A 130,631-nucleotide genomic window follows, 5' to 3' on the forward strand; every position below is an offset into this window, starting at 1 on the left:
TATAGGTTATAACCGAAACCTTTTACTTTACCTGGAAACTTATCGGCAGCCAGTGTAGATTTTTTTAAGATAGGAGTGATATGGTCTCTCCGAGATGACCTAGAGAGACCAACCTGGCTGCCGCATTCTGGACTAACTGCAGTTTCCGGACTATGTACAAAGGCAGCCCCACATAGAGCGCATTGCAGTCGTCAACTCTGGAGGTGACCAGCAGATGTACTACTGTTCTGAGGTAATTTATCTCAAGAAGCGGACATAGCTGGCATATCAGCTGAAGCTCATAAAAGGCACCTCTGGCCACTGCCTCAACCTGGGACACCAGGGAGAGATTTGTGTCCAGAAGCACGACCAGACTGTGTACTTGTTCCTTCTGGGGAAGTGTGACCCCATCCAGAACAGGCAGATCAAAATCATCTCCAGAATTCCAACTTCACACGGTAAGTACCTCCATCTTATCTGGATTCAGCCTCAGCCTGTTACCTCTCATCCAGCCCATCACTGCCTCCAGGCAGGCATTTAGGGAGGTTATGTTCAACAACATTGTTAGTTCAACATCAGCTGGGGGCGGGGTCAAGGTTGCCTAGCCTTGCTCTACAGAGAAAAGCAGTGGGAATGGAAACCTTGAAACTGAGCAGTTCCCATCATGAAATAATTCTTTCTTTCTTTCTTTCTTTCTTTCTTAACACCACCGGATATTCTGGGAGCCTCTACCTAAAGCAACACAAGATGGATGAAAAGTCTAGAAGCTGTGCTGAACCCCCGATCTGCGGCTGTCCATGATAGTTTCCGATCATGTGTGGAATAATTCTATAGCAGTGCCATTGAGATCTGTATGGATGCATGAAGCACCACCATCATTAGCATACATATTTTCTGCTGAAGCACCTTATAAGCACCTTGATTGCAAACGTTCTGCTCACCCATTTATGGCTCTTGACTTTAGAAAAAACTCTAAGTAAGTTTCAGGAGAATTGCTGACTTGAGTCTGAGCCAATGCTTGAATACTTGAAACTCCTCTCAGCTTCAGCGGCATCTGCAACTACGCTCCGGATTTTTTATTCTTACTGTTAATCACTCCTGCTGCTGTTTCTTGCAGCCTTATGCGTGTTATCGATTGAATTTTATTTTATGCATCTGAATATCTCTGCCTGTTTGTTGACGTGTGGTAAACCACCTTGGCTTTTTATTATTATTGACCACTAGCACTGAGTACCTGCTGTTGCTCGGGCTTATGGTCCGTGTTTCTGTTTGTTATTACATCCATATGTTTTGTGGCTATACCCATTGCATATCCGTCTGTCTGTCTGTGCGAGGTGGTGTCGGGGTTCCCGGGTACCCTACGTTACTCATAGGGTCCTAGGAAGTCACTGTGCCAAGTCTGGTGCCGATAGCTCAAAAGGTCGCAAATGTATAGGGAACAGACAGACAAACAGATATTCAATTTTATATATTATAGATATTCAATTTTATATATTCAATTTTATATATTCAGTTTTATATATTGCCCCTGCTAACTGGGCAGCGAGGCACCTTTTACCGTGCTGATTCTCTTTATTTAGCAGGGGGAGAGTAACTGGCCCTATCCACCCCCAGCACAGTACGTCCAGTGACTGTTGCTGGTTGTCTGTCTTATGTTTCTTTTTAGAATGTGAGCCTTTTGGGGACAGGGATCCATCTTATTTGTTTGTTATTTCTCTGTGTAAACTGCCCTGAGCCATTTTTGGAAGGGCAGTATAGAAATTGAATTAATAATATTATTATTATATAAATTTTTATCTAAAATTAAATACATAAAAGTATATATAATTTTATGTATTTACTTTTAGATACTATACTGAAAAATTCATTTAGTGTGAATTATTATTATTATTATTCTTTATTTGATTTATATACCGCCCTTCCAAAAATGGCTCAGGGCAGTTTACATCAAAACAAAAACAATTAAAATCAATTAACAATTAAAATAAAAACTAAATTAAACAATTAAAATCATTTAAACATTAAGCTCATTAACATTAAAATCATTTAAAACCAACACTAAAAATTTAAAACCATGAATCTAATTAAAAGCCCAGGTGAATAAAGTTGTCTTCAGTGCCTTTTTAAAAGTTGCCAGAGATGGGGAGGCTCTTATTTCAACAGGGAGCGCATTCCAAAGCCCAGGGACAGCATGGAGAAGGCCCATTCCTGAGTAGCTGCCAAATGGGTTGGTGGCAACGACAGATGAACCTCTCCAGATGTTCTTAACAGGTGGTGGGGCTCATGGTGAAGAAGACGTTCTCTTAAATACCCAGGGCCTAAGCTGTTTAGGGCTTTACAGGTAATGACCGACATCTTGTATTTTGCCCGGAAACGTATCAGCAGCCAGTGTAGTTCTTACAAGACAGGAGTAATATGGTCTCTCCTAGATAACCCAGAGACCAACCTGGCTGCCACATTCTGAACCAACTGCAGTTTCCAGACTATGTACAGAAGCAGTTGAATGACAATTGCATAGAGCATGTAGATTTCAGTAAATATTAAGTTGCCAACCCAATAATGCCATTCCCTCTCCAATCCAGAAAGGGAGGGGGAAAACCTTTAAATTGTATGTCAGGACAGATTTTTAAAAATACAATTTTGGATGAAATGGGTTGGATTTATGTTGCATTTATTTTTCTGTTCCTAAGACTGGGATTCCTAAGCCTTCTTGAACTTTCATGAATTTGTCCAATCACCTCTCAAAGCCATCTTGGCTAGCTGCCATGTTGTGGTAGTGAATTCCATTAATTAATGACACATGTGAAGAACTTCATTTTACACCTTTCCAAAATCTACTTCCAATCATCCTGTATTTTAGCCATCTTGGAGAGGGAAAACAGATCACCTAATTTCTCTACACCAGGGCTTCTCAACGTTGGTTCCCCAGATGTTATTGGACTTCAACTCCCATAATCCCCAGCCCCAGTGGCCTTTGGCTGGGGATTGTGGGAGTTGAAGTCCAATAACATCTGGGGACCCAACATTGAGAATCCCTGCTCTATACCATAAATACATTCATAAACCTCTATTATGTTCCCAGCAGATCCTTTTTGCTTAGCTAAGAAAAAAACCCATTCACATTAGCTCAGGGGTTCTCAGGACCACAGCTGTTGTTTGGATTTCGGCCCCTGTTATTCCCAGCCACGATGGTCAGAGCCATTGTGGCTGAGGATGGTGGGAGTTGTAGTCCAACAATATCTGAGGACCCAAGTTGGAGAATCCCTACATTAATTCTTCCTCATAGCTCAAGCGTTTGATCATTTTGCTTGCATGTTTATGCATCTTTGTTCATCATCAGGGGATTCTGAACTCAGAATTGTGCACTATAAGCACTTAATGGGGTATTTGTTAGTCATGGTGGATATGGGTCTGCAGAGGTATGGACAAAAAAGGGGAGCACCTTTCCTTGATATTATTATTTAACCAACTAACTTAAAAAGGGAAACGTTTATTTGCCCCCTGTTCATTTATTCTTTCTAGTGTTTCAGTTGATTTTCTTAAGCAATTTCCTGCTCCAACCCTTAGATTCTTCTGCATTTCTATGCGAGCCTTCTGTTCTGCACAAATGAGTAACCTATTATTTAGAATTCCATTTGATGGGAAATTTACATTTTGAGTAGTGGAACTGCAACTCTTGATCTGCACTTAATTGACATGGAGAAATGTTCACATTTATTCAAAGCGAGCTAAAGACGGAGATGTATAATTTTGATGGCAATTAGTCTCCTCAAGTGAGGTTAGCTAATGAAAGGCTGTGTTTAACTGATGAGCAAATGTGGTCAAGGAGCTATGGGGAAGGAGGAACTTGTATGTTACAATCTACAGCGCTGTAACTTGTGGATCAGTGTTAGAGATTAAAAAGGGGGATGAAGCAGCAAATGCAACTATCTGCCATTCTTATATTAATGGGATTGCTCTAGAGCAAGGGTTCCCAACCTCTGGCACTCCAGATGTTGCTGAACTACAACTCCCATAATCCCCAGCTACAATTTATTGTGGCCGGGGATTATGGGAGTTGTAGTTCAGCAACATCTGGAGCACCACAGATTGGGAACCCCTGCCCTAGAAAAGGGCTGCATAAAGGCCCTCCAGCTGTTGGACTACAACTCCCATCACCCCTGACTGTTGGCCACTGATGCTGTAGATGATGGGAGATGTAGTCCAACAGCAACTGGAAGGCTGGAGTTGGGCAGCTCTGCCCTAGAACTGGGAATTTTTGTATCAACTGGAATTACCCAGGGAATTACCACTAGGAAAGAAAGCTCCATTTTTATTAAATAGCTAGAGAGCGAATCAGGGTTATTCCACAATCATGAAAACAGGTTGAAATGAAACTGCACAGTATTATTAAGTAGGGATGGGGAAATCAATTCAAATTCAAATTGACTTGACTCAAATCTGGGTGATTTGAATGATTTACAATCCCTAGTGCCCACAATCCCTACCGCCCTTTGAGATCATCTGGAGAGGTTCATCTCGCTTGTCTGGTGGCTATTCAAGGACGGGCCTTCTCCGTTGCTGCCCCTGGGCTTTGGAATGCACTCCCTGTCGAAATAAGAGCCTCCCCATCTCTGACAACCTTTAAAAGGTTAGTCAAGACACAACTGTTCACCCAGGTTTTTAATTAATTTACAGTTTTCAATAGTTTTTAACAGTTTTAACATTGTGTTAAATTGTGAATTGTTTTAATATTTTAATGTTTTAATTCTGTGTTTAATTTGTACTGGTTTTATTGTAAACCACCCACAGACATTAGTTTTGGGCGGTATAAAAATAGAAGGAAGGAAGGAAGGAAGGAAGGAAGGAAGGAAGGAAGGAAGGAACATGCCAGAGATTGAGTAAAGCCAAGCAGACAGTCAGAAATTAGAAAGTGAAGCAGTCATCAGAAACATGCCCAAGGTCAAGGTCGCAGATAGTAAGGAATCTGGGGGTGAACCTGCTGAGCCAGGAATCAAGAACATAGCAGAGGTCAAGCCAACCAGATAGTAGGGCAGTCCACATGATCATAATTAGGGCAAGATAAGCCTCCTACCTAATTCGGGAGCTGAGTGCGCTCCTGTTTGTGAATAGTCTGTCAGTTAAAACCAAGGTCATCGGAGCAGTCCATGATCAGCTACTAGGCAGCCACTGGCTTGGCGGACCTTTCCTCCTACCTCATTCAGCAGCTGGGTACACCCTTTCCTTCACTTTCCGCTCTCCTGCCATCAACATTCCAACTGTAAATGCCTTGGGGCAGGGACCACTCTCCTTTTGCATATGTTACTCTGCAAAACTCCATGTGCACTGGTGATCTAAGCCCAATATTAATCATGTTTTGCTGCATCTGAATCACAGCACTGCCTGTCAACCCGACACACGTTTGGGGAAAGCCTCTCCGTGCATCTGCTGAAACACCTTGCAAAGGTGTCACTCATTGGCTGTTGTCTCCTGGCAAAAAGCACGGACGCAAAATTCATTACCGTTTGAAATGTGACGCTTCTTGATGGGCCTTGCCGGGAATTTGTTCTCTGCTATAGTGCAATTATTGTTGCTGTCACATCACTCTACCTTCCCCCCACCCACCCACACCTCCTCCTCTCTGAAGCTGCTAAAACGATCCTGTTTTTCATTCTGATCAAGGACCAGGATTTCTACAGAGCTAGGCAGCTGCTCCAGGGAAACATCATTGCCTTGTGCCCACGCAGGTTCCATAAAAAAGCTGGCAATCCCCGTTTGCAGTTGCTTCCTGTTTTCATTCGCACATATTTTATTTCCTCGTCTGTTCTCCTTTAACTTCACTTATATTTCCAGGCCCTAGAAATCACGGCTATATATCACTGTCATCTGATAGCACGATTCCCCTTGTGTCAATGGCAACCAGGCATCAAACAAGTCACCTGCAGTTATGATTGTGCATCTACCTCATTTTCTGCCGTGGCTGTGCTCACTGGTTCCTCTTCCCTGGGGCTGCTGGATAGGTGACTTTATGCCTGGCAATAACTTGTGTTGGGTAGGGCTGTTGATCAGTTGCAGGTTTATTTAGCTTAGCAGCCATTTTACCTCCGACTCATTAGTCAAGAAATTAGCCAGAGTGGATCTTGAAATATCAGGCATAGGGAACGCATCTAGAGATTATTTAATTAAGATAGCAGGCAGGCATTGCTTTGCTATATTGAACAACAGTAGCTGTTGTTTGACTTTAATTCATTTCAGGGAAGGCTATCAGCACAAGGATTCTCTCTCTCTCTCTCTCTCTCTCTCTCTCTCTCTCTCTCTCTCTCTCTCTCTCTCTCTCGTATTACCCATGTTGGTTGTAATTGATTAACCCATATAGCAATTAAAATAAAAGGTTGGGGCAGAAAGAAGACTAAGAACTGGCATGAATTCACGTGTTCTGATGACTGCTAGAGATGGATAGGGGTGTGCACGAACCAAAAATCATGGTTGGGTTCAAATTTGAATCGAATTCGAGCCAAACCTCATGCTGCAGAACTGGTTGATTGAACCAACTGGCTGGTCCATTTGACCGAACAGGTTCGGTGGTTCAGGCAGCTAATACTTGTAAAGGGGAATCTGGTAAGGATGCCAGATTATGAGGATACCAAGTGGGCAGTCTGGAAATGCTAAGGGGTGGCCAGGTGGGGGCAGCGGGAAAGGTAGTATGGCCCTTAGCTGCCCAAGCTAGGGAACTTGTCATGATGTTTGAGATAGCTGAGATAATCGCAATTTCCCCCTCTTACTTTGAGGGAGTACATTTTCCAGTAGCTTTTCTTTTTTGGCTGATATTTCAAGGCATGAGAAGGGATTAGTCAATACATTGACAGTGCTTGTTCAATGGGCAGATTGCTGCCAATGAATGCATTAAGAAATCTCCATGGATATATTGCACTAAACTGATGAAAAGGGGAAAGAATACACTATGAATTGGGCAGCATGGAACCCAGCCAGATGTCCTGCAGTGGTTGCTTAGCACTTCTTCTTTGCCACGGTCAGAATGTGCTGCATTTTGAACTTAACCCATTGTGAAGATGCATTTAACGTCTGCGTCCAGTACTGTAGCACAGAAAGAGAGCAGATTGTATTGTCAATGATTTAGGACTGTTCCCTTTTGCAGTGTTCCAAAGTGACTTCACTCAGAGGTGAACATCAGCCAGTGCTGAGATTTGTGTAGTTTAAAACCATTCTCCGCCCTAGAACTCACACTGAATACTGTTGCTCACTCCCACCTCCTTGACTGGTGAGAAATTCCAGGGTTAATTTTACAACCATCCATGGGAAACTGGCAGTCTGGCTGCCTTTTACCCCTTTGTGAAATTTTTCTTATTCCAGCATGCCTTCCCTGAAGAGTTTTGATCATGAGTATGCCAGTCCTGTCTTCTCTCCACCCACCCCACGGAAGCAAAAGCAGCTTTACAGGGAGGTGACTGGAATTACAGAACGGGCAGGGAACAAAAGAGGTTAACACCCTCACTCTAAGCACCGGGGTTCTGATTGGTAAAACAGAAACCATGCAATCCTCATCATGGATCTCTCATGTCACATCTAGGTGGGCCCTTTGCCTCAGCCAGACAAGTCACTATTGTGGGGTTTCTTGAACTTGGGCCCCCCAGGTGGTGTTGGACTACAACTCCCATCATTGCCCATCACAGTGGCAGGGGATGATGGGAGTTGTAGTCCAACACAGTCTGGGGAGAAACCCTGTACTATTCTCTCTCTCTCTCTCTCTCTCTCTCTCTCTCTCACACACACACACACACACACACACACACACACACACACACACACACACACACACCTCTGCCTTGTTTGCCAGGCTGGGACATAGGCAGCAGGCACCAGTCGAGGTTCCTGGCCTCAACCATGAGCCAAATGACAGGAGCACACCAGAGGTTAAGCTGAAGGACAATCAGGACTCAGCAGACAAACCGGCAACCAGAGCTCAGGAACGTGCCAGAGGTCAAGCCAAGGAGACAATTCAAGGAGTTCAGCAGGTGTCACACCCATCAGAAAAAAGGCACCTTGACCTGGAGACCAAGCTAGTTTCAAGGCAGGAAATTCTTATAGTCTTCGTACTTGGGAAGAGAGCCAATTAGGGATGTGCATGAAATCGGTACGCCGGTTTGGTTCAAGTCTGAACTGGATTCAAACAGATACGGGCATGGTTGGTCCCCCCGCCCCCCGAACATACCCCCTGGTTTGGTTCGAATTGAGCCGGTACAGGGGTTCTAACAAAAAAACATTTTTCTTAAACAACTCATGTTAAAAAGGGGGTCATGACCCAGGCCACACGGATGGCCAGTGCACATGTGCAGTGGCCTCCAAAATGGCCACCACCAGCATGACGAGGCCCAGAACAGGCCAAACATGGGCTAAAACAGCCTGAACTGGGCTGATTGAAGACCGGTGGGTGGGGGAAGGCTGGGGGGGGAGGGGGAACCACCAGAGACCTCCTCCCCGACAGCCGCCGCAGAACTCCTTGGAGGCACTGAGTTGTTTTTGGTTTTTTAAGTTGTTAAAAACCCCTGACCGGCTGGCAGAGTTGGGCTCAACTTTGAGCCAATCTGGGTCTGGTTCAGTTCGAGGATGAGCTGGGGACAAGCCCTCAAGACGACTGAACTCGATGTCAGATTGGCTCAAACACGAGCTGGTTTGCACATCCCTAGAGCTAATGACTGGCCTCACTGTGTGGGGTCAGGCTTGGGCTCTAAGGACTCTGGGACTGCTGCAGTACATCAACATGACACAAGTGGGGGCTCAACCTAGGCAGAACCCAAAGCTCTTCCTGCATCTGAAAGGGGGTCACTTCCTTCAAGCTCCAGTAGATCTCTTCAGACCATCCAAGAAACCTCTCCAGCTGTCTATCTTCTACCAATAGCTCTCACTGATGAAACATCCAATGCCCCTACTGGGACCAAAGATCAGTCAGCCAGGCCAGTATCTGTAAACGATCCTGAGCTACAGTCTCCATTCGAGCATCCCTTTCGTCTCCTGGTGGACTGTTCTACCTTGGAGCTTCCAGCACTGTGGATGAGTCATGAGCTTGGTTTCAATTTAGAAACGAAGGATTTCGTTTCTTCCCTTTGGCACTTGATACGATGCAGACCTTGTAATTGCAACTCTATGCACTACCCTTTAGGCGCACCATGTACTGGTTTGGTATCCATTAGGAGCATTTTAGATTAACACCAGGAGCACTGCTTGTAGCTGCTCAAAAGCAGCTCCTGCTCTTTCCGTTCGCCTTTGTCTTGGTAAGAAACAAAAGGAGTGCTTTGTGAACAAAACAAAAAAGATACCCAAGCGAACCCAAAGCCACAAATTAATGCAGAATATGAGCCAATTTATGTAATAAAGATATAAACACAGCTGGCAACCTCTGAGTATTAGAGCAAGGGAAACAGACAAATATTAACTAAATGAATATACTAACGCTTCCCCCCCAAAGAGTGTTTGTTATCCCACGTGAAGAGCTACAAGAAAAGTAAATTTAACCTGCTAGGAGCTGTGTATACGGCAACTCTAGGCTAGACCTATTTCACATAGTACATTGAATGCATGTACAGGTAACTCTATGTACAGACACATTTTTGCATGAGTGATTGTATGTGTATTCATTTTAAAGTCACTACAGGAACTATGCGGCTCCAAAATATAGAGTGTACATTGCATGTACTACTTTATACACATTGAACCGAATGTGTGAATAACTGTACATGTATACAGATCACTGTCCAAACCCATCCTGTGGACAAAAGCCCAAGGGTTCTGGAAGGTGGTGCAGCAAAATGAGGTAGGGGTGCATGAACCATTCGATGCCAAATCAGTTCACCTCGAACCAGGCTGGTTCAGCAGCTTGATCATGAACTGAACTGGGGGATGGTTCAGTCTGCGATCGAACCAAACCAAACCCAGTTTGGGTGAACTGGTTTGGCATCGAAAGGCGGTTGGGGAGCAGCAGTGAGAGAAGTAGTTTAAAGTGCTTATCAGCCCAGCCCGGCTGCCGGAGCAAGCTGCCCAGATGGCAACAGCACAGTTCCAGCCTCTGTGCATGCAAATGGCCTCCGCACATCCATGGAGGCTGGAATTGCACCACCGCATGGGCACTTGCTAAAGAGGGATCACCATGTGCTTGGGTTGTTCCAAGCGGGGTGAGTGATGGTGCTGGCAGCCACACTGGGCCAGTAAGCAATTTAAACTACTTTTCTTACTGCTCACCAACCACCCCTTTGGGGATTCTGCCACCCCTTTACTTGTACAGGGGGATCCTCACCAAAATCTTCATCTTTACAAGCTGCTTGAACTACTGAACTGGCTCAGTCAAAAACTAGTCTGGCTGGCTGGTTTGACTTAAGCAGTTTGGCAACAGGAGGTTCAGTTCAAATTCAATCCGAATTTGAACCAAATCAAAAGGTTTGGTCCGTGCACACCCCTAAAGTGAGATGTGTTGCAGCACCATGGACAGCTCCATGTGACAAGTTGCTCCAGCAGTTTTCAGAGGTAGACGGAACTCTTAAATACCTCTGAACTCTAGCTAACCCCTCCTGGGTTCTGCCTCCCTACCAGGAGAGTAGAAATCTTCAAGGGGCTATTGGGTACTGAGTACCCCCATTGAAATTAATAGGAAATTGACTGGAGGTAGTGTTGGCAGTTCAGATGATCAGCGTGGGCTGACCTGCTTCTGGGATGCACACAGCCAGCATGGAGGAAGGAGACACTGTTATGCTCACAACAGCGGGGAAACAGGGGTGGTGGGGCTTGGTGGACGTGACTGGGTAATTCACATGGGAAAGGAGCAAATAATTTGCAATGGGCACAGTGGGGAAGGGTTAAAAGGAAGTTGAGGGAGGCTGAAGAGGAGAGCAGTGTCTCACCAGAGGTTTCCCTGGGGTTGCCTGGGACAACCAGAGCTGAAAAGACCATGGGTAGAGAGGAGGACCAGTGGCTGATACTCCTCTCCCTCCCGCAGTCTGAGGCCTCCGGAGGGGAGAAAGAGAGCCGTAGATACCACAGTCCTGCAGTGGAGTGGACTGAGGCCATTAAGACGATACACTGTTGAGATTTACATCATTAGTCTGTATTTGTGTTGGTACATGTAGTATTTAATTGTCCTTGGGTGCTAAGAATCAGCAGAAAAGTGGCTGCCTTCTGGCATCTTTGCTGCCCAAATCCACCATGCTGATAGGTCTGTTTCTGCACACAGGAGATCTGTTTTTCCAGAGTTTGATTGTGATACAAAATCAGCCGTGCATTACCATGCGTATTGAAATGGACCTTTCTGTTTTCCTCATTTTATTCTTAGTTTCATTTCCCAAGTTTCCCAGTAGACGACATCTTCAACAAAGGTTACCATCTTTCTTTGTTGACAGGATCTGAAGATTTAGGTATTAACTAGGTCCACATTAAACTTTCATTTCCAGGGTCTGCATAGCAAGCATATATATATATATATTCTCTTTTTCTACGATATGCCTTTGCTGGAAGCGGCTAAGAGGGATGCAAATACAGAATTGGGATTCTGGACAAGCTCATCCGGTTTGTCAAACTCAGCTACCTGAAAGTCATTGGGAAAGAGATTGAATAAATGTCAGATGCATTAGTAAATGTCAAGTATGAAGCAAGAATACAGTGGATTTTTATGAGTTTCCTATCATGTAAAAATAGCCTTGAGGAAGGAGAGAAGAAATGAAAAACAGAGAAGTGTTATATAGGGAGGTGCAGAGTTTCCCCATTCTGTTCTCTTACTGTTTTCTCTGCCGTGAGTCCAACTCTTCCATAGGAGAATTTCTAAAATTATTCTGAAACATAGGAAGCTGCCTTCTAATGAATCGGATCATTGGTCCATCTCGCTCAGTATTGTCTACACTAGAGTTTCTTAACTTTGGGGCCCCCCATCTTGATGGACTACAACTACTGCCCTGAGCCATTTTTGGAAGAGCAGTATAGAAATCAAATAAATAAATAAATAAATAATAAACTCCCAGAATCCCCAGCCACAATGGACATGGCTGGGGATTCTGGGGGTTGTAGTCCATCAACATTTGGGGGCCCAAGGTTAAGAAACCCTAGTCTACACTGACTGGCAGTGGTTCTCCAAGATTTCAGGCAGGACCCTCTCCCAGCTCTACCTGGAGATGCTGCATGGATGCGTATGGTCTTCTACTGAGCTATGGCCCCATCCATTAGGAAAATAACTTACAGCACTCACATGTAGTCTCCCATCCAAATGCAAACCAAGGCAGACCCTGCTTAGCAGAGAGGACAATTCATGCTCGCTACCACAAGTCAAGAATGCAGTTTTTGTTTCTTGTGTCTCTCTTTCCCCTGCATCATCGAAGTACATGTGCGCATTGATGCAGCACTGCAACAAAGCCATTCTGACATGGTTGTATGTATGATGCATTACAGTTCTTTTAGGGCAGTATGAAAGCTGTGGCAGATTATATCTGTGAACAGCTAAAATGCCACTGCCTTATCGTTGTCTAGAATGGGATGGCCACAACATATAACTCCAGTTCTCTTTAATCTGTACTGATTATCTGTGCGTTTCTGGGCTATGTCCAAGGTGCTGATTCTTCCCTTAAAGCCTAAATGGTTGGGAGGAACCTGCTACCTTAAGGGACGCCTCTTTCCCATGTGTCCTTCTGTACACTCTGTTCAACATCTGATGCCCTGCTCTAAATCTCATCACCAGGATTCGGCAGCTGGGCACAATCCTGATAAGCTTCTGAAGAACATAAGAACATATAAGAACATAAGAACAGCCCTGCTGGATCAGGCCCAAGGAGGCCCATCTAGTCCGGTATCCTGTTTCGCACAGTGGCCCACCAGATGCCTCTGGGAAAGACCTCAGGCAAGAGGTGAAGGCATGCCCTCTTTCCTGCTGTTACTCCCCTGCAACTGGTACTCAGAGGCATCCTGCCTTTGAGGCTGGAAGTGGCCCACAGCCCTCCGACTAGTAGTCATTGATAGACCTCTCCTCCATGAAGTTATCCAAACCCTTCTTAAAGCCATCCAGGTCATTGGCTGTTGCCACATCTTGTGGCAGAGAATTCTACAAGTGGATTATGTGTTGTGTGAAAAAGTACTTCCGTTCGTTGGTCCTAGATTTCCCGGCAATCAATTTCATGGGATGACCCCTGGTTCTAGTGTTATGGAATGCAGTTTAACAACTACTGGAAGAGAGAGCAAGCAGTATCTATGAAGGTGGAATGAACCATTCCAGCATCTCCAGTTTTGTACCTTTCCGCTGTCCATCACCAACACGCGGTCACTTTCTAGGATGGTGTTGATACGGTGAGCGATGGTCAAGACTGTACAGTTCTTGAAAGCTTCTTGGATGGTCTTCTGGATCTGTGCGTCTGTCTCAGAATCGATGGAAGCTGTGGCCTCATCGAGAATGATGATCTGTACAAGAAACGACTTGTATAAACAATCTGGAAAATATCCCAGGCATTGCCGAATGGTGGCTGAGAAACAGAAAGAGCAAATGGACTTGTTCAGATGACCCGGAACAGGGTCAGAAGAGCCACTAGGTAGGGGAGGAGGGCGGAGTGTGCTCCAGATTGGTGGCCATGTGTTTGCAAAGATCAACAAAGGAAGAGGGGAAAGTGATTGTGTGGGAGCCAAGAGCTGGGTAGGATGTGGTGGGGTTTTTTTTTGGTCCACCCTAAGTAAAATGCTGGGGATGATCACTCTCTATGTCTCAGGTTACCTGAAAGTATGCCTTGCACCATATGCCCCAGCCCAGACTTTAAGATCAACTTTGGAGGCCCTCCTCTGGCTGCCCCTATCAAATGATGTGAAGCAGGTGGCTACCAGGGAGAGGGCCTTTTCAGTGGTGGCACCCTGTTTATGAAATAGCCGCCTCAGTGAGGTTCACCTGGCTTCATCACTTTGTTCTTTTAGACACCAGGTAAAGACCTTTTTGTTCACCTAGGCCTTTTAAATTCTGATTTTCAGATCTGATCTGATTTTTAACTAATTTTAAAAGGAATTTTTAAACTGCTTTGTATTGTACTTTGTATGTTTTCTCCCTTTTTGTTTTATGATTTCATGTATGTGTTTTTATTGTATGTTTTAATCCTGTGCTGTGAGCTGAGAACAATTTGTTATGGGGCAGCTTATAAATAAAGTTGAATAATTATTGTTGTTGTTGATGATGATATTGTTATTGCTATTGCTTTCTGTGTCAGGGCAGGGCCTTCTCAGTCATTGCCCCCAGGGTTTGGAATGCTCTCCCAGCTGAAAAAAGTAAAGATGTGGCTCTTCAGCCAGGCTTTTGAATGAGAGTATTGTTTTTTATTGCTGCTGCTTTGTGTTATGTATTATTATTATTTTATGGGTTATTAAATTATTATATAGAGATTATTTTCATATTTATATTATCTGTACTTTTGTATTATGTACTTTAATTTTTGAGATCATCTGTACCTTTGTATGTTAATTATGCATGGTTTTAATTAATTGTAAACCACTTTGAGATTTTCTGAATGTAAAACTGAACAATCAGTCAATCAATGACCACATATCAGGCATGTGCATGGCTCTCCCACCGTGGCTGGGGGGTTCCTCAAATCCAGTCCTGAGTCATGTGAATGAGACTAACATAACAAGGAAAGGAGAGCTGGTCTTGTGGTAGCAAGCATGAATTGTCCGCTTTGCTAAGCAGGGTCCACCCTGGTTTGCATTTGAATGGGGGACTACGTATGAGCACTCTAAGATATTCCCCTCAGGGGATGGGGCCACTCTGGGAAGAGCATCTGCAGAAGGCTCCAAGTTCCCTCCCTGGCAGCATCTCCAAGATAGGGCTGAGAGAGACTCCTGCCTGCAACCTTGGAGGAGCCACTGCCAATCTGGGTAGATGTTTAGTTTACAGTTGTTAGACGCCTGCAGCCCATTGCTGCTTCCCAGCACAGGGAGATGGTGAAACAGACATGCATGTGAGCTCCTCCTATAAAGGTGTAGATGCACTTTTTCACCTGCCTGCCTGCCTGCCTGCCTGTGTGGCAAACTGCACCTGCAGAAATTGAAATGTCCCTTACCGAACATCTATTCTTTGCTTTACCTTAAATAAATTTATTTTGCTTTAATTGACCCTCTTTTATATAAGCTGCCAGGTCGATTGGACAAATTCCACACCAAATATTTGCTAATGGATGCGAATGTGTCTGTCACACACACAGCTGCAAAATTCTGTTGTTCTGCAATACGAGTGGGTTGCACTCTGCTCGCTAATGGTTAGATCCAGTCTACAGTTATGTTATTCATATGGCTGTGTTTAAATTTTTATATTGTTTTAGGTGTTGTGATCTTGGTCAGACGGTAATAAAAGACTGACTGACTTTATTTTATTTATTTTGTGCTCAGTCTAGTCCATTGGAGGTGCAGCAGCGGGGTCCATGTAACAGGACTCCCTCCCCTTAAAGCAAAGCCTCCTGCAAGGGCTTCACTGACTTCTCCCCTCCCGGAACTGATTTCTGTCAGTGGCTGCATTAGAGGCAAGAGCTGGACCTCAGTGGCAGAGCATTTGCTTGCGTGCAGAAGGTCTCAGGCTCCGTCCCTGACAGCATCTCCAGGAAGGGCTGGGCGAGACCCCTGCCTGAAACCTTTGGAGAGCTGCTACCAGTCATTGTAGGCAAAATGGAGCACAATGGAGCACGACTCTGACTCATAAGGACATAAGAACAGCCCTGCTGGATCAGGCCCAAGGAAGCCCATCTAGTCCAGCATCTGGTTTCACACAGTGCCTCTTTGCCAAGTTCGCAGTTAGAGTTAGGAAAAGGAGTGTGATCATAGCTCAGTGGCAGAGAATCTGCGTTCCATGCAGAAAGATCCAGGTTCACTCCCTGGCAGCATCTCCAGGAAGGGCTGGGAAAGACTCCTGTCTGAAGCCCTGGAGAGCAGCTGCCAGTCAGTGTTGGTGATATGAGTTAGATGGACCAATGGTCTGACTCGGTAGAAGGCATCTTACTATGTTCCTACAGGCTATGGCTCTATGTTCCTATTGGCTATGGCCCGTTTTGGTTCAAACTCAGGCCGGCCTCGGTTGGTCCAGTTCGATCCCGAACCTGTCAAATCCGGTTCAATGTCAAGCCTGGCTCAAACCGAGCCAGCTCACCCACCACTAGTCTCTTGCCCCTGCTGCAGTCTCTCCTCTGGGGTTCTTCCCTGCTCGACACTGCAGGGCTTCAGTATCAGAATTGAGCCCAGCTGGGACCCAAGCAGAGGGGTTAGGGAGCAAGGGGCTGAGGGTGGGAAAGATGGCAAAAGGATGGGGAGAACTAGCAACCCCCAGCTGAGTTAAAGAGTTGAGGTTTTAGGATTCTTTGTACAATGATCAACTGTCATTGCAAGTACAGATAGAGCCTGCTTATCCCTTCGTGTCTATCTAAACGGACACATATTTGGATTCATTATTAGCCAGCACACATAAAGCTGACATTTTCCAAGCTGGCATGGGTGGGGGCGATACAGATGGCCGGATGTGCCGGTCATCTAAACAACGGCGCCACCTTCCTCTTCAGCAGAGAATGATGGCTCAAGTAGCAGCATCGACTGGAAATGGAGGCGGCTATGGGCCCCTTTGCCAAGTCTGCAAATGATTGTACTTGATTGAGGAGTCGCAGGGTTGCGGTACACCGTTGTGGCATCCATCAACCCTGCCAAAATATTTTAACACTGCGCTTGAACTGCGCTATGATTCAAGTGGCCTGTCATATTAGTGAGACAACATCCATCAGTTTAAGAGCACAAACAAAGCGGACAAATAAAATAAAGCTGAAGGGAAGGAGAGCTGGTCTTGCGGTAGCAAGCCTGACTTGTCCCCTTAGCTAAGCAGGGTCCACCCTGGTTGCATATGAAAGGGAGACTAGAAGTGTGAGCACTGGAAGACAGTCCCTTCAGGGGATGGAGCCATTCTGGGAAGAGCAGAAGGTTTAAAGTTCCCTCCCTGGCAGCAGCTCCAAGATAGGGCTGAGAAAGATAGGGCTGCCTGCAACCTTGGAGAGCTGCTGCCAGTCTGTGTAGACAATACTGAGCTAGATGGCCCAAGGGTCTGACTCAGTATATGGCAGCTTCCTATGTTGTTCCTTTGAAGTATTCAAAGCAGCAGAAGAAGAATGGTCCAGAGAAAAGTGTGAATGAGGCCCAACAAAGCAAAACCTAGCTACTCCTCATGTAAACATTCACATCCCATAATTCAGGGGTTCTACAACTCCCACCATCACCAGCCGCAGTGGCCAAAACCTGGAGATGATGATATGAGCTGTAGTTCATACCTGTAACTCATTATTTCTTGGGTTGTCTCAAGGGGCTCAGACTGAAGCTCCTTGTTGCAGGACTGCAACTCAAATGATCATGCAAATGGCCTCTGCACATGTGCAGAGGTCACTAAAATGACCTCTGCGCATGCACAGTGGCCCAAACCAGGCTGCCACCAGCTCAGGCTGCTCTGGGGGAGCCAAGAAGGGTGGGGTTGGGGAATGGCCTATCACCTCTCTGCAGAAAAAATAAATGAGGCAGACCACATCTGAAGATCCACATTTGCTCAGGGATGTCTGCAGGATCATTTGTGGAGGGGGGGGGGAGCCAGAGCCAGAAACACAATACCCCCCTCTCTGGGAGTATGCTCCATTGAATTCAATGGGAACTGGCTCAATCTGGGGGGGTGCCCCCTCCCCCCCAATCCATGTATTTGCCACATCATGTACAATACGAGCCCAAAGTTTGCCATGAATGCTCAGCAGTAGGGACCCAGAGAATCTGTTATTCCATTCACCTTTTTGTGAGCAAGTCTGTTTGGCCAGTCTTTCACATTTTGCGACCTTGGATCCATTCATAATTGGGTCAAATGCTGAATAAACAAGGTTTCCTCAGAAGGTCGGAATGGAAGTCTCCCATTTATGTTGAGTGTTAATGCCCCTTTCACAGCAACCGTAACACGGACAGGAAATGCATTTTCCTTTAAACCAAGATTTGCTCCATCGTAGGTGATCCTGGTTTATATTCAGGAGCAGCTTGAGTCGTGCCAGCCATGGTCTCTTTTTCGGTACTCACTTTTGAATTTCGAAGGAGTGCTCTTGCCATACAGAGTAGCTGTCGCTCCCCTACAGAGAAATTTTCTCCATTTTCAAGCACCTCGGCCTTTAGTTTTCCTGGCAGTTTTGAAACCTAGGAGACATGGGGGAATGTCACCATGATGTGGTATTCTGTTATTTGTCACCAAGGACTGCAATCTATGTGGATTCATGTTGGGACATCACACAAGCCACCTTCGGATGTAATGAGGAACCGCGGGTCCAACAGAACTGTGGTTACATGCCCCTAACCCTCACTCTCCCATCCAAATTTGGACAAAACGGAGAGCTCCCTCTCTGCAGTCTCGCTGACTGCAGAGAAGAGGGGGAACTGGCTGCCAGGGCTTCCTTCTTTACTGACAGACAGCCCTGGCAGCCAATAGCAGCTGGAACAAGGAAGGAGCTTCCTCCCTCAACTCCAGTTGCAGAAGGGGGAAACTACAGTGGCAGCATTCGGACATAACGCTGGCACCACGGAACTGGAGGTCCAGTCTGCAGACCTTATTACAAACTGAAGGTACAAATTACAGTTTGGGGAGGAAAACTGTGTGTCCATTTTTAAATGAAACTGCAGTTGTCCACATCTGGATTTTCAGCTTCTGAAACTGGAGGAGAAGGAACCTCTGCTTTTGTGTTGTGTGTGAATGCAGCTACAGTGTCCCAGTATGCTAAGACGCTGAAGCTATTTGGGTGTTGGTTGGTGAAAAGAAGGAAAGGGTGGGATGGAGTGGGGCAAAACTAACTGGAGCAGGTCAGTTCCCAACCTTGTGTCCCCAGATGTTGCTGGACTACAACTCCCATCATGCCAAGACACAATGGCCAACCATTGTGGCAGGAGATGGGGCTGTTGCTCAGTGGAAGAGCATCTACTTTGAAGTAGAAGGTCCCCGGTTCAACACTAGGCTTCTCCAGGTAGGGCTGCAAAAAATTCATTCCTGAAACCCTGGAGAGATGCTGCCAGTCAGTGTGCAGCGGAGTGCAGAACTTTGGCCCTCCCGCTGTTGTTGGGCCACAACTGCCATCATCCCTAGCTACAGTGGCTGATATTTTGGGGTGATGGGAGTTGTGGTCCAACATCTGCAAGCGGGATGGAGTTGTGGAGAATTCCCCGGTGCAGAGAATACTGAGTAAGAAGGACCAATGGTCTAAGTTGATACAAGGCAACCTCACATGTTCATATAGACCTGAGCTGAAATCTCTGTTCAGCCATGAAACTCACTGGGGGACTCTGGGCCAGTCCCTTATTTCCCAGCCTAACCTACCTCACAGGGTTGTTGTGGGGAGGCACATAACCACATACACAGCTCTGGACTCTTCGGAGGAAGAGCAGGATATAAATGTAATGATAAATAAATTTAAAATAAAATATAGGTACAATCCACCAGATTGCATCTTTGCAGCATTGGGGGCGGGTGGCATCTTCATAATCAACCCCCCCCCTCTTCCCCCCACACCATGTGCACTTTATTAATCCCAGAAAACCACTGCATAGTTCAATTATTTCCACTTTTTAAACTTAAAACAAAAGGAATGGACAATGAAAAAGGTAATTAGCGAGCACTAACTGTTCCACTGTTTAATGGGACGGCATATTAGTCACATAGTATTATTCTCACTGCTCCTTTGGTCTATTGTGATTCATGGTTCAAGGTTAGCCCCAAATCATCACATTCCATTGATTGTCATTTGTATCAGTAAATAATAGAGCATAATAGAACATAATAGAACACCAGAGGGAAAAGGATTAAGCCACATACTGTGCCTTTCATAAATGTTCTGCTCAACACGCGCCAGATTTCGTCATCTGTGTGGTGGGCAAAAGGATCTAAATTGTACCTAGAAGGCAGGAATAGAAATGAAAGCAACACATTGTCCACTACTAAAAAGCAAGATTCAGCTGCTGTGTTTCTAGTCCTCTTGACTTCATGATTAGTCCACAGATCAGACTCAGGGCAAGCAACCAGGGAGACCAAACCCTTCACACTCTGGGGATTTCCAGAGATGCCAGTTTTGGGTGGTAGCCGGTGATCCCAGAATGCTGGACGGGATCAGGGGTACCCATCCTCGAGTCCCCAACAGTGTTCCCTGTACCAGGGATTCCAAGATATTGACTACAGCTCCCACAATGCCAGGCCCTATGCAGCTGGGGATGATGGGAGTTGTAGGCAACAACATCTGGGAATCCCTGGTACAGGGAACACTAATCCCCAGATGCTGTTGGACTACAATGCCCATCACCACAAGTCACAATGCCCTCTTGTTGTGACTGGAGGAGATGGGACGTTGTAGTCCAATAACATCTGCAAATCCAAGATTGGGGACCCCTGCACCAGAGGCACTTTTGTCTGCTACAAAACCCCCACCCTTCCATTCTTATGAAGTTATCAAAGCAGAGTAATCAGGTTGGTATGTTTTCCATTCCAAATCCTACTTCAAAATGAAACACGTCTATATTTTCCATTCCTACACAGCAGCAAGAAATCAAGGGAGCAGCCTCCATGAGTAGGCCAGGGGAAGGTGCAAGATTCGTTTTTCCTTCTTTCATTTTTTAAATAATCTCCCCCCTTGGTTTCATTTTCCATTCTTCCATTCCTTGTTCATTTCATCCTTGTTTTAATCTGGGTGTTAATCTTTTGTTCTATGATTGGTTTTCATAGGCTTTTTCCCCCCCAGTGTATTTCTTATTTATTATTGTAGCTCCCAATGGGAGCTTTTATTAAAACAAACCAACCAATCTTGGAAAGGAAGGGCAAGAAACGAGAAGGGCTTGTTTGCCATTCCCTTGGTTGCCACGCTTCCCATTCATTCCAAAAAGAAATGCACATTTGTGCATTCCAAGTTCCTGCCAGGAGTTACGGCATCCAGTCAGAAGTCAACTTAACACTTCCGGCTGGCCCATGCAGCCTCCCGTTCTTCCCTTCCCATTGCTGCTGCCCTCACCAGGGCCAGACCATCACTAAGCAAACCTAGGCAGTTGCTCCAGACACCAGTTCTTTTGAGGGGCACATAAACAGTAATTTAACATCGCCAATCAGGGGCATAGCTAGGCTAGCAGGGGTCCGTGTTTACCCCTCTCCCTGGCAGCCCCTTGAAGTGAGGGAGATAATGAAGAAAATAGGGAGGAGTGGAGCTGGGGTCCCCTCAGGAGCTGGGGCCCCCCCGGATTATTTGAACCCATCCGCTCAATTATAGTTACACCCCTGTTGCCAATTTTTCTTTCTCTCCTTCTTGTATTGCCTCCTGGAGTACTGCACAGTGGTGCGAGAGTGTAAGATGGAATCCTGCACCCTGCTCCCCACACAGCCTTCACATTCTGTACCCCCAAATCCACAGTCACCTTTGCTCATTGCCCCTCAGCCCCCAATAAACAGCCAGGCTCATCAGCTGCACCCCTCCTCTCGAATAGGAATGGCTGCCTCAGCATTCATTTCCACAAAGAAAGATTTCCAAATTAACCAAATTAACCAATCTTATAATTCAGAGCTGCACAACTTTGGTCCTCTGGCTGTTGTTGGACTACAGCTCCCATCATTCCTCATTATCGGCCATTGTGGCTGGGGATGATGTGATTTATAGGCCAACAACAGGGGTGTTCAGAAGCTGTTCAAATCGAACTTGAATTCTAATGACGTCGGTGCTTGCACGGCGTCTCAAACTGGGCTCCTGCCAGCCCGTACTGATTTTATTATTTATTTATTTGATTTGTATACCGCCCTTCCAAAATGGCTCAGGGGGATGGGGGGGAGCCCTGGCAGGGTCTAGGGGAGCCTTATGAACTCCACGGCACATAAGACAACCTCCTACCAGGCACCCCGCTCCTGCCTTTTCCCAACCCCACAGGGTTCCCCTTCAGCTTGTAAAGAGGAATTCTTACACGATTCCCCTTGACAAGCATGCAGAACCAGGTCGAACCAGGCTGAACCGGTTCGACCCAATTCTAGTGCCTGAACCAAAATTGCCAGCCAGTTCTAACAAACTGGCTCGTGGACTGGGTGGTTCAGTTCAAGTTCAGTCTGAATTTGAACTGAACCACCCAGAGCAGTTCCAAGCACACCCCTAGCCAACGACAGTTGGAGGACCAAATTTTTGCCATCCTATTGTAATTCATTGGCTGGTTAGATTTGAGAGTTGATGCAGCATACTGGGTATATTTATGTGTGGTCAACTGAAGAATTCCTAAGTCAGATCTGATCTTTGGAATTAAGAATAGAAGAGGCCAGAATAAGTCAAAATCACCAATTCTTCTTGGCTCTTCTGGTCTGAGACTGAAATCTCACCCCAACACACACACACACACACACCACACTCACACATACACACCACACACACACAAGCTTACAACGCAACGGATACAATGCTTTCACTACAGAAATACCAAAGGACAGAGTAATGGCCATCTGGCATTCATAGAGAAATATGGCAAATAGCTGTTTTCCATTTTTTTACAATGTTAACACCTATAAAATGGATTATTGGCCATCAGATCTGTTGTGCATGATTACAGGTCTTTGTATCAGATCCTTAGGCTTTGTTGGTTTTGTTTTTTGGAATTTTCCATTTTTAACCAGAAGTTCAGGCTGTGTGTCACTCTCTGGATTTACTGGATCGTCTTGGGTAAGCTACTGTCTCTCAGCTACAACCCCTACCTGAAATATGGGGCTAATGCTATTGACTGACAATACAGGGAGGATTTCCAGGATAATGTATGGGGGAAATTTTGGAACTAGTATTAGTGGTTAGGGTTCACTTTTGCAGGGAAGGTTAATTTTATAACTGCAACAACAGCTACCTCACTGTACCTACAAACAGAACAGGTTCTTGAGGAATGACCGAAAGCTTCGTCCGTAGAGATTCCAAAGGAATGGTCCGGATATCGATTTTGTCAATCACAATGGTGCCAGCACTTGGTTCTACGAGTCGAAACAGGGCAACCGCCAGTGACGATTTACCTGCAAGAGTGGAAGGATACAATCTGGATGTAAGAACATAAAAGAACCCTGCTGGATCAGGACCCAGGCCCATCTAGTCCAGCTCCCTCTTTAACACAATGGCTGCCATTCATTCCTATAGGAAAAATAATCACTACACTTAAGGATACTGGCTAACATACAGAGCAAGGATGCACAAGTGCAGCGAGGAAGCAGCATAACAGAATCCCCCAAATATCAGCACCAGTGCAGTGGGAAAGCAGCTTTTTTGACACTCTCCCTTTCCACAGGAAGGCCTCCGTGCCACCCAAAAAACATGTCCACTAAGGTTGCACAGCCCTCAGGGACATATTTTCAAGTGGCCCAGAGGGTTTCCTGGGAAAGGGACAGTCATAAAAAATGCCACTTTCCAAATGCACCAGTGCCATTAGTTGGGAAGTTGTTGCAATGGGCCATCCTTGATCTGTAGATCAGGCAGTGTTGCAATGGAGGTGAAACCTGATCTCCACTACTGGTGGTAGATGGCTTGACCTACAGGGATTAGGAGCACGGAGGAGCAACATGCCTCTGTAACCCAGTCCAGAGTCACTGCAATATATAATGCTTTCATCTGCCCAGACTCAGTGGCGTAGGGAGGCCAGCAGTGGCCCTGGTTCAGCCCACTGCCAGCGGGGCCCCCCATCTATGCCCCCTGCATCTGATGTCAGACACAGGGGGTGTAGTTTCGCTCGCAAAAGGAGCCACACGCCCCATTTGCTCAGAAGCTTCGCCAGCACCAGCTTCAGAACCAGTGGTGGGTTATGGGGGAGGCAGAAGAAGCATCTGCCTACGGTAGCAAAATCTGAGAAGCGGCAAGCCACTCCTCAAATTTTCCCACCCCTCTCTGGGGATGGCAGCAGCGGCTACAAAGAGCGTGGAGGGGAGAAGAAAGTACCCCCCTACAGTGTTTTTTTAAAAAACCACCACACAGTAGCTGCGGGGAGGGTAGCAGGGTGAGGAGGGGAGAGTTCCCCTCAACAAATCCTTTACCTTTTACCCAGGAAAGGAGGGTGGGATGGGGTGCGGCGCTGGTGGCAGAGGCTGCAGGGAGGGGGAGTGAGGAGCAGAAAGTTCCCCTTTTACTGGGATGGGAGGTGGCAAGCTCCTTAAAACTGCCCTGCCTCCTCCCAACTGACTGCACGGGCCTCCCGAGTCCCACCTCTCTGCTTCCTCCACGTGGAGGAAGGCCAGAAACGGATGAGAGGCCCGTGCAGTCAGTTGGGAGCAGGGAGAGCAGCTGGAAGGAGTTCTCCACCTGCCATCCCAGTAAAAGGGGAACTCTCTGCTCCTCACTCCTGCTCCCTGCAGCCTCCGCCACCAGCACCGCACCCCATCCACCCATCCCCCCCCAGGTAAAAGGTAAAGGATTTGTTAAGGGGAACTCTCCTCTCCTCGCCCCTCAACCTCCCTGCAGTTATTGCTGCTGCCATGCAGCGGCGATTTTTTAAAAAAAAAACACCATGGGGGGGGGACTTTTTCCTCACCCCACCCTCACTGCTGCTGACGCTGACATGCCCTGGGCAAAGGGGGAAAGTTTCCCCTTGATCCACCTTCCTGCAGCTTACTGTTGCCGCCGCAGAGTGGCATTTCCCCCCAAAAAAAATTCCTTTTTGCCTCTGGGTGGTAAAAAGGTGGATCCAGCCTGTTCCCGACCTGGCCATGAACACGTCTCCCTGCCTATTAAAGCAGGGAGAGCCACTCCCGGCCATGCTGTGAACGTGCTGCTGGCTGGAATTTGCTCACTAACGGTGCGTGTGGCCCCATTTACGAGCAAACCCATGCCCCCTGTGTCCGACATGGCTGGGGAGCGGGGAGCGGCCCCTGAGTGCAGTGGACTGGGTTCCTTGAACCTGTTTGTGCAGTGGTGACTCTGCCCCTGTCCATACTCCACAGAAGGACAAGCATTTCACATGCCAAAATGTAAAACGAAAACCAAAACACCAACAAAATAGACAGAAAATTGTACCTGAGCCTGTCCGGCCAACGACCCCAACTTTTTCCTTGCTGTGAATGTGCAGGCTGATGTTATTGAGAACCAGCGGGGTGTTTTCGCGGTATTGCATCTTGTATTTTTTAAATGTGATTTCACCCTTGGAAGGCCAGTGTGAGGGGGGGCTGACAAGGGTGGCACTTTCCTTTGCCTCAGGAACACAAATCTGAAAGAAAGAGGGTCAGACAAAAGATTGTGCTCACCTCTCCCTACAATAGCTTTCCTCAGAGGGTGATGCTTTAACTGAGCAGGGGTAACTCAGTTACCCTTGCTAACTGAGCAAAGAAGCACCTTTTAAAAGTGATGATTCTCTTTATTGACCATGGGGAGAGCAACTGGCCCTAACCATCCCCAGTTGTAGGTAGACAGGGGCCAAACCCCGCAAGGCTTTGAAGCTCAAAACCAGGACCTTAAATTGAACTCAGAAGCGAATAGGCAACCAGTGTAATGACTGCAGGAGAGGTGTTACCCTGTCATATTTTCTGGTACCCATGAGTAGGTGAGCCGCTGCATTCTGGACCCATTCTGGACTTTACCCAACCAGAACTCCAAATACCATTGCTACACACTGAGCTCAGGGTTTTTTCTTACCGTGATATATTCCATGATCTGTTCCACAGAAAGAAATTTCGCTTCTGTCTCTGTTCCTGTTCTTACGCACACCTGAAGGAGGCCACTCAACTATAAAAAGAGGGGGGAAGGTGAAGACACTTCATGAAAGATCTTTATGCATAAAGGGCCGGGGGCGGGGGATGAGTAAGATTTCATAGCTGGGATCCAAGGAACTGCTCAATGAAGGATAACTCCATATTACTGGGATGGGGCCATCTGAGTGGCGGAGCATCTGCTTTGCATGCTGGAGGTCCCAGGTTTTATCCTTGGCAGCATTTCCAAGTAAAGATGGGGAAAGCTCTTGCCTGAAACTTTGGAGAACTGCTGCCAGTCAGTGTAGAGAATGCTGAGCCATATGGAGCAGTAGTCTGACTAGTAACATAGGAGCATAGGAAACTGCCATATACTGAGTCAGACCATTGGTCTATCTAGCTCAGTATTGTCTTCACAGACTGGCAGTGGCTTCCCCAAGGTTGCAGGTTTGAGTCTCTCTCAGCCCTATCTTGGAGATGCTGCCAGGGAGGGAACTTGAAACCTTCTGTTCTTCCCAGAGCAGCTTCATCCCCTGAGGGGAATATCTTGCAGTGCTCACACATCAAGTCTCCCATTCAGATGCAACCAGGGCAGACCCTGCTTAGCTATGGGGACAAGTCATGCTTGCTACCACAAGACCAGCTCTCCTCTCCCTTTTTTCTCTGGAGCAGGAAGAGATGCGGAAACAGTTTCCTATGTACTGTAGGAAACACTGGTCTTCTGATCTCCCCTCTTCTCCCCCCCCCCCACAGGTGCTATTCACACGACTGAACTCATGTGCAGTCGGGCAGGCAGGGGGAAAGGAAGGGTTCAACCTACCTTCCTCCAGATGACCACGCCGAACCCCTGCAGTACACAAGCCACGTGTCCACACAACCATGACTCTCTGCGCTGCCATGTCGTGGAATAATTTACCATGTCATTGTATATTCCTAAAACTATATTGTTGCTATATTGTCGCATGGGTGCAATATTATGTTCTTTCCTTCATGTTTCTGTACTAGCCAAAGACTGTAATAAAGTTTATCTCTCCATACTGCTCCTGGCAGTGCTGGTAAACAGAGGCCAGGACTCGTTGGATCCAGGACTTGTCGGATCGACTCGTGATGATCGACTCGCCAGGACTCGTTGGACTGACTTGTGCCAATTGTAGTGCACTCGGGGATTCCCCCAGGAGATGGGAGCTCTAGGCGCCTGACGGTGTCAGCACAGGCTTGGCTGTTTGTGAGAACATCCTCAGTGTGTGAATGCCATATACAAATGCATACTTTTTAAATATTTATGTGCACCCATATGGGAAACCTGATGCTAGCCCAGTTTCCCCAATGGATGCACACTGGTCTTTAAGGTAGGCTGCCCTGATGACAGCTGCAGTCCATCAGTGTCTGGGGACCAGTGTCCCCTCTAACAGGAATACCTAGACGTTGCTGAAAACAACTCCCATAATCCCCAGCCAAAGGCCATTGCAGCTGAGAATTGTGGGAGTTGTAGTCAACAACATCTGGAAATCCCTGTAACAGGGAACATTGCTGAGGACCCAAGTCAGTGTTCCCTCTAACAGGGATTCCCAGATGTTGTTGACTACAATTCCCACAATTTCTCAGCTGCAATGGCCTTCAGCAGGGGATTACGGGTGTGGTATTATGAATACGAAGGATGTTTATATACCACTTCTCAACAAAAGTTCCCAAAGTGGATTACATAGATATAAATAAAGATGGAACCCTGTCCCCAGAGGGTTCTCAATCTAAAAAAAGAAACCATAAGATAGACACCAGCAACAGCCACTGGAGGGATGCTGTGCTGGGGATGGATAGGGCCAGTTGCTCTCCCCCTGCTCAATGAAGAGAATCACCACATGTAAAAGGTGCCTCTTTGCTCAGTTAGCAGTTAGCAGTAAACAACTTCTGGGAGTCCCTGTTACAGGGAACACTGCCCCTGGTATAAGCCAACTGGAAGAAAATACCACTAAATATTTATGCATATACTCGTGGGTTGGTCTGTCTTAGTGTAACTGGATTTAGTCACAGATAATGTATACAAATGCAAACCTCAACCCACTTCAAGCTGCACCCACTCTCCCAGGCGGCCTTTATCCTCTTCATCTAAGGCAGAGGTTCCCAAAGTTGGGTCCCCAGATGCCATTGGACTACAACTCCCATCATCCTCTGGCCATTGGGGCTGAGGATGATGAGCATCATCATCATCATCATCATCATCATCATCATCATCATCATCATCAATTATAGTCCAACAACATCCGGAGACTCAAATTTGAGAGCCTCTGTCCTAAGGCGTGTATCTAGTTTTCTGCACCACATCTTGGGAAGGAAGAAGAAAAAAGTCTTGATTGCCTTAAGGAGAGCTCACATTTTAATAGGAATGATTTTCAAAGTGTGAGCCTGGCTTCCCTGCAGAGAGGTGTGGGTGGGAAGTTATTGGAATTGGGGGGGAACTGAAGCCGAGCAGAAGCAGGAGAGGCTTAAATTTGAGAAAAAGCAAGCCATCTGAGGGGAAATTTTGAAAGGCAAATGATATAGAAAAACAGAAAGCGGGGAGATTTTGAAGGGTTAGGAAGGCGGCTCGAATTGGCCAGGGAAATTTAAAAGTGCTATCTGCCATTCATTCGAATCCCAAATAAAGGAATTTGGGGGAAGCTGTTATGAGGGGGTGCTGTGTACCCCCCTCTTGGGACCCAAGGCATGGTTATAAATCAAGCAGTCCTCCCTGAAAGAATTGACACCCACGACTTAGAATCCAATTAAAAATATATTTTACTGAATATAAAATGAGGCTTTAATTATTTGAACGTATTTATTATAAAATAAATGTATTGTAATTTATTGTTGCAATTTATTATAACATATTATAATAAAATAAAATGTTGAATATTTTGTCCTCCCATCGAAACCCGGCCATGGTACCATATGAAAATTGAAGGATAAAATGGCCTTCAGATGATAATCCTGCCTAAAAAAAGGAGAGCCCTGTAATTCTGGGGGAATTCATCCCCGTTGCAATCACATGACCTGTTGCGGTTGGCCTTATGGGTATTAAGAAGCTACCTTTTATTCGCTTTCATGTCTAGGAGCTCTGCTGAGCAAAGCGAAGGGAATATTCAAAGGCGAAATGGGGTTTAAGGAGAAGAAAGGGGCTCACAGCCCCAGCAACCACAGGCTGCTGAATGATAAACCCCCGAGGCAATTTTCGAGTGATTACCACTCTGTCTGTGGAGACTAACAAACAGCAAGCCTAGAAAAAATTTCTTTTGCAATTTGACTTGAGGGGCCCATGTTTTGCTGGCATGTCTGCTGACTCCTAGGAAATATTTGTCCTTTGGAAACTATATTAAATAAAGGGGCTTATAATTTACCATGGGGGGGGGGAATTAACTACCTCACACTTGGGGGAAAACATGGTGCTTTAAGCAAAATCGGCTTCCCCTCTCTGTATTAATGCGTGTAAAATACATACTTTAGTGACACTTCATTAATCCTGCAATAAGAGCAGATGGTTTCTGCTCTTCACTGTGCAGGCTTAAATGTCAGGAACAGAGCTCCAGGGCTCAAGGTGATGAAAGGTGAAGGCAGAAAACAGAGATAACCATTTGTTGCCTCTGAGAGATCAATCACAATTGGAAATATTTCCACCATTAGTCCGGAAGTGGAAAGGTTAAGGAGGAGCGGAGGGGGGTGTTTTATTGAGTGAGTGTTTCAGGGAAAGACGCGTGAGATGACGGAGAGGAAAGCTGGTCTTGTGGTAGCAAGCATGACTTGTCCCCTTAGCTAAGCAGGGTCCGCCCTGGTTGCAGGTGAATGGGAGACTTGATGTGTGAGCACTGGAAGAGATTCCCCTAGGGATGGAGCCGCTCTGGGAAGAGCAGAAGGTTCCAAGTTCCCTCCCTGGCAGTATCTCCAAGATAGGACTGAAAAAGACCTTCACCTGCAACCTTGGAGAAGCCGCTGCCAGTCTGTGTAGACAATATACTGAGCTAGATGGACCAGTGGTCTGACTCAGTATACGGCAGCTTCCTATGTTCCTATTACTTTTAAGAATGCAGCATATTGGCTTTCATGTATGATGAAAGTCAAAGCCAATGTATCCTGTAGTGTCCTTTCACCCTAAAGTAGGCTTCAGTAGAAAATGAAGGTCACCTACTACAGGCCTTAGAATGAGCCCACTATGAGCCATAGCTCAGTCAGAGAGCGTCTGCTTCATGTGCAGAAGGCCCCAGATTCAATCCCTGGCATCTCCGGCAAGGACTGGGAAAGACCACTGCCTGAAACCCTGGAGAGCCACTGCCAGTTTGTGTAGACCAGGGCTGCACAGCTTTGACCCTCCTGCGCTGTTGTTGGACTATGACTCCCATCATCCCTAGCCACAGTGGCCATTCATCAAGAATGATGGGAGTTGTAGTCTAACAGGAGCTGGAGATCTGCAGTTGTGTAGTAGGGGTGTGCACAAAACGGCTTTGCCCGGTTCGGTTAGAATCTGAACTAGGTTCGAACCGGACCGGGCATGTTTGGTTTTGCCCCCTCGATTGAGCGGGGGCCTGGCTCAGCTCGAATTAGAACTGGTTCAGGCCCGTTTCAAGGGCAGCAAGCACTATTAAAATTCATTTTTTAAAAGATTGACTTACTGCCACCAAGGGCTTCGGCAGCCTTGTTGCTGTGGCTGTGGGGAAGTTCTTCGGCAGCTCCCCCTCCCCCAGCAGCCCCGGTGAGTTTCCCGTGTCAGTTTGACCCATTTGGGGTCTGTTTTGACCCTGCTTGCGTGCATGGTGGCCATTTGGGGGCTGCACATCACTATTGGTAAGCCCTGGCGTAGACAATGCTGAGCTTGATGGTTTGGCTCAGTATAAGGCAGCTTCCTGCGCTCCTATGTCCTCCCCCCTCCATTTCCCCACCCTCCATTTCTGAGGTCCAAGGATCAAATTAAATGGCACAAGGTCAGCCCAACAGCAGGAGAGGAGAGCTGGTCTGGTGGTAGCAAGCACGACTTGTCCCCTTAGCTAAGCAGGGTCTGTCCTGGTTGCATGTGAATGGGAGACTAGAAGTGTGAGCACTGGAAGATGTTCCCCTCTGGGGATGGAGACGCTCTGGGAAGAGGAGAAGGTTTCAGGTTCCCTCCCTGGCTTCTCCAAGATAGGGCTGAGAGAGAGTCCTGCCTGCAACCTTGGAGAAGCTGCTGCCAATATGGGTAGACAATCCTGAGCTAGATGGATCTATGGTCTGACTCAGTATATGGCAGCTTCCTATGTTCAGGTTTGTGTTGAGCCAACAACACAAGTACCTGGACTGCATGGAATTTAAACCTGAGTTAACCCAGGATGTGGACCCCAGCAACTTTACCTGGATTGTGTAAGCTAAAGCCAAGCCCTTTTCTGCCGCGCTGATGGAAGAAGGGCTGAGGATGACGAAGAGGGCGACGATGAAAGTCATGCTGTTCATGAGGATATCTGTCCTCACCGCAAACCACCGCAGTGCGCAGTTAAACAGCATGAAATGGCTGGCATTTATATCATTCAACACTTTAAACCTGAAACAACAACAGAGGGGGGCTTTTGCATAGGCATCCCAAGTCGTTTCTCTGCTTCTGTGCCCCTAGGCCAAGTTCAGATGAGCCCGCCAACCATGGTGTGTAGGCTTGTCAATGCAACCCCAAACCTGCTGAGCCCATGCAATGCCTCTTCCACACTCCTCCCCCCGGAAACTGGGATGCAGTTACAGTTTCAAATGGCAGTTTGCCAACCATCCTGAAGTCATAACGCCCAGTAGCAGGCAAGCCATGGGAACTGTGGTTTAATCAAATCAGGATTTTCCAAGCATATGGCTGAGGAGGAAAGGTGGCGAGGAGGAATGTGTGGCGTGGGCAGGTATGGGGTGGGTTGAGTCATCATACAGAACCATGGCTTCTTTTATCTAACTGCAGTTAACGTGTATGTCTGAACCTGCACTGGTGAACAAACCATGGTTTAGTCTGAACAGCCAAACCATGGTCTGAACCCATTAGAAGACAATATTCTGGTCCTAACCATGGCCTTGCATGAGTCTGAACCCATAATTGTGGTTTAAAAAGAAAAAAAGAAAAAGAAATCTCGTTCAGTAATTCTGCCAACACAGGGCTCTCACACAGAAGGACTGTTCACACGACCGCTAACTCGATAGGACAAGTGCACGTTCCCAATTTTCAATTGTGTGGGAGCAAACTACTAGGTGGGAAGAGGGGAGAGTGATCATGTGTGAGAGAGGAGCTGGGTAGGCAGCTTTTCTCCCCACCTTATGAAAACGTTGGGCACAAGAACTGGGTAGGATGGCATCATCCTACCCAGTTCCTCTCTCATTATCACACAGGGAGGCTATTCACATGGCCGCTTGGAAGCAGGATAAAGGTGGTTATGAGTCACCCCAGCGCGGCTCCACGCCATGGTGACTCATGAGGAGACTCTTGCCCAGAAGGCTGCAACAAGCCTCTCGGCCTCTCGGGTCTCTCCAGAATGCCCCGCGCACTCACGTGGGGCATGCTGGGACTTCCGGAGGCCAGGTGCCCCCGCCACCCTTATCAGCTCCGTGATGGAGCCAGTAGTTGTGTGGGTGGCCAATCTGGCCACCCAGGGTGAGCTCCTGCCCACTCTCCCTGCAGAGCCCAGTTAGGCTCTACACAAAGATGGTGTGCAGAGCCTCAATCATTATCCCCCCCCTAATTCAATTTTTATACCACCCTTCCAAAAATGGCTCAGGGCGGTTTACACAGAGAAATAATAAATAAATAAGATGGATTCCTGTCCCCAAAGGGCTCACAATCTAAAATGAAACACAAGATAGACGCCAGCAACAGTTACTGCAGGGCTGCTATGCTGGGGGTGGGTAGGGCCAGTTACTCTCCCCCTGCTAAATAAAGAGCATCACCACATTAAAAGGTGCCTCTTTGCCAAGTTAGCAGGGGTTACTTGCTAATTTATAATAAATGTAATACTAACATAACATAACATAACATATCATAGTGACGGTGCCAGGTGAGCCTCATTGGGGAGGCTATTCCATAAATGGGGTGCCACCACCGAAAAGGCCCTCTCCCTTGTAGCCACCAGCCTCCCCCTTTTTGGTGGGGGGTCTTGGAGCAGAGCCTCTCATGGAGCAAGGTACTCTCTCAGGTAACCTGATCCCAAGCCATTTAGGGCTCTAAAAGTTAAAACCAGCACTTTGAACTGGGCCTGGAAACAGACTGGTAGCCAGTGCAGCTGAAAAAGCACTGGTGTGATATGATCAAAACGCTCAGCCTGAGCTGCGCGCGGAGGTATCAAAAGGACACTCGCAGACACGCTGAATTCTTGCACTTAAAAAACAGCTCCAAACCGCAGCATAGTGCATTGGAAAAGAATATAAAAAGCTCCAGAGAGACTCCTATACCACGGCACAAATAATGATCTCTTTTGAGACAACTCCAAGAATCCACTGAGCACATGGGGAGACCTCCTACAGCTTATCATTTTCTGCAAATGAAAAGCCACAGGATCTCCACCGCTTACGAGACACAATAACAGAATCATGCCATCAACATCCCGGCAGGTGGAAAACCTGAAGAACAACAGCACTGCTTTACCCGTCTTGGCCAAGCGGTCGACGACAAGACAACACTCTGATTGTTGGACAGGCGACCTACCGAGTGATATAGTCATCCTTCTTACTGTAGGCATGGATTACACTCAGGCCTTGGACAGAAGACGTTATCAGGGAAAGGCATGGAGACCGGCTGATGTTTTCGACTCGTTTTAACTCGCGGATGGTGGTCTGAAAAATTCTACAGTGAAACACAAGAACATTGTGGAGAGTGAGATCCCACCTTTGGAAACAACCGTGACACCCTTGAAACCTTTACTTCACCACCAGAATGATTCTGGGTTTGAAAAACCTGGATGAGTTGTACTGCTACCAGCCGAAGACGCGGACATCTTTGATATTAAGACAGTGCAAAACCTGTGCGTGTATACTTTCATGCAGACCTATGCAACGTCAGCATGAGCACAAACTACTGTTTTCTAAGAAAAGGGTGACTAGAGTCTCTTAGATGGGAATGCGTCTCTACAGATGCCATTTCTTTGAATACGCCAGCACGGCGTAGTGGTTGGAGTGTTGGACTACAACCGGAAAGACCCGAGTCCAAATCCCCTTTCAGCCATGAAGCTCATAAGAAGATCAGAACAGCCCTGCTGGATCAGGCCCAAGGCCTCTCTAGTCCAGCATCCTGTTTCACAGAGGGGCCCACCCAAAGGTGGGTGAGCAGAGTCACCCAATCTCACTGGGTGACTCTGGGCCAGGCATGTCTCTTTCAGCCTAACTTACCTCGCAGGGTTATTGTGAGGATAAACATAACCATCTAGACGGCTCTAGGCTCCTTGGAGGAAGAGCAGGATATAAATGTAAAAACAAACAAACAACAAAGTAGATAGATAGACAGACAGAGAAATAGATAGATCTACCCCTCCTAACTTTGCAAAGAGGCACCTTTTAACGTGGTGATTCTCTTTATTTGCAAGGGGAGAGTAACTGGCCCTCTCCACCCCCAGCACAGCACCCCTCCAGTGACTGTTGCTGGTGTCTGTCTTATATTTCTTTTTAGATTGTGAGCCCTTCGGGGACAAGGAGCCATCTTATTTATATATTATTTCTCTGTGTAAACCGCCCTGAGCCATTTTTGGAAGGGCAGTATAGAAATGAAATAAATAGATAGAGAGAGAGCTAGAGAGAGAGAGAGAGATAAAGACAAGCTATCACTACCAGCTCCACAATATGGGGAGCCCTTCAGGGGATTGATCTGCAACTCCGCGGTGGCTGAACTACAACTCCCATCTTCCCCAGCAACAGTATATTGTGGCTGAGGAAGAAGGGGGTTGAAGAAATTCAGCAACAGCTGGAGTTCCAGAGGTTGGGAATCTCTGCCTTAATGCCTTCCAGTGTTTCACAGATGAAAGCAGGGACGTTCTTGCTATGACCCAATTCTCATATTAAAGAGTGCTGTCCAATAGCCTTCACTTGCTCTCAGCCCTCGAGAATGGATGGGGCTGTCGCTCAGTGGTAGAGCATCTGCTTTGCAGGCAGAATGTTGCAGGCTCATTCCCAGGCATCTTTAGTGAGGGCTGGGAAAGACCACTGCCAGGAACCCCAGAGAAGAACCACTGCCAGTCCATGTAGATCAGGGCTGCTCAACTTCAGCCCTCCTGCATATGGTGGCCTACAACTCCCATAATCCCTAGCTATTGGCCATTGTGGCTGAGGATTATGGGAGTTGTGGTCCAAAAACAGCTGGGGGAGCTAAGTTGAGCAGGCCTGGCAGATGATACTGTGCTAGGTGGGCCGATGGTGTGACTCAAGGCTTGGAGACTCTACCATGGGAGAGAACTCTGTCCATTTCTTGGGTGGTAGCTCCTCCAATGGCTTGTTGGAATGTGGTTTGGTGGACTACAACTCCCAACATCCCCAGCCACAATGGCCACAGGTTGAGGACCCCTGCTCCATGGAATTTTTAAATGGTTAAAAAAACCACACAACTAGGATAGAAGATAGGAGAGAGAGAGGAGGATAGGACAGCAGCATGTGCCCGGGTTTGTATTTGAATGGGAGACCACATGTGAGCACTGTAAGACATCCCCCTTAAGGGATGAGGCTGCTCTGGGAAGAGCAGAGGGTCCCATGTTCCCTCCCTGGCAGCATCGCCAAGATAGAGCTGAGAGAGACTCCTGCCTGCAACCTTGGAGAAGCCGCTGCCAGTCTGGGTAGACAATACTGAGCTAGATGGACCAAAGGTCTGACTCAGTATAAGACAGCTTCCTTTGTTACTATGTAAAACACAACATGGTTTTCGTAGCCATGGGATGCCCAACTTACTGGAAGAGTAGAATGAATATAACAGTCTCGACAGCCAGTACAATAAGGAGGTAGGGGAAGACAATGGCGATGATGACGGCAATCGAGATCACCATGAAGAACTGTTGCAGGAAATTCTCCGCATGGAAAGGAAGCCTCACGTCCAATTCATCCATATCCTTAGAGAACCGGTTCACGACTCTGCCAGTGGGAGTCGTATCAAAGAAGCTCATTGGACTCTGTAAGATCTGCGGATGAAGCAGGGGGGAGAAAAATGTGGACGGCGACAGCCAGATGGGGTGGCAGCCACATCTTCCCCAGAGCTCAGTTCTGGGATGGCAGAGAACCGCCAGCGTAATGACAGTGGCAATATAAACACAGCAAACGGCCTGTCACTTCTGTTCAGGGGCTGGAGGGAGGTTGTCTTTGTAAAGCAGCCGTTTAAAGACGAACACACATCCATTGTGTGGATTTGTTTCTTGCTCTAGCTGTGACTCCTTAAAAGAACTAGATTATTATTATTATTATTTTAAAGGAAACAGTACTGAACATGGGAATCACAACATTAGAAATCAATCATTTCAATGTGGAGAGTGTGGAGATATGAAATTTTAAATGAACTCTTACTCGTAGAGGTTGGCATGATGAAAATTACTCAAGGTAGTCCCATTGAAATTAAAAGGACAAGATAGCTATTCAGTGTTTGATATTCTTTATATTTCTTATCAGAATATTGTTTGAATTTATGTACACTTACAGTTTATTATTTTTGAAAGCTCTTTTTAATATAAATATACAGGATTTACTTTTACTGTTCTCTTGTTAACCGGGCAATTTTTTATGGAATTGGTTCTTTCTCATTTTTATCTGTACTTATGAAACGTAAGGTTGCTTCTTTATTCAGTTACCAAATTGCGTGTGGTGATAAGTGAGGGAAGAGGTTGCTGCTTTTCTCCTTTTTCCAATGTTGATAACAATGTGTAATGTTCGATATTTCTTGTATTTTGGACATTTTTTGATGTATCTTTCCTTTATTCATTCCTTAATCTAATTTTTTTTTAGAAAAATCTATTTTTAAAAAGAAAAAAGAAAAAAGGACAAGTTAGGCATTGCCTATCTTAGGGGTTCCCAACCTGTGGTACTCCAGATGTTGCCAAACTACAACTTCCATGTTCCCAACTCCCAAAAAACTGTAGCAGGGGGTTATGAGAGTTGTAGTTCAGCAACATCTGGAGTGCCACAGTTTGGGAACCCTTGGCCTAACCTGTCCTTTCAATTTCAACAGGATTCCTTTAATTTCACCCATTGTGTCAGCCAGGATTTTTCATTCTGGCTTATTTCTTTGATACTTGCAGTTGTTGTCATACTGTGATCTATAGGCTTGTTCACACAACCCAAAACAGGGTCGAAGGAGCAACCAATCAGAGTCGTGCTCCAGATTGGCAGTCATGTGTTTGCAAAGATCAAGGGTGGAGGAGGAAAGAATGATCGTGCGGGAGGTGAGAGCTGGATAGGGCTGCTTTTTGTCCACCCTCGATAAAATGCTGGGGACATTTATTTGATTGATTGGTCGATTGATTGATTGATTGACTGATTGCTCAGTTTTTATACCACCTTCATAATGCATCTCAAGGCAGTTTATAAAAGTTAAAATACAATAAAATTCCATACAAGTTACATTTAAAACCTTAAAACCAATTAAACATTACAATCACAACACACCAAGAAACAAAAAGAAATGGAAGCAAGAAAGCTGAGAAACCTGGCAGCCTCTAGGAAGTAAAAGCCAGAGTAGATAGAAAGGTCTTAAGTTGTTTCTTAAAAGCAGCCACAGCTGTCATAGGAACATAGGAAACTGCCATATACTGAGTCAGACCATTGGTCTATCTAGCTCAGTATTGTCTTCACAGACTGGCAGCGGCTTCTCCAAGGTTGCAGGCAGGAGTCTCTCTCAGCCCTATCTTGGAGAAGCCAGGGAGGGAACTTGGAACCTAGATGCTCTTCCCAGAGCGGCTCCATCTCCTGAGGGGAATATCTTGCAGTGCTCACACATCAAGTCTCCCATTCATATGCAATCAGGGTAGACCCTCCTTAGCTATGGGAAAAAGTCATGCTTGCTACCACAAGACCAGCTCTCCTGTCACAGAGCAAATGTTCACTGGGAGAGCTTTCCAGAGTCTGGGGGCAACAACAAAGAAGGCCCTGTCCCGTGTGTCCCATGCACGACAATCTAGCCTCTCTCAACATCAGGACATGGAGCAGAAACCCTTGGAAGCAGGTGGTCCTTCCAGTATTCAGGGCCCATGCTGTTAACCACACCTGCCCTGCCCAGCTATCAGTCACCACACAAGTCACTACACCACTGATCTATATCTTCCATCTTTGCTTCTGTAAGGCAATCACCTGGCAGAAAAGCATGGCGCTCCTCCAGTACAGGACACAAGATCTGATTCCAGGGTGCGACCATAGCTCAGTGGCAGAGCATCCACTTTGCATGCAGGAAGTCCCAGGTTCCGTTCCTGGCAGCATCTCCAGATACTGCTGGGAAAGGCCCCTGTTTGATGCTATGGACAGCTTCTGCCCATAAACATAAACCAGGGGTTCCCAACTGGTGTTACTCCAGATATGGCTGGACTACAGCTCCCATCACCCTCCAGCTACAATATATCATGTCTGTGAATGATGGGAGCTTTTGTTCAGACACATCTGGAGTACCACCAGTTGGGAACCCTGCTGTAAACAGTACTGGCCTGTATGGACTAGCTGATTCTTATTATAAAGCTTTATAGGCTTGTGTTATTAATTATTTATGCCTGTGTTTTAATTTAATAATAAATTTAATTTAACAATCAATGCTTATTCATGCTTGTGTTTTAATTTTTTTTAAAAAAAATCAGATTTGTTTTTAATATTTGTTTTTTAGTTCAATATCTTAATGTGTTTTTTTTTTATAATCTTGTTTTTAAATTTTATTGTGAGCCGCCTTGGGATTTTCTTAATGAAAGGCGAGGTATAAATCGAACAATAAATAAAAATAAAATAAAATAAAGCTGCTTCATATGCAGAGTCTGACTCAGTATAAGGCACCCTAAGCTCTTCAAAAGTTTACCATCCCAGATAGACCCCTTATTTATTTATTTATTTATTTATTTAAGCACATTGATATACCGCCCAAACGTTTGTCTCTGGGCGGTTGGGCTGCACATGTCAGGGCTGCACAGCTGCTGGCCTTGAGCTGTTACATAGGAACATAGGAATTTGCCATATACTGAGTCAGACCATTGGTCTATCTAGCTCAGTATTGTCTACACAGACTGGCAGCGGCTTCTCCAGGGTTGCAGGCAGGAGTCTCTCTCAGCCCTAGCTTGGAGATGCTGCCAGGAACAGAACTTGGAACCTAGATGCTCTTCCCAGAGTGGCTCCATCCCCTGAGGGGAATATCTTATAGTGCTCACACTTCTTGTCTCCCATTCATATGCAACCAGGGCAGACCCTGCTTAGCTAATGGGACAAGTCATGCTTGCTACCACAAGACCAGCTCTTCTTTTCTTAAAAAAGTCTGTCGGAAGAGCACAACTCAATTGCATGGCATGAGTGGGCTCTCCAACCGCTGTTGGACTACACCCATCACCCCTGACTATTGGCCAATGTGACTTGGGGCTGAAGTCCAGCCGCAGCTAGAAGGCCAAAGTTGTGTGGCTCTGTCCTAAATACTGGGGAAATCCAGTCCTCACCATCTACAGACCACACATTTGCAATCTTACTCAAGTACCGAGATCCAAATGCAAGTGTCGTGCAGCTCAGAAATGTCACGATTTCATCACTGCTGGATTGACAGGCTGATCAAGGTGGTCTTGTGGTAGCAAGCATGACTTGTCCCATTAGCTAAGCAGGGTCCTCTCTGGTTGCATATGAATGGGAGACTTGATGTGTGAGCACTGTAAGATATCCCCTGGTTGTATATGAATGGGAGACTTGATGTGTGAGCACTGAAAGATGGCGCCATCGCTCTGGGAAGAGCAGAAGGTTCCAAGTTCCCTCCCTGGCAGCATCTCCAAGATAGGGCTGAGAGAGACTCCTGCTTGCAACCTTGAAGAAGCTGCTGCCAGTCTGTGTAGACAATACTGAGCTAGATGGACCTATGGTCTGACTCAGTATATGGCAAATGTCTATGTTCCTATGTTCCGGGCAGTGGCCCCTGTAGCAGGGATTCCCAGATGCCATTGTCCACAACTCCCATCCTTCCCAGCAGCAATGGCCTCGGGCTGGGGATTATGGGAGTTGTAGGCAGCATCTGGGAATCCATTACAGGGAACATTTCCTGTGGCTTCCTGATCCCATGTCTTAGACCTATGAAATAAAGCTTATACCACATTCCTTGTGGAATACATAAGAAGAACTTTCCCTAGCTGAAGGTTTGTGATACCTTGGAAAACATGGCATCATGTAGGTTGGATGAAGCTAGTAATGTCGCCTTTGTGAAAACATAGGCCTTGATCATGCTGAAGGTAAACATGCAGACGATGCTCAATCCATAGACCAGCTGGTAGTACTGCAGATCTGGGTTATCACTTATGCTCCCATTACAGACGATCTCCGGAACACAGTTGATCTTTAAAGAATGGATTAAACACAACCATAACTGAGATCGAGTTACTCTTTTCTTTCTTAAGGGAGAACAAATTGAGATCAAGGAACGTTGGACAGTTCTTTATGCTACCTAATAAAACAGATTTAACTCTGCCCGGTGGGCAAATTAATGATCTCACTACAAGGACCGACAGTTTTGCATTAAACATTTAAAATATATTGCAGAGTGAGAACTCCGCTTACTAATAATACACCCGCTTGGTATTCTTCGCTTGATCCCAGATAAGACTTCTATTCAAATATGCATCCCCATCCCCATGCTCAATAGGACATTGCTTTCTCTGTGCCTTACACTATATAAATTTTTACTTGGTGGCTTTGGATTCATTGCAGAATTGTGGAAATCCTTAGGCAGTGAAACATCAGCCTGCTGGCACTGAGTTTGGGGGGCAACATTGTATCAAAGTGGCAGATCAAAAGGATGCTGCAAACATCTAAAAGGGAAGGCAGACACTATATTCAAAGAGGAATCACCGTGGTTTCTTCCCCTCTGGTGCAAGTCTGGCCTTGCTATTTGCATGACAGACAGACATACTGCAGAATCGAATGCTGGTTCAACCATAGTTCCCCCTTATGCTTCAAAGGAGCTTCCTGCTTGTTTTTAATTTCTAAAGCATCACATGGGTGTCATCCTTTGCCTTATTTTTAACTGTTTTAAACACAATTGTAAAAGTGCTTTGGGGCATGAGGTGGGGAGTAGATGTTCTGGTGATGTCACAGGTGTTAGCCAGTCAGGACTTCTTGGAAAGCAAATGGCTCATGTCCCCAAAGGGCTCACAATCTGAAAAGAGACACCCCAAGCAGTTACTAGCACCCCAAGGGATGCTATCTTGAGTTGAACAGGGACAGCGGCTTTCCCCCTGCTAAATACTTTAATTCTGCCCCCCATCACCACTTTTGAAAGGTGCCTCTTTGCCCAGGTGACAGGTGATAGAGGTACCTTGAGGATCATTCATTCATTCATTCATTCATTCGATTTCTATACCGCGCTTCCAAAAATGGCTCAGGGCGGTTTACACAGAGAAATAATAAATAAATAAAATGGATCCCCATCCCCAAAGGGCTCACAATCTAAAAAGAAACATAAGATAGACACCAGCAACAGTCACTGGAGGTACTAGTTACGCTCCCCCTGCTAAATAATAGGGCCAGTTACTCTCCCCCTGCTAAATAAAGAGAATCACCACATTAAAAGGTGCCTCTTTGCCAAGTCAGCAGGGGTTTCATTTGACTCAAAGGCGGAGTAGAAATCTTCAGACTTAATCTATTATATCTTTTGAGGCAATTGTGGATTTGTTAGTGCAAAATAAAGTCATACTTCCCATCTACCTATAGATACCAAATGTTGTGCAATCCCACCACTTAAATTAGTTGAATGCACTACTTTTTGTACCAGAATATGCCTGGTGAAAGGCTTAAAAAAATTCCTGTATATTAACTCTGAATAATCTGATCAATAATTCCAAAGCAACATCATGCTCAGGAGAATCGGAAGATCCTTCTCAGATGCAGATGCACTATGATTCAAATTTACTGTGTATGGTAATTAGTCAATGGAATGAATGATGTTTAAAGTTTAAAACTCTCCTTTTACTTCCTTTTTACAAGCAAATAAATAAATAAACAACCTATTGTGTATATTAAAGGCCTTTAATTTTCCTATCAGTGTAATCCATGCAAAGTTACTTTGCCTGGTCAATGACTGGCCTCACCTCCTAGTGATAGATAGATAGATAGATAGATAGATAGATAGATAGATAGATAGATAGATAGATAGATAAGGATACACTTACCCCGGCGCCCTTATTCAGCCAGTAACTTAGCCACCAGTTGCTAAAGGCGGAACAGCCAATCATTAGAGCAAAGAGAAGCACGAGTAAGGACCATAACATAAAACCTGAGAAAAATCAAATAAATGCATGTTGGCATATCAGTCGGTTCAATCACGACTGAGCCAGCGTGGTGTAGTGGTTAGAGTGCTGGACTAGGACCTGGAAGACCCGAGTTCCAATCCCCATTCAGCCATGAGACAGTCACTTCTCTCTCAGCCTAACCTACTTCACAGGGTTGTTGTGAAAGAGAAACTCAAGTATGTAGTACACCGCTCTGGGCTCCTTGGAGGAAGAGGAATTTTACATACAAATGTAAAATAAAATAAAAAATAAAATAAAATAAATAAAAAATAAAAAATCTTTGTGGAACTAAGTAGGAGAGCCCAAACTCACGGGCTGACATACTGCGCATGCATTGTAATGGAATGGATGCGCAGTTGCGCAACTGTGCGGCCGTGATTTCCAATGGTCTTATAGTCACACAAATCAGCGCAAACGTGATAGTCTTATGCAACTGCGTGCACGTTACATTGCACAGCACATCAGCCAATATGATCATGAGTGTCTGCTGTGGGCAGCAATTCAACCACTTCTTTGGAAGGAAGTCCCATTGTACCCACCAGGACTTACTTCTGAGTAAACATGCCTAGAATTTTATTGCATATGTTTTAAAAGATGGGGGGGATGCTGTACACACACTCCCCAGCTAACAATGACTCTGATTTGGATCAGAGTTATAGTGCGTGGCAGGGAGGATTAGATTCCCACCCACATCTTTTCATATCTACATAAGAACAGTCCTGCTGGATCAGGCCCAAAGCCTATCTAATCCAATAAATGAATAAATAAAGCTATGCCACCAACATCCTCCCGAGATCACCCATTAGTTTAGACGTGGGGCTCCCAAGCTCTGAGCCTTCTGAACTACAACTCCCATCAACCTCAGCCACAATAAATGGCAACTGAGAATTTTCAACAATGGGCGATTCCAATATATTTGAATGGGAGCTAAATCTGATGATGACAGTTTAGTTGAGCAATATCTAGAGGACCAGAGGTTAGGAACCGCTGATTTAGATTATTCTTCCTTTATCTCCTAGATGCCTACAGCAGAGATTTTGGGCATATCAGTTTAAGCTGATTTACCTAAGCTTGTCCCTTAAATCTTAGTTTAGAAATCTTGGTTTAAATCTTAAATCTTAGTTTAGAAATCCTATGAGTTTAAGTGAATTGAGCAATTAATTTTGCATACAAGAAATCAATTTTTCTGGAGCAAGAAGCAGACTTATTTTGCTTTTCTGTTGCCTAACATGCATCCTTTGTTTCTAACAATACTCATGTAACAGCGAGGCCATATTGCAAGAGGCTTTCCCTCACGGGTGAGTGGGATGGCAGAATGCCTCTTCCACTACGGCCTTGTCATCTGCAGTTCTTATAACTATCTGCATGAAAAACAATTATCTTTTTTAACTGCCCAATTAATCAAGAACACTTTTAGAGTTGAGCCAAATGGTTTTAGATTGATTAATCTAACTAATTCATCTATTCAGTGTCGCAACCATAATTTTATTATTTATTTGTATATAAATACAAATAAATAATAATAATGAATAAATTTTGTGGTCTGTCTATCTCTATACTCATAAAACCTATATTGGTGTTTGTGCTATAGATATGCCCAGTGCCTCCCAGAGCCTGTGCTGGACACATTCCCCTCAATTCGAAGCCAGAAGCACCAGTCCCAACACATCTAGGGTTCAGAGTGGATTTCCAGGCATCTTTGAATCACAGCAGCTCTCCTTTTACATATAATTAAAAGGAAGCCTTTTAGCAGAGAGATACAATGACAAAATAAAACTGGGCTTGGAAAAACGGCTTCTTGTAGGATGTACCTCCAGACATGTTAATGTAAGTGTGATAGGTTTTCCACGTAACAGAGCCTTCCTGCTTTTCTTCTTGTTGAACAAGTTGGTTTTCAGGAGCTGCAGCAGAAACATCAAGCATTTTTTTTTTCACCCAGGAAGGTTCTCCAGCGCTGACAAATCTCATGCATTTTAAGCATAATAGGATGTCACTCGAGTCTATCCACTAAAATAAACATTTGAGACTTCACACTGTCAGCCTTCCCTGGATGCAGCCAGATGGTAAATGCTCCCTCTAGTTTTCTAATGGCTGTCGAATGAATCGGCATCCGTGACCAGAATCCAAAGGTGAAGGGCATTGATTTACCCAACATGATCAATACTGCACAGCTTTGAATGCAGAAATTCCGCGGATGTTTTTATTCTCCCCTCTGATTGTATAGAAAGCAAAACACAGAGGTCAAAAGAAAAAGCAGCCCAAAGGACCAATTTCTGCTTCTCACTTTAGCTGCTTTTATCAGCCAGCTGGGGTGGTCAGCAGTGTTCCCTCTAACAGGGATTCCCAGAGGTTGTTGACTACAATACCCATAACCCCCCAAGCAAAAGCCATTGCAGCTGGGGATTCTGGGAGTTGTAGTCAACAACCTCTGGGAATCCCTGTTAGAGGGACCGCTAGTGGTCATCAGGGCCATCTGGGGGGACAGATGCTTATGGTGATTTTTGAAACAGACTATACCCCTAGAGATGGAAAAGAGCTGATAGAGCAGCAATACCTTCAGCTTTCAGAGTGTTTTCATGCTTTTAGTTTCTAATCTAGACCATCGGGCCTGCAGTGGCCAAATCTGCAGTGGTGTTTTAAAAGTCTGTAAAGGTTTTAAAAACACAAAAATGATGACAAAGTTGCATCGACGTTGCCAGAGGAATGGAAAGAAATTTGGCAGGAATGTCCTCCAAAGACTGTTCCATGGAAAGAGTACAACCATTTGTTCATTGTTTCCCTAACCCTGACCATAACCCTTCCCTCTTGCAAAAATTTTACTAATGGTTTAGGGATAAAGAAGGGGTGATTGCTGCTGCTGCTACTACTACTACTACTGCAACGACTATGACGACAAATATTTATATACCGCTTCAACCAAAGTTGAAGAACTTTGATTCAGAAAAATGAATCCATAAATAAATAAGATGGTCCCCTGTCCCCAAAGGGCTCACAATCTAAAAAGAAACACAAGGCAGAAACCAACAGCCACTGGAGGGATGCTGTGCTGGGTCTGGATAGGGCCAGTTGCTCTCCCCCTCCTAAATGTAAGAATTGTCACTTTAAGAATGTAAGACTTGTCACTTTCAAAGGAGTCTCTTTGTTCAGTTAGCCAGGGAGAAACACAGACAAAATGGTAAGTGTGACCACATGGTCACCAATTTTCCATCTCGAATAGGGGTAGATAATTCATTGACAAAGATCATGATCAGCATCCATCCTAAGATGGTACCAAAGGCCAAAACATGTGGTCCTGGCTCATGGACGAATGGAATTGTTCAGAATTCACCCTGAAATGTGGGCAGTGTTTATAGGAAGGATTTGGGGATGGTTCCTTCTCCTTCATCTTGGAGCCTTACAGTGTTCCTATAACTTTGTTTGGGAAAGTCTCCCCTCTGTCTCCTTTCAGTGAGAATGTTTTTGGAGTAGAGGAGTCACATTTCCAACTCATTCGAGCAGCAAAAATATATATTAGAAACACAAACAGGGACACTGGCTCAACACCATACCCGAATTGGAGATGACTCTGAATTGAAGACGACTCCCTTAAAAGGTAGTACCTGCATTTACTCGCAAGGAACAGGCCTCTGAATCTAAGATGGTCACCTGATTTCTAATGTCAAAAAACTTGGGCGGGGAAACCTTGGTTGTAAACAGTCCTGAGCAGTATTGTACTGGAGGGGAAGGATATAGATGCATGAATGAATGAATGAACAGGAGTTTCCTGACTGAGGAAAACATTCTGTGTTATCTGTTTAGCAAAAAGTACATGCTATACATCAGTTTTGGTAGGACTGACTTGATAGTGGCATCTACAGAAGGGGCATTTTTCTTGTATTTAGGCAGAGGTTGCCACTGAGATTCTAGGCTGGTTCACATGACCATTAAAATCAAGGTAGAAGCTGGGCTACTGTGGTTTGCATGATCGTGAGAACTCACAGAGATCCCTCCTCCAGCCCAGCCTTTTCAAAGCAAGGTATCCTGTGGTTTAACAGAGAGGAGAGCTGGTCTTCTGGTAGCAAGCTTGACTTGTCCCCTTAGCTAAGCAGGGTCTGCCCTAGTTTGCATTTGGATGGGAGAATAGAAAATTGAGCACTGTAAGATATTCCCCTCAGGGGGTGGAGCCACTCTGGGAAGAGCAGAAGGTTTCAAGTTCCCTCCCTGACAGCATCTCCAAGTCAGGGCTGAGAGAGAGATTCCTGCCTGCAACCTTGGAGAAGCTGCTGCCAGTCTGGGAAGACAATACTGAGCTTGATAGACCAATGGTCTGACTCGGTATATGGCAGCTTCCTATGTTCATATCCCTGCTTTTCTGCTCTGCTTTTAAATGAGGGTGGAGGAAAGGAGGGTTCTCCTACCTTGATCCTCTCCTCATGTGCACTCACACAGCTTGTCTAGCCAGCCATCGCACGAAGCATGGCCGCCCCCTGATTCTGAAACCATAGACAGCTGTGGCTACAACTGCTGCCATCCATTGATGTGCTACTCTGCAAAGCACACTCTATGGTCCTGGAGCTGGAGCCGCTTCCGCAGGTCTGCATCTCCTTCCTGCTCCTTCATGGCCAATCAGAGGGCAGCCACTGACATCATGAGGCTTTTCTATGCTGCTGGCAGCACAAAGCATGCTGGGAAGACAGAGGGGCCTTTGGAGGACTTTCCACGGAGGGGAAATGTGGGGGAATGAGGGGAAATTTCAACAGTGGATGCTGCAGTTACATTGAGGGTCTGTTTCCTGAGCTTGTGGACCCAAACAAAGGTTTGGCTCATCAGCTGCTAATGGGGAAGGAGCTCTATTGCCCTCCAACCCAAAGATAGGAACATAGGAAGCTGCCATATACTGAGTCTGACCATTGGTCCATCTAGCTCAGTATTGTCCTCACAGACTGGCAGCAGCTTCTCCAAGGTTGCAGAGGCAGAAGTCTCTCTCAGCCCTTCTTGGAGATGCCAGGGAGGGTACTGTTGTGCTGGGAGTGGATATGGCCAGTTACTCTCCCCCTGCAAAATAAAGAGAATCGCCACCTTAAAAGGTGCCTCTTTGCCCAGTTAGCAGCAGGGGTTGCTAATGTAGTCTTCCATTCAAATGCAACCAACTGCTGAGTGATCACGTGAATGAGTCTTGAGTTCCAATCACCACTATACGAATAGCTGTCACCCACCGGCAACCCAATTTCATTCAAGCAGCAAGAGGTGGTGGAACATACCTTCATCATCTCCTGCCGTGGATCCTTTTGCCTTTTTGGATGCAGCAGCAGCTAGGAAGGTGAGAAAGTGGATAATCAGACAGACAGATTCAAAATGTATTTGGCTGTTTGAAAAGTAGATCACGAGACTGAGGTTTTACCATGATTTTCAATGCCTGCGAAAGCGACGTCTGGTATAATGTCCTCAATATCCGCTGCCTCTTCTGCTCTTGGATTTCCTGAAATGAAATCATTGTGTGGCGTCTGCAATAAACAAATATATAAGTGCACAGTTTACTTAAGGACAGGAGAAGAGTCTTGCTGGCAGACCAAGTCTAGTATTGTATTTCCAGCGACGGCCAATCAGACGGTTCCAGGAAGCGTGAAAGCCGGAAGTGGTGGCAAGAACTCTCTCTCTCATCCATTGTTTCCAGTTTCTGCTATTCAGAGTATACTGTCTGAAAACTGGGATTCTATTGAACGGCATTTGCCACCCTCCTTAAGCCGCCTGAAATCCCTTCACTGGCCCATTCTTGGGGAGGAGAGCTGGTCTTGCGGCAACGGACATGAAGTGTCCCCTTTGCTAAGCAGGGTCTGCCTTGGTTTGCATTTGGATGGGTGACTCCGTGGGAACGCTGTGAGATGGGACCGTAGCTCAGTGCAAGAGCATCCCAAGCAGGATGCTGGCAACCTTGGAGTTGCTGCCTGTCAGTGTGGACCATACTGAGCTAGTTGGGACAATGGTCTGACCTGGGTAGAAGGCAGCTTCCTATGTTCCTAATGGCCAGAGGTGGGATATTCTCCTTAGGGAATGGGAGTGTAGCTCAGTGAGGGAGCATCTGCATTGCATGCAGAAGGTCCCAGCTTCACTCTCTGGCATCCCCAGGCAAGCAGCTTCCTACATTCCAACATGTCTTTCCTTTCAAGACTTCTATGGGCTCTTTTTTCCATACCGCTCTGCTCTCAAGTTCTGTTACACTCTGGATTTCCAGCTCTCAGTCATCTCCTGCTTCCCTGCTCTCTGAGAGAGGAACATAGGTTGCTGCCTTATACTGAGTCTGACCATTCCTCCCGCTCGCTCATTATTGTCTGCACTGACTGGCAGTGGCTCTCCAGGGTTTCAGGCAGGAGTCTTCTCCAGCCCTACCTGGAGGTGCCGCCAGGGATTGAACTTGGGATTGTCTGCATGGACGCAGATGCTCTACCCCTGAGCAACGCCCTCATCCCCTAAGAGGAATGTCTTGCAGCAGACAGTGCTGACATATCATCACTCATCTAAATACAAACCAAAGCAAATCCTGCTTAGCAAAGGGGACAATTTATGCATGCTCCTGCAAGACTGGATCTCCAACTCAAGGAAGGGTGGCCTCGGTGGGCTGGCATCTTTCTTGTCAGGCAAGCTCTGAGTCTATCTGCAGCTCCTTCTGCTTCCTCTTTTTGAACAGAAGAGTCGAGAACCTGGACTGTCATCCCCTTCCAGGAAAGAACAGAACCTGGACTTTGTTGTCCAGGGGACCAAAATGTAGAGCCAGGGACCAAAATGTAGAGTTCCCATCAGCCTGCAGCTGAATCTACCTGCAGCTCCTTCTGCCCCTGCCCTTTAGAGGGTAGAGTCTAGAACATGGGCTGTTCTAGGCTCTTGCTGCTGGAGTCTAGAACCTGGTGAATTGACAGGAAAGAGCCTAGAATCTGAACTATGCCATGAACAGCCAGAGGCCTGAAAAAAGCTGCCACATCCACACCAACCTATCCATTACATTGAACCCCTATATTTTTAATGTAGATTGTAAACTCCTTTGGGAGCCAATCACAGCTGAAAATCAAGGCGTAGAATTCTATTCATGCAGCTGCTCAAAGGCTTCTAGCATGGACCCCTGAGAGATCAGACCCAAGGCGGTACCATGTTTTTTCAAGGGGGATCAGCCCTGTTTCCAACAGGGATCCACAAGGTGTTTATAGATGCTCATAAGCAACACCCTCCTGAACTCCCCCCCGCCCCCAGTATTGGTCCCCAGTGAGTTAATTCTCAGGGCAATGTCCAAACTCACCGTTGTTTCTTCCAAGTGAAGATTATCAATGAGTTGAGCATAGCGTCCCTTTCTTTTCATCAGCTGTTGGTGGGTGCCGCTCTCAAATACTTCTCCATCTTTTAGCAAGATGACCTCATCGCAAAATTCTAAATACTAAGGTGTGGATTTTTTTTTTAACCGAAGAAGAAAAGAAAATAGAATTAATCAATTAGCAAAGGAGCCGCAGTGGGGGGCAGGATGCATGCAGCCAGAATTTTTTAAAAAATGAAAACAATTTTTGGTTCATTGTTCAGAAAATATCAGACATCCTGTTCTCATTAACTCTTGTCATGAATACGATACGGTGAATATAGATTTATATACTGCTTTTCAACCAAAGTTCCCAAAGCAGTTTACAGAGATTGAGAGAGACTCTCTCTCTCTCTCTCTCTCTCTCTCTCTCTCTCACACACACACACACACACACACACACACCTGGTCAATTGCCAGGTGAGTTGCTTAGGTTGTCAATGTTGCATTGACAGAGCAAGGAAGAGAAGAAGTCCCCAATCTCCCTCCTACCCTCAGGACATCTGAAGACAGAGACTCCCAAAGACCGCAATGGCAGTGTGGTGTAATGCTTAGTGTGCTGGGCCAGGACTGAGTAGACCTGGGTTCAAAACCTCTCTCAGCCTTGATGTTCATTGGGTGACATTGGGCTATCTCATCTTAGCCAAATCTATCTCATGGGGTGATGGTGTGGAGAAAAGGGGTCAAGGACTATGTTCTCCTTTGGGGAAGCATGGGATAAAAATGGAATGCATTAAATAATGAAGTCTGTGGACAGTAAAGGTAGATTCTTTGAATATGGTGCAAATCGTGAGGAAACAGCAGGTTGTTACTGTGTTCTGCCTCTTTGTCAAACTGGAGACAGATTTCTAGGGATGTGCTGTAGCTCGTGGAACACATGCTTTGTATGTAGAACAGCTCTGCATATGCCAAGCTACACAATTTCTCTGCTTTCTCTTCCTTACTATGTTTGATTTTAAATCTGACACTCTTAGCAAGAAGTGTCTGAACTGTGACTATTGTGCCACCTACTGGTGTATTGCTGATATATTGTTTTTTGTGGAGGGGGAAAACAGAAGGAGCAGTGAAGAGTCATACTAGACAGAGAAAAATCCGACTCCTGGGACATTCTCTTGAGGGGGTTCTGTAGTGATAAGGAATATTTCTTGGGCAGCAAAGCCAGAATAAGGAACAATTGCATATCCACAAGGTCAAATAGGCGGCAAGGCAAGGCAAGGCAGTCAGAGTTTCAGCACCCTGGAGAGCTCCGTGTGATCAATTTGGCTCCAACAAAGGCCAGAGGTAGAATGAGACCTTTACTTATTTGCTTACTTACTTATCACTACTTATGTACTGGTGTAGAGGCTCCTGCCTCCAGTCGTGGAGAAGCTGCTGCCAGTCTGGGTAGACAATATTGAGCTAGGTGGACCAATGATCTGACTTGGGAGAAGGCAGCTTCCTATGCTGAATTTTCCAGCTCCCAGAAACCTAGCCCTGTACCCTGAAACCTAGACTGCCTGTGGCATTGAGAGCTGGTCTTGTGGTAGCAAGCAGGACTTGTCCCCTTAGCTAAGCAGGGTCCACCCTGGTTGCATTTGAATGGGAGACTTGATGTGTGAGCGTTGTAAGAAATTCTCCTCAGGGGATGGAGCTGTTCTGGGAAGAGCAGAAGGTTCCAAGTTCCCTCCCTGGCAGCATCTCCAGACAGGGCTGAGAGAGATTCCCACCTGCAACCTTGGAGAAGCCGCTGCCAGTCTGTGTAGAGCATACTGAGCTAGATAGACCAATGGTCTGACTCAGTATACAGCAGCTTCCTATGTTCCTATGTTCCTGTGTGTTCTGTCAGCCTACAAGGATTCCCAGACATCTAGGACTGAATATTGACAGCTTCCCCTATTAGCAGTCCACGCCTCCTTCTCTCAAGCCTGCTACTGGTTTTGGGAGGACACATCCACCAGTCCTCTACAGGACTAAAAAGAACACGCATATATGCCAAATGATAGGAACAGAATATATATTTTCCTCCGTTACCTGCAGCTGATGAGTAACCAGGAGCACTGTTTTTCCTCTCAGGGCCTTTTTAATGCATTCTTCGAAAATACTTTTCCCAACATGCACATCGAGTGCAGATAAAGGGTCATCCAACAGGTAGATGTCTCTGTTAGCATACACTGCGCGAGCTAAGCTGATTCGCTGCTTCTGACCTCCAGAAAGGTTGAGGCCCCTTTCCCCTATCTTTAAAAAGGCAGAAACATTATATCAGTCCACGGGTAATAATCCATTGCATATCATATATTTGTATGTAATAAATGCCTTATGGGTTTATTCAAATGCAATAATGGAATTATGTTTCACCATAAGAACATAAGAACAGCCCTGCTGGATCAGGCCCAAGGCCCATCTAGTCCAGCATCCTGTTTCACACAGTGGCCCACCAGATGCCTCTAGGGAGCCCACAGGCAAGAGGTATGTGCATGCCCCCTCTCCTGCTGTTGCTCCCCTGCAACTGGTATTGAGAGGCATCATTCCTCTGAGGTTGGAGATGCCCTCAGCCACCAGACTAGTAGCCATTGATAAACCTGTGTCCAACATGAATTTGTCTAAGCTCCATTTAAAGCCATCCAAGCTGGTGGCCATCACCACATCCCAGGGCAAAGAATTCCATAGATTTATTATGCGCTCGGTGAAAAAGTACTTCCTCTTGTCAGTCCTAAATGTTCCGACCTTCAGTTTCATGGAGTGACCCCTGGTTCTAGTGTTGTGAGGGGGGGGGATTTCTCTCTGTGCACCCTCCTCATTCCACCGAACCATGTGGTTCCAACTGTAGAATTTTGTGAGCACCCATGATATATTTTTATTCAACGGATTCTTTATCTATAGACACAGATAATTATATAAATATGTATTTGATGAAAGCTTTACGTGCTTATTGTACATGCAGCTGCTAAGTGCCTTTCATCACTCTGTCAAAGCAAGACATTTTGCTAACTTTCATGAGAAACGTTGGTTTAACTACTTTACATGTGAGAGATACTTTGAGCAAATACTCAACAATCTCATTGTTGAAAGTCTTGGGCTTAATCTAGATGAAGCACTAAAACACAGTCCAAAGGGAAGGACCACTCCTAGAAGAAGCAGAGTTGCTCCTGAGGGCAGAACAAGAACCAACAGGCTGAAATTACAAGAAAACAGATTCAGGATAGATATTGGGAAGGGTTTCATAAGCATAAGAACTATTGATGTGCATGGAAGTTGCACAAATTGATTCAAATTCAAATCGAATTCGAATCAATTTGATTTGGAACCATTGGACAGAGTGGAGAATCGTTCGAATCCATTTGAATTTGCCTAACTTGAATGGCATTCAAGCGAATTTGCCCGAATTCTATTTGAATTCAGGTGAATTCAAATTGATTCGAACAAATCTCCACTCTGGTCAATTGTTCCAAATCGAATCGAATCAAATTCAATTTAAATTAGAATTGATTCATGTGAATTTCATGCACATCCCTAATAAGAACTATTTGACAGTGGAACAGTCTGCTCTATGCAGTGGTGGGTTCTCCTTTAGTGGGAGTCTTCAGACAGTGGCTGGACAGCCATCTGTCAGGGACGGCATAGCAGTTTCCTGCACTGATCAGTGGGTTGGACCCCAGGTCCTTCCAACTCTATAATATGTTATCGTTCCCCAGTGCTTGCTTTTAAAAGGGGGTGCACAGGAAGGGGCAATCTGCTGGGGACATCAGCTCCCAGCTGAATTCACCCACCTAAGTCAGGAAGGAGGACCATGCCCTGTGTGTTGAACCTGCTGAAGCCTGTTTGTCGAGCATGTAGGATGGGGCCTTCTTGGTGATTGCCCCCAGGCTGTGGAACTTGCTCTTAGATGATACCTGCAAGGCTCCCTCCAGGCGTGTAGCTAGGGGAGAGTGGGTTTGTGTTCACCTTTCTCCCCGATGGCCTCTCCCACTATGGACACACCCTGTGCATGTACCAGCAGAGGCATCTGGTGGGCCACTGTGTGAAACAGGATGCTGGACTAGATGGGCCTCCTTGGGCCTGATCCAGCAGGGCTGTTCTTACGTTCATGTGATGTCACACGCAAGGGACATAGCCAGCTCCCAAGTTCTTTGAACCCGTCTGCCCAGTTATAGTTCCGCCCCTCTCCCTCCTACCTAGTCTTCTGAAGAAGGCTGAAGTTTTTTTTTCCCCCAAGGCATTTGGCCAATGATTAGCCCTTGGGTTCCCCTTTAACTAACTGTAGCACCATCTGTTTTACTTGGAGCAGATTTGGAATTGAAATGTTATGATCACCATTTTTAAATTTGTTGTTCGCCACCCTGGTGTCCCAGTACCAAGGGCAGTGTGGAAATGCACATCATAACTAAATAATAAATGATGGACAGTCTGAATTATCTATGAATGTAGATGAGGCAACCCATCTTTTCCCAGCAAGTATCTGGAGCAGTAGTGTAGCAATAGCCAGTCTCCAAGTACCTCGAAAATATGACTGAGTTAGATTATGCATAGTATTCCCAGCAAGAGTGCTTTTAATAAAAATTTAAACCGACAGGATGGCCTGGAGGGAAGCAGTGCCAAATCCTATTATTCTTGCCTTTTGCTTTTGCTTTTTAATAGTACCTGTACCTCCTTTTATTTCAGTCACAAGGAAACATACAGCAAGATGGATTGCAACTCAGATAATAAAACAGGAAGATGTAAACTTTCTGCTTCTGGTCGGCGAAAATGTCAGTGACAAAATCAGGGGCTGACATACTGTGCAAAGTTACGTGCACGTTGTGACGCGACATTGACACAGTTGTGCAAGTGTGCTGTTGCACTAAATGCACGAATTGCACAATTTTTAACCTTTTAACTTTTATATTCTTCCAAGGTGTCCAGAGCAGTGGACATGGTTATGTTTATCCTCACATCAACCCTGTGAGGTGGAGTAGGCTGAGAGAGAAGTGACTGGCCCGGAGTTACCCAGTGAGGGTCATGGCTGAACAGGGATTTGAACTCGGGTCTCCTTGGTCCTAGTCAAACCGCAGCACCATGCTGGCTGTTGCCCACGACTGTCAGCTACGGAACTGCCTTTGCATAATTCTTGCATTTAGCACAACAGTGCTCTTGGACAACTGCGCAAATGTGGTGTTGCAATGCTCACATAAGGTTGAGCAGTAGGTCAGACATTGACTTGGGATGGCCATCATTTCTGCTTTCTGCCCCAAAGACTGCCATACAGTGGAAATAGAACAATCCGGTTGGGGTGTCCATTGATCAAATGTTAACTTACCATGTTTACTGCTCAGAAGGCTGATCTATCTAGCTAGCTAGCTAGCTATCCATCCATCTATTTGATTTCTATACCGCCCTTCCAAAAATGGCTCAGGGCAGTTTACACAGAGAAATAATAAATAAATAAGATGGATCCCTGTCCCCAAAGGGCTCACAATCTAAAAAGAAACATCAGCTAGACACCAGCAATAGTCACTGGAGATACTGTGCTGGGGGTGGATAGGGCCAGCTGCTCTCCCCCTGCTAAATAAAGAGAATCATCACACTAAAAAGGTGCCTCTTTGTCTGTATTGTCTGTATTGCTCTGCCATCTCAAAGGCATGGCACAGTAGCTAAGAAGATCATTGTCCTGGCTTGCAGAAGGTCCCTGGTTCGATCCCCGATATCTCCAGGCAGGGCTACAAAAGACTCCTGCCTGAAATCTTGCAGAGCCACTGCCTGTCAGTGTAGACAGTGTTGACCTAGATGGACCGATGGTAGAAGGCAGCTCCCTATGTTCCTAAGGGCCAGATATGGTATATTCCCCTTAGGGAATGGGGCCGTAGCTGAGTGGTAGAACACCTGCTTGCATGCAGGAGGTCCCAGGTTTCATCCCTGGCATCTCCAGGTAGGGCAGGAAAGACTCCTGCCAGAGACCTTGGAGGAGATGCTGCCAGTCCGTGCTGGCGATGCCGAGCTAGATGGACCAATGATATGATGTAAGCTTGATGGGCCTATGGTCTGATGTTGTAAGGGCTTCTGCCTAAGGGCCTGGTTCCTCGGATGTTGAATCTAGCTTAGATTATTCAACTGTTCCTGGTCCTTCTGGTACTTTCTTTCTCCTCTGGGCTTGATCTTGCCTGTTTTGGCCCACACACTGCTTCTTGAGTGCCAGTATTGGTAGTAAGGCAGACTATAACGGTTTTGGTTCGTTAAGTGCCAGGAAGTAGACCTGAGGCTCGATTGACCGCTGGCTCCATGCACTCTCACACGCCCTCATTTAAATCAATGGGGACTTGGCAACTCAATATGGCAGCCCCTTGCCAATAAGAAAGATGGTTCTCTAGGGAAAGCTCTGGCATGAGACAATGGTCAGAAAGTGGAGAGACCGGTTTGCCTGAAAGTCTGAATCTGGAGCAACTACACTTACTTCAGTCATATCTCCATATGGAAGGAGGTCCATGTCTGTCTTCAAGCTGCAGACTCTGATGGCATTGTTGTACCTAAAGAGTTGACAGTGAACTGTGTTTAGCCCTCAACACGACAAATCCGAATAGGAATACGACAAATATTTATATGCCGCTTTTCCACAAAAAGTTTCCAAAGTGGTTTACATAGATATAAATAGATAAACAAAATGGCTCCCTGTCCTCAAAGGGCTCCCAATCCAAAAAAGAAAAATATGATAGATACCAGCAACAGCCACTGGAGGGATGCTGTGCTGGGGTTGGGTGAGGCCAGTTCCTCTCCTCTTGCTAAATAGAACAGAACCACCACTTTCAAAGGTGCCTCTTTGCTCAGTTAGCAGGAGTATAACCGACACCCCTAACTTCCAACAAACAAAGAAAACGAGGAAAGAGCCGTAACTTGGCGATGGGACTGTAGCTCAGTGGTAGAGCATCTGCTTAGCATGCTGAAGGTCCCCGGTCCGATCCCTGGCAGCATCTCCAGGTCGGACTGGGAAAGACCTCTACCTGAAACCTTGGAGAGCTGCTGCCAGTCAGTGTTGACAATACTCAACCTGATGAACCAATGGCCGGACTCAGTATAAGGCAGCTTTATGTTCTTCTATGTCAGTGGCAGGGCACATACTTGGCCTGCAGAAGGTCCCAGGTTCCTCTCTGGCATCTCCAGCCAATCAGATCTTGAGCAGAAGGCTTGGGAAGGGCCCCAGCCTGACACCGGGGGCAGCTGCTGCCATTCACTGCAGGCAGCAGTGGGCTCGATGGCCCAGCGGTGTGACTCGCCGTCACAACATGTGCGTGTGCAGCTTGTCTTAATTAGCCTCGCCAAATTAAAAGCAATATGCACAGGCTGAAGTGGCATCAATTAGTTATGTCAAATCTCATTATTGCTTCTGTTCGCAAGCCAGCAGCACATTTAACACATACAGAAATTTGTTTTTCACACACACACACTCACACACACACACACACTCACACACACACACACACACACACACACACCCTTCTCAGATTTACACACACACAGGGTATTGCGGGTTGGCATCTGACATATGCTGCATAAGAGGGTGATAATTGAAACTCAAGGTGTGTTGATCAGGTGCTTAGGAAGGAAGGCACCTGAGTGAGAAAGCAGAATCCACTCTGTTGTCGCATTAAATGGGGTGTTCTCCGGTGGCCGAATGATAGAGGGCGCCCCTCAGCCCGCACACCCAGCCGGCTTTTGCAAAGGCCTCTGCAACTTCATGGCTTAGCGAAAGCTGGCTAGGAATCGTGATTTCATAACGGCTCCTCTCCCCCCACCCTCTTCCCCCATCATTCAAGCACCATCACAAGGAGACCGGGCCATAGTTGGAGGTGAGGTCTTAGCTCAGCCACAGAGCATCTGCTTTGCATGCAGAGAGTCCCAGTTCCCCCCGCCCCCGGCAATTCCACTTAAGACTTCAGGAGAAGAGAGCTGGTCTTGTGGGAGCAAGCAGGACTTGTCCCCTTAGCTAAGCAGGGTCCACCTTGGTTGCATGTGAATGGGAGACTTGTATGTGTGAGCACTGTCAGAGACTCCCCTTAGGGGATGGAGCTGCTCTGAGGAGAGCAGAAGGTTCCAAGTTCCCTCCCTAGCATCTCCAGATAGGACTGAGAGAGACTCTTGCGTGCAACCTTGAAGAAGCCACTGCCAGTCTGTGTAGGCAATACTGAGCTAGATAGACCAAGGGTCTGACTCAGTAGATGGCAGCATCCTATGTTCCTAATGCCCTTTCGCCATTTAAAGAATTTAAAGAATAGTAGGGCCTAATTCCGCATACTCATAGCTTCAACAATATAATATTTCCCCCTCTGATCCAATGCCATGCTTACCTTTGGGGATCATATGTTTTCCCAAAGAGTATGTTCTCTCGGACAGTCCCATGGAATATCCATGCCTGCTGTGACACATAAGCAAAGGTCCCATCCACTGCAACTCTCCCTTCATACAGATTCATCTGAAACAAGTCGATCGGGTAGTTCAGTGTCAAATTGGCTTCTTTGTGCCCTCCTGTTACTTCTCTGTTAGCTCTAGCCCAGGGGTAGATCACCTGCCTTGCATGCAGAAGGTCCCCGGTTCAGTTCCTGGCATCTCCAGGTAGAGCTCTCCAAGGTACCAGGAAGGCGTCTTTCCCAGCTCTACCTGGAGATGCCAGGAACTGAACCGGGGACCTTCTGCTGGAAGAATGCTGTAAATAATTGTTTTATGTGAAATGACTTTGCCTGGTCAACAACGGGCCTTAGCTATTAGGAATGTGTGTGTGTTGTGATAGATAGATAGATAGATAGATAGATAGATAGATTAAAACCTTGCATACCTGTCCTAGTATGGCGGCTATGAAGGAGCTCTTTCCACTTCCAACATTTCCACAGATCCCCAAAATCTTGCCCTGTAAAGAAAATTCACTATTTATTGTCACTACTATTACAATCCAGAATATTGATACACCACTTTTCAACCAAAAGGTTCTCAAAGCAGTTGACACAGAAAAGGGAATTAGATGATTCCTTGTCCTAAAAGGGCTCACAGTTCAAAAAATACCACATTTGCCCAAATAATTTTACGAGCCCCTTAAAAAATATAGGTTAAATACAGGTTAAGCTTGTATTTAACCCAAAGGAAGAGAACTCTGAATTTAAGACAACATCCTGATTTCTGACATCAAAGAACCTGGGGAAAACCTGGTCATGGATTGAGGTAAATACAGTAGGACAAATTAGACACCAGTAACAGCCACTGGAAAGATGTTCCACACTTGCTGGATAGGAACAGCTACTTCTTTCTTCTCCCCTTCCTCCCTATAAGAACATAAGAACAGCCCGGCTGGATCAGGCCCAAGGAAACCCATCTAGTCCAGCATCCTGTATCACACAGTGGCCCACCAGATGCCTCTGGGGAACCCACAGGCAAGAGATATGTGCCTGCCCTCTCTCCTGCTTTTTTGTCCCCTCCTATTGGTACTGAGAATTTTTTTTCTCCTCTCCGCTCCATGCATAATTTTATACACCTCGATCATGTCTCCCCTTAGTCGCCTCTTTTCCAAAGTAAAGAGCCCCAGATGCTGTAGCCTTGCCTCATAAGGAAGCTGCTCCAGGCCCCTGATCCTCTTGGTTTTCTACACCTTTTCCAGCTCCCACTAAAAAATAATAAAGCCACCACTTGAAAAAGGGCCTCTTTGCCCATTTAACAGGGGCTTATTCATCATGGTGAGGTGTCCCCCTCCCACCAAAAAAAAGCATGTTTCATGAACATGTACAGAGCGATCGTAAGTAGCACCCAGTCCTCCAAAACCAGCCTAAGGCACTTTGGCTACTGAGGCAGGAAATCTAAATGGTGCCTCCCAACAACAGCAACAGTTATGAGAACGTTGCGCTGTTGCCCGTTTCAGGTTTTCATTGTTTGGTTTACATGGTTTGTTTTTGAACTGTAGATTTCAGGTTTTGTAATGTTTTTATGGTTGTCGGGACCATGTTTTGTCTGGGAAGTGGAACAGAAATACAAATAAACAAATTTATGATAACAATCACTGAACCTGGATGCCTCTGTGTTTTTCTCTTTATTGCTCCTCTTTTAATTTGGTTTCTGTTGATTTAAATTGAATTTTTCCATGTTTCATTTTTGTCGTGAGCTGCTTTGGTAGGTTTTGGCCCAAAACATGGCAAATGTTAATTTAAACTGGCTGAAATAACCAATGAATTCATTCCCTTTACTAATGCCCTAAAGAAACAGGAAGAAGACGCGGAGGAGGAGGAGGAGGAGGAGGAGGAGGAGGAGGAATACTGGCTGACACCCTGACTAAATTACTCAAGTAGTAGTGTAGTAGTAGTAGTTAGTAAGTAATAAGTAAGTAAGTAGTAATTAGGGCCTCCCCTAACTGTAAAGGTTGTCCAACCTAGGAGTAGAGTAGATCGTCCAACCGGGGATAGACCAGCCTCCCCTTAACTGTAAAGTAGTAGTAGTAAGTAAGCAGTAAGTAAGTAAGCAAGCAGTAAATAAGTAGTAGTAGTGTAGTGTAGTAGTAGTAGTAGTAAGTAAGTAATAAGTAAGTAGTAGTAAGTAAGTAAGTAGTAGCGTAGTTTTAGTAGTAATAGTAAGTAAGTAAGTACTGGCCGATATGGTTAAATTTCTTGAGTAGTCCACTACTAGTATTAGTTATCATAACTTTAATAATACTGGCTGTCATCCACAAAATTACTAAACAATAGCAGGTCATCATACTAGTAGTAATACTGGCTGACAACCTGACTACATTTCTCTAGTAGTGGTGGTACTAGTAGTAATAGTGGCTGACTAAATTACTCAGTTAATGTCCTATTGAAATAAGTAGTCCTTTGAGAGTAACTTCTGAGTAGTACTATTGAGTAGCATAGTCTGGATGTCAGATCATCATCATCATCATCATCATCATCATCATCACCATCATGATCATCATCAAAAAATTTATAAATCACTTTACACTCAAAAAGGGATTTCAGGGCAAAACAGCTACTGGCCTCATCCACACGTAACACGGAACCATGGTTCTGCTCCCCACCCTCACTCTCCCGTCCAAATTCAGACATAATGGAGAGCAGGGAGTCTGCAGTCAGAGAGACTGCAGAGGGGAGGGGGAACTGGCTGTGCGGGCTTCTTTCTTGCATGAAGGACAACTTGCATAGCCAATCACGGCCAGAGAGAAGGAGGAGCCAGAGAAAGAGAACCCAGGCTGTGGCTACAAATCTGGGTGCAATGCAGGCTACGCTGAACCTCAGGTTGGGGAGACGAAACTCACTACAACCCGAGGGTTTGAGCTGGAGTTCCAGAGAGAAAACCTTGGGTCACTCACATCGCCGAACCGGGTTTGCATGCATTCAGACGTAATGCTTTGACAACTTCTGGCCCCTTAAACTCCACTTCTGTGTTCCATGTGAATGTGGCCACCGTCTCTGAATCTCTGCATAACCTCTCCCCCAATTTAAACCTGACCTCAGTTGAAGTTTCATTGCTTTGGTATACCTACTTTCTGCAGAGTCACGTTTATGTTATGCAGGGCAAAGCCACTGTGGCTCTTCTTGTTTGATGTCGAAGAATGATCAGCGTCTGCACCTGTCTTGGCCTTGCTTTTCACTTTTGAAATCGCCGCCTTGCCACTTTTGGAACCCTTCTCGTCCGAGGTGTCCCAGGACAGGGTCGCATTTTCCAGTACAAGGGCATGCTTCGACTTCTTCAAAGGCATCACGTACGCCGGAGGGACTTTAATTAAAAGAATATTCTAAAAGAGAAGCAGCAAAGTCGAGAGCGACGCAAAACAGAGGGGCACCTTTCATGGGCCCAGAACAAACAAGAAAAATGTGCTGGGCATGAGCAGACACGATGCCTGTGTGTTGCATACAGGGTGCCATCTTGGCTGGGCTATCTCCAAATGGTTGTGTGAACTAGCCTAGGCTAGAGCGGCTTTCTATCTTGCTATGTACCTAAGATGATCTCGGTATTCAAGCAGGTTTGTGTGAAATCAGGCAGCCCGTTCGATCAGGGAAAAAAACCTTTCCTGTCATTATCTGGGTTCAGCAGTCATAAGGATGTGCTCATTGACAGTGAACCATGATACAGTAAAGAACCTCAATGAGGAAAAGGCCATGGCTGTGGGTTTCACATGTACCGGCTGCCCTCGAACGACACTGATCACTTGCAATCACCGTCTTTTGTGTTTACCTTCAGCCTTCTTAGCGAAACGCTCGCTTCGGCGGCGGCTTTCACCGAGAACGGTAAGATGGCAATTGCAAACTTCATTACGTTAAACATCGCAACCACACTGAAGGCCTGCAAAAGGAAAGGCGTTAACGGGCTGTTAGTCTCTCACGAGGCTGGTGGTGCATCCTGTCATGAGCAACACGTGACAGGCCGCAGGATGCTCCATCTGCCTCATAGTGGAACATTCACACCGTTGCTCAAGAGGCGAAAATGGCACAAACACAGTCGAGCGATAGTTGGCCATTGGAGAGCATGGCTATCCATTGTGCAGTGGTGTTGATGTAATCCTTGCCTCTGGCTTGGATGTTGACGTTGCGCAACTGTGTGAACATTCTGTTATCGTACATGAGACCGCTGGGGGGAAGGGACCGGTGTTCCCCACAACAGAGATTCCCAGATGTTGTTGACTACATCTCCCATAATCCCCAGCTGCAATGGCCTCTACAACCATCTAAGGGTATGCTGTAATCCACAGGGCCATCTGTCATGCTTAGTTCCTTCAAATAGGGGGGAGAAGTAGGGCTGCATACATAGGAGCTCCCTCCTCTCTTTTTCGGCAGTAGGCTGAGCAGAGTCCTCTGGGCCTTTGCTGCCTACCGTTCAGAGGAAAAGTTGACCATCGATTATTCTAAAGTAAAAGTCGTGGAGGTCATTCAGACAATCAAAAACTGTGTTCTATCCGGGTTTGGGAGCTGTGTGTGCTCCGCTCTCGATTTCCGGTTGTGTGGAAGCAAGGTAGGAGGGAAACCTGGGTAGAAGTGATGGTGTGGAAGCAAGGTGGGAGGGAAACCTAGGTAGCTTTCCCTCCCACCTTCCTTCTACACCATCACTTCTACCCAGGTTTCCCTCCTACCTTGCTTCCACACAAGCGGAAATTGAGAGCGGAGCACACACAGCTCCCAAACCTGGGTAGAACACAGTTTTTGATTGTCTGGATGACCTCATATGACCTCATGATCTTTACTAAGAGCCTAACTAAACAAAGATGGCAGATACAGTTTAGGCTGTATAAATTTCGAGGATTTGTCTTCCAGGTGTCTGGCCCCAGGAGGGTCCAGTTTGCCCATGTCATGAAGACTGCCCCAAAATGTGTAGCAGCAATCCTCAGAGCCTATTTCTCAAATGGAAGGTCGTTTATTCCTTCCACATTTAGAGTGTTCCAGGGTGAGGTAGTTGCTCAACTGTTGCATGGATCACAGTCCTGTGTTTATAAGGATTTTCGCCCCCTGGAGGTAATCTAGTCAAAGTTTGTTTGTTAAACAAACAAACAAACAAACAAACAAACAGAAATGCCTTTGATGGGCTGCTATGTGTGTTCAACAATGCAGAAACAGATACTTATGAAGGTGCCTTATATTGAGCCAGACCACTGGCCCATCCAACTCAGGACTGCACAACTCAGCCCTTCTGCAGATGTTGGCCAACAATTCCCATAATCCCTTGCTATTGGGATTATGGGAACTGTAGTCCAAAAACAACTGGAGGGCCAAAGTTGGGCAGCCTGGTCTAGTTTAATGTTCTTTGGCTCACCAGGGTTTCAAACAGAAGCCTCTCCCAGCCTGATCTGGCGATGCCAGTGCTTGAACCCAGGACCTGTTGCATGCTAGACAGGTGCTCTTCCACGGATCCACAGCCCTTCCTTAGTCTACTTTCTGAAACTGACCTGACTTTTTAAAACTCCAAAAAATGGGGGGGAGCTGGTCTTGTGGTAGCAAGTATGAATTCTCCCCTTTGCTAAGCAGGGTCTGCCTTGGTTTGCATTTGAATGGGAGACTGCACATGAGCACTGTAGGATAGAGGTCTGCTCTGGGAAGAGATGGTTCTGCTCCCTCCCTGGCATTTCCAAGACAGGGCTGGGAGAGACTCTCGCCTGTAACCTTGGAGAAGCTTCTGCTCGTCTGTGTGGACAATGCTGGGCTAGATGGACCAGTGGTCTGACTCAGTATATAGCAGCTTCCTATGTGCCTAAAAAGCTGTGCCTGCTTCACTAAGATCCCTGGTGCTATGGAAGGATTATAAAGCCCATCAGGGACAAAAGAAACAGACAAAATTGTCGCCATTGAAGGTAAAAACTTACAACAGAAGCTGTAAGTTCTTGCTTCAAAAGACTGTGTAAGGAGAACGTCATGACAACCGCCAGAGTGGTTACAATTGGTGTAAGGGCCGAGTTCATGCTCTGTACGTATCCGGCTTTTTCCAATATTTTCCTTTCTGCTTTCCTAATGCCTACAAAGAAGAAAAAGACATCAGCTTATGATAATATGAGCAAAGTGCTAAATCATACGTCCTCCAAGAGAATGATATGTAATTTTGTTAAATTACACCCCAGTGTCTCCAATTATCAATGAATCACAGAGATTGTAGAGAATGACCCAGTTAAGGGACTTCATTGGCATGTAAAAGAACGGGTTTTCCTGTACCTCTGACGGCGGTGACAAAAGATTTCTCCCAAGCATACATTTTGATCAGTTTAATGCAATTCAAAATCTCATTCATGACTCGTACGCGCTTGTCGGTCACCAAAATGGCAGCTCGTCGGAAGACAGTCGTCAACTTGGCCATGAGCATCTAAGGAGAAGAGGCAAAATGGGATGAAAGCAACCTTTTTAATGAAAACTGAGACCAAGACTAATGTGGATGGGAGGAAATGGCCATGTTTATTTGGGTCAAAGACCGTAAATAAAGTACGATGATGGCCGTGTTTAGGCACGTGATGAGTACCTGAACATGATTAGGCATTCCTTAAGTTGGGTCTGGGTCTCACAGTACCACTTCCCCCATGCATATTTATTGTACCTTAATGAATACATGAAATATGTTAATAGGTTTCTGTAATAAAATCTCTGTGAGGTACCAGAGCTGGGAGTTTGCAAGAGAAGGGATACACTCTTTGAGACTGATCTGGAACACAGAAACATAGGAAGCTGCCATATACTGAGTCAGGCCATTGGTCTATCTAGCTCAGTATTGCCTTCACAGACTGGCAGCGGCTTCTTCAAGGTTGCACGCAGGAATCTCTCTCAGCCCTATCTTGGAGATGCCAGGGAGGGAACCTGGAACCTAGATGCTCTTCCCAGAGCGGCTCCATCTGATGCTTGTAACATTGGCAAGGGGCACTTCCCCTCATAAGCTTTGCAAAGAGTCTGTAACATTTCACAGGCAGGAGGCCCTAAAACAGCACAGGTTTATTTCCCACGGTTTTGCCCTTTTGCGGGCAGCCTCCCTGTATACCAATTCCGTCACTGCGGGGGGAGTTTCAATCATGTACAGGGTTTTCTATTCCCCCAGCCCCAAACTAAACTGGTATACAGTACATTACTGTACTAATTCAGAATAATGCAATCCAGCCTCTCCTTAGGTGGTGTTGGGTACTGAACCTTAAACCCCCCTGCACAGCAGTTAAGAAGCATGCAGGCTGCTCCCAGGGGGTTAAAGTTTAAATATCCAAACTTAAAGTCCTCCTTAAATATCCAAACTTTAAGCCCTTAAGTATCCAAACTTTAAGTACACAGCAGCCTGTGTACTTCCCAGATGGCATGTGGGGAGGTTTAAAATTTAAATATCCAACCCCATGCACCAGCTAAGGAACCTAACCCCACCAAGTACTCAAATATCATGGTTTCGACATTCAAAGAACTTTCCAGAAATGTTACCCTAGTGATATTCAAGGGCCTACTTACTACTTACTACTTACATTGCTATATGAGAGCCAACAATAGGAACATAGGAAGCTGCCACATACTGAATCAGACCATTGGTCCAGCCAGCTCAGTATTGTCTACACAGACTGGCAGCAGCTTTTCCAAGGTTGCAGGCAGTAATCTCTCTCAGCCCCATCTTGGAGATGCCAGGGAGGGAACCTTCTGCTCTTCCCAGAGCGGCTCCATCCCCTAACCCCTGCTAACTGGGCAAAGAGGCACCTTTTAATGTGGTGATTCTCTTTATTTAGCAGGGGGAGAGTAACTGGCCCTATCTACCCCCTGCACAATACCTCCAGTGACTGTTGCTGGTGTCTATCATCTTATTTATTTATTATTTCTCTGTGTAAACTGCCCTAAGCCATTTTTTTGGAAGGGTGGTATAGAAATCGAATAACTAAAATAAAATAATCAATAATAAAGGCAAGATCTTACAGTGTTCACACTTGTAGTCTCCCATTCAAATGCAACCAGGGCAGGCCCTGCTTAGCAAAGGGGACAAGTCATGCTTGCTACCGCAAGACCTGCTCTCCTCAGGCTGCAATAATATTGGAAGCATCAAATAAACCATGATGCAAATAATCCACTTTTCTTTAATGGCTACCAAGCATGATGGTTTGGAGCCCTTGCTCACCTGTAAGGGGATGAACATAAGGTAAATAAACATCCCCATGAGCGCAGTGGGACCTAGGATGAGACAAGAATAGATGGCGCAGATGATTAGCAGCACAGGCACAGTGACCGGTAGGGGACAAAACAAGGCCGCTTCATATACTCGATAGCCATCATTGGTTAACACGTTGATCACCTGAAAAAGAAAAAAGAAAAGAAAAAAAGCAAGGGCTGTGACAATGGGCTGGATCGGTCAGAAAATGTTCTTGTACTCTGTGCTTTTTCAGTGAATTGATAACACCAACAGCAGGGCAGTTGACGCACCTCTGAGCAGGGGGCGGCCCTTTCATGAGGCGAGGTGAGGCAGTTGCTTCAGGTGGCAGATTACTGGGGTGGCCGCAGGGTGGAGGCATATGCTGGTAACATCCCAGGGTGCCTCCACCCTGGATGGAGTTTCATACCCTAGGGATGAAAAATAGGTGATAGCGTCATTGCACTTGCAATTTTCTCTGTGATCACCCCTTCTTTATCCCTACCCCCAAACCATGAGGGTAAAATTGCAGTCATGTTTTGCACAGAGGAAAGGGTTCAGGTTTGGGTAACAATGAACAAATTGTTGTGCTCCCTCCATGGAGTTATCTTTGGAGGGCATTCCTGTCCATTTTCATCCTCTGTAAACTTAAATTCCTCTGTAAACGTAGATAAAATTGTATCATAGTTTTTGTTAGCTGTTAAAACATCGTTTCAAATTTGGCTACTGCAGGCCCGATGGTCACGACTATCAAAGCAGGAGGAACACAAGAAAAGCCAGAAATGTTTCCATGCTATCACCTCTTTTCCATCTCAAAGGGTGTAGACCCTGTCAAAGATCACAATGAGCATTCATCCCACACAGATGATACCAATCACCCCAGTTGGTTCATCTACCTCCTCTAGAACTGAAACTGGGAGGGGCTTACTGCTGTCCAAGGGGGCAGGCAAGTCTGTTTTGCAATACCCCCGCCTACTGGAACGAGTGGGAGGTAATAAGTGGGTGGTACACAGGAGCGCATTGTTTTGCATAGCCCCACCTACAGGAATGAGCAGGAGGTACAACCCGCTCAAGGATCCACATTCAATAGCCAAGCATCTCCAGGTGGTCAAATGAGGGAATGTGATTCCGAAGGCTTACTTCTCCGACTGAGATGTGCGTCAGGCTGTTAAATGACAGCAGTTTCTCGAAAGCAACTGTCGAGATTGCAACTTTCAATCGGATGGCAGTGCGGTAGTTGATGGCCCACGCCAAGGACCAGAACACCACTTTGCAGATTTCTGAGGTGAACAGCCCAATGCAGAGGCCAATCCCTGTCAAATCATCATTGGAACTGCTTTCGGCATGCCAGAGAATCTTATGGATGATCACCGTCTGCAAAAGAATTTCTGAATTATTTCGAGAGCGGGGAAAGTGAGTCACAACAGCAACTTTATTTATTATTATAAATATGATATTTGATGGCAACCTGTTTCCTGGGTGGCTCACAGAGCGAAACAACAAAATAACTAAGGAAAACAGACAATTAAAACCCATAAAGCAAAGGAAAAGATTACAGTAAAATACAAATAACGTATTTAAAACTTCTTCTTCTTCTTCTTCTTCTTCTTCTTCTTCTTCTTCTTCTTCTTCTTCTTCTTCTAGGCCTGGGTGAACAGAAAGGTCTTCCCCTAGTTCTAAAATAAGAAAGTGATGATGCCAGGTGAGCCCCACTGGGGAGAAATGGGGTACCACCACTGAAAAGGCCCTCTTCCTAGTAGCCACCCACCACACCTCATGTGGCAGGGTCTCTGAAGTGGACTCAAGGTCGAGGCAGGGGCATATGGGACAAGGCACTTTCTTAGGTTAGGCCTTTGGATCTCCGGTGCTTTCCACAAGATGCAGTAAAAAGCAGGGTGACTTTGTTGACCATATCTTTAAATGGGCTCAGAAACTAGGCAGATCTTTCCAGCCACGAAAGAAACCTTCACTTGAGGCACAAATGGCCAGGAGCAAACTATCCTACTTCAGACCCATTATGCAAAGACACAGCTCCCTTGAGAAGTCCATAATGCTGGGAAAAGTTGAAAGAAAGAGAAGAAGAGGACAACCAGCAGCAAGGTGGATGGACTCGGTTCCAACAGCAATGAATGCACCACCGAAAGATCTTAAAGGCCAAGTTCTCCCTCTCTCCGCATAAGACAATTACTCTATCTATTGTTTTCTTAGCCTATGTTTTAGTCAGTAATAAATATCAAAGTCCTGTTTCTCAGTCAAAGTTGCTTCCTGTACCATTGCTTATAGAAGAGAAGTAATTTCTTCTCCTATGTTCCTAGCAGCTCAGGAACTAGGAACATAGGAGAAGCATGCTCTCAGCAGCTTTCCGAGGTCTCAGCAGCTTTCCGAGGTCTCAGACAAGGGATCTTTCAGCCCTGCTGTGATCCTGAGTAGCATGACTGGGGAGTGAATGAGAAATCTTCTGATGGCAAAGCATGTACTCTACCCTTGAACCATGGCTCCCTCCCTTAAAGTACTGAACACTTAAACATACTTGAAAATATGCTGTCACACCACTCACCGGTCCTAAAACACCAAAAATGATGCATGTGAAGTTGGCCACTGCGTCCATCAAAATTCTTGTCTTCTGAAACTGAAATGCCACTCTGAAGACCGAAGCTTTTTCGGGTCCAGCTTTTTCCAGCTCAGCCTCCCAAAGGAGTTGAAATCTGTCGAGAGCCAATGGCCACATTGCATACTTCCTCAGATCAAGAGCTTGATTAAAAGAAACCACTTCTGCTATCAAAATAAAGTCCAGGTCTTTGCCTTATCGGTCAAGTAATAAATGGATCTCAACCTTGATCCCCAGATGTCGTTGGCCTATAGCACCCATCATCCCCCGTCATAATGGCCTTTGGCTGTGGATAATGGGAGTTGTAGTCCAACCATATCTGAGGAGCCATGTTTGAGAACCCCTACCTTAACATGTCAGCAGAGGGAGTGTTTTTACAACCTGATAATTTGCAAAGGGAATTAAGGAAGTTGACAGTAGGGAAGTGAATTTGCCCAGATGCTGATGTTTTAATTGTATACTGTTTTGCGACCAGCCTGAGCAGTATCAGACTAGAGGGGCGGGATATAGATATTTCAAACAAAACAAAAAGAACAGTCACATGTGGGACATTCATTCATTGCTCTTACACAGACAGTTTTGTGGAAACAGTACTACCTTTTGGCATTTGGCTCCGAACTATCCAGATAAGACAACGGGGGCAAAGTGTCCACGTCCAGTGCATGTCTATATCCCCTGTACATTAGGTAGGAAAGCCAGGAAAATGTGGCATAGGAGAGGAGCCCAGCATCGTCTATCGGATTCACAGAAGATCTGCAAAAAAAGGGTGGGGAACCATTACGGCAGTGTCCTTACAAGTTGGCTTTGTGGTGCTTGCTTGTGTACACGTGCAAGCACAGAAAATGCTTGGGAAACACAGAGGTGTGTGTGTGTGTGTGTGTGTGTGTGTGTGTGTGTGTGTGTGTGTGTGTGTGATTTTCACCGATTCCCCCTTCTCTTGAAATGCTCCATGCTACCCAGAAATAGGTCCCTGAGGGCCGCATAGCCCTCTGGGACCTACTTCCAGGGCTCATAGAGCAGTTGTGGGGGAAAGTGATGGGCAAAAATATCTTCTCCACACACAAGCAAGCACCCATGTTTCACATGCTAGCATTGTGCGCATGCCTTTCCCAGCTGCATTGACTAGGATGATAAACTGTAAGCACCTCAGGGCAGGGACGTGCTGTCTTATAATTTGGAACGTGCTCTGCACACTGGTGGCCCCCAATAAATGAATAAGTAGTCAGCAAAGGATGCTTGCCCCACCACAAATGAGAGGTTGGACTCTTTTTCCCCCCTGAGGCTGCCTTTGAAATGTGTTCTGGACTTGCCTTGCCCTGAAATGGAAGGGAATCAAGGTTTGTAAGCTCGGACCATATTTCTGAAAGAAGGTCCTCCTGTCACCTCCTTGGTTCAAGTCGGGATGCGGATAACGCTTGGAAGATTCCACTCTGACATGGTGGTGGTGGTGGTGGTGGTGGTGGTGGGAGGACTTGCTGGCCAGATTTATCCTTGAAGTAAAAAAAAGAGGCCATGAATTTTAATGACTTTCCTTTCCATTTCCTGCACTTTAAGAAAAATGAAGCTTTAGTGGGAGTAAAATCTTTGAAGCACATCCACTAGTATTGTATCGCCCGCTCACTGTCCCAAGCAATGTTTGCATTCCGTTGAATTCCATTTAATTTTTATCTCAGCTTTCTTCCACAGAACTCAAGCTAACATACACAGATAAATAACATTCCCACCCAGTTTGGCCTGCACAACAACCCTGTGGGGTAGGTTAGGCTGAGAAATGGTGACTAGTCAAAAACTACCCCAGGAAGCTTCGTGGCTGAATGGAGACTTGAACCCAGGTTTCCACAGTCCTAGTCCAGTGCTCTACACCAGGGATTCTCACCAATAGGTCCCCAGATCTTATTGGACTTCCATAATCCCCAGCCCCAGTGGCCTTTGGTTGGGAATTGTGGGAGCTGAAGTTCAAGAATATCTGGGGACCCAACGTTGAGAATCCCTGCTCTACACTATACTGGCACTTAAGAAAATCCACAACACTTCCCACCACAACTCTGCTCAATGTTATCCCAACTAATACTCCAGTCTTCCACTTTCTAAAAACAGTAGCTAGAAGATGACCACCTTGAAAAGTAGCCTCCTTGAAATTCAGGCATCTGCTGAGCTAGCAAGACTACTGGGTGGGAAGGGACACATGTGGGGGAGGAGTCACTGTTGGGAAGGAGGAGCATATAGCTCCTCCCACAATTGCCAACTCCACCCCTCTGGATGCCAGTTCCTCCCCAGCTGGGCTCTGAAACCTGAAATGAATTTGGCTGTGGGAAAAATATATGGCATAACTCAGAGGGGGGCAATTTCAGGGACGAACTGGGGGTCAGAGTTCAACCCCCACTTCTGCTGATGATTACGCTCTTGAAATGCTCTGCTCTCCACATTATTATTTATTATTGATTGATTTGATTTCCTACCGTCCTTCCCAAAATGGCTCAGGGCAGTTTACATTAAAATAAAACAAAAACCAATTAACTGTTAAAATCAAAAACTATAAAACATAACACCATTATTAAAACATTTGAAACAATTTTTAAAACCCTGTTAAACCAGGCCAACCCTTTACAGTTGAAAAACAGTTGAAAAACGCTGGAAGGCCAGACCAAACAGATACGTCTTCAGGGCTCTCCTGAAAGCCAACAATGAATTTAGACTACGGATCTCTGCCAGGAGTGCATTCCACAGCCCAGGAGCAGCTCCAGAGAAGGTCTGCCTCTGAGTCGCCACCAGACGAACCGGTGGTAAGTGAAGATGGACCTCCTCAGATGACCTTAACGTGTGGTGGGGATCGTGCAGAAGAAGGCGCTCTCTCAGATAACTCGGACCTTGCCATTAGCATTGCAAGGTTGGGACCCCTACTCCCCACCCCCAACTCCTAATGTTAACTTTGGCCCTTTGATACAGTGGGTCCAGCACTTATCTCTTTTCGTGGGTCTTTCTTTGATTCTTCATTTTTTTAAATTTCTGGTTCTATTTATGACCCTCTGGATATATTTTCCTCTTTCTCTCTCTCTCTTCTTTGCTTTCTTTGTTTGTTTCCACCTAGAAGGAGGCCTTGATCTTGTCGCTCTAATTGCATCAGCTTCTTCCTCTCCAACTGCCTGGTTCAACAGTCACTCTGTGCCTGCACGGAACGTTCCAGTTCCAGTTCCGACATTCCTTCCCTCCTCTGTCTCCAGCTTCCGTTGAAGAAAGAGCACCCCGTACATTCTGTCCTGCGATGGATTAAAAGTTAGGAGTGTCTACTGAGAAGGAGGAAGGTCTCAGATGCACAGTTCACGCGTCCACAATGTGGACAAAACACGCTTGCAAAATGTTTTCTCTTGAAATGCAGAGGTGCCTGCAGAGGGGAAACTGGAGAAGCAACTCCTCAATGAAATCCTTTTCTGGGGGGGGAAGAAACACACATTTCGGGGTTTGGGGGGAGATGGGCATTTCGGTTTGGTGGGAGAGTTAAGTAAAATGAGATGGGGAAATTCCTCATAAGATGTAGAACGTTTGACCTATCATTTTGCGGACGCAATTCCTAACGTCAGCTGCCAAGTCGACATCTTCGCTATGCTTTCTTTTAAACTCAGAAAGAAATTTATGTGTAGCATAGGTTTCTGCTCAAGCTAAGTGATGTAACTTTTCAGTATGATGTATTTTTTTCTTCTGTGTTATGCGCTGTTATGACCTGTGGTCACAACAATAAACATTACTTACTCAGAAGCTTAGTGGGTGTCTACACTTCTGTGGAAATGATTACAGATTTTTCATTAAAGTGGGACAACACTTCTGAACACTTCTTGTCCTATTTAATTCACAGGCCTGTTCTCTACATATAGTACTTTATAGCTCAATTCAGGGGTTGTCAAAATTGGGTCCCCAGATATTGGACTACAACTCCCATCATCCTCATCCTCAAGGCCATTGTGACCAAATGTGATGGTAGTTGTAGTTCAGCATAGGAACATAGGAAGCTGCCATATACTGAGTCAGATCACTGGTCTATCTAGCTCAGTATTGCCTTCACAGACTGGCAGCGGCTTCTCCAAGGTTGCAGGCAGGAGTTTCTCTCAGCCCTATCTTGGAGAAGCCAGGGAGGGAACATTTAACCTTCTGCATGCAAGCATGCAGGTGCTCTTCCCAGAGCGGCCCCATCCCCTTAGGGGAATATCTTACAGTGCTTACACATGTAGTCTCCCATTGAAATGCAAACCAGGACAGACCCTGCTTAGCAAAGGGGACAATTCATGCTGGCTACCACCAGACCAGCTCTCCTCCTCTAAGATGTCCATGAAGAAATACTTCTCGTGTGCTGCTATCTCAAAAGGATCCTCCTCCAACACACTCACACAAACACAACAGGAACATCCTTTTTGCTTTCTAGACTTTGCCTCACAAGGAAGAGCTGAGGCTGGCCAGGGCGGGGGGGGGATGCATTTATTTTGCATGGTGCTGCTGGCTGAAATCAGAGCTTTCGGGTTCATTTTTTGGTTGACAAGCACAGCTGGCTGCCAGCAGTTCTTGGCATGAATTCTGTGCCCTGGGCTTATACAACTGACTGGCATTCATTCCTAGCCTGGTGGAGGAAGAATAAACAGAAATTCTTTTATGGCAGGAAGTAGAAATAAACGAGTGAGGGCCAAACCACATGTCACCTGTAACTGTGCTTTTCTTTCCCCCAATGGCTTGTTTGGTTTTTCACTGAACAGCATCCTGGGAGGTTGTAATCAGGAGCGGAAGAACAACAGCGAGGGAAAGGATGTGGAATAAAATCTGGAAAAATGCTCGGGAGTTAGTTTTTGGGAGGAACTCTGACATTCTTCTCAAGTTTCCGCTTATTGCTGCCTCTAGTGTAGCATTTGCAACACACCAGACTTGGGTCCCCAGGTGTGGCTGGACTACAACACCTATCATCCCCAGTCATTGTGGCTGGGGGTGATGGGAGTTGTAGTCCACACACATCTGGGGGACCTAGGGTTCGGAACTCCTGGTCTGCAATGAATAGTAGCAACTCTGCAAGGGTCTCTGAGAGACATTTCCCAGCATTACCTGGAGCTGCCAGGTATTAAACCTGGGATCATCTGCTGCCGTATACCGAGTCAGACCATCTGCAGTAGCTCAGTAGTGCCTACACTGACTGGCAGCAGCTCTCCAAGGTTTCAGGCAGGAGCCTTTCCCAGCCCTACCTGGAGATGCTGCCAAAGACTGAAACTGGGGCCAAGAAATGCTGTAAACACACCCCAGGGGGCATATGGATGACCTCTCTGTGCGTCCCGCTGGTCCATTTGCTTGTTTGTAACGGTGAGCGCTGTTTTCTGCATGTAGAGCATCCCTAAAGGCTACAGCTGAGCATCACTGCTTGGTTTTCACATCCCCAGTTTTTGACAAATATTTCTGAATCAATTGAAGCTCCCACAGTCGGGAAGTGGAACAACACATTATGCAAAAGAGATGCAAATGGGGCTAAATTGCACACTTTATTCTGACTGACAAGGCACGTATCTTTTTGGCACAGGGTACATGGCGTCCCGATTAGCAAATGAGTGTGAAATTAGTGTTATTAGTCATTCTTTCTTTTCTTCTTATTGATTTGGGAAATTACACACTTTGTCTTTTTCACTTTGGTCATTAATGTGCAGGATATTTATTTGAAATGTCTACAAGACAATTAGCAAAAAGAAAGAGAGAGAGAGAGAGAGAGAGAGAGAGAGAGAGACGTGGCTGTGGGAAAGGCACGGTGATCCGAACAGAGAAAGAGCAAAACCTCAGAGTCAAAGACGGCAGTGTGACCATGGGGCTGACACAAGCATAACTGAACACAAATTTCGCATGAAGCTAGCGGCTATGCCCAGTGATAGATGGCTGGAGCAAAGGAAGGCCAGCTATGGGTGAAAGCAGGGGCATAGCTAGGGGACAGAGGGCCCGTGTCCACCCGTCTCCCTGGTGGTCCCTCAAAGTGAGGGAGAAAATAATGAAGAAAATAGGGAAAATAGTGGGCCCAGAGACAAGGAAGCTGCCATATACTGAGTCAGACCATTAGTCTATCTAGCTCAATATCGTCTGCACAGACTGGCAGTGGCTTCCCCAAAGTTGCAAGCAGGAGTCTCTCTCAGCCCTATCAGAGATGGAACTTGAGAAGAGATTCCCCTCAGGGGATGGAGCCACTCTGCAAAGAGCATCTAGGTTCCAAGTTCCCTCTGTGGCAGCATCTCCAAGATAGGACAAGATTTTTTTTTTTAATAGAACAAGATTTTTTTATTGAACCAACAAACTACCAAAGCATACAGAATGTTGCCAAAGCACAATTATATACAAAGTGGTTGTTTGTACATGATATATCTACAATGATTTACACACAATGATTTGGAAACCCACAAGTTTATGAAGTATATGTAGGTAGTACTGTAACTCGGGGATGGGGGATTTCAAGGCACATCAGGTAATCGGGGGGGGGGGGGTTACATCCGACATCCATTTCCACAATTTGTCCCATTGCTGTTTAGAAGAGATACTCTTGTCTTTTTGCACATAACCATACAAACTTTTCCAGAAGAGATTTGCTGTCTCATCTGCATGAACCTCTTGGTTGCGTCTTCCCTCCCTATTCCTATGCAGGAGCGTTGCATGAATGACATACAGTTTTACTAACCTGATTACAAGGAGGGGAACATTCCAATTCCCTAGTATGAGGGCACCTGTTCTGTCCCGTTTCCTTGAAGGTTTCTTTCTGGGACCTCGAAAAGAGGTTCTATCGCTCGAGAGATTTCTGCCTGCAACCTTGGAGAAGCTGCTGCCAGTCTGGGTAGACAGACTGAGAGGAGAGCTGGTCTTGTGGTAGCAAGCATGACTTGTCCCCATAGCTAAGCAGGGTCTGCCCTGGTTGCATCTGAATGGGAGACTTGATGTGTGAGCACTGCAAGATATTCCCCTCAGGGGATGAAGCCGCTCTGGGAAGAGAAGGTTCCAAGTTCCCTCCCTGGCTTCTCCAAAATAGGGCTGAGAGAGATTCCTGCCTGCAGCCTTGGAGAAGCCGCTGCCAGTCCGTGAAGACAATACTGAGCTAGATAGACCAATGGTCTGACTCAGTATATGGCAGCTTCCTATCTTCCTATGATTTTCACAATGGTGCTAAGCTTTTAGTCTGAAATGCATCACTTGCTACATGAGAAAGGAAGAGAGCCAATGCTATACTGACTGTACTTTCTCATCAATGCAGGTTTTACATTTAGATTGCAGATGACTAGGGGAAAAATTGTCACATGCAAAACTCCTTCAAGGCTTTGGTCATTATCCAGCTGTGGGTTGCCCTTAAGACCCATTCATTTCAATGGGATTTAAATGTACTCAGGGTCTGGACTGTGGCATTTTTATTATTCATGGTACTATACTTGTTTCCAAGAAAAGACACGATCGTTGTGTGTGCAGCCCTGACATCTTGTGGCTGCAAGGCGCACAGCAATAGCGTGAACCGAGGAAATAAAAAGTATGTAGAAATTCAATTCACAGTTTCCGGTGGCTAAATTATCTCCCTGAAATGATTTCAACATGTGCCTGCATCAAAAATTTCCTAATGCACAGAAATCATTCCGAGGCAGGAAATTATACAGCTTGTCTCAAACAACAAATGCTGCCTAGATATCTCTTTTGGTCAGGGCTGGGTGAAAACGTTTTGGTACCTGAGGTGTGAAATCCAGATGTTGCCCTCTGAAAGGCTGCCAACTATTTTATTGGCCTGTGCCTTTAACAGCAGCTTGCTCAGCTTTAGGGACTTCTTAAAAGTTGTCAGTGATGAGGAGGCTCTTATGTCAAAAGAGAGTGTATTCCAAAGTCTTAGGGCAGCAACAGAGATGGTCAGTCCCTGCATGGCCACCAGATGAGCTGGTGGCAACCACAGATGGGCCTCTACTTTTAGGGTCAAATTACTCATGGCATGAAATGTGAGTCTGTATTTTTGCCTCCTGCCTTGCCCCCTTAAATAGCCGCTGTGGGTGTATAATATGGATTCAGACTGGGACCATGGCAAATTATTTATGTTTTGAATTCGTTATTTTAAAAACACACCTGTAGCCTCTTTTGCAACTTTGATGCACGATCTGTGTGCATGATTTATTCCTAACATATAACATGAGAAACATGCACCAGTGGGATTATAAATTAACATTGAATTTAATAAATAAATAAATAAATAAGATTAACATTTTATATGGCCATATAAAATACATATTGGGTTCCTCTAAACTTGTGGGGTTAATTTTTTAGGGGTAAAGAATAACAGAAATCCTCCACAACTGCCAAGCCCAGCGGTCACTTGTCCCACTCAGTTCCAAGGTGCTTACTCGCAAGTGTGGACAGAATTGCAATCTTAATCTTAAATCACAATCTTGTCACAAAATGCCAGTGTATCCCCCCAATTACCACCTATTGAGATAGTAAATGTTGCTGGACGTATTTCCAAATACAATCAAGTCCTCCACGGTTAAAACAGATTATCAAACATTTGTTAAAGTTTACTAGTTTTTAAAGAAAATATTTATGATCAGTCTATTAACATGGCTTACTTTAGAAAACAGTGCAGAAGAGGCTACTGCAAATTAAACAAATGTCATGTAGAGGCAGGGTTGCCAACAAGGTGGGCCTGGAATCTCCAGAAATAGGCACCCATTGCCAGGCAACTAATGAAAGCAATTTTGGAGACTGTGTAATAGCTTGATGTGGAAAATACAGGAGAGGAATGATACAGGAACAGCCCCAGTCTGAGCTAGCAACTCTGCTTTTATCAGCATTATGAACCCTCCAAGATTTTCCTGAAAGAATCAGGCTCTGTCTCCAGGTGATGACTGAAAGCAAGGCCTGCATGACTTCGGCTCTCCAGCTGTTGTTGGACTACAACTCCCATCATCCCCAGGCAATGGCCAAAGGTCAGGGATGATGGGTCCAACATCTACTACTACGACAAATAATTCTATACCACTTTCCCACAAGTGTTCAAAGCGGTTTACATCAATCAATCCAGAGGGGACCCTGTCCCCAAAGGGCTCACAGTCTAAAAAGAAACAGAAGGCAGATACCAGCAACAGCCACTGGAGGGATGCTGTGCTGGGGTTGGAATGGGCCAGTTGCTCTCCCCGTGCTAAATACAAGAGAACCACCACTTAAAAGGCAACTCTTTGCTTGGTTAGGGTGGGCCCCCACATCCTAATCCAATGCTCTAACCACTACGCTACCCTGCCTCATATTTTCATGGCTCAGTGTTGTGGGGGAAAAGAAAAGCTTCAGGAATAGCTTCAGTCAAAGCTGGCAACCCTGGGTATAGGAGACAATAAGCAGGGCTTAGATATATAGTGAAGGATGCCTGGGGTGAGAGGAAGAATAGGTGCTACAAATATTTGCCTTGTTTTCCTCTATGAAGTATCATTTAGAAGTTTGCTTGCTTATTTCCAGTTTTGTTTTTGAACAGTTTCATTTTAAAAATTGCACGCCACCATGCTCCACTTATGAATCCATGACAATATGAATACCATAATTTACAATGAGTCCTTTAATATAATAATAAAATAATAATAATAATACCACAGCACAATAACGCAACTGAACCACCTTTTCCTGTCTACATTGCAAAACCCTCCGAAGGTTCCTTCCTGCCCGGCAGTCCCGGGTGCTGCCTTGCTGGCCGCAGCCTGCAGGGGGCAGCAGCGAGCGCGTCTCGCCTCGCTCTTCCTCTCCCCCGCCCCACCCGCCTGCACAGGTGGCGGGGATTGGCCCTCGCCGGCTGCCGTAGCGCGGCCTGCGGACTTTGCTCCGCGGCAGGCCCAGAGCGCGAGAGCCCAGCCATGGCGTCGTCCGGAGGCAGCACCATCCAGATCCCGAGCCGCCTGCCGCTGCTGCTGACGCCCGAGGCGGTGCTACTGCCGGGCTCCACCATGCGCGCCAGCGTGGACTCGCCGCGGAACATGCAGCTGGTGCGGAGCCGCCTCCTGAAGGGCACGTCGCTCAAGAGCACCATTATCGGCGTCATCCCCGACACCCGCGACCCGGCCAGCGACCTCGACGCGCTGCCCCCGCTCCACAGGTGCCCGCCCCGCCCCTCGGGAGCCATGGCAACGGTTCTCCTGCGTCGCCACGGCCCTTCCACTAGCGTCACGGCCGCTGACCCGCCCCCTGTGCTGTCAGGGCAACTGTCCGGTCCCCAGGAGGGGCGCCCCGCCCCTCTGGCGTCATGGCAACCTCTCCGTCTTCCTCTCTTCTTGCCCAGTGGCGTCCCCTCCCCTCTGTCGTCATGGCCACACCCTGCCTTCCTCTTCTGTCATTGGCAACTGCCCCGTGTCGTCACGGGCACATCCCCTCCTGTCATGGCTTCCCCGCCCCATTTTTTTTGTCGTCATGGCAACTTAGACAGTAGTGGCCTGTGTGGTGTAGTGGTTAGAGCACTGCTGCACAACTTTGGGAGACAAACTAAAAATCGAAAACAGGGGTTCCCAACCTGTGATACTCTCCAGATGTTGCAAAACGGCAGCTCCCATCACCCCCACCCACAATACATTGTAGCTGGGGACGATGGGAGTTGTAGTTTTGCAACATCTGGAGTGGGTTGGAACCTTGAATTGTAGCTGGGGGTGATGGGAGTTTTAGTTCAGCAACATCTGGAAACGCCGCAGGTGGGGAACCCCTGAGGATCGATGTCCGATGACCTCAAAGACAAGTGCAAATATTCCTTGGGAAATATATATCATCAAAACGTATTCGAGTTATTTTATTTTCTTCAGCAGCTGCTTCTGCACAACTTTGCCCCTCCGGTGGCTGTTGGACTTCAGCTCCTCTCACCCCCGACTCTTGGACACTGGCTGGGGATGATGGGAGATGTAGTCCAACAACCACTGGAGGGCTGAAGTTGTGCTGCGTGCAGCCCTGGGTCAAGTTGACATCCATAGTGCCTTTTGCATGGCTTTATGCAACAGGACAGTCAAGCATAGGATGGGCAAGGAGTCCTAAGAACTTGCTTTCATTAGGATCATTAAGTATCACTTGTATGTGAACCAATTAGTTCCTTTAACATGAACAGCTGCAATCTTTAGAGCTGTAGTTTTTGGAAAGATGTATTTACCTGAATCCAAGACTAGTTCCCCCCCCCCAAGTTTTTTGATATTAGAAATCAGGAGCTTGTCTTAAATTCAAAGTTCTGTTCCTTTCAAGGATATGCAGGTATAACTTGCCTTTAACCTCTACTTTTCAAGGGGATTGTCTTGAATCCAGAATCGTCTTCAATTCAGGTAAATACGATAAACAACATGGACAAATAAATTGGTGTATGTCCAAGAATTTTAGCTACTTGTGCAGCTGTTCAGAGACCACAAGAGATACTTGAGCACATTGTACTGAGTGTGTATGTACGTGTGTGTGTAAATTTCAGCCAGGCTCGAAAGAAGGAACGTATGCATAGAGCAGTTTTTGTCTAGCACTTCCCACTTCTGAAGAAATAAGTTACTGGTCAGTTTCAATACTAGCTTGCCTCTTCAGCGGAGAACAGACTGCAGCAAAACCTACAAATGAAGCTCCAGCAGTGCACGGGTTTCTCCCTTGCATATGCATATTCCTTCTTTGGATCTTGACCCTGGCCTTCTAAGTAGCCAAAGGCCTGCAGATGCCTGCAAATGTTAGTTCTATTGACTTGAGCAAAACCTGAGTGGGGAATATAGACATAGATATAAAAGATCATCAAAACAAACTCATGGCAACTAATGTATATATCTTCTTAATACTTTCAGGATTGGGACAGCAGCGTTGGCTGTCCAGGTAGTTGGCAGCAACTGGCCCAAGCCGCATTACACTTTGCTGGTCACAGGCCTCTGCAGATTCCAGATTTTGCAGCTGGTGAAAGAGAAGCCTTATCCCGTTGCTGATGTGGAGCAGCTGGATCGGCTGGAACAGTTTACCAACAAGTCTAATTCCGAGGAGGAGCTGGGAGAGCTGTCAGAGCAGTTCTACAAATATGCGGTTCAGGTAAGGTGGCCTGAAGTAGAAATGTGAAAGCTGATGTGTCGGTTGAGGACCTGGAGGGAAAACCCATAACTCAGAAGCGGAGCACACAATTTGTATGCTTATGGTCCAGGTTCAGCCCCTTCGCATCTTCGGTTACAGTGATCTCAGAGAGCAGGGCTGGGGAAAGCCTTGCTACTGCCAGTCAGGGTAGACCGGAGTTCCCAACCTTGGGTCCCCAGATGTCGTTGGACTACAACAGCCATCACCCCCTGCCACATTGGCAGGAGGTGATGGGAGTTGTAGTCCAATGACATCTGAGAACCCAAGGTTGGGAACCCCTAGAGTGGACCGTCCTGGGCTAGATAAACCAGTGGACTGACTCAGTAAGAGACAGCTTCATAGGTGTGCCTCTACTCTCCAACTGTACCTTATGAACAAAGATACCTGAAGGATATCACCTGTACAAGTCAGCTCAGCAGCTGAGATTCTTACTGCAGGCCCTCCTCTGCAGAGGTTAGGTGGGTGACTACTGAAGAAAGTGCCTTTTCTGCACCCTGACTTTGGGGAGACTGCCCTGAAAGAATCTGCCTGGTAGCTTTATTTTTAGGCACCTAGCAAAGTGTGTCTGTTTTATTCAGCCTTTTGGTAGTTAGTTTTTGTTGATTTCATTGAATGTAATATTTGGTTTGCCCATTTAAGGGCACTGTGTTTGTCTGTCTGGTTTGGACAAGTTTGGACTGGTTGCTGAATTTGTTCGTAGCTGCTTTTATCTATTGATTATGTGTAAGGATGTATTTTTAGTCTGTCTGATGGTTTAACTGCCTTGAATGCCTTTGGAAGAAAAGCAGCATAAAGATTTTCTAAGCTAATTAATTCTTCAATAAGCTCCAAAGCTGTTCCTTCTGATTATCAAGCATTTACAATGAGCCCAACAAGTGCAGGACCAGGCAAAATAATCTGCCAGAAGTTTGAACATGCACCTAAAATGATGGCACACAAGGAGGCTGAAAAATTCGGTGTAACTTGCCTTTCGGGTTATGTGCAGGGATTTACCCAGTTTCCCATACATAAGAGAGGACTTAAAGGCTTTAATCATCCTGTGGCGGACCTTCTGGGCAATGTTTGCCTGTGGGGGGAAAGGCAAAAGAGGTTTAAGGTTGTTATTTTGCTGATTATTCTGTAAGCGTGTCCATAAAGGTATATGTATGCTCTACTTTTGGATGTGTAGATATTTGCTTGCCAAAACTGCTCCCTTGCTACAGGCTGCTGCTTGCTTCAGGGAAAAGGGGTGTGTGTGTGTGTTGTACAAAGTGAGGAAACTCTGGGGATAATTGCATCAGAAAGGCATTCAAATTGTATAGCAAAAACCCCTTCCAGCTCTTCAATCAGCCCTGCGAACTAGGCTGAATGAGTCTATTGCCCTACCTGGTTCAAGTGGATTCTGAAGGAGGCTTGCCTGAAGACAAATGCTTTTGAAACAACTGATATTCCGAAACTACTGGAAGGAACTACCAGGTTCCTTCCTTGCTGCATAATGGCATTAGTTTCTAGACTTAAATATGGGACAGGCAACAAGTATATCAGGTTCTACAGGGAGATCTCTGCATGATTTGCAGTAGATCAGCTAACAGTTTCTCCCAATAGTTTAATGGCAGCAAGTGAAATCGCAGGTTAGTACAAAAACCTCTGACATGGCTGGCCTTGTGTTAACTGCTTATCACTCAGCCTTGGTGTTCCTTACTATAAAAAAAAAATGAATATTAAGTGGTTGCTTTTAGCCAGGTATTTGTGCAACACGGTTGGCTGTTTTGTGGTAGGATCCCTGCTCTGTAGTAACTCTGATGTAGTTCCACTGGGGAGGAGAGCCGGTCTTGTGGTAGCAAACATGAATTGCCCCCCTTTGCTAAATGGGGGCTTTCTCGGTTTACATTTGGATGGGAGACTACATGTGAGCACTGTAAATTATTCCCCTTAGAGGATGGGGTCATCGCTCTGTTGAAGAGCATCTAGGTCCCAAGTTCACTCCCTGGCATCTCCAAGTAGGGCTGGGAAAGACTCTTGCCTGAAACCTTGGAGTGCTGTTGCAGACAATACTGAGCAAGATCGACCAATAATCTGACTCGGTATAAGTCAGCTTCCTATGTTCCTGTGTAGTTTTTTTATTGGTGTATGCAGGTCATAGGTAAAGTGTGCTGTAGAGTCAGTTTCGACTCCTGGCGACCCCAGAGCCCTGTGGTTGTCTTCGGTAGGAGAGGTTTACCATTGCCTCCTCCCACGCAGTATGAGATAATGCATCTTCCTGTATCACTTCCTATATCCCCCCAGCAGGGATTCAAACAAGCTAATGGTGCACCGTGGAAATGACTTCAGGAGAGGAGAGCTGGTCTTGTGGTAGCAAGCATGACTTGTCCCCATAGCTAAGCAGGGTCTGCCCTGGTTGCATATGAATGGGAGACTTGATGTGTGAGCACTGGAAGATATTCCCCTAAGGGGATGGAGCCACTCTGGGAAGAGCAGAAGATCCCAAGTCCCCCCCCTGGCTTCTCCAAGATAGGGCTGAGAGAGATTCCTGCCTGCAACCTTGGAGAAGCCGCTGCCAGTCTGTGAAGACAATACTGAGCTAGATAGACCAATCGGTCTGACTCAGTATATGGCAGCTTCCTATCTTCCTAAGTTCCTATGACTTGACTAGCAAGCCAGCAGTTGCTAGTTCAAATCCCCACTGATATGCTTCCCAGACTACGGGAAACACCTATATTGGGCAGCAGCGATATAGGAAGATGCTGAAAGGCATCGTCTCCTACTGTGTGGGATATGGCAATGGTCAACCCCTCCGGTACTCTACCAAAGACACCCACAGGGCTCTGTGGGCACCAGGAGTCGACACTGACTCAACAGCACCCTTTACCTTTACCTATGCAGGTCATCTCAATGAATGGTTGATGGGGTGACCATAGATAATTGGTTCCACCAGGGGGTGGAGGAGGTACCATTTGACATCTGGCTGCACCCCCTGAGCCAGCGGCTGATTTCTTTATTTTTACATTTATATTCTCTTCTCCCCCTGCAGAGCCCAGGGTGGTGTACCTTGTTTTGTTCATCCTCACAACAACCCTGTGAGGTCGGTTAGGCTGAGAGAGAGAAGTGCCTGGCCCAGAGTCACCCTGTCAGTTTTCATGGCTGAATGGGGATTTAAACTTGGGTTTCCCAGTTCCAATCCAACACCCTGACCACTACACCATACAGCCTCTCACCTTGCCTCTGGTTGTAATTAATGGGCTTTGGGGAATGGGGAGGGTCTAGGAAGAAAAAGCCAATGTAAATTATTATTATCCAAGCCTAAAGTTTGTCCTGCTCTGAAGGAAATGATTTAAAATAATGCCAGTACTAAAACAAATATGTTTCATTTCCCCCTCCCTTTTACGAAGCTGGTTGAGATGCTGGATATGTCGGTCCCTGCAGTGGCGAAACTGAGACGCCTGCTTGACAATCTGCCCAGGGAGGCTTTACCTGATATATTAACTTCCATCATCCGCACCAGCAACCAAGAGAAGCTTCAGGTATGACGGGGTTGGGGAGCGAAGCTGGTCTTGTGGTAGTGGGCAAGAATGGTCCCCTTGATTTACATTTATTATTATTATTATTTATTAATTTTTTTTACATTTATAGCCCGCTCTTCCTCCAAGGAGCCCAGAGCGGTGTACTACATACTTGAGTTTCTCTTTCACAACAACCCTGTGAAGTAGGTTAGGCTGAGAGAGAAGTGACTGGCCCAGAGTCCCCCAGCTAGTTTCATGGCTGAATGGGGATTTGAACTCGGGTCTCCCCGGTCCTAGTCCAGCACTCTAACCATGGGTGCCTACATGTGAGCCCTGTTTGCTGTAAGGAATTCCCTTTAGGGATTAGGGCTGCATCTCTGTGATAGAGCAGAAGGTTGATTAAATTTATTACAATCCAGGACCAGAAAACATAAACAAGAAAGAAAAATTCAAAATTAAACGAGAATTAATACAACTCACAGTAACTTACATTGCATCCATTTACAATTTTACAGTTACCTTAAATCAATACTCAAAAAACAATGCTTTCCAGGCAATTCAATTACAGATATAACCATCTGATTCCTGATGAAGCCCTGGAACAAAATTTTGCAACGTTAAAAGTAATATCTGTTTTGGAATCTGGGAGAAGAAGAGAGGTATGAAATTTATCTGGCCTGCCTGGGAATTTTATATACTGCCCTGAGATTATATATATTTATATCATACTTTGGACACATTATGCAAAAACCCAGTTCCCTTGAGAAGTCCATAATGACGGGAAAAGTTGAAGGAAAGAGAAGGAGACGATGACCAGCAGGCAGGAAGGTGGATGGACTCAATCATGACAGCAATGAAGGCACCACTGAGAGACCTTAAAGGCCAAGTTGAGGACAGATCATCCTGGAGAGAATCTATCTGTGCAGTTGCTAAAAGTCGACACCGGCTTGACGGCACTTCATCAGTCAATCAATCAATCTAAATATTAAATTTCCTTAAAATTTGAGTTATTTAATTAATAAATGTGTCTATAAAATTGACAGTATGAATACAAATACGACAAATATTTATATACAGCTTTTCAACAAAAGTCCCCCAAGTGGGAGGGAGGGATAGATAGATATAGATAAAATGGCCCCCTGTCCCCAACGGGCTCACAGTCTTAAAAACAAAACATAAGAGAGATGCCAGCAACAGCCGCTGGAGGGATTCTGTGCTGGGGATGGACAGGGCCAGTTGCTCTCCCCCAGCTTAACAGAAGAGAACCGCCACTTTTAAAATGAGCCTCTTTGCGCTTTTAGCATGATCCACAGTTTCACTCTTGCCGTTCCCCATTTGGCAAGGATAAATCTGTTCTGCATAGGGAATTCAAAGCTATCTCCCCTCCAGTACCGCTGATGGCATCCTATTAAGCCAAGCTAAGGTGAAGTGGAGCAGAAGGCCCCCAGTTCAGTCCCTGGCAGCATCTCCAGGTAGGGCTGGGAGAGACTCCTGCCTCAAACCCCAGAGAGCTCTGCCAGTCAGTGTAGACAATACTGAGCTCGACGGGCCAATGGTCTGACTCAGTATATGGCAGCTTCCTATGTTCTTCAGTATGAGCAGAGCAAAGAAAATAGGCTTTCCCGGTCAAGCCACCCACGCGCACTTAATTCTGCGGTGCACATCTGTTAAAATGATAAAGTACAGTACACTGCTTAAGAAATAATTGTCTCGAGCCTTGCACCATAAATAAAGAAATACATTAAGCAGTCGTCATAAGGGAGATAAGGGTGAGTACTCCCCCATCCTCAAACCCTAGCGATCCTCATAATGCATGTTGACATTGCACTCCTTTTCTAAATGTACCATATCCTCTGGGCCTCCCTTTCTCTCTCTTTGGAAATTGGCGTGGCATTTGCCTTTCAGCATGGTGTTTTTACTTTATTGGCTCCTGTGGGGCCATGGGTTCGAATGCTGCTTTCTGTTTGCCTCGGGGGAAGGCTGGGCGCTCCAGCTGTTGAGATTTTGGGGAGGGGACTAGAATTTAGTGGTCGAGTCCACGCAGGAGATCTCCACATTCCTCCACATCTCTAGTTAAAGGTACCCCAGTAGCAGGGCAGAGAATGGCCTCTTCTTTGAGTGCTAGGAGAACCATTATTAGTCATAGTAGACTTGGCAAAAGACAGCTTCATATTGTACTCAACCTGATTGCTTGTGCATATGTCATTGTCGCCCTGATCACTGTACACACACACACACACACACACACTTCTTACTCAACAGCTTGAGCTGCTCACCCCACTATTTTTATTTTCCCAGCATTCCCAGCAGGCTTTGGAGTCCTCACTCTCTGGAGGCCCATTATTATGGCGTGACTGCAGTTTGGTGTCTTTGCTCCTATATGTCAAGAAATGGCCCACAGCCCCGGCCAACCAATTCTGCTTCCCCCTAGCTCAAAGCTTGAGAAATCCCAGATGCCAGGGAGCCATGGTGCCTAGAAATTTGACAGTGGTCTTAGTCCAACCCCTTAACCACTACAGTGATTCACAAAAAAGGATCTATCGTTCGGCCACTGTATCAGCCCAAACTTCTATGGCTCTCTTAAAAGATCGGTTTGGTGGCCATCCAGATTTTCTTCTGTCCTTGACACATACCTGAGGTTCTTGGTGATTTCCAGTTTGCAGCCACTAACACTAGAAGGCAAGCTAGCAGGAAAAAGATTGAGGAGGAGGAGGAAGGGATGGATGGATGACCTGAAAGAATGGCTAGAAATGGACACAGAAGATATCATCCACGATTCTAGGGACCGCGATTTATGGTTTTTGCCTGGCCATCAACCTCCAAATTGGAGAAAGCACACAAAGACAGAGAGCAAAACATATTTTAAGCTACAATCAGTCCATTACCCATTCAGGTTCCTCATCCAGTATCACCACTTTCAGATATGCTAATGATACCAGTTTGGAGTTTACAGAGTATGGCCCCCAGCCATCCCCGTATTATTCCACGAGTTCTTTTGCCAACAAATGTTACTGGACACAACCAGACAACAGGAAGCAAATCTGCCCCTCGAGCCTGTGAAATGGCAGCTTTAAACACTTTTCTCCCAGGGTTACACTGATCAGGTTCTTTGCCATATTATTCCAGATGCATGTACATTTTTCATTCTTTTTGGCTAGATTTTAGACGCCGTTGGCTTGGAGGAACGGTTCAAGATGACCATCCCGTTGCTCGTCAGACAGATCGAAGGTCTGAAGCTGCTTCAGAAAACTCGGAAACCCAAACAGGATGATGACAAAAGGGTATTTATTATTATTTACTATGTTTATGTGTTTGTCTTTTTCTGTGGAAGTTCACACACTGTATGTATAAGGCTTTAGTCCTTTCTTACTCCCCTTTCTTAGGGGAGGACAGCCACTCTTGTGGTAGTGAGCATGAATTGTCCCCTTGCTAAGCAGGGTCCACCTTGGTTTGCATTAGGAGGGTTGATTCCATGTGAGCCTTGTCTGCTGTAAGATGTTCTCCTTAGGGAATGGGGCCATAGCTCAGTATTAAAACATCTGCTGGCATGCAGAAAGTCCCGGTGCAATTCCTCGTAGCAGGTAGGATTGGGAGAGACGCCTGTCTGAAATCTTGGAGAGCTGCTGCCAGTCATTGTAGACAGTACTAAGCTAGATGGACCAATGGTCTGACTCCATATAAGGCAGCTTCCTATGTGTCTGTGTACTTGGGAGTAAATCCCACTGAGCAGAGGGGAAATGACGTTTGAGTAAAAATGCTTAGGCATGTGTTATAAGCTATAAAAGGTTTTTTTCCCAGTGTGTTTTTAAGGTTCTGTAACAATGGAAAACCATAATTTAAATCATACCGTCTCTATAGTTAAATCGTCGCAAGGCGGTTGTAATTTTTCCATTGAAAGTTCATCAGCACTGGCATCCTATGGTTAGAACAAAATGCATATCTGATCATGTTAAAAATTTAGGTGGTCGTAAAGAACAAAATAACATTAAAGTCCCAGAGAGCTTCATGACTGAGCTGGGATTTGAACCTGGTCTTCATCTGACACACTAAACCAGTACGCCCCACTGGCTATCCTGTACATGCTCTGCTCTTTTCAATTCTGGGGAGCAGTGTTTCCTGTAAGAGGGAATCCCAGATGTTGTTGACTACAGCACCCCAAATCCCTAGTAGCAGTGGGCTTTGGCTGAGGATGCTGGGAGTTGTAGTCAAAAACATCTGGGATTTTCTGTTAGAGGGAACACTGCTGGGGTCTATTCTTTTCATGAGTGTTGGGTCAGAGAAAGAGGCAGTTAATATAAAATTATCTTATCAGTATCAATATAAGCCAGTTAATATTCATTGTTGTGGGGAACTTCCAGCTTTCATATGCCGCAGCAACGATGGGTAATTAAGAAAGTATGGATTAATCTGGCACCTGATTGTTTACTGCAATAGCAACCAGATCTCCTGTAGGAAGTTCCTCTGGTAACTTTCAACTTCTTAGGTTGTAGCTATCCGCCCGATTCGAAGGATTGCCCACATCCCAGGCACTGCAGAAGATGAAGAGGAGGATGAAGACCATGACGACATTGTGGTACTTGAAAAGAAAATCCGAGCCTCCAGCATGCCCGAGCAAGCTCTAAAAGTGTGCGTGAAAGAGGTAAAGAGGTAGGTTTATATCACTTTTGAAATAGCAAGGTTTTGCTTTGATTTAAAATCAGACTTTGGTGTTTCTACTTAGCTTCTTTTTGTCTCCTGTGCCGGGAATGGTACCCAGTAATCTTCAATAATCCTTTTGAGTTTTTGGAGGATCTCTGCCTGCATTTGTTATGTAAACATCCTCAATAGATTAAGAGTTCTACTACTTCTAAAACTAGGGATCAGAGATGGTGTTTGTTATTTTCCTGGCAAATGTTTTAAATTCTGCGTAAATGTCAAGACTCATGATTCAGTTTCATGAAGTTTGCCGCATGTTTGGTTTTTAACAACAACAACAAATATTTATATACCGCTTTTTAACAAAAATGTCCAAAGCAGTTTACATAGAGAAATAATTAAATAAATAAGATGGTTCTCTGTCCCCACAAAGGGCCCACAATCTAAAAAGAAACACAAGATCGACACCAGCAACAGCCACTGGAGGGATGCTGTGCTAGGGGTGGATATGGCCAGTTGCTCTCCCCCTGCTCAATAAAGAGAATTACCATGTTTAAAAATTTGCCTCTTTGCCTAGTTAGCAGTTTAACACACTACGATTTTTGTTATATTAAATGGGACTTTATGGAGGTCTCCCATCCTGGCATGGACCAGATATGCTTGCCTTCAGCAAGGCTGCTGCATCATATGCTTTCTGACTTTAGTCCTAGTTAGGGGCTGTAGTGTTGTATTAATATTTGGGCTAGTATAATGTCAATATAATATTTGGGCTAGTATAATAGTATTGTAGCAAAGCTAGCCTATCATCAGGAGTTGTACTCTTCACTTCTGTGCTGGTATATATGAAGGTCTGAGATTGGTCTTTTGAAGAACAGGACTGACGAAAGGAAGGCCTTTTTCACACAAAGTATAATTAACCTATGGAATTCTCTGACACAAGATGTTGACGGCCAACAGCCTGGGTGGCTTTAAAAAGAGTTTAGATAAATTCATGGAGGATAGGTCTATCAATGGCTACTATTCTGAGGGCTATAGGCCACCTCCAGCCTCAGAGGCAAGATGCCTCTAAATACCAGTTACAGGACAGGAGGAGGAGGAGGAGAGAGAGAAAGCATGCCCTTAGCTATTGCCTGTGGGCTTCCCAAAGGCATCTGGTGGGCAACTGTGTGAAACAGGATGCTGGACTAGATGGGCCTTGGGCCTGATCCAGCAGAGCTTATGTTATCTTATGATCAATTTTATCTTTCCTTTCAGGTTGAAGAAAATGCCTCAGTCAATGCCAGAATACGCTTTAACCCGAAATTATCTGGAGTTGATGGTGGAGCTACCATGGAGCAAAAGTACTAAAGGTAAAAGGAACCATATGTATTTGCATGGGCCGAGATTGTAAGCTATTATAAAATTAAATTAGCAGTCAGGAAGGGGGTCTTTCCTTAACTATCAACAGCATTAGGTAAAGGTAAAGTGTGCCATCAAGTCGATTTCAACTCCTGGTGTCCACAGAGCCCTGTGGTTTTCTTTGGTAGAATACAGGAGGGGTTGACCATTGCCATCTCCCGTGCAGTATGAGATGATGCCTTTCAGCATCTTCCTATATTGCTGCTGCCCGACATAGTACCAGCGGGGATTTGAACCCAGGGATTCGATATAGTACCAGCAGGCATTCGACTAACTGCTTGTTAGTCAAGCATTTCCCTGCTGCTCCACTCAAGGTGGCTCGTCAACAGCATTACCTGGAGTATAAATTATTTTGGTGTATTTGAAGAACAGGAACACTTTAACTCATTGTGTGTGTTTTTAAAAAATGAACAACAGATCGCCTGGATATCCGGGCAGCCAGAATTCTTTTGGACAATGACCATTATGCTATGGAGAAGTTGAAGAAGCGAGTGTTGGAGTATTTGGCCGTCAGACAACTGAAGAACAACCTGAAGGGCCCCATCCTTTGCTTTGTGGGCCCTCCTGGAGTTGGAAAAACTAGCGTGGGAAGATCCGTGGCAAAGACTCTGGGCCGCGAATTCCATCGGATCGCCTTGGGAGGAGTGTGTGACCAGTCGGACATCCGAGGACACAGGTACCTTTTAAATCTAATCTCCCCCCGTGTGTTAATCAGTGGTTTATAGCTGACAGTGGAGCAATTTACCCTTTTTCTCCCAGCTTTTTAACCTTAATATATGCATTGGCTTCCCTGGGGGAAAAGACACATTGCAGTTTGTATTTTAGAACAGCGTTGCACAAACAGCATGCCTTAACACACAAATGGTGGTGTTTTAGTTGGCACTGTTTACCATTATCTGGATCGTCTTCTACTACGAATATTTTAATACCACTCTTCAACCAAAGTTCTCAAAGCGGTTTACATAGAGAAATACATAAATAAGATGGTCCCCTGTCCCCAAAGGACTCACAATCTAAAAACAAACAAACATAAGACCGATACCAGCAACAGCCACTGGAGGGATGGTGTGCTGGGGTTGGGTAAGGCCAGTTGCTCTCCCCGTGCAAAATATAAGAGAATCACCACAGGTGTCCCTTTTCTCAGTCTTCTTTCTCTGCTTCTTTATCAAGGCACCAGCATTTGACCCCAGGTGGTTTAAAATCCTTCTGGGTGTGTCCGTCTGCAGGACCTTTTGGGGGGGGAGGGGCAAGCTCCTGTTGGTGGCCCCCGGGCCCCTACCCCATTGCTAACGAATGTCCCTAACCACATCCCCTATGTCAACATCAGACCCAGGGAGGCATGGCAAGTATTGGGACGCCTCCCCACCCCTTTCCCAATCCTTGGCAGTCAGCATTTCGTTCAACGCTGACACGAAGCTTTTTTCTCTCTGCCTCTGGAGAGGCAAAGAGAAAAAAGTTTTGAGTCAGCACTGAGTGAAGTGCTGACTGCTGAGGATCAGGAGAGGGGCGAAGGTGCCCCTCATCCCAATTTGGACTAAATCCGGGGGGGCAAGGCCCTCCCCTCCCCACAGATGCCCATGCTTCTGGTTTCGGTTGTAATCCTTCTGTAGCTTCAAATAGCAACTATAATCACATTAATATAATATGACTCAACAACCCAGGCTTCTGTTTAGTGCTTGCAGTCTTCTGGGTGTGTGTGTGTGTATTACTTCCAGTACAATCTGGATATTGTGAAATCTACTCTGGACAGCTTTCCTTGGGTCCGCAAACAGCAGATTTCCCAATATGGGAATGACCGTGTGCTCCATCTCCAAAGATGGGGTTGCCATTTTTCTATGCCTCGCTGTGCATTGAATCCAAAGAAGATCATGCCGTTGTCCCACATACATTGCAGTGTGAGGATGAAGCAGGGAAACCTGGAGAGCAATCTGTCCACCTTTGCTGTCGATGGAGCATTTGGAAAGCGGTCGGCAGCCTGGTGCAATTCACCCAGGAGCCACTAGAGGTTGTCCGATGCTTTTCCTGAAGCACGCCTCGGGACCAGCTTTCTAAAGAAGGTGTGTGTGTGTGTGTGTGTGTGTGTGTGTGTGTGTGTGTGTGTATGAAGCCTTGCTTTGCATGATGGCTCCAAGGAAATGCCGTTCGCCTCCTACAAGCCCCACATCGGCGCTTTCCAGCTGCCCTTGGCTTCCACCATGCAGCTGCTCCCGACGTAAAAAGTCTGCCCCAAAAGTATTTTGAAAAAATAGAACCGGAGACAGCTTCAGAATCTGAGTGTCATTCTTATCATAGACTTGCTTTCTTTTAAAAGAAGTACCCCAGGGACAGATTCTGACTCTGCAGAGGGAAGCTGTTCACTCCCGACGTCCCCTTATTTGGAGATGTAAAAAGTGAAATTGGGATTGCATTGATAGAGAGTGGCCCTCCATTGTGAATATCAAGATTCCTTATTGTTGCATTATTGCTACATTTCCCCCCATTTTCTGTTTGGAGAATATATAAACCGCTTCTGGATGTGGCAGTTTATAAATGTTATTATTATTATTATTATTATTATTATTATTATTATTAATAATAATAATAACCACCACCACCACCCTGAAAAAAGAGCTCCCTTCTGTGGATGGAGGGACTTGCAATAAAGTAAAGTGTGCTGTTGAGTTGGTATCGACTCCTGGCGATCGCAGAGCCCTGTGGTTGTCTTTGGTAAAATACAGGAGGGGGTTGACCATGGCCTCCTCCCAATGGTAAATTGGGTATTCGAACAGGCAACCTCTGGCTTGGTAGTCAAGCCATTTCTCTGCTGCGCCTTTAGGTGGCTCATAGCGAGCACGAATTGTCTCCCTTGCTAAGCAGGGCCCACATTGGTTAACATTTGGATGGGAGACTACATGTGAGCGCTGTGAGAGAGTCCACTTAGGGGATGGGGCCATAGCTCATTGGAAAGAGCATCTGCGTGCTGGCCTGCAGAACATCCCAGCTTCACTCCCTGGCAGCATCTCTAGGCAGCCTGGGAAGGACTCCTGCCTGAAACCTTGGAGAGCCGCTGCCAGTCAGTGTAAACAATACTGAGCTAGATGCAACGATGGTCTGACTTGGTATAAAACAGCTTCCTCATTTCCTATGAGGGGAAATCAACAGATGTTGCATGTTTCTTATTGTATCTGTGTGTCTGTCTGTCTGTCTCAGGACAGATAATCAGCTGGTTTCTCATGTTTTAGTATCGGCTAAACATCAATGCGCTGGTGGTCCTCCCTGTGCTCTGTCCTGGACTGGCCCTCTTCTCGGTGCCGACCAGTTTCACTCCGATTGCATACAATTGTTGAAATAAGTCGTTTTAGTTATCCAATGTGTGCAAATGTTCTCCCAGCTCGGCCACAAAGCTGACTAGCTGTCCTCAGACCAATCACTGTCTCTCGGCCTGACCAACCTCTTAGGGTCACCCCTGCTAATTGGGCAAAGAGGCACCTTTTTAACATGGTGAAGCTCTGGGGTGAGCAACTGGCCTTCTCCAACCCCAGCACAGCATCCCTCCAGTGGCTGTTGCTGGTCTCTACCTTATGTTTCTTTTTAGATTGCGAGTCCTGTGGGGACAGGGGACCATCTTTCTTACTCCCTTATTATTTCTCTTTGTAAACCGCTTTGGAAACTTTCATCGCAAAGCGGTATATAAATACATCGCTTGTTTGTTTTAAGAATGAAATGGGTGGGAGAGACTGATGCCCGGACTCCCTTGAGGAAAGGAAAGCATGGTTGCAACAGATGAAAGCATGAATGCGATAAATTTATTTGTGAAAAATAAATCCCACATTTCTTTGGTATGAGCATGAGCAAATATGAGAGGGAGGGACCCACGTCTGGATTATAATTGCTTTGTTTGTTGTTCCATGCACTACAGGCAGTAGTCAACAGAAGCTCTTGGTGACTTGCCACGCAGTGTGGGTAGCTTCTGTAAAAACACGCCGGGTTATGCTGGTGGGTGTAGCCGTGTTTGCAGCAAACAAAGACCTGTTTTGTGAGGGGAGCGGAGCCAGAATTTCCAAAGCCTCTCCTGGGAATGAATGGCTCTGTGAAGAAGATGCAAAGGGGACCCTTTTTTTGGTTAACGTAAGAACAGCCCTGCCTGTCTCATCCAGCATCCTGTTTCCCACACTGGCCCACCAGATGCCTCTGAGAAGCCCACAGGCAAGAGATGAAGGCAGGCCCTCTCTCCTGCTCTTACTCCCCTGCAGCTGGTACTCAGAAGCATCCTGCCTTTGAGGCTGGAGGTGGCCCACAGCCCTCTGACTAGTAGCCGTTGATAGACCTCTCCACCATGAAGTTATCCAAACCCCTCTTAAAGCCATCCAGGTTTGTTGGCTGTCGCCACATTCCATGGCAGAGAATTCCATTAATTATGTGTTGTGTTAAAAATTACTTCCTTTTGTTCGTCCTAAATTTCTTGGTAATTGGTTTCATAAGATGAGTGTTGTGAGTGAGAGATATACATTTCTCTGTCCACTCTCTCTACTCCATGCATAATTTTATAGACCTCTATCATGTCTCCCCATAGTCGCCTCTTTTCCAAACTAAAAAACCCCAGGTGTTGTAGCCTTGCCTCATAGGAACTTAGGAACATAGGAAACTGCCATATACTGAGTCACACCATTGGTCTATCTAGCTAAGTATTGTCTTCACAGACTGGCAGCGGCTTCTCCAAGGTGGCAGGCAGGAATCTCTCTCAGCCCTATCTTGGAGAAGCCAGGGAGGGAACTTGGAACCTTCTGCTCTTCCCAGAGCGGCTCCATCCCCTGAGTGGAATATCTTGCAGTGGTCACACATCAAGTTTCCCATTCAGATGCAATCAGGGCAGACCTTGCTTAGCTATGGGGACAAGTCATGCTTGCTACCACAAGACCAGCTCTCCTCTCCAATATAAGGAAGGTGCTCCAGGCCCCGATCATCCCGGTTGCCTCTACTGCACCTGTTCCAGTTCTACAACGTCCTCCTTAAAAACTTGTGTTTTGCAATAAGAGTTCATAATTTACATGAAGAATGGGCGGAATATAGATTTGAGATCTCCTGGTAGATACTGGGTGATTTGCTGTAATCCCAAGAGTTCAACAGTAGCAAATAAAACGATAGGTGATGAAGAAACATGACCAGGCCTTATGCTAACGGCTTATCTCTCAGATACGGTCTCCCTCACCTGGAATGTAGGAGTATCAGTGGGGTGCCTGGTGGAGCAGTGGTAAAACTGCCGCCCTGTAACCAGAAGGTTACAAGTTCGATCCTGACCAGGGGCTCAAGGTTGACTCAGCCTTCCATCCTTCCGAGGTCGGTAAAATGAGTACCCAGAATGTTGGGGGGCAATATGCTAAATCATTGTAAACCGCTTAGAGAGCTTCGGCTATAGAGCGGTATATCAGTGTAAGTGCTATTGCTATTTGACCTGGTCTTTGTGCAGCTCTGCTAGCCAAGTTCACGACTACTATGAATATTTCTATCCCGCTCTTCAACCAAAGTTCTCAAAGCAGTTTACATAGAAAAATAAATAATACGTGAATTAGATGGTCCCCTCTCCCCAAAGGGCTCACAATCTTAAAAAAAGAAACATAAGAGAGACACCCTCAACGGCCCCTGGAGAGATGCTTCCCAGAGTGGCCCCATCCCCTAAAGGGAATATCTTTCAGTGATTACACATGTTGTCTCCCATTCAGATGCAAACTAGGATAGTCTCTGCTTAGCAAAGAGGACAATTCCTGCTTGCTGCCACAAGACCAACTCTCCTCTTGTGGTGAGGAGCATAAATTGGCCTCTTTGCTAAGCAGGGTCCCCCTTGGTTTGTATTTGGATGCGTGACTACGTGTGAGATCTTCCCCTTAGTGGGTGAGGCCATAGCTTAGTGGAGGAGCATCTGCATGCCTGCGTGCCGAAGGTTCCCGGTTCACTCTCTAGTATTTCCAGGGTGAGGCTCCTGCCTGAAACCTCGAGAGGCCACTGCTCGTCAGTGTAGACAATCCTGAGCTTGATGGACTAATGGTCTGCCTTGGCCTAAGGCAAATTTCTGTGTTCCTATGGCTCCCTCACCTAAATCTGCTCCATCAGATTCTTCAGTTCTAAGTAATTTTGTTTCATAAAAAAGCAGCCCAACTGCAAATGGTTTTGCTCTAAGGAGGTTTTGCATGGTTTATTCCCCTAAACTGTATGGGCTTAATAAAGGCAGCTATTTATCCTGGAGAAATGGTGGAAACCTTAGAGTTTGGTTACAGTCTGGGGAAACGGTTTATTTTTCAGCTGGGAATAGGACCAACATAAAGATTCCAAGCAAAAGAGATTCTGTGCTCATAAACAACAAAGCCAGTGCAGGGCAGCAAGGGAGGAGGAGGAGGAGAAGAAGAAGAAGAAATCTATCCCCTTATTGCTGAACAGTGTACAAGAGTAAAAACTGAGCAATGGTACTTAGGACTAGCAGCAAAGGGGCCCCTCCTTTCGACTCTCCCTCCCAGTAATGGGCCCGTTGACCTCTCCTTCTTGTTATTAGCCGCTGTGGGGCGATTTTCATCAGGGAAGCAGAACTAGGGGAGAGACAGAACCCTTTCTTTCCTGCGTGTTGCAGTTCTAAATGGCGCCCGCTGTATGGATTAAAAAGAGAAGATAGGCTTGCACACCTCTTAATTAATAACACAATGGGTGTATAGTTTGGCTCTCGCTTTCTAGCTGCACTCAAAGAAGGGGGATTCCTCCTACAGCTCCCTCCCTGGTGCCCCTTCCCCGGCGTCCACCCCGTCCCTGTGGCAGCCATTCAAATGGCCATGCTCTTCGTTCAGCCTTCCTTGCCACGTTCCACTTCCTGCTTGCCAGTGTGGCATATCTGTCACTCCTTGGACTACTTCTTGAAAAGAGACCAGGACCAGTGATCTTTGCTGTTTCTTAGGTAGAAGCCTTCAGTGCAAGAGCCAGTTCCTACCATGTTGACCTCTGTGCCGTGCTGTGCTTTCCCCGGTGCTGAGAGGGGGTCCTTTAAGAGGGACAGCACCCTAGAGTCCCCTGGAAGGTGTGCACAGAGTGCTGGGAAGTGAGGTCCTTCCCAGTGCTTTCCCCATAGAGGAATGGAAGGGAAATTGGCAGCAGTCTCTTGGTGAATCTCGAAAGCAGTCTTATCCTGGAGATTTTGATGGCTTGATAGTGCTGAAAATATTGAGGGCGGAGGAAGGGGGAGAATCTCCAGGAATAGAACTGGCAACCTTACTGGTTTTTAGTCTTTGCCATCAACTGAATGAAGCCTAAATACATGATACATAAGAACAGCCCTGCTGGATCAGGCCTCAGGGCCTATCTAGTCCATCATCCTGTTTCTTGCAGTGGCCCACCAGATGCCTCTGAGGGAAGCCCACCGGCAAGAGGTATGTGCATGCCCTCTCTCCTGCTGTTGCTCTCCTGCAACTGGTGTAGCATGGAGCCAGCGTGGTGTAGTGGCTAGAGTGCTGGGCTAGGACCGGGGAGACCCGAGTTCAAATCCCCATTCAGCCATGAGACCTGCTGGGTGACTCTGGGCCAGTCACTTCTCTCTCAGCCTAACCTACTTCACAGGGTGGTTGTTGTGAGGAAAAACCTAAGTATGTAGTACACCACTCTGAGCTCCTTGGAGGAAGAGCGGGATATAAAATGTAAAGAAATTAAAATTAAATAAATAATAAATAAATAAATAAATATTTAGAGGCGTCTTGCCGCTGAGGCTGGAGGTGGCCTATAGACCTGTCCTCCATGAATTTTTCTAAACCTTTGCCTTTCCCGTTCTATTCCTTCCCCTTCCTTCCAAATGTTGCCTTCTCTGCCGTCAAAACTTAATTTGTAAGGACAAAAATGTCCATTGTTTCCCGCGTCGCTCCATATTCATTTAGACAACATCGTAATGGTTTTTTTCCCCGTGGCCGAGCGGCATCAGGAAGCATGCAAGAAGCGGTTTCCTCCCAGGTTTCTTGGTTGCCTTTTAGCTCTGCGGCAGTCCCTGTTTTGACTCTCGCCCACTTCCCTCCCACCAGGCGTACCTACGTGGGCAGCATGCCTGGGCGGATCATCAATGGCCTGAAGACGGTGGGGGTGAACAATCCCGTGTTCCTGCTGGATGAGGTGGACAAGCTCGGGAAGAGCCTGCAGGGGGACCCCGCGGCAGCTTTGCTGGAGGTAAGAAATGGCGGGAGCTGCGGGTTGGCTACATGCACTGCCTGTTTCCAAATCGACCATCTCACCCTAGACTTGAGGAACCAGGATAGCATGGTCTGAACAAAACAGAGGTGAAATCATGTTGAAAGAAGGAAAAGGTGATGTCACTGGTGTGTGTGTGTGTGTGTGTGTGTGTGTGTGTGTGTGTGTGTGTGTGTGTGGATCAGTTGCGTTAATGATGGTGGCTTCGGAATCTTAAGAGCCCTTCTGGATTAGATCAAGAGTCCATCTAATTGAGCATCTTGTTTCCAACAAGGCTGGTCTAGGGGGTAGGCTGGTTCGAGTGGGTCAAAGAGGATTTCTCTCTCTCTCTCTCTCTCACTCTCTCTCTCTCTTTGGAATTTGAAATATCCAGGATGTGCACAAGCCGGTTGTGAAGACAACAGAGCATTCTCTTGTTCCCCCAGCACCTGCTACTCATTAAATAATTATAGTATTTGGGGGTGTGGTTTTTTTGCTTTGTTGAAAACTATACTGGTTGCTTACTTTTTCAGAGTGTTACTGCCTGAATGTCTGAAGTGGATTTCAGATCCTGGCTGAAAGGAAACCCTGGTCAGCCTTAGTGCCGTTAATAACACATAAAACTGCTTACCTATGGTGAAGGCATCTGCTCCAAGGAGTCGGGGGCTTTTTAGAAGGAAGCACGCATTCTTTATGCTGGTTGCCAGTGCATAGGAATGCAGGAAGCTGCCTTCTACTGAGTCAGACCTTCTACTGAGTCTGCCTTCTACTGAGCTCAGTATTGTCTGCACAGACTGGCAGCGGCTTCTCCAAGGTTGCAGACAGGAGTCTCTCTCAGCCCTATCTGGATATGCCAGGGAGGAAACTTGGAATGTTCTTGCTCTTCCCTGTATACATCGATGGTCGATGGTAGGACCAAAGTGTATTTGCCACTCGAGCAAGACAGAATGTCCTATTTCCAGCTACAGTTCGTCAACAAGGGAACATTTGTTCTATATTTAGATGACCCCTGTGGAAGGTTGGAGCAGACCGAAAAGGATCCAAGAGCTTCTTGATGGAGAGCATTCATAGGCAGGGAAGTCAAGCAAAATGTACAGGCCAGACATTAAATGTTTGCAGCCGTTATTCTACTTGGGGGGGAAAGCTGTTCATGAGGCAGCAAGCATGACTTGTCCCTTTGGCTGAGCAGGGTCTGCCCTGGTTACATTTGAATGGGAGATTATGTGTGAGCACTGTAAGATATTCTTTTCAGGGGATGGAGCTGCTCTGGGAAGATTATCTGCCTGCTTGCATGCAGAAGTTTCCAAGTTCCTTCCCTGGATCTCCAAGTTAGGGTTGAGAGGGACTCCTGCCTGCAACCTTGGAGAAGTTACTGCCAGTCTACGTAGACAATACTAAGCGAGATGGACCAGTGGTCCATACGGCAGCTTCCAATGTTCCTATGTACATAATGCACAGGTAGTGTGGTATAGATGGGCTTTGAAAGCATATATTTCACCCTCAATACAAACACTCTCTTTTTTTGCATAACATCTTCCATTATTTTAATCTGTAATTTCTACCGGGGGAGGAGGGCAGTGAGAGATTGAAGGTGGGTTGTGCTTCTCAGTTTAATCCATTAATCCTGGATCTGTAAATAGCCACTTGTTTGTGGCAAGGAGTGCTGACGTTTGGGTGAACAGGTGGGGAATTTTTTTTGATAAATTGGATGAGAATGGGTTCTTTTCCTTTTCCTTCTGGCTGTTGATATTTTATTTTATTTATTGTATTTCTATACCGCCCCATCTGTCAGCACAACAAAACAGAGACATAGTCAATTAAAACCCACAAAAAAAAAAAAAAAATCAGAAACCAGAACAATATAAAACAGTTTAAAACAACTAGAAGCAGTGTAAAACCCTGGAAGGCCAGACCAGAAAAGTAAGTCTTAAGGGCTTTCTTGAAGGCCAGTAATGTTGCTAAGCCTCGGATTTCTGCAGGGAGCTCATTCCACCACTTAGGAGCAGCTATGGAGAAGGCTCGATACTAAGTCGCCATCAGATGAACTGGTGGTAGAGGTGAACCTCTCCAGATGACCTTAATGTGCAGTGGGGATCATGCAGAAGAAAGTGCTCTTTAAGGTAACCCGGTCCTTAGATATGACATAGGAAGCTGCCATATACTGAGTCAGACCATTGGTCTATCTAGTTCAATTGTTGTCTTCAGAGACTGACATTGGCTTCTCCAAGGCTGCAGGCAGGAATCTTTCTCAGCCCTATCTTGGAGAAGCCAGGGAGGGAACTTGGAACCTTCTGCTCTTCCCAGAGCAGCTCCATCCCTTGATGGGGAATATCTTACAGTGCTCACATTTTTAGTCTCCCATTCATATGCAACCAGGGCGGACCCTGCTTAGCTAAGGGGACAAGTCATGCTTGCTACCACAAGACCAGCTCTCCTCTCGCACGACTCTCATTGGTACGTCTGCATGTTCATGGCCGCCCCAATCAATATTCTTTCCCTAGATCTGAGAGGTCCTCTGTCATTTGGCCGTACTTGGAGATGTCTGAGATTGAAGCTGGGACCCTCTGTATGCAAAGTGTGTGCTCTATCGCCAAGCTGCAGCCTGATCTTGAAAAGGGTTGAAGGTTCTTTCTGTTTCAAACAAGCAAATGAAAGGAAAAGTCCTGCCAACAGGTGTCCCTTGAGTTGTCTATCACCTTCCTAACAGACAGAGTAGCTGTTTTCTGGGAAGCAATGGGCCTTCTTACCTGCTGAAATCCGAGTTGTGTTTTCATAATTAACATGCAGACACGCACCAGTCACTGAGGAATGCAAGAACGCCTTGGTGTTAAAAAGCAGGCAGAAATGCATTGTCGTTTTATCTGGGATTTCAAAATGGGTCAGCATGAAGAGAAAACTCTCCCCTTGGCAGAAGCTTCTGAGCTATTTTAGATTCATATGGGGGTAAAGGTTCAGTTCTCCAGTTTCTTCTTCTTCTTCTTTAGTGTTTTATACTTCACAAAAAGTTACAGTAATGAAAGCTAATTGAGATGGCTTTCTACTACCGACAAACGTCTGGACCTTGTGTGTGAGTGAGAATGAGTTCTATGTAATTTTAATTAGTAATGCTCTTTAGGGCTATAATTCAAGCTGCTAAGCAAAAGGGATGTATTCATACCATAGTGGAAAGGAGAAATTATCCTGACACTGGCATGCAAGTGCTTAGGTTCCATCGTCAGTTAACGCGAGACTTTTTCACATCCAAGTAGCATCGATGCTTTGTCGGGGAGGAAGAAAGAGCTTTAGAATATTTGAATAGAAGGATGTTGTTAGGTGAACATGATGCTGAAGGCAGATGTGCTTGTGGTACCACTGGATTTCTCTGAAGCAGCAATTGCCATGTCAATGGTGTTAAGATTTTTTTTAAAAAATATATATTTATATCCCACTTTTTTTTTCCTGAGGAGCCCAGAGTGTGGTGTACATGGTTCTGTTTATCCTCACAACAGCCCTGTGAGGTTAGGCTGAGAGATAAGCAGCTGGCCCAGAGTCGCCCAGTGAGTTTTATGGCTGAATGGGGATCTGAAATCGGGTCTCCCGGCCCTAGTCTAACACTCTAACCACTACACTGCACTGGCTAAGGAAAGGTAATTGTGTTGCATTTTGTTAATTAGGAAGCCTTGGTGTAGCAGGCGTAATCTAGAAACAATGGCCAATGGTTTTGCTTGTATGCAGATTTATGCCCATTTTATCAATATTAAAACTGATCAACTAAGCTTTGTTCTTTAATTGGGTGATAGCCCAAGTTATCTCCCATCTATCTTCATTTTAGGCAGTTAGCATACATTCATCATTGATCAATGTAGAGATTCCAAATTTATTGTAATGCAGCAGAGTGGTATTCACGTGCCCACTAGTCAGAGGATCCGTGCATCAGGGGTTCCCTGCCTTGGTTCCTCAGGTGTTATTGGACTACAATTCCCATCATCCCCAGACACAGTGCCCCAAAGAGGGAGCAGGTACATTCCACCCCGCCACCTCTACAAAGTGAACTGTGATAGGAACGAGTGTGTGTGTGTGTATGTGTGTGTGTGTGTGAGAGAGAGAGAGGGGGGGGGTAGGTGGGCGGGCGGGTAGGCTCTCATGCCAATGAATGTATAAACCATCCCTGGAATCCATTGTTTCATCTTTATTACATTTGCAGCCTGTTGCTTTTCCTGATCCCACTTGATCTCTGCTCAACTCGCTAAAAACAATGGAAAACCCCTCGCTATGCTTCCAACAGTTGGAACTAGGGCATTGTGGGTGGGGTGGGTCTCTCCGTGGACCTTCGCATAGTTCATAGGGAGTTGCTGGAGGTCTTGCCACCTCTCTTCTTCCTCTGGCTCATGAGTAAAAAAGCTAAACAATAACCAAGCCTTCCCACGATTGATACTGCAGGAGTACATCGGGTACCCTCCTGTTGCTTTAATCTAAGAGGTGGGGCCGTCTCCCAGCCCCAGAGCAAGAGGATAAGGGAAAGGCAGTGTCCCGGCACCCTTGGAGTGATCCTTCAGGCCTCAGTGCAGCAGAACTAAATTCCTGGTCTTGACCGGTCATTAAAGAAGAGTTTTTCAGGGTCGCAATTTTGCTTGGCAGCAGGGCATTCACATGGTTTCTCTGGCGTGCCTGCTAAGCAGGAGGAGAGGTGGTCTTGTAGTAGTGTGCATGAATTCCCCCCTTTTCTAAGCAGGGTCTGCCCTGGTTTGCATTTGGATGGGAGACCCCATGTGAGCGCTGTAAGATATTCCCCTCGGGGGGATGGGGCTGCAGCTGTATGTTGGTGCTCACCATCTGCAGGACTTACATTAAAAACATTTAACTGGGGATGTGGCCGTAGCTCAGCGGTGGAGCATCCTCTTTGCATGCAGAAGGTCTCGGGTTCAATCCCTGGCAGCATCTCCAGGTAGGGCTGGGGCAGGAGGTGGGGGGAATCCTGTCTGCCACCCTGGAGAGCTGCTGCTCACCTTTGGGCTGCTCAGCTTTGGCTCTCCTTCAGATGTTGGCCTTCAGCGCCCATAATCCCTGGCTATTGGCCACTGGGGCTGGGGATTCTGGGAGCTGTAGTCCAAAAACAGCTGGTGGGGGTGGTGGGGGGACTAAGTTGAGCAGGCCTGGTGCAGACAGTCCCGAGCTAGGTGGGCCAATGATCTGACTTGGTGTAAGGCGGCTTCCTATGTATTTGGTGCGTGGGGAGAGGTATGGGATTGTGCCCTCCACTTCCATAACATGGAAGAGAACATGGAGGGGCGTCAGGTGCAGTCCTGTTTCCTCCTCCTCCTCCGTGTGCTGAGGCTATGTGTTGTGATGAGATTGTCTGAAGACCCCCTAAGGTACTTCCTGTATTGCTTCGCTTCATAGGAAGAGCCATGCTGGATCGGGCCCAAAGTCCAACTAGTGCAGCAGCATCTTCTTTCCCACAGAGGCCCAACAGGTGCCTCTGGGAAGCCTGCAGGCAAGAGGTGAGGGCAAGCCCCCTCCGCCATCATTGCTCCCCCACAATGGAACCATCCTGCCTCTGAGCCTGGAGATAGCCTCCCGCCATCAAGACTGCCGTGGCCATCGAGAGCCCTGTCCTCCATGAATTTGTCTAAGCTCCTGGTAAAGCCATCCGAGCTTGTTTCCACCATAACATACCATGGCACAGAATTCCATACAAGAACATAGGAGGAGAGCTGGTCTGGTGGTAGCAAGCAGGACTTGCCCCCTTAGCTAAGCAGGGTCCGCCCTGGTTGCATATGAAAGGGAGACTAGAAGTGTGAGCCCGGAAAGATATTCCCCTCAGGGGATGAAGCCGCTCTGCAAAGAGCAGAAGGCTCCAAGTTCCCTCCCTGGCAGCATCTCCAAGATAGGGCTGAGAGAGATCCCTGCCTGCAACCTTGGAGAAGCCGCTGCCAGTCTGTGCAGACAGTACTGAGCTAGATGGACCAGTGGTCTGACTCAGTATATGGCAGCTGCCTATGTTCCTAACAGACCTAGGTTAGACTCCCACTCAGATGCAGTGGCATCTCTTCACTATAGTCTATGCAAGCATCTAGCTAATTGAATCGGGTGCATGCAGGCAGGCAGGCAACTTGCCTTGCTCTTAGCCTAAATACTTGAAAGGAAATTGTCTTCAGGCTGCCTGAAATATGGCTGCCCAGCACAAGCAACATGTGCTGACCCAGGGGTGGGGGTGGGGGGTGGGGGTGTTATGCAACGTGCCCGAAGGCATGCAAGAAATAAGTGTGTCTGCATTTTGGGTAAAACGGAGGGCTCACAGCTTCAGACATGCTGGAACTTCCCTTTCATAGAGCCGCACCTATTAATTAAATGCAATTTTTTCTCATCACATTAATTACAAGGTTTTCTTTTTCCATGCATTGCATGTTCCTTTTCAGTGCCAGCCCTGATCCTTCAGTTCAGAATGCTCAGAACTGAATTTAAGCGATAGTGCAGACCTCCTTCTGGAAAGCTGTCTTGCCTTTTAAAAAAGGCGGCAGGGGGCGGCGGCGGTATTGTGAGTAATCTGAAGCACGGCTGTACAATATCCCTCCAAAGATCAGACCGAAAAATGAGCTTGTTTACTTCTTTTGACAGGGTTCTGCTCTATGAGCTGGCTTTTGCCTACTGCTGTAGCAAAGGTTTCTGGCAGCAGCTCAGGAGAGCGAAAGGAAGCTTCAAAATTATTGGGGAAAGGGCATTTGCAAACTCTTGGAGAAGAAGAGAGTAATGCCTTCATATGAGCTTAACATTTGCTATCCAGTTTCTTCTGTTCCACTGCTTTGTAACTTAGTCTGTTTAAATAAATATTATTTAACGATACTGCCCACTTGGCTAGCACACACAGCATCTCACCCATCCCTTGTTCATCCCTGTCCCCCAAGCAGAAAGAGGGAGCATAGGAAACTGCCCTACACGGAGTCAGACCACAGGTTCATCAAACTCAATATTGTCCACACAGACCAGCAGTGACTTCTCCAAGGTTTCAGGCAGGAGGCTTTCTCAGCCCTTCCCACTGATGCTGCCAGGGGTTGAACCTGGGACCTTCTGCGTGCCAAGCAGGGGCTCTACCCCTGAGCTGCGATCCCGTCCCCCAAAATAACTGTAACATAGGAAGCTGCCTTGTGCTGAGTCAGACCATTGATCTGTCTAGCTTAGTATTGTCTGCACTGACTGGCAGCATCTCTCCAAGAAAGCCCAGCCCTGCCTGGAGAAGCTGCCAGGTATTGAACCTGGGGCCTTCTGCATGCAATGCTGATGCTCAATCCCCCAAGCTAAAGTCCCATTCTCTAAGGGGAAAGATGGGGAAAGAAAGTGACAAGAAAAAGGTGAAGGGGGGAAGAGGAGAGAAAAGAAAAGATGGCTAGCCAATATGGATGGTTTATACATTATTATATTTACTGACTCTCTTCGGTGAGCTACTGGGAAGGCAGGAGTACAATTTTATTGCATTTGTGATTGGATGGTGGAGTTGTACATCTGACGTGTGTCCTCATTGTTGTCGCTCTGTGCTGGAACATTCATTCATTCTGTTTCTATACCGCCCTTCCAAAAAATGGCTCTAAATAAAGACAGTCACCATGTTAAAGAGGTGCCTCTTTGCCAAGTTAGAAGCTTGGTCATGCAGCTTTAAATGCAGAAGATTTCAGGTTAGATCCCGGGCATGACAAGTTAAAACTCCCACCATCTGAGCAGACAGGCACCTTTTCAAGTGACGGGTCTCTTGTATTTAGCTGGGGGAGAGTAACTGGCCCTATCCAACCCCAGCACAGCATCCCTCCAGTGGTTGTTGCTGGTGTCTACCTTATATTTCCTTTTAGATTGCAAGCCCTTTGGGGACAGGGGACCACTTTGTTTCTTATTTATTATTCTGTGTAAACTCTTTGAGCACCGTTGTCGAAAAGCAGTATGCAAATGCTTGTCGTGGTAAAATCGCTTTGGACAGCAAGTGCTGGGAAGGACTGAGGCCTTGGAGAGTAGTCAGTAGGTGAGTTCACACAATCATTACTAGGGTAGGACAAGCATCCTACCCAAGTTCAGGAGTTGCACTCACTCCCGTTTTGTGATCGTGTGCTTAAAAACAACAACAGGGGAAGTGATTGTCTCCTAAGCATCAGGTGGACCGGAGGGCCTTTCCTCCAGCTCATTAAAGAGCTGGATACAACCACTGGGCAGGATAGAGCCCTCCGGCCCAGCTGATGCATAGCAGACGATCACTGCCTGTGCCTCCTACTTTTTAAGAGCACGCGATCCCAAAACGGAAGCAGACACAGCTGCCGAATTTCGGTTGGACAATTCCAGACATTTCTCAGAGCTGATCTGCAAACTGTTGTGAAACGGATCATTCTTCTCCACTGGAAGAGTTTGAGAAAGGCCAAGCCGTAGCACTCCCTAGTTCCTTGTCCTACCCACTGTCTGAAGTTAACTAGCCTGTGACGGGGTTGGATAGACCCATGATCTGACTCTGTATAAGGCGCCTTCCTGATCACCAGGCAGCAGCAGCATGAAAAATGGTCCGTAACAGTGCCGTAGTAAGTCAGTAAATCCGTTATTACGGGCTTTGACCAGATGTAATATAACGTAATGGTAATATAACGCCAGATGTGATGTAATGGTAGGGGATATCAATCGTTTATAATATAACAGTGCCCTGTTGCATTTCAGCGCTATAGTTTGGCCTTTCTCAAACTCTTTGTTTGCTGTTTCAAGCAATCCGCTCATTAGCCAGGGAAAGCCAAGCAGGGGCGACGGCACATCCAGTGAAGAAGAACGACCTGTTGCACAACAATGTGCAGATCATTTCTGAGAAATGTCTGGAATGAAACAGGACAGCCGTGCTCCATCAGCCACCCAGTAGTCCTGCACTCTGAGCTTCCACTTGAGACAAGTGACTTCTTTGGACACTCACCGCTCCAGTGTGTTCTCCTTGAAGCACCGCAGGAACCAGTGCGGAGTGTCCTTTTAAATTTACTACTCCTACGAAGATGTATATACCGCTCTTCAACCAAAGTTCTCAAAGCGGTTTACATGGGAAAATAAAGAAGATGGCTCCTGGTCCCGAAAGGGCTCACAGTCTAAAAAGAAACACAAGGCAGATGCCAACAACAGCCAGTGTCTCCCTGGTCCTAGTCCAGCTCTCTAACCACTACACCATGCTGGCTCTCATTGTGCACGTACATTCACGTGTACATTGTGAATGCTGTAAATCCTCGAGCATCCAGCAATGAATTGAATAGAGGATGAGGAATCAGCTGGTTGCCCAGAGGAGGAGTACGTTGCTATAGATGACTCTATGTTTGGAGTAAGCATTTGTAACCTAAACACATTCTTGTGTCTACAGAACTAGGGAGGGCCATTTCTTAGTGGTAAAGCACATAGTTTGCATTCAGAAGGTCCCTGTTAATTCCCTGACCTCTCCAAAGAGGGTTGGGAAACACTCCTGCCTGAAACCTTGGAGAAGCCGCTGCCAGTCAGGGTAGACCAGGGATTCTCAACGTGGGGTCCCCAGATGTTTTTGGACTTCAACTCCCATAATCTCCAGCCAAAGGCTGCTGGGACTGGGGATTATGGGAATAGGTCCAAAAACATCTGGAGACCCAGCGTTGAGAATCCCTGGTGTAGACCATACTGACCTCGGTGAACCAATGGCCTGACGCAGGCTAAGGCAGCCTTGTATGTTCACAAAGAAAGACTACCTCTCATTTGAAAAACCTAAACCTGGCCATTTTGAATGCCCTGTTCCAATGAGGATGAGAGTGAAAGGCATTCACTAGAAAGATGGCGTGATGCGGCGGGGGGCGGGGGGACAAACCAACCTAGCAATCTGTACTTGTAACCAGTATAACAGGGATTCTCAGATGTGGACTACAACTCCCAGCATCCCTGACTGCAGTGGCCTTTGGCTGGGGATTATGGGAGTTGTAGTCCCCAACATCTGGGAGTCCCTGTTAGAGGCAATACTGCCTGTAACCCTTTCCATGACAACCAACCTTGATTTTTCCTCCTCCCCTCTCTGTTCATTTATTTACAAAATTCTTTCCTATTCACAAGCAGCAAACTATTTGCTTACCAGCTATGAATCCTCCATGCATTGTTTCCCCTTGCTGCTTCTCTGTTAAATGAGAACTCCTGTGCAGTGGTTGGAAATACATATTTTGCGTCTATCTCGTAAAGAGAGATGCCTTTAGACAGCACCAGCGTCTGCTGTTATGGAAAAGAACATCTGTGATCTCTCTCTCTGCTTGGAGATATAATTTGAACGGTAATCTCTCAGGCAGTGCTCTTAGATAGATCACAGTGATGTATAGAAGAGACGCAAGCTTTCATTCCCATGAGGGGGGAAATAGTAGCCTGAAGGATTTGGGGGGAAATAGAAAAGCATTCTTCTTTGCTTGTGGACTCCTCGTCTTCCTGAGCTGCGTTTGCTTGATGTGGTTGCCGCCTCTGGGCAGAATCTTCAAGAACTTTCCAGCGATGGTTGGGTGTTTATATAACCCCCTTTTGAAAAGGCAGGGAGTTAACCCCAGTGCACAGTGAGGCCCAGAGAATGGCTTGTTGTCCAAGGTTTGAAGTAAGTGCATTCTGCACTCACAATAGCACCTTCTGGAATATGGAGCTGAAATGCAGCGGACGGAACTGTAAAGCGGCGAGCTAACCGCAGCGCCCTCCGTGCACGTACAGTTGAGAGCAGTCGGACCGTTTGGTTGCTTTTCTGACACCACCGTGCTCTGTGTCTGTGCGCCTTGAATACGGAATGCTGTGTGCTGTTTTACTTGTCCCTCCTCAACAGAGAGGGAGGTTCTGTTTGCATTAGTCATTAGACCATAGCCAAGCAAAAACGGGTAAAAAGACACAGCGCAGGGGAAAGAAAAATCGTGCACTCCATCAAACCACAGGAACAATCACTAACCAGTAAAAAAAATAAATACAGCAATTAAACAGCACAGCAGTAGTCAGGATCCAACTTGACTTCCCCAATCTACTACGAATATTTATATACCGCTCTTCAACCAAAGTTCCCAAAGCAGTTTACATAGGAAAATAAATAATACATCCATAAGATGGTCCCCTGTCCCCAAAAGCCACTCACAGTCACAAAGGAACAGAAGGCAGATACCAGCAGCAGCCACTGGAGGGATGCTAACCCACCTCACAGGGTTGTTGTGAGGATAAAAATAACCATGTACACTGCTCTGAGCTCCTCAGAGGAAGAGCAGGATATAAATGTGAATAATAATAATAATAATAATTAATACTGTGCTGGGGTTGGATAGGGCCAGTTGCTCTCCACCTGCTAAATATAAGAGAATCACCACTTTAAAAGGTGTCTCCTTGCTCAGTTAGCAGGCAATCTGCCTCATGAGGCCCAGTTTTGATTTTATAACATGTATTTCTTCTAATAACAACAACGATAGTAATTAATAATAAACTTTATTTGTTAGTTGCCCCATAACAAATCATTCTCCGTTCAGCTCGCAACAGGGGAATCAAATAGACAAAGAAGAAGAAAAGGAAATACAAAATGCAATACAAAACAGCTTAAAAACTCATTTTAAAATTAGTTTAAAATCTGATCAAATCTGAAAATCCAAAATTTAAAAACCCTGGGGGAACAAAAAGGTCTTTATCTGGCGTCTAAAAGAACAAAGTGACGAAGCCAGGTGAACATTACATCTTGGAACATTACACTTCAGACTTATTGGTTCAATCGTCATCCATTCTTGCCAAGGAACTATGGGAATTGCAGTTCAGGAAAAGTGATGTTAGGGACACTGAACTAAACTACAGTTCCCCGGAATGTTGGTGGGAAGTCATGGCAGCTTACATAAGTAAGGGAGGAGAGCTGGTCTTGTAGTGCTTGAGCATGAATTGTCCCCTTTGGTACGGAGGGTGTGCCCTGGTTTGCATTTGGATGGGTGACTATATGTGAGCACTGTCTACTGTAAGACAGGGGTTGCCAACCACTGGATGGTGGGGGTTGTAGTTTAGCACATCTGGGAGTCCACCAGTTGGGAACCCCAGCTGTAAGATATTTCCCTTAGGAGATGGGGCTGTAGCTCAGTGGAAAACCCCTTTCTGAAACCTTGGAGAGCCGCTGCCAGTCAATGTAGACAATATAGAACTGGCTGGACCAATGGCCTGACTCGGTATGCAGCAGTATCTTCTGTTCCTAGTGGAGAACTGGTATAAATGTGTAGCATGGGCATGCTCTCACTTTTCCCTCCCATCCCTTTCGTCTCTGTATATCTGTCTTATTTGCCATTAGTTTGTTCCAGCTTAGGTCAAGCTGTGTCATGTGGGTAGGTCCCAGCCCACTGGATGGACCATGTTGCTTTTTAAAAGAGAAGATAGATTTTGCAACTGTTTTTTTACCCTGAAATAGAACAGACATTTCAGTGTTCAGGTGTGTGTTGGAGAATTTAATTGTGTATCCTTGGATGTATTAAGCTCACAAGACAAAATGACTTCTCTGTTGTATCTCCTTCTTAAGGTCTTGGATCCCGAGCAAAACCACAACTTCACGGATCATTATCTCAACGTCGCCTTCGACTTGTCTCAAGTCCTCTTCATCGCCACGGCCAACACGACCGCAACCATCCCACCAGCTTTGCTGGACAGAATGGAGATCATTCAGGTGCCAGGTAATGCATAACTAGGACTGGGGAGTTCTCAGATCCCCGCTCAGCCATGAAACTCACTGGTTGGCTCTGTGCCAGTCACTTCTCTCTCAGCCTAACCTACCTCACTGGGTTGTTGTAGAGAGCCCAGGAAATGAGGTTGGCCAGCAAGCAGGCTCATTTGGAGAGCATAAAAAAGGCTTGCTTTAAATTTCAGAACTGAGCTTGTTAATCATTCCTCTCTCTTTGATGTCCTGTCTTGAAGGATACACGCAAGAAGAGAAGATCGAAATTGCCCACCGGCACTTGATTCCAAAGCAGCTGGAACAGCATGGACTGACCCCTCAGCAGATTCAGATCCCTCAGGAAGCAACCTTGGCCATCATCACACGGTAAATTTGCTGCATTTCGATGCAAGGCCAGGTTGTGTTTTTTTTTTGAAGCTATCTAGGAGACTGATGCTTTTAGACTCTAAATATTTCATGACACCGAAATAATGCAAAGGAGAGAACTCTGAAGGGGAATTATCGTTGCTAGAAGGTATTGAAACATTCAATGTGTGTAGCCCAGGGCTCCGTACAACAGCAGGATTTAGCATCATTTGCACACTTACTCGAAGCAAGCCCCACTGGACACAGTCAGGTTTAGCCCTAGGAAAGTGTGCACAGGATTGGAGCCTCAGTATCTTCATGTTAAAAATGAAATAAAGGACAAGTTTCTACTCTAGAAAGTAACATCTAAGATCTGAGGGTGTGGACATTTTCCTTCAGCATTCTCCAACGATGAAGTACTCCATTCATTTGTTCTTCCTGTAGGAAATAAAAGTGGAGGGACAGAGAAAGATTATTGTCAGCCTTAAAAAAGACAGGAGTTTAGGGCTGGTTGTAGATCGTAGGTGTGTTGTTCCACCATTCCTAAGAGATTTGTTTCTTTGTGTGCTAAGACTGCAGCCTGGTTTACACAGTTGTCCAAATCTAGGTTTAATGTGGGTTACCGACAGCATGGTTATGTGAACCCACACCAAGTTGGGAATCTCAGATTCATCTCTAACCATAATCCGCTGTGTTGTGGATTCACACAAACATGCTAATGGTAACTCACATTAAACCTAGATCCGAACGATTGTGTGAACCAGGCTTATGTCAGTTGATCAGTTCAGGGGATAACTCTCTGGCATGTTCCCAGTTTCTCTTTGTCTCTTTTTTACGCTGACACAATCAATCACTCAATCTTTATTTCCTGGGTTGGCGCTGAGACTTGGCTACCCCTTCCTTCCGGACACTGGAGACTTTGCAGACTTCTTTTTGCATATTGCAGTCATGCCCAGAAATGTGGTCGCCAGCCCTTGAAAAGCCTTGTGTAGTCAACACATCTCTAGGTGAATCCGGGGCTGCCAATTCATGGCTGCGGGACCCACTCCGAAAGGATAACCTTGGCTGCTTCTTTGTGCTAGGTACACCCGGGAGGCAGGCGTTCGCTCTTTGGATCGCAAGTTCGGAGCGATCTGCCGAGCGGTTGCGGTGAAGGTGGCAGAGGGCCAGCACAAGGAGACAAAGCCAGACCGTTCAGAAGCGACAGAAGGAGAAGGTTTGTGTGCCTTTTCTATCCTTCTGCCGATTGCGAGACATTGCCAGCTCCCTGCCTTGGACGGCTGCCCGAGGAGGGAGCTGTTGCCGTATCCCAGTTTGCATACGTTCCGATTTGCATATGTTTTGTCCTTTCCTGAAATAAACAAGCAGAGTTTGCTTGCTGGCACACGTCACTCCTAGTGAATAGGATTGTCTGTGCTGCATCCCGTTGAAAAATCATTTGTCATTAGGCGATGGTTGCACAATGAGGACTAGCAGCACAGCTTCATGTTTTGACCGATGAGGTCATTCATGACTTGAGTCCAACAGTTCCACCTTGTCGATGTCCCGTTATGACTGGTTTACAGATGTGATGGAACGAATTCATAGACTGGAAGGGCAGCACTTCAGACTGGACTCCATTTTTGAATGCTGCACAATATTAAAAAAACAATCCTATAGGTAGAAAAAAAGAGAGTAGCTGAGCCAGTTCCTGACATGCTAGTTTTCTACCTGTGTGGAATTTGGGGTGTTTTGTTTTTTTTAAATGTGAAGTGGTACTCAAAAAATGTGAGTCCCCCCCACCTGAAGCAGTACAGCTTCTACCAGAGCTGCAGCACTTCAGCTTTCAGTTCTTGCTGGACTGCAGCTCCCACCATCCCTGATTATCGGCCACTGTGGCTGGGGGTGCTGGGAGTTGTAGTCCAGTATCTGCAGAAGGGCTGAAGTGGTGTAAGATATTCCCCTTAGGGGATGGGGCCTCTCCGGGAAGAGCATTTGCATGCAGAAGGTTTCAGGTTCCCTCCCTGGCGTCTCCAGGATAGAGATGTCAACCTTGCCTGCAACCTTGGAGAAGCTGCTGCCAGTCTGTGTAGACAATACTGAGCTAGATGGACCAAGGGTCTGACTCAGTATATGGCAGCTTCCTATGTTCCTAACCCCGAATCATCTGATATTTGCCCCGTTTTGTTTGGGCAATGGCTCTGTGTTACAAAATGGCAGCCAGAAATGTCATCAGGAGTCTTAGAGCCAGCATAGCATAGTGGTTAGAGTGTTGGACTAGGACCAGGAAGACCTGAGTTCTAATCCTCATTCAACCATGAAACTCACTGGGTGACTCTGGGCCAATCACGTATTTCTCAGCCTAACCTACCTCAAAGGGTTGTTGTGAGGATAAGAATAAGCCTGTACACCGCGCTGAGCTCCTTGGAGGAAGAGCGGGATATAAACGTAGAAAATATATAAAATAAAATAAAATAAAAATTCTCAGCTACTCAGGAACCGCAGATAGGCTAAAATAGCCCTATTTTTGCCCAGAGATTAAAGAAACTGCGTCTCTATGACCCGACAGTGGATACACACAGCTGCAGGTGGAGAACCTGCAAATGACGAGGGTCTCATGTATAAGCTTTCCTGAAAGCATGTGCTTTCATTGAAAAGAAAACCTGCTGCATTGCAATCGGATATGCATTCTGTAAAGACAGACCTCCTACGCATGAAACAACATGTGGAATTCAGAGCTGACTGTTGATTCAGTTACTCCAACTTCGGTTGGCAGGCGTCCTATTCTAACAATAGGTTAATTCGCTGCAATTTCTTCAAGCTCCTCTCCAGATGAGAACAGGTGGACATTCCAGAGAACATTCAGCATTCTAACAGCCTCCTGGAGGTTTAGAGGAATGCTTTTCCAGGAATTGTGAAATACAGGGGAACCTCCGTCCCTGAACTTTTACTTCATTTTCAGGTTTCTTGAAGGGGAAAAAAAATTCCTTTCCGTTTTCATCTGGCAGCTGAGTTGTTGATGAAGCAGTTTGCCAGCTATAGGCCTAAAGCCAGTTTCTTTTCCAAGGAGAAAAAGACTGGGAGACACCAAGATCTGCACAGGCCTTTTATTTATAGATATTTTTCCAGAGTAGCCCTGAAGTTTAAAAATTCTTTAGAGAGAAATAAAATCTATGTTATGTAAAACATAGCCACCTAATGGCACAGCGGGGAAGTAACTTGCCTAGGGAACAAGAGGTTGCTGGTTCGAATCCCCGCTGACGTGTTTCCCAAACTATGGGGAACACCTATATCAGGCAGCAGTGAAATAGGAAGGTGCTGAAAGGCATAATCTCATACTGTGCGGGAGGAGGCAGTGGTAAATCCCTCCTGTATTCCCCCCTGTATTCTACCAAAGACAACCACAGGGCTCTGTGGGCGCCAGGAGTCGACACCAACTCAGCGACACAACTTTACCTATGTAAAACCATAGCTGAGTTGTCGAGCATCTGCTTTGCATGCAGAAGGCCCCAGGTTCACTCCTTGGCAGCATCTCCCGGGTGGGCTGGGAGAGACTCCTGCCAGAAACCTTGGAGAAGCCGCTGCCAGCCAATGCAGACCATCCTAAGCTAGAGGGACCAAGGGTCGGACTCAATTTAAGGCAGAGCCACCATTGACCAAACGGGTTCAGAGAACATGGGACATGCCCCGGACACGCCCCCGTGTCTGATGTCAGACGTGGGGGGCGTGGTTTCTGGGAGCTAAATCAGCCAGCACTGTGTTCACAGCACGATGCAAACACAGTGCTGGCTGATTTAGCTCCCAAACAGGGCCGCGCGGCCCCCTTTGGGAGCGAAACCACGCCCCCCCATCTGACATCAGACACAGGGGCGTGGCTAGCCGCTCCCTGTGTCTGAAGAGTGGAACAATTTAGAGGACTGCCCCTCCCCACTCCGCACCTGGGCAGCCCCCTATGTTCCTATGGGGATGGGACTCTAGCTGTGTGGCAGAGCATCTGCTTTGCATGCTGAAGTCCCCAGGTTCAATCCCTGGCAGCATCTCCAAGGAGAGCAGGAAGAGAGTCCTGCCTCAAACCTGGGAGAGCTGCTGTCAACTTATTGTGCCTGGGGGATGATGGGAGTTGTAGTTCGACAACAGCTGGAGAGCCAAGGTTACCTACCCCTGAAGATGCATTCTAATCTCCTAAAAAGATGCTAATGGTTTCATCTCATGATTAAAGGTTGCAGTCCCAGTTGCTGTTTTTAAGGAGCAAATACTCTACAGCAGGAAAGCTTCCGGCCTGTCCTTCTGGCAGTCAGTTTATTTCACAGCCCTTAAGGCCCACTGATTGGATGAAGGCTCAAGTTTCCGTTTTCTAGGGTTAGGAGTGGAACCATTTAGAAGCTCTCCCTTTCTTCACATGACACAGGGACTTGTTTACTACGAAGCCAGCACAAAAGGAAGGCTGTCTTCAGCATTCCAACGAATCCGGCAAAGAAGTTATTTACAATATTTAAAACCAGAGCCAGGATTCTCTGCCGGCCAGGAAAGTGATGGCAGAGCTGGCGGCTTCCAAATGGTGTAAAACCCGAGGAGTTTTTCCCACTCCTTGGAGGGAACCCAAAAGCCGTGAGCTGTGAAGTGTTGTCTTTGTGTGGCCCAAGCTGGCAGCAGGCACAGCAGGACACAATAAAAAAGAGCCTGACCAGTGAGGAGGGGTTTGTCGCTGGGCCCTGCACTGGCCTCTGAATCACTCACACACACACACACACACACACACACACACACACACACGCCTGCCCCAAAGCACAGGGGTTTTTGTTTTGCAAGAATAGGATCGGAAGAGGGTGAGCACTTCGAAACCTTGGAGCTGCAGTTCTGGTGGGTTGTCCCGGATGACCGGAGCTGGCCCAGATGGCTTCAGCCCACCGAGCCCAATGCGGCCCACCAGCCTTTAATTGAGATTTATCAGGTGCTTGGCAACTCCTCTGGTTCTTCAGTCCCAGGCGGGGAGGCAGCAAGAACGGAACGTTTCTCAAGCCCCTGTCTGCAGTGCTGGTGGCGGCCGTTGGTTTGAAGCATCGGAAGCTGCCTTCTACCGAGTCGGACCGTTGGTCCATCTAGCTCAGTACTGCACAACCCAAATAACCCGGTGGACCAGAACCACCCATGACTTAGTGTGTGGGGGCCAAGGTCGGTGTTCCCTCTAACAGGGAGTCCCAGATGTTGTTGACTGCAACTCCCAGAATCCCCTGCAATGGCTTTTGCTTGGGGACTCTGGGAGTTGTAGTCAACAGCATCTGGGAACCCCTGTTGGAGAGGACACTGGCCTCTTTTTATTTTTATTTTTAAAGAGAGACAACAGCCACTGGGGTGTGTGCTGGGGATGGATAGGGCCAGTTGTTCTCTCCCTATTCAATAAAGAGAATCATCACTTTTAAAAGGTGCCTCTCTGCTCAGTTAGCAGATTGTTACCAGGGTTTAGAGTTTCATTTTTCACATAATCTATCATTGTTTTAAATTGTTTTTTTAATGTTTTAACTTTGTTTTTAATCAGTGTCATTTTATTGTATGCTGTTTTATTGCAAACTGCCCAGGGACGCGGGTTTGGGGCGGTTTATAAATATGCTAAATAAATTAAAATAATGTAGGACATAGGTGTGGGGCTAAATAAATAAATTAAACAATGTAGGACATAGGTATGGGGCAGTGTTTTACAGGCACAGGAGTTATAAGCAATCTGCTTAGTTTCTTGGTTTGTTTGTTTTTTAAACTACTGTGAGCCTGTCTATTTGTGGAAGGAATGCAAATCAGTCATTTGGCGTTTCAAATAGCACTTTTGTGACATATTTGTAAATATAATGAGCTACGAAACCCTTCACCCTGTTGGGTGAAGCAGAAATGGCAATGCTAGCTGTACTTCTGCAACCAAGTATTATTATCACTGTTATTAAGAATGTTTATATACCGCTTTTCAACAAGCCCACTTGCAGTTTCAGTAACATATCCAAATGGGGGTGGAGTGGAATTAGTTTCTATAGAAAGAAGGGGCCTGTGTGCGCTGCTGCTGTAGCAGATTATAAAACAGGCGTTGCTAATTGGGTTATCAGAATATAAAGCAATGAGAAACTTGTTTTCTTAATAGGGCAGATGGCTGCAGCAAATACAGGAGGGATTCAATTACAAGGCTCCCATCTTTCCCACTGCTGTCTGCAGAGTTAGCTAGTCGCACTGGAATCCGCCTGTAGAAATGTAATCACCTTGCAAAATGGGGAGGGGTCTTGTATCTAAAACTGCAGCAAATTCAAAGGAGCCACTTCAGAAAAACAGGTTGCCAGACTGGAGACTCGGCCACACCTGTGAGTTGGTGCAGATGTGATCTGAATAGTTCCTCCGTGCAGAAAACCACAGGAGTAGCTGCTGATACTATGCTAACTGAGCAAAGAGGCACCTTTTTAAAAGGGGTGATTCTCTTGTATTTAGCAGGGGGAGAGCAACTGGCCCTATGCAGCCCCAGCACAGCATCCCTCCAGTGCTTCTTGCTAGCGTCTGCCTTTGATTTATTTTTAGACTGTGAGCCCTTTAAGGACAGGGAACCATCTTATTTATGAATTTTATTTTATTTTATTTATTTTATTTTTATTTTATTTTTTATTATGAATTTTATTTTATTTATAAATGCTTTGAGCATGTTTGCTATAAAGTCGTATATAAATATTCGTAATACTATGACTCTCTTAAATACTGTACTACAGCAGTTCTCAAACTTGGGTCCCAAGATATTGTTGGACTATGACTCCTGTCATCCCCAGCCATGACCAGTGTGGATATGGGTGATGGGAGGAACATAGGAAGCTGCCCTGTACCTAGTCAGACCCTTGGTCCATCCAGCTCAGTATTGTCTACACTGACTGGCAGCAGCTTCTCCAAGGTTTCAGGCAGGAGTCTCTTCCAGTCCTTCCTGGAGAAGCTACCAGGGATTGAGCCTGGGACCTTCTGCATGCAAGCATGGAGGTGCTCTTCCACTGAGCTATGACCCCATCCCCTAAAGCAAGCCTGCTCAACTTTGCCCCCCACCCCGCTGTTTTTGGACTACAACTCCCTCAGTCCCCAGCCACAGTGGCCAATAGACAGGGATTATGGGAGTTGTAGGCCAATATCTGCATGGGGGCCGAAGTTGAGCAGCCCTGCCCTAAAGGGATTAATTTATAGCACTCACATGCTGTCACCCATCCACATGCAAACCAAGGCATGGTCCTGCTTAGCAAAGGGGACAATTCACCTAATGACACAACAGGGAAATGACTTGACTAGCAAGGCAGGGGTTGCCGGTTTGAATCCCCGCGGGCGTGTTTCCCAGACGATGGGAAACACCTCTATCAGGCAGCAGCGATATAGGAAGATGCTGAAAGACATCATCTCACACTGCATGGGAGATGGCAATGGTCAACCCCTCCTGTATTCTACCAAAGACAACCACAGGGCTCTGTGGGCGCCTGGAGTCAACATCGACTCGACGGCACACCACAAGATCCGCTATCCTTCCTTTGTAGTCTAACAACATCGAGGACCCAAGTTTGAGAAGCCCCGGTGTCGTATGTGGGCCCTCCGTATACCTGACCTTTGGGATCAAAACAGTTCTGCCAGCGGCAACCAGAGAAGTTCCTGGCTCCCCAGCCACTCTGTGACAGCCAAACAACTGAGCCAGTCGATGGCTGAGACTTCGCGGTTGCCACAAACCCTTTTTGGAATGTGGCCGTATAGTTCCTCAGGGTTGCTGCCGGAGTATTTCTCGCGTGCAAAAACGGGATTTCCCTTTTCCTTCTCTTAGAGGGCCGAGAGCCTCTTGCGGAGGACGCTAAACCCGATTCCCTCGGGGACGCCACGGACTTGGCTCTGCCACCCGAAATGCCCATTCTCATCGATTTCCGTGCCTTGAAAGACATCCTCGGGCCACCGATGTACGAACTGGAGGTAAGCTTTTTCTGTCTTTGGCTTCTTCCCCCACCCCCATTTTGTTTTATTGCAACAGTTGGCTCTGTGACTTGTGCGGACATTTTGTTTGCTTGCTTGTTTGTTTCGAAAGGCTGGGATGGGAGCCCTGAGGGGAAAATATCTATCTATCTATCTATCTATCTATCTATCTATCTATCTATCTATCTATCTATCTACTTCTTCCTAGACTTCCAGAGAGCATTCCTCACTCCTTAGGTAGGGTTAGACTCCTCCCCCAGCCAGGAACAATCCCAGGCCAGCCCTGACTGGCAGTGGGTCCAGAGATGCACCTAGGTAATTTTGGGGCCTGGACCTAAAGTCCTTTGGAGCCCAGCCTTGCCCTGCCCCACTGCAAGTTAAGTCTCTTGCCCCTGCGCATGCGTGCACACACGTGACACACACAATATTTTTAACGCCTGGGTTCTTGAGGGCACAAAGCAACTGAACTCACAAGCATGGAAGACTATAAAGCAGGCATATTTGGGCAAATCTGCACTAGCAGAAACATTTTCAACACGCAACTGAACATCTTGCCATCCCCCATATTTCTTCCCCCACTCTCCCCTCTGCCTTTCCAAAGCACCCTGTGCAGGTCACAATTGCACTCGGCTGCCCGGCACAGCGTGGGCCAGTGGCATGGTGACCACACACCCCAGGACAGACTAAAGGGGATTTGGGGGCCCCCAGCGGGTGTGGAGGCCCTGGACTTCGGCCCCGAAGTCTAAGGGTAAGAGCGCTTCTGAGTGGGACGGTAGAGTTCGTCTTGAGTTCCATGTATTTTTCTATAGATTTGAGTTCCATATGAATGGTCCCCTTTGGGTCCACCCTGGTTTGCATTTGGATGGAGACTACATGTATGAGGACTTTGAGATATTCCCTTTAGGGGGTGGGGCTGCTCTAGGAAGAACGCCTGCATGCTTGCATGCAGAAGGTTCCGAGTTCCCTCCCTGGCATCTCCGGATAGGGCTGAGAGAGATTCCTGCCTGCAACCTTGGAGAAGCCGCGGCCAGCCTGTGTAGGCAACATGGAGCTAGATGGACCAAGGGTCTGACTCAGTATATGGCAGCTTCCTATGTCCATTCCTATGTAACTCTGCTTGGAGATGGATGCGTTCTGAGCCCATGGTGGGTCTACCCTCAAACTGTTGTAGCCGGCCACCAAGATTATTTTGTACCATTCACAACTCAAAGTGGACTTGGGAATGCCTGAACCAGTTTTTGTCCCCCCCCCCCCCCCGAGCTGCTGCACACTTCTCCCTGCAGTGAAGAGTGTCGCTTCCGTCCTGGTGGAAAGCATTCCAGATTGGTTCCATTTGTTTATCTTTCCTGCGGTGGGCCTCTCGTTCCTCTTTCTCCCTGGCTCTGAGAGCTTCACCTCCTGACCTTCATGCCGCCATCAATAGCGAGTTGAAATCGACCCTGTAAAGGCAGTTCTCAAGTCCGTCTCAGCTTGGGGAGGCCTTGCAAAGAGAAACGGGGGGCGGGGCTGTGCTATAGTAATTGAATTGAATTGATTGGCTTTCCAGAAGGAGCGGCCTCTTCAGATGAAATGTTATGTAAAGTGAATTAGGCCTATAATCTTATCTAGCAAGAGTGCTAGATGAAAGATGTGCCATCTTTTGACAGCCGACCAAAAACCAGGCTCCGATTCAAACATTTGCAGCTTCTTTAGGGCGGTCAACATGAATTCATACTCTTAAGTATGAATTCATGTTGACCGCTCCAAAGAAACGGCAAATGTTTGAATCGGAGCCTGGTTTTTGGTCGGCTGACAAAAGATGGCACACTCTAGACGGCTATATGATTGTTTTTAAGAAGATTTATATACTGTTTTTGAACAAAAAGTTTTCAAAGTGGTTTACATAGCAAAATAAAATGGGGGGAAATAGAACTCAAAATCCAGAAAGAAACTTAAGCAAGAGCCACTAGACAAGATGCGATGTTGGGATGAACGGGGACATCTGTTATCCTCCTGATAAATCTAAGAGAGGAACCATGTTAAAAACATGCTTCTTTGTTGGTTAACAATTGTATGGGTACAAAAAATATATATAAAAAGCCAAAAAGGAGTGTTTCATAGAGAATAAAGTCATGCTTTTTTGTTCTTAAAAATTGTTTTTTAAAATTGAAAGCTCTTTGACATGGACTGTATCCACCTTGGCCCAGTAATAACGATGCCATATTTACCTGAATCCAAGACTAGTTTCCCCCCAAGTTCTTTGAGGTAAGAAATCGGGAGGGGATGGGGTCGTCTTGTGAAACGTGGAAGTCTGAACTGGCCCATCCCCAGCACAGCATCCCTTCAGTGGCTGTTGCTGGTGTCTACGTTTCTTTTTTTAAGATTTTGAGCCCTTTGGGGACAAGGAGCCTATGTATGTATGTATATCTTTGTAAACCGCTTTGGGAACTTTTTGTTGAAAAGTGGTATATAAATATTTGTTGTATTCATAACAACATCTGGGAATCCCGATTACGTTACATGGGAGCTGTGTCCAGAGAAGGGCTCATGTGATTAATAGAGAAAGTTTTCTATGCCTCCCTTCATTCTTTGGCACAGCAGCCCCATGAGGTGGGTTATTACTGATATCTGGGGAAAGGGGGGGTGAGGTTGGTGACAGTGTCCCCAAGACCACTCCCCAGAGAGCATGATGGAACTCTGAGCCAGAGCGAGATTTCCCAGGCCCATCGTTCGACCCCCGACTGATCCAAACTGTGGTCCAGGGAGTTTCTCCTGGGCTCCTTATATATGTTAACCTGTGTTTAAAACCCCTTCCAGGTGCAACTTCAAGCTGCCGATATTGTCGGGGCCCTTGACTTTCTGTTGGGACCCTGCCACGGATTCCCATTTCCCCTTCCCTATGGAAACCTTGTCTCTGTTTTTGTGCAGGTGTCGGAGCGACTGAACCAGCCAGGCGTGGCAATCGGCTTGGCTTGGACTCCCTTAGGAGGGGAGATCATGTTTGTGGAAGCCAGCCGCATGGACGGGGAGGGCCAGCTGACTCTGACAGGACAGCTGGGCGATGTCATGAAGGAGTCGGCACATCTTGCCATCAGCTGGCTGCGCAGCAATGCGAAGAAATACCATTTGACAAATGGTAGGTGGGTGCATTTGAGTAGAGCAGGCGGATGCAGACGTGAGTTGGGTTTTGAAGAGGTTCTTGCTGCCTGCCTGGGACTGCAGAAACAGGGACGGCAGATGTGAATTGGGTTTTGAAGAGGTTCTTGCTGCCTGCCTGGGACTGCAGAAACAGGAGCTGTTAAGTCCCCAGCAGGCACAATACCTTTTTGGTAGAGACTGATTTGGTGGGGAACTTGGTGCATTTCAAAGTTGTTCTAGCCCGACTTAACAAATTAGTCCATATCATTTAGTCTGAGGCGTGGCACATCTACAGGGCGCCTTGAAGCAGAAGGAATAATCAGTGCTTTTTTACTTTTAGTTGCAGGGGAGTAACAGCAGGAGAGAGGGCCTGCCCTCAACTCCTGCCTGTGGCTTCCAGCGGCATCTGGAGGGCCACTGTGCAAAACAGGATGCTGGACTAGATGGGCCTCCTTGGGCCTGATCCAGCAGGGCTGTTCTTCTGTTCTGTGTTCTTATACACTGGTGAGGTGGTGTTCTGTTTTATTTAAATATGTAAATGCTGCATTCGCTGCTCAAAACAGCTTACAACACAAATAAACCGATTGCACTCAGAATATGGAGCCTGACAATATTGTTCTCTTTTTTGAGGCTTCTCTTCTGAACAGGCTTTTAATCTCGACGTGTACTTGGAAGTGCTTTGGTACCGTGTGTTCTTTGCTATGCCGTTTGTCAGCCTGGTGATTTGCTGTTCTGAATAGTTGTATTTTAAGTTTGATCTCTGCTGTTCAGAATGTATAGAAACGCAGATCACATTCCAATTAAATGGATAAATTGCAATAAGATGGCCTCTGAAAATACCACGGAAGAGGGGCTGGTCCTATCCCCCCAGTATGGTGGCTTATATGCAGCTCAGCAGGCCGCCCGTGGAATTTCATGTGAGCGCCAACTGTGGTCTCCCTTCTGCCACGTTCAGAGAGCCTCCGTGGCTCCTAAGAATTGCATCATTGCTGCAGCGACATTGTTCCCACCCACCCCGACAGAAGCAGAGTCGATGCAGCTCTGATGCCATTATTAGGAGCTGCAGAAGCTCCCTGAATGTGGCAGAAGAGAGACCACAGTTGGCGCACACCCAGAGTTCTGTGGGCGCTGCCCGCTGCCTCTAAGCCACCATATTGAAGGGAAGGGGATCAACCCCCTCCCATTTTAGAGAGAAAAGATTAGTCCCCCCGCCCAAAAAAAACCAATCACTGTCTTTGATGGGACCATCAGAGGGAGATTGTCCACCAAAAAGGTCCATGAGGATGCTTTGATCAGTAGTGGCCCGTCCTAGCTAGATGATTCTATGCCAGTCAGGCGAATGACCGGGGTTGGGGGGGTTTCTCTCCCCTACCGGACCAATGACCAGCCCACACAGCTCAGTTACAGGCAGGCTGGGGCCAGGAGGGAATGAGAGAGCACCTTTCTGTACCCAAACAGCAGGTGCCTCTCCCATTCAGCTCTTTAGTATGTGCTGCTACTGACTTTTATGAGTTTTTATAAGCAATGCAAAGAACGATTCCGCCCGCCCCCCCCCGTAATGTTTGGCGGAGAAGGGAGAGGCACTCTGCCCTCAGCCTCAATCCCTACTTACCTTACAGAGCCCTTATAAAGCTGACAAAGATAATGTACCTGATGCACTTTGAAAGCTCAAGAATCTATGTTGTCAGTGCTGATTTATTAATTATTTATTTATGCTATCTACACACAGTCTACTAGAAGTTATTGACTGCATTTGGTCCTTTAATTATCGGGCCCTTTCCAGGGGTCTAGGGCAGGGCTGCTCAACTTCGGCCCTCCTGCAGATGTTGGCCTACAATTCCCATAATCCCTGGCTATTGGTCACTGGGGCTGGGGATTATGGGAGTTGTAGTTCAAAACCAGTTGCGGGGGCCTAAGCTGAGCAGGCCTGGTCTGGATAACTAAAGAAAAATTAAAGATATCGTTGTGGTGTTCGGGCTGCCCCAAATAGTGTGGCCTTCTGTAGGTTTTTTTTTTTTTTAAAGTTGTTGTTGTTGTTGTTGCCATTGCCCACTTAATGAAATCCTAGTTGGTTAATTAACTTATTAATGTATTAAGCTGGCATACTCTGTCATGTGGTGGGATAAACCAGCTGTTCTGAGGAAGGCTATTTAGAGGCTGCACACAAGAGTTGCTGCAAGCATCTTCTTGGAAGAGGCAAGCTCTCGCCGCAGCAGGGAATGCCTCTTCCAAGATGGTGCTTGCTGTCTGCAGTTTTGATCAGTACTAAGTGCAAGAGTAACTTTGAAATTAAAGCTGCTCGCCCGTTAAGCAAGGTTCCCTTTTGAGTCAAAGGCAATGGAAGGCATTGGTAAACCCCTCCTGTTTTCTACCAAGAAAACCATATTGCTCTGTGGTCTCCTGGAATCAACACCGACTCGATGGCACAATCTTTCCTTTTCTTTATTATAAAAGTGTTTCTGCTGTCATTAAACTAGTCCATCAAGGATAGTTTTTGTTTGTTTGCTTAAGGCTCAGTGTAGAGGTACATTGATGCAGGTCTCCCCGCCCCCCCCCCCCCCGCTTCCCGGTGCAAATCGTGCTTCAGATTCACCACTGAATCTGGAACTGGTGTTTGGAATTCGAGTCCTCCAGTGCAGTGGGCTCTTTTTAAAAAAAATAAAAAATAAAAAATAATAATTCTTTTTAGAACAAAGAGCAGAACCACACCACAGGTTTGAAATCCTCCTCACTGAAACCCCTTTCTCTTTCTTAAAGCTTCTGGAAGTTTTGATCTCCTTGACAACACAGACATCCATCTGCACTTCCCAGCTGGAGCTGTCACAAAAGATGGACCATCTGCTGGAGTTACCATAGTAACCTGCCTTGCCTCCCTTTTCAGTGGGCGGCTGGTGCGTTCAGATGTAGCCATGACTGGGGAAATTACGCTAAGAGGCCTTGTTCTTCCCGTAAGTATTGTTTGAAGATAATGATATTGTTGAGCAGTAGCGCGCACACACACACACCCCGGTTAATACCAGCTTCGATTCTGTAGCCTCAGCCGCATACCCAGGCTTGTTATGTTTCATTCCTAAGCAGTCTTCTGTACTCTTCCAGTTCAGTCCTACAAAACTGACAGTTAGCACACACTTGCTTTTGTTGTTGTTGTTTGGTTTTCAAATCTGCGCTGCATTTGCAAGCGCGCAATCTGCCCGGGGTGACATTTCCAAGAGAACAGAAGAGCAGATTATTTCTCCCGGCGGTGGAGTTGATTTTGTCAGACGCTGCCTAATTTGAAACTCCAGCTGCACCACTGCTGGTATCCCCTCCTTAAAAGCCCCCCCAGCAGAACAGGATCACCCTGTTTACTTTCTCCCACTTCCATCTGGATGGCCCGGGAGAATATCCCAGCTATCCTTGTCCAAAAGGGGAAGTATTCATGATAAAGGCACAAATCTCCTGGATTCGAAAGGCTTCCTCCAATGCCATACAAAGAATATGTTGTGTGTATTACAACTTGAGGTGAGGTGGGGGAAGGCTGTGATTCTTTGCAAGTCAGGGAGGCTGCCGCTCAGTGTGAAACCATTTGCTTTGCATGTGGAAGGCCGCAGGATGCTACCATTCATAGGAACACAGGAAGCTGCCATATACTGAGTCAGACCATTGGTCAGACCATTGGTCAGACCATAGTTCCATCTAGCTTAGTATTGTCTTCACAGACTGGCAGCGGCTTCTCCAAGGCTGCAGGCAGGAATCTCTCTCAGCCCTATCTGGAGGGAACACAGGAAGCTGCCATATACTGAGTCAGACCATTGGTCAGACCATTGGTCAGACCATAGTTCCATCTAGCTCAGTATTGTCTTCACAGACTGGCAGCGGCTTCTCTAAGGTTACAGGCAGGAATCTCTCTCTGCCCTATCTTGGAGATGATGCCAGGGAGGGAACTTGGAACCTTCTGCTCTTCCCAGAGCGCCCCCCCCCCATTCAAATGTAAACCAGGGCAGATCAAGGTCCTCCTGTGTATAGTAGTTAATTGTGGGGAGGGGGCTGCGATTCTGTTTTTCTCTAGCCAACATGGCTGGATTTGAAGTGCTGTCTGGGATGTAGATCGTGTTGGGTGACATCAGTGATGACCAGCAAGACAAGAGTCCCTCATTCCTGCTTGCAAAGGATCAACTTTCACTGGAGCAGAGGCTGACTCATCACCAGGCAAAGTCCAAAGCAGACTCTTGACAAGTTTCAGCCCTTCACTCCTGTAGAAGGTGGCAGAGCATAGATCAACTAATGAGGAACAAGTAGGGAATCTTGGCAAGCAGGGGAGACCCTTTTGGTCTGAATTCCCTCCCTGCGAGCATTTGTATTCTTTAAATAAAGTGTCTCTGACTGCCCTACTTACAAACTTAGAGAGAAGCGTGTGATCTTCCACACTCCCCAGCAGAGACCTTTGGCTGCACTGCTTATGGAGGCAAAACGGACGACCAGGATCCTCTGGACTTTGCCATGGGGTTGGCCCATCTCAGTCCTTGTGCAAGGCTTGTCTTTGCAGTCTGAGTATTCTCTTTGCATGGACTGGAGCCAAAAGGCTGCATTCAACCTCATCCTGGGTATAGTTCATACCAGTTAATGATTCCACAGCATGGCCCGAAGGTGTCTGACACAGCACCCAAGCTGAAAGTAAGTAGGTCTGATCTGGATGGAAGACTGCCTAGGAATCTGCCTTGCATTATGTCATAAAAGAAAGGCGGCATAAGTACAAAGGATCCGTGGACCAGGAGGTGTGGGTTTTACTCCCCGCCCGCCTTCCAAGCTTTCACACAAACAATCCAAATTAAGTATCTTGTCACACATTTAGTGTTATAATGTATGTGTCTATAGTTTGGGGTTTTCTGGATAGCAAGGAGAACCTGGCACGCGGAGCAAGATATTCAGGATGAGGGAAGCCTGGATTCGGTCTCCCCTCAGCTTTATGGCTGACTGAATCATCTTGGGAGAGTCACTCTGTTTCACTGCATAAACTACCTCACAGGCTTGTTTTGATAAGAGCAGGGAGAACTGTGTCCCTCGAGATGAGCTCCTTGGGGAAATGGGATCGAAATAAAAACAAAAAACATACTAGTCATGGGATAAAATTGTCCGGCTCTAAAAGCAGGCCTATACCAACTTAATTAATCGCCATAGGTTGTCTTGTGTTTTTTTCAACAAGCATGGCGTCTAGAAACTTGCATTAAAAAAATGAAGTGTCAGAATTCTTTCTCTCCTAGCTGAGACACCCCTTCCTAGCAGCACAACCAAAGCATTGATCAGGGTTGGGGACATCGTTCAACCCAACATATTCCAGATAGGCTGAAGGGTTGTTGCAGTTGTCTAATCCAGTGGTTCCAAACCAGGGTTCCTCCAGATGTTGCTGAACCACAACTCCCATCATCCCCAGCTACCCCTGATTGTGTCCAGCAACATCTGGAGGAACCCCTGGCCTAACGTTTTGGAATGGAATGGAAGTTTCCTCCTTTTTCTCCTTAGCAGGCCAGTTTCATTTGCACCGCAGTACTAACCAAAGGAAGGTATTTCTTGACTAGTATGCTTTCCATTTGAGCTGGAATAAGGCTCCTGATCCCATGCAATATGAAAAGTTTAGGAAGCCAAGTTGGGAAAGTGAGAGCAGATTTGCAGGGAAAGCTGCACCCGCCCAATGCCACTGTTCTGCGCTGCTGAAAGCACAAACACACACACACACCCCGCCGCCCTAATCTGCTTTCCCTGCTTTCATTCTGTGTCTTTAACAGGTGGGAGGAATCAAGGACAAAGTCCTGGCCGCGCACAGAGCCGGCCTGAAGAGAATTATCATTCCCCAAAGAAATGAAAAAGACCTTGAGGAGATTGCCGCGAACGTACGGCAGGACCTGAATTTTGTGATGACAAGCTGCCTGGATGAGGTCCTTAACGCAGCTTTTGATGGGGGATTTTCGGCAAAGACTCTACTTGATCACTTTAGTAGTAAACTCTAAGCAAATTGATGGGGCTTGCTCAAGGAACGAAATACAAAGCTGGGAGTTCATCTGGCAGGTGATTAAAAAAAGGTGGGGTATGCATATAAAAAGGGTAATAGTAGAATATACTGACATTAGCCACCAGATTCTTATCAAGAAGGGGTAAGAATCACCAAGACAATTATGGACCTGCTGACCACCATGGTTGGCCTTGATTAATGGGGAGCAATCTGGGGAGATCGATTTTGGCACTAAGCTCTTAATAATCATTATTCCGCTACACAATTAAGCATACTTGTACAGGAGCTGAATGGCATTGCCCAGTCATGTAGACCTTCAAAACAAAACAAAACACAAAACGCACTGCCTGCTAATGAAGCCTGACTTTTCTCTCTCTTCCCCCAAAGAGCTTGTCATAATTGGAGATCTACCCTGCCTGCATTTCAGCACTGTGGTTAAAATGCTATTGATCCTAAACTGCAGCGTAGTTCCGTTTACCTCGAAAGAATGTGTGCAAGGGAATGATTTAGTCATGGTCCTGTAGGTAAGTGGGGAGGGACAACTGCTGAGCGTTAATCAGTAATATACTTAGATTGGGTCAAAGGGGGTTTGTATGTTGGCTACCTCCCTGCAACTCTGCATTCAGAGGACATCCTGATTTTACAGCAGGACGTGGGAGAGCCAGAGAGAGAGACACCCCTGGGATTTGGGAATCACTGCTTTGCCCAGTAGAACAGTGGTCCTCAACCAGGGTTCCTCCAGATGTTGCTAAACTACAGCTCCCAACATCCCCAGCCACAATAAGTTGTAGCTGGGGATGCTGGGAGTTGTAGTTCAGCACCATCTGGAGGAACCCTAGTTGGGAACCACTGTAGTAGAAGACAGAACTCTTCTTCCTCTATATACCTGGGGTTCTCAACACTGGGTCCCCAGAGGTTGTTGGACTTCAGCTCCCATAATCTCCAACCAAAGGCCACTGGGGCTGGGGATTATGGGAGCTGAAGTCCATTAACAACAGGAGACCCAATGCTGAGAATCCCTGCTCTGTACCGGGGCTACTCAGCTGCCCCCACCCCACCCCAATGTGCTCTCCGACAGTAATCTCAGCTGTATTCGCTGCAGCTCCTTTAACTGCTTTAAATTATGAATTAAATGTAGCAATCTCTTTAAGTGGGAGGATGAAGCAATTCACTGCTTTTTCTGTACAACAGGCGGCTTGGTTAACTTGTCATGCTACTGCTGTTTAGTACAAAATCTGAAAATTTCAAATGTTACTATAAAGCTGTTAATTACTGCTGTTAATTACTGAAGAGTTGTAAGCTTGGCAGGCGGACACAAAACCGCCTTTCATCGTGGGTGGAAGATTTCTCAAACAGCACAGAGAAGATATTCCCTAAGCAAAACTCAGAAGGAACACAGAGCAGCAGAGAGGGAGGTCACTATTCTTATTATTTTAAAAATTGGGGGGGGGACCCGCTGTGAACAGCCTGCAGTACCTTGGGATGCCAGTTGACTTACAGAGGCATGTCTGAACACAGGCTTGTCAGTGAAGTAGCAGCTGTTCAGTAGATGTGGAGGTGACACATACAGAAGCCTCCTGTGGAGTACAGCCATGAGCTTTTTCCTGTGGCCAACCTTAGAACAAATCCACTCATTTCCAACTTGCACAAGCTGAAACACAAGCACTTACCTTTTGTAAGCCTAAATCCTGCTCACTAGAGACCCAACTTTTCTTGAAGACAGTTCCGTTCCACAGAGAGCGCCCTTTGACGGAAGGATGTCTCAGTTTAGCCACTTTTTCCAAAGTGCTCATACACTTGTCAGTTTCCCATACACCCCTTAAGGTTTTCAGCACGCAGGTTAATAGCAGCACTTCTGATCAGATGCCTGTTGGTGACACGACATGAATAAAGCCCATCCCTTGCATTCTACATGGATGTCATCCTAAACTGATGTGGGATGCCTTTGATTCAAGCCATAAGGCCTGGCAAGGAGCCGCTGTGCTGTGAAATGCGAGCTGAATCTTTGAGGTAGATTGCAGACCACAAGACAGCTGCAGTTTTTGACTAAGTACATGTGCTTAGTACTTAGCACTTAGCAGGGTTGCAATGAAGGCCTTGGAAAAGATATTTAGATGCCCTGACGTGTCTATACCGACAAAGATTAGAATCGTTCAAACAATGGTTTTTCCCCGGTGACACTCTATGGATGCGAAAGCTGGACTTTGAAGAAGCAAAATAGAAAGAGTATTGACGCTTTTGAACTTTGGTGCTGGAGAAGACTTTTGAGGAGACCATGGACAGCCAGGAAAACAAACCAATGGATCATA

At 46.3% G+C, this 130,631-nt stretch overlaps 2 protein-coding genes and 2 long non-coding RNA genes across 9 annotated transcripts; 1 reads left to right on the top strand and 3 right to left on the bottom strand.

Annotated features, from left to right (window-relative positions):
- Positions 1-11,055: 11,055 nt before the first annotated feature.
- On the bottom strand, positions 11,056-71,714 carry ABCC12 (ATP binding cassette subfamily C member 12). 5 transcript variants are annotated; one of them, XM_053270346.1, is made up of 30 exons: positions 71,518-71,714; positions 69,866-70,051; positions 69,153-69,308; positions 68,505-68,652; positions 67,088-67,321; positions 65,939-66,112; positions 64,027-64,174; positions 63,684-63,832; positions 61,568-61,675; positions 60,876-61,127; positions 58,194-58,265; positions 57,709-57,833; positions 55,821-55,893; positions 51,428-51,631; positions 49,367-49,501; positions 47,480-47,582; positions 47,340-47,390; positions 43,911-44,000; positions 41,980-42,083; positions 39,963-40,148; positions 35,558-35,784; positions 33,336-33,473; positions 31,025-31,211; positions 25,620-25,709; positions 25,005-25,194; positions 22,861-23,020; positions 19,829-19,907; positions 18,052-18,165; positions 13,237-13,401; positions 11,056-11,548 (listed from the first exon to the last, which is right to left on the bottom strand). In XM_053270346.1, the coding sequence occupies exons 1-30, from the start codon at positions 71,547-71,549 to the stop codon at positions 11,456-11,458; spliced, it is 4,173 nt and encodes a 1,390-aa protein (XP_053126321.1). In that variant the 5' UTR covers positions 71,550-71,714; the 3' UTR covers positions 11,056-11,455. The 5 variants fall into 5 exon arrangements, 4 of the variants coding, with proteins under 4 accessions (XP_053126321.1, XP_053126323.1, XP_053126324.1 ...); XM_053270347.1 differs by lacking the exons at positions 11,056-11,548; positions 13,237-13,401 and having other exon boundaries at positions 22,875-23,020; XR_008311177.1 differs by lacking the exons at positions 11,056-11,548; positions 13,237-13,401 and having other exon boundaries at positions 18,097-18,165; positions 22,871-23,020.
- A 6,471-nt stretch (positions 71,715-78,185) lies between these two features.
- On the top strand, positions 78,186-129,604 carry LONP2 (lon peptidase 2, peroxisomal). Of its 2 annotated transcripts, none has more exons than XM_053270625.1 (15): positions 78,186-78,654; positions 80,348-80,582; positions 83,990-84,121; positions 87,259-87,381; positions 88,584-88,747; positions 89,990-90,084; positions 90,551-90,809; positions 98,158-98,299; positions 110,790-110,940; positions 111,182-111,308; positions 112,370-112,503; positions 119,077-119,219; positions 122,127-122,334; positions 125,094-125,284; positions 128,099-129,604. In XM_053270625.1, exons 1-15 carry the CDS (start codon positions 78,416-78,418, stop codon positions 128,318-128,320), a joined length of 2,565 nt encoding a protein of 854 aa, XP_053126600.1. In that variant the 5' UTR covers positions 78,186-78,415; the 3' UTR covers positions 128,321-129,604. The 2 variants fall into 2 exon arrangements, with proteins under 2 accessions (XP_053126600.1, XP_053126601.1); XM_053270626.1 differs by lacking the exon at positions 78,186-78,654 and adding an exon at positions 79,008-79,321.
- On the bottom strand, positions 84,484-88,595 carry LOC128334218 (uncharacterized). Its single transcript, XR_008311220.1, has 2 exons — positions 88,515-88,595; positions 84,484-85,764 (listed from the first exon to the last, which is right to left on the bottom strand). It is a non-coding gene; the product is annotated as an uncharacterized LOC128334218 (long non-coding RNA).
- LOC128334219 (uncharacterized) lies at positions 93,905-99,214 on the bottom strand. The gene is made up of 2 exons (XR_008311221.1): positions 98,931-99,214; positions 93,905-94,200 (listed from the first exon to the last, which is right to left on the bottom strand). It is a non-coding gene; the product is annotated as an uncharacterized LOC128334219 (long non-coding RNA).
- Positions 129,605-130,631: the final 1,027 nt, after the last annotated feature.

Source organism: Hemicordylus capensis, chromosome 9 (genome assembly GCF_027244095.1).
Source record: "Hemicordylus capensis ecotype Gifberg chromosome 9, rHemCap1.1.pri, whole genome shotgun sequence".
NCBI classification, from domain to species: Eukaryota; Metazoa; Chordata; class Lepidosauria; order Squamata; family Cordylidae; genus Hemicordylus; species Hemicordylus capensis.

Bases quoted from the DNA above. Each gene is read 5' to 3' on its own strand.
- ABCC12 (XM_053270346.1), bottom strand. From the start codon at position 71,549: ATGAAGAATCAAAGAAAGACCCACGAAAAGAG. The intron at 31,212-33,335 runs GTAGGTCGCCTG...TTGTTGTTTCAG, and splicing joins AAGGATGACTATATCACTCG to GTTTAAAGTGTTGAATGATA. The intron at 11,549-13,236 runs GTACAAAACTGG...AATGACTTTCAG, and splicing joins TGGTGATGGACAGCGGAAAG to GTAGCTGAGTTTGACAAACC.
- LONP2 (XM_053270625.1), top strand. From the start codon at position 78,416: ATGGCGTCGTCCGGAGGCAGCACCATCCAGATCCCGAGCCGCCTGCCG. The intron at 110,941-111,181 runs GTAATGCATAAC...CCTGTCTTGAAG, and splicing joins GGAGATCATTCAGGTGCCAG to GATACACGCAAGAAGAGAAG. The intron at 111,309-112,369 runs GTAAATTTGCTG...TCTTTGTGCTAG, and splicing joins ACCTTGGCCATCATCACACG to GTACACCCGGGAGGCAGGCG.